Source organism: Stegodyphus dumicola, chromosome 4, assembly GCF_044657685.1.
Source record: "Stegodyphus dumicola isolate Sdum_Otavi_A_Nest chromosome 4, ASM4465768v1".
NCBI lineage: Eukaryota > Metazoa > Arthropoda > Arachnida > Araneae > Eresidae > Stegodyphus > Stegodyphus dumicola.
Window position 1 is genome coordinate 168808690 of NC_140771.1, and position 125983 is coordinate 168934672.

At 32.6% G+C, this 125983-nt stretch overlaps 2 protein-coding genes across 3 annotated transcripts; both read left to right on the forward strand.

Annotated features, from left to right (window-relative positions):
* Positions 1 to 13136: 13136 nt before the first annotated feature.
* On the forward strand, positions 13137 to 38074 carry LOC118199496 (transmembrane protein 272-like). The gene is made up of 7 exons (XM_035371377.2): positions 13137 to 13289; positions 18614 to 18696; positions 20937 to 21006; positions 25655 to 25762; positions 30956 to 31015; positions 34267 to 34473; positions 37317 to 38074. Exons 2-7 carry the CDS (start codon positions 18655 to 18657, stop codon positions 37493 to 37495), a joined length of 666 nt encoding a protein of 221 aa, XP_035227268.2. The 5' UTR covers positions 13137 to 13289; positions 18614 to 18654; the 3' UTR covers positions 37496 to 38074.
* A 3096-nt stretch (positions 38075 to 41170) lies between these two features.
* Positions 41171 to 119156, forward strand: LOC118199494 (uncharacterized). Of its 2 annotated transcripts, XM_085815757.1 has the most exons (10): positions 41171 to 41348; positions 42977 to 43171; positions 49704 to 49898; positions 56430 to 56624; positions 63155 to 63349; positions 69890 to 70084; positions 109216 to 109494; positions 113096 to 113155; positions 113254 to 113457; positions 118892 to 119156. In XM_085815757.1, the coding sequence occupies exons 2-10, from the start codon at positions 43012 to 43014 to the stop codon at positions 119074 to 119076; spliced, it is 1668 nt and encodes a 555-aa protein (XP_085671883.1). In that variant the 5' UTR covers positions 41171 to 41348; positions 42977 to 43011; the 3' UTR covers positions 119077 to 119156. The 2 variants fall into 2 exon arrangements, with proteins under 2 accessions (XP_085671883.1, XP_085671884.1); XM_085815758.1 differs by lacking the exon at positions 41171 to 41348 and having other exon boundaries at positions 43049 to 43160.
* Positions 119157 to 125983: the final 6827 nt, after the last annotated feature.

Sequence of the window (125983 nt, forward strand, 5' to 3'; positions counted from 1 at the left end):
TCTGTTGCATTGTACATAAATTACTACGTACTCATGAATTGCTGACTACTGATGATACATAAGTTCCTGCTTACACATAAGTTACTGCTTACAGACTAGTATGATACATAAATACTCATAAATTACTCCTTACACATAAGTTATTGCTTGCATGTGAAATACTGCTTGCACATTATGATACATAGATACTCATTAATTACTGCTTACACTTAAGCTGCTTGCACATGATTTGCTGCTTGCACAGAAGATTCTACTTACATATTAATATGATACATGATTACATATACACATTACCTTACACATTAATATACTTACATATGCACATAAACATATGCATTACATTACACATTATTACTTCTAAATTACTGTTTACACATAAATTACTGCTTGCACATAGAATGCTACTTACACTTTAAATGATACATAATTACATATACTCATTACATTACACATTAATATGATACATGATAACACATTAATATAATACAAGTACTGCTTACAGATTAATATGATACATTACTGCCTACGCATAAGTTACTGCTTGCACCTTGTTACTGCTTATGCATAAATTACATGTATAAGATTACATACATATTCAGTTGCACTGTACATAAATTACTACGTACACAGGAATTGCTGCGTACTGATGATGCATAAGTTCCTGCTTACGCATAAGTTACTGTTTACATATGAAATACTGCTTACGGTAAGTTACGTCAAAAGGCCAATGTAACCAGTGCGGGCACTGTTGTAGAATTCCCTTAACACTAGAGATTGCACAGAATGGTAGAATCGCTAACACTGGCCCTACTAAGTCGTGACATATCTTTTAATCACACAGAAAATACAGATGATATTTTTATGAAGAATATTTTTTATCTTCTAACAGGTATAAGTAATGTATGTGAACAGACCCTCTAGAGTATCACCATTGGTCATCAAGTGCTGCCTCTGTTCCCTGTTTATTTATTAATTTAGAAAGAAAACAACTAAATGTGATACATGAATAACAATGCGTTAACAAACAAAAACAAAGACATTTTGAAAGACATGTTGCAAAGAATTTTAAATGTGTTAATCCGAAGAATTATTAAATATAGTAAACTTAAAGTAGTAACAGAATATATAAACACTTAATACTATATACAGAGATTGCAATCAAATTTTGAAACTCTCAAAAATTTCTAAATGCCTACAACAGAGTTTATAATCGTTAGACATGATATATGTCAGCTCTCTTAGTTGTAGATAATTTCCAAATAAAAATCAAAATAACATTTAATTATGCGCTAGGTGGTTCAAGTATGACGAGGACTTGTTTTACACAAAGGCCTTTATTTCTATGAGAGATGAACATATTACACTTCAATGTATCCCCATCTAGAGTCCATATACTTTTGCCAATGTTCTGGAAACATTTTCATGCTCTTTTCTTGTGAGTGTTTTTAGTTAGCTGCGAATTCTATTCCGAACAAAGATGGTGACGACGTTGTGCATGACTGTATGCCTTCTAAGTGGGATTTAACCCTGAGTCTTGGTTTTGCATTATCAGGCAAGGGCTTCTTCCAGTCCTGTTACCAAACATTTATGGAAGATTTAAAGAACATATGATTTGAGGCATGGAATCTATACATTTCTGTTACTACAAGCCCATTTTTGTTTTCACAAAGTTTTACGTAGCGCCGAGATTGACGCCACCTAGTTAAATTTCTCGCCAATGTTTAGGTTTGGCGTTATGTTGCGCTCCATTAGCAAAAAAGTACATTTTCTGCGTTATTACTTCGTTTTTGATACATATGCACCCCCCCCGAAATGTTAATAAAAGTCCTCGAGTATAATATGTTTCAAGAAATTATCAAAGTATGTCCCACGCCGAAAACTGTTCTCAAACTTTCTCGATTTACCTCGCTATTTCTCGGCAAATTTTGCTTCCCCAGAAGGATACAATTTTTACACCAATTATATGCAATAAAGTTATACTGAGTTATACACTTTGTATTTTATCACTGAAATTGGTAAAAGACGCATTTAAATCTAAACTGCCCATATTCTGTTTACGAAAATAATATTAGCGATTAAAAAAAATCTTTTTTTTTTTTTAAGAATATACAAAAGTATTTAATAAAAGATATTTAAAATTTCAGGTGCTCTATCAAAGGACAGCTTATTATTATTATTATTAAATTAAATGGATATATTTTGATCTTTGTCTTTATCCTCCTATAAATTCAAGATTTAATCAGAATTTATCATTTGATGAAAATTACATGTAGAGTATTCATTTTTCATGCGATTAAAGTAAACGGAATTATTTTTCCTGTTATCTGACGGATATGAGAACCAGATTTGCTTCGTCATCGATGATAGCTGCTGATAAACGAAGCGATTGCAATCAATAAAGAAATGAAAAATTTTGTGTGCTTATTAAGTCAGTGCATTGTGACATTTCTTATCTCTAACACGCGACTTCATGTAGTCAAAAACACAAAATTATTTATTTCGTATATATCAAAATTAACTAAATTCCACAATCATTTATAAATAGACTATAATATTCGGACTAAAATTTAAATTGAAACTAGAACTGATTTTTTTTATATCAATCAACCAAGACCCTTTGAAATTACGATGATCTGAAACATCGAACTTTATAAATGAAATCTTCAAAAAACCAAAAGAATCAAAGAAAGCTTTCGATCAAAAGAACTTATTTATCGAAATCTTTCTAAAAATGTGTAAACATCCTGGTGTATTATGTTTAGTATTGGTATTTTTCATATGCTTTAACATATGCTATGTTTTAACATGATTTGTTTTAGCCCAAAGGACGTTAGCCCAGAAAGGCTATTAATTTCGTTTAGGTGTTTTGTATCGAAAACTTTAAATGTCCGTTTCACTTTTCAGATTGTTGCTACCAAAAATTATCGCCCAGCGTTATAATATTTAAAGAAATTATGATAAAACAACACTACCTAGTGTCATCCAATTTTGAATAACGTAATCCTCCACCAAATATGGGCACCTGAAGGCCCTAAATTGGAGTTCGTAATTTGTTTTATTATCGATTGAATTGAATTTTATGGTTTAAGTGTGAAGAACATGATATTTAATAAATAATTTAATAATAAATAACAAAGCGTTAATAAAACGCTCCATTTGGGGGTAAGGCCCACCAGCGGCCGAGCGGTAAAGTCGCTGAACACTGGTAGTTCAGTCCGAAGTTCGAATCCCGCGAACGGGCTGGCTGCATGGGCGTTTTCGTGGTTTTCCCCATGTGTAACGTGTATACGAGCCAGGTTCCCTTAGAAAGTCCTCCACGAAGGCATCCCTCCTCTTAGGCAGATAGCCCTAGTATGCTTTGCCATAATTAAATACACACACCCATTTGGGGATAATGTAAAATCTGAAAACTTGCAGGTGCTTTTTTTGGGGAGGGTGGGCTTTGAGGTTAGAAATTCTGTAACAAAAGTAGTTAGAAAAAACTGTTTTGTTTTCAATACTTCTTGGTCCTTTACTTTAGGACAGGGTTTCTTAAACGTTTTTCAGTCGCGACCGCTTTTTATCAGTGAGATTTTTTCTGGACCCCCAGGACCCCATAATATTTACAAATATATTTTGTGTATTAATATTTTGTATAATATTTTGTGGGACCCCATAAGTATTATGCAAATCCGACACACGCATGAGTGAAACTGTCAATTTTTTTTCACTTGTGCTGTAATATACTATTGCAGTTTTAGGTCATTTACTTTAATTTCTAATTTTGAGGTGAAAATTTTAGTAACAGACGAAATGACAGCGTCACGTGCAAAGCAAGAAAAATGAACGTTTATATTATAAAAAGAATTCGTCGAAACGTTTTCGTTTTTTTCTTTGTCTGTATTGTCTTACCTTTATCTATTTTAAGATACACTGTGTAAAATTATTATAATAAGTTAAAGAAATATTAAAACTGCTAAAATTTTTGGCGACCCCTTGCTGCAGGTCCCGCGACCCCCTTGAGGGTCGCGACCCACCGATTAAGAAACCCTGCAGCGAAACTCTTTTTTTTTTTTTTTTTTTAAATTCTTGTTATAATTGTAAATTTCCTAATAATGTTAACTAATTATTCGGAAATATATTCGTGAGCTATGTAAGATTACTTCGAGATCGCGGACCGCTAATCTGAAATCAATGCATTAGGCTATCACTACATTTATCATCCACGCGACCTGACAAGTATTTTGCTATTACACAAGAATTCAGTCTGTAAATTGAATTTCCATACAATCAGTAATATGACCATTCACGAAAGTGTAATGTTATAAAACATCTTTAAATTATCTTTAAAAATTAATTAGAAATGTCTTTAGACGAAAGAAAAACTTTCTGAAAGCTTTTTTATGTGAACTGCAATAAAAAAAAGGAGAAGCTCCTCTTTTTTTAGAGTCCAAAGGGGCAGTTTGCCCTGAAGGACTATAAATTTTGCTTTGTGATTTTGCGTTGGTTCACTATAAACGGCGAACACTTTTTAAATTGTTACCACTAAATATTATCGCATTGTATTACATCTAAGGAAATTAAATAATGAAGAATCTGCATAAATGTATGTATGTTCCTCGCATTGTGTTAAAACAACAGTGCCTATAGAGCCATCCAATTTTGAATGACGTAATCCTACTACTGCGAATATGTGCATTTGGAAGCCCAAATTTGAAATTTGGAATTTGTTTTATTGTCGATTTCAAATTTTGTAAAACTTTAACGAATTTTTGATTAACAAACTCAAGGATTTCAAAGCGAGCGATGGCAACGTGTACAGAAAAAAACATTTTTATCTCCAGCGCGTGAGACTGTGTGACGAAAATTCTAAAGATATGCTCAATTTAAAATTATTTTGCGATATTGCTTTTGAACTGAATTTCATGGTTTCAGTGCGAAAAACATGATATTTAATAAATGAAGGTAACACGCAAAATGTGAAATAAACGCCCCTTTTGGACATAATTTAAAATCTGAAACATTTCAGATTTTCTTCTTTTTTTTTTTTTTTTCTTTTTTTTTAACCTTTATTTTTAAATTTTTCTCTGTAAATTTTGGATATTGCATGAAAATATGAATCATATCTTTCATGCGGCTTTGTCGATAGCCTATTTTTATATCGTTGCCGCTCAACAAAACGGAACATTTTTTATCTGTTTTTCAGATTTTAATCGATATATAACTGAGTAAAAAGCCTGAGTTATTTAACAGCAATATGCGAAATTCTTAATGATTTAAATCGTTATTGTATGTTTAGCATCAAAAATGTATTTAACAGAAACTGTGCAACTTTTACTTTTAACATCACTTCTGTCTCAGAGATTTTAAATTAAACATATGCGTGTATTTTTATGTATTCTGATGCAATATTGGTGTCACCCACTGCAATATCCTTTTAATTTATTTTACTATGTAAAATATATTACTTTTGAAAGATATGGGCCTTAATTTTTTTAATTGCAATCCACCTAAAGTGGTTGTTATTTGAGTTAATTTATGCCAGAGGTACCCTTATCGGTGTTATTTGAGGTGCTGGCAATAGCGTGATGGAATTCAAATTCACAGCAGCATAAAGGTAAGTATCAAAGTATCAACTTAACTTCGGAAAATATCTCATCTCTGAAATTGTTGACTCTGAAATCTTCTTAGCGTTGTTTTTTCATAAATTTTTAGACAATTACGATCGTTATATTGCATTATGTTATCATGCATTTATCATTCACGTTATTTGAAACTATAAAACTGCTGGGGAAATTAAGATATAATTTATTTTGGTACTTTTCCGTTTCGCCAGCGCAAATCTCGCCAAGGAGACTTTATTGGCGACAACATACATTATACACACAAAAAATATTTAAAAAATGTTAATCCTAAGAATTCTTTTTTTGAAGGCATAAACATTTTAATATCGCTTAAAATTTTATAAAAAGCCAATAAATAAAGACAATAAATTTATAAAAAGACATTAATTTAAGAATTTACTATGCTTTCATGGTTCAACATCCTGTTTCGCCGGTTCATATCTCATCATACCCCAAGCGTTCTCATCTCACGTATACTACTCTACAAAAATATAATGCTCTCAGTAATTATCTACATTAATTTCAAGTTAAATCTTAATTTGGAACACAAGTTTAAATGCAAGAAATACTTCAATTCGTACGAATAGTATACTCAGAAATTATGTAAAACTGCAGTGCTTTACTTCGCTAATGCATTCTCATTAGAATTGATGAATTTAACCGTTGACTTTACCTTTTCTATATTTTCGGCTTCGGGTAAGCGCTGTGATTGCATCCTAATTGATTTAATTGCCGAAAATGGCCTTAGACATAAAACTGAACTATCTGAATGAGGCGTAAAAGGTTACCAGCGAGAATATTCCGTTTGGCATCGGTTGTACCATTATTGGCGACTTTATCGCTTGCGCCGGCAAAACGGAAAAGCACCTTTATTTTGTACGCAGTCAGTCAAAACTTCTTAGTGTGGTGTGATGTCTTAGTTCTTAATGCGAAAAGTCACTTCTTAGTGTGACGCTCAGCGAAACATAAGATCCTCGATTTAGCTTTCAAATTTAATCACTCAATAAATGATTAACTAACGCGATGATGTGAAACTGTAGGGATTTATATTTATTTTAAATAACCAATTTAATTAGTTATTCTTTCCTATAAGGCTTCATTCACCTAATTGTCAATACCAGAATATTTAAATTTGGTAGCGCCCGTGAAGGAATGCAAATTCTACCTTGAAGAAAGAGTTTAAAAACCGAGGTTCAATAAGAAAGTTAGAGTTAGGCTATTGCCGTTATATCTGTTGCTTAAGCTTCTGCTCCCAGAGTTATTTCTGGTTCGGGTGGCTTAACTGCATTTACTTGCAGCCACTAGTTTTCGACGGGGGTTTATTAAACGGGGATTATTTGAGCCCTGTAACTTATTTCTACTACTTGTACATATCTTCAAATCTTTAGTTAGTTCTTTGATTTCAGTTAACGTTCAAGCAGGCGTAGTGTGTTAGCGTCGAGGCGCATTGTAAATAAATAATAAATTAAGGGTACTTTTAACCCTTCTCCTGTGCAGTTACTACTCTCACACTTCTCACATAGCAGTTAGACAAGTGGACTCTACAAAACAATAATGTAATATATATTTAACATTTTTAGTATAATATACAAATATCGTAATAACTTAAATTTTTGCTCTATTTTTTATAATATAGCCTTGATATAATTTTAAATGCATTTAATTTATAATACATCTACCTGACAACCTTTGTGGGCATTTTCAGCTTTGTTGTACTTCACAAATAATGTTTTTAATGCAGTGTATTGCGTTCCCTTGACGCAGAATTAGTTAGTTTGCTGTTTTTCCCTTAACGCAGAAGATCAAGAGATCATAAAAGGAAAGTTTGCGCATAAAACTAAAGTTTGTTTTTCGGTTGATGAATAAAGATGAGCAGCGGAGCAGCAAAGTTACTCTTCAACATATGTTTGGTGTTTGCTTTGCTACATTAAACGCCACATAATGTGATCGCGGTTATTGTTATCATTCGGGTATTAATTATTATCGAATTGCCGAAATCCCTCTCGTTTGGATACGAAGACATGGAAAATTACTTTGCTTATTGTAATGAACAGTTCGGTTAGCATGATAAAAGCATTAAAGGATAATTTTTTAACTGAATCAAAGTAGACAAACGGGGTCAAACTCAATTATAAAAATTGCCAAGGGACTGAGAAATTTTACCAAGTAATTCAACAAACAGCTTGGTTTCGATTTTAATCAACCATTCAGAATCAAGCAACAAAAGCAACCTCAATTTCGTGTAGATTTTGAATCTTGATTTTTCGTGTAGATCATCTATTTTGAGGGCTATTAGACAAGGCTCTCTCTCTCTTCATCATGGAGAAGAAATTGCACACGTTTTCTCCTTGGTTTTGGGGGGGAAATTCCTTGAAGAAATCAACAGCAAAATAAGGAAGTGTTTTTTTTTTTCCCCTACATTTTCATTTGCACTGGCATGTACTCTTACAATGAATAACAGATCTCCTCCAAGTATTACGATTAGGGATATAAGAATGGTAAAATAATCACTAGTAACGTTATAAACAATTCATATATGAGCTTTTGCATTAAAGACATTATAAAAGAATTCTCTAAACAAATTTTGTTCTTATCCTAAGTAAAGCGCTGTGAAAGTGCCCATTTATATGTTTCTGGTTATATTTATATTAAATTTGGGTACTTTTCCGTTTTGCCGGCGCAAGCGATAAAGTCGCCAATAATGGTACAACCGATGCCAAACGGAATATTCTCGCTGGTAACCATTTACGCCTCATTTTCAAAACAAATGGCAGCTTTTTCTTATCAGATTGATTGTTTCTTTTAATACTGGCATATAATTACATAGAATTTTTATCAGATAGTTCAGTTTTATGTCTAAGGACATTTTCGGTAATTAAGTCAATTAGGATGCAATCACAGCGCTTACCCGAAGCCGAAAATATAGAAAAGGTAAAGTCAAGGGTTAAATTCATCAATTCTAATGAGAATGCATTAGCGAAGTAAAGCACTGCAGTTTTACATAATTTCTGAGTAAGCTATTCGTACGAATTGGAATATTTCTTGCATTTAAACTTGTGTTCCAAATTAAGATTTAACTTGAAATTAATGTAGATAATTACTGAGAGCATTATATTTTTGTAGAGTAGTATACGTGAGATGAGATCTCTTGGGGTCACGTGATATGAACCGGCGAATCAGGATGTTGAACCATGAAAGCATAGTAAATTCTTAAATTAATATCTTTTCACAAATTTATTGTCTTTATTTATTGGCTTTTTATAAAATTTTAAGCGATATTAAAATGTTTATGCTTTCAAAAAAAGAATTCTTAGAACTAATATTTTTTTAATATTTTTTATGTGTATACTGTATGTTGTCGCCAATAAAGTCTGCATGGCGAGATTTGCGCCGGCGAAACGGAAAATTATCTAAATTTGTTAAGCTCCATTGATAGTTTAAAGGACATTTTTTTTTTCATTGCTTAATGTACTAAAACAGACGTGGACAAACGTAATCACATCAAGCGGCGCTTATTGAAAACAAACCTTTTTGACGTTTTTTGTTAATTAAGACTGATTAAAACATTTTCCCATAGAAAATAATTATTCTACAATTTAATTTTGCACAGAAACATGTGTTTTGCATTTTGTTCCATTAAAATAAAAAAAGAACTTGGTTAGCTTTATAACTGAAATTTGTAAAGTCATGAAGTGGACAGCATTTGAAAATAAATTTAGTGGGAATAACCATAAACAGAAGGCGAGACAGAGACTGACGAATTCTCCTTCAATATTAAAAAGTTAAAAAAAATCATTCTTCTATGGCAATATTTACGTAAGCTGCACAGATAATTAATTGCATGATTACTCGACGCAACATAACAGTAACAACATTTTGGAAAAAAAAAACTCCGCTAAAAATGTTTTTGACTTCAAAACGACTTAAAAATACATTTACCTGTTATTAACCTAAAATGATCAGATTTTTTTCGAAGCCAGTCCGAGACAAGACAACTTTGGAACTACTAAAGAAATGTCTGAAGCTTAATGATGTCATTTCAAAAAAAAAAAAAAAAAAAAAAAAAAAAAAAATTAATACATTAAATAGGGATTTTTATATCAGTTATTCGTATATAATGGTAAAACCTTTCAATGACGGCAAATAATGTTTTGTTTATTCAAAAACCGTCATCTCACGAAACTAAATATTGTTTTGTTGTGAATGTAGTCTTCTTAAATAAGTAGAAAATGTGTCTGATATGACAATATCCATGTTTGTTTACATGCAGAAAAATAAATCGGTCACTTCAGAAATGGTTACTGCAGGAAGCTTCACTGCATTTGTTATGAAAATACGTACCATACTGTTGCCTTTGTAAAGTTAACAAAGCTCACTTACTAATAGGTTTACCAGACGTCTTGACCCAGACTCTCAAGGTTTGAGGGTGTCATCTCTGCGTCCCGGCTAGTTAGTCATTGTACCTCGGTTATTTGGTAAAATTTTAGAAGTGCCAAATATACACAATTAACATCAGTTCAATTTTACAAGAGTTTACAACATTTTATGACAAATTGTCTTTCTTATTTGTATAAACAACCGTGAATTAACATTGTCTGAAATAGAAGCTTAAGGTGAAAAAAATTAATGTATCGCAAACAGTAGAGTTCTTAGGATTTTAGTTCTGAACAGAACATGCGAAAAATTTGCAGTACTCTCGCCGTGATTCGAACATTGGATTTACCGACTGCTAGCCGGCCGTGTTATCCAATTACACCAAGATGTCATGCGATAAAGAGGTAAAAAATTTTAAAAATACAATAAACATAGATTAACTGTTTGATGAAGCAATAAGTGCAAAAGCTTTTTGGTCAGGTAATTATGAAATTTGGAAAGGTAAACGTTATGAAGAAAAATCGATACAACTTTTCTGTCATTTCAGTGGAAAAAAAACATTTCATTTAATAATCTTGTTGAAGTAAAAGAATACATTCTCAATATGCCAGGCACATCCGCACCAGTCGAAAAAATGTCTTGCTAATGAATATCATGTGGTCTGAAAAAAAAGAGGTAAAACGGTCAAGCCGTAAAAGTTTTATTAAGCTGCAATATTAAAAGTGAACTAAATTTGATGCCTTTAAAAATAACAATAAGAATTTTTAAAGAATGTTCACATTAGTAACAAATAACGGGTGGCCATAATTAAACTGACAAGGCTCACAGTGTTCTGTAGCGCGATCTATTTGCGAGAATGACGCCACATTTTGTATGAAGATTAAACAAGACGGGGGACGAAGGATTCCGCGAAAAAAAAATAGTTCCAAAAGTCACCGCTAGGGGAATATTTGGCGCTGTGTAATAGAGTGTTAACAAATGCAAGTCAATACGGAAATTACCTTTTATTTTGCATTCAAATGAGGTTCAATGTGGCTGCCGTTGTTGTGGACCACATATTGCATTCTGTGCACAGTATGCACAACAGCAGAAAGTAACATGTCTGCAGGAATCTCCCGTACAGTCCGTGATATATTATCCTTCAACGTAGCCAGGTCCTGGACCACTCCTTGATAGACCTTGGACTTAAGGTAACCCCATAGGCAGAAGTCGCATGGGGTAAGATCAGGCGACCGAGGTAACCATGCAGTTGGAAAGTAGCGGCTAATGACTCTTTCTGTTGTGAATTTCTGTCGTAGCATCTGTTGCACCTGTACAGCAACAAGTGGAGGGGCTCCATCTTGCATGAAAATGATTTCCCCCAGGCATTGTCTTTGCTGAAGTGCCGGAATAACAAAGCTGTTCAACATGTGGCGATATTTCTCTCCGGTAACAGAACAGGTTTCCGGTCCTGTCGGGGTAATGTTCTCATAGAAGAATGGACCTACGATAAATTCCGCTGTGAACCCACACAAAACCTTTGTTGAATGTAAGGGAATTGCTGTGACTGCATGTGATGTTTGTCATCCCAAGTTCGGCAGTTCTGGGTATTCACAGTTCCATTGAGGTAAAAGTGGGCCTCGTCTCCCCATAAGATCATCCATCACGGCCAAGCATCATCCACCTCCATTCTGGCAAGAAAGGTGAGAGCAAAAGTCAATTGCTTATCATGGTCGGGGTACAGTAACTCCTGTACACGGCTGATCTTGTACGGATAGAAATTGATGATCTTTCGTAAGATTTTCCATACCGTACTGTAAGGCATATACATATTCCATACGCCATATCCATAATAAAAGGTAATTTTATTCCGTATTAATTTGCATTTGTTAACACTCTATTTTCTATTACACAGCGCCAAATATTCCCCTAGCGGTGAATTTTGGAACTAATTTTTTTTTTCGCGGAATCCTTCGTCCCTCGTCTTGTTTAATCTTCCTACAAAATGTGGCGTCATTCTCGCAAATAGATCACGCTACAGAACACTGTGAGCACTGTCAGTTTAATTATGGCCACCCGGTACTAATAATTTCTTAATAATAAGGTATATTCAGTTGAGTTACTAAAATTTTCTTTTAACTCCTAGTTACTTTTTTAACAACTCTATTATTTGGCCTTTTCAATCACAGATACTTATTTTAATAGGCTTTATTTTATAATGTGAGATTTTACTCAATGTTATCCCGGTTGGAATAAAATATGCTCCGTTTTGAGTAAAATATGTCATGGTAAGTATAGTTATTACATTTACGGGCTTCAGAAATATACAACTGCTCTGAAAATGGAAAAATTCTGTTTCCGTTTTACTAAACTTCAATTTTACAAAAGAATAGACATTTAAGTTTGCTAGTGTTTCTCTTCTTTATAAATTCAGTACGTTACTGAATAAATTTTCTGTAGCAAACTCTCCTTTGTAAAGATATTTTGTGGCAAATAATTAGTAAATAACTCTCACATGTCAAAATACTTTTTTTTTTATATAATTGTTGACGGATAACTCCTTGCCTATTTATTTCTGTAACCGTTAAGGGTTTCTTTACTATTTTTCCATTTTACAAGGTTTTTCCAAAATACAAGATTTTAAATTGTCTGATTGATGCATTTCAATGGATGACTGATACACTTATCATACAGATAATTAAATTTGGCATTCATTTCTTCGTTCAATTCTAGAACAAAGTGCATTTGGAATGCAGCATAAAATTCACTTTAAATTCACTTGGAATTCACCATGCCTAGTCATTTTAAATTAAGCTGCTCACCAAGCGGAACCCCGAGTTACTTCTTAGGGAACATAAGAGTTCCGGGGGGGCGGTTTATAAGAGGAATGTTGACACAGATGATGGGAGCGCAGTACAAAACCAGTATCAGTTCCTTACACCTTGAGTCCATATTTTCATTGGATTTTAATTTTGCCTAAATGAATAAAATTCATCTAATCTTATATTCATGACGTCAGATTTCGAATTCACCCAACTCATCACGAGTTCTGTCTGCAGTGTCGCAAAGTTACGAAATTGTACAAATATATCGTTGATTAGTATCATCACAGAGATAAGATCGAACCTGATCACATTAGAGATGTAAACAAATTATTTTCCAAATCGAGTTATTACGTTGTTGGAAAGTCGCAACGTCAAAATGTAAATATTTTGGTACATATATATGCACACATACACAAACGTACTCATATACACCTGTGGACGAATACGAGTGTGCTTACATTTTTCGAGCTTTGGCAGTAGGTTTTGGATTGTGTCTAACTTGTATATAGTAAGTTATACGTATAAATTTACTTTTTGAGGGTTAGGATCTGTATTGAAATTGTTTTATCGTTATTTAAGATATATATGAAAAATGGTAATCCCTTTAATGTAAACAAATGGAAACAAACAACGTAAAGCAGAGCAAATTGTTTGATATTATCGTTTTACTTGCAAGCATCCAAGGTTTTAATATTTTCACGTAAAACACTAAGTATATAATGTATGATTTGTGAGATTTTTTACAGTATATCTTTTTTAGTGTTAAGAATATGTCTCTTAATTAAGCAAAAATTTTGTTCAAAGATTGTTTTATTTATTAATTAATATATTAATTAATGTACTATATTATTAATATTATTAACTGTATATCATATATATATATATATGCAGTCTGATACGACGTTCTTTGAAAATTGAAATTTTCAGGGCTTTCAAACGAAGCTTTTCCAACTTGCGCTAAGATGGATTCTCTTAACTATCTAGAACAAATTCTAACTGTCATTTTATTCATTAACTAATGCATAACTATTGTATCAAAAAAATTAGAGTAGGAATTTAATCGCGGGTCAAATTTTAGCGTTGCGTTTTGGGAATTTTAGAAAATTTTCTCCGATGACTTAAAATTCAAATTTTCTGCGATCAATTAATTATGTTTAAAAATTTTAATCTGTTCTGTTATTTTTAGCTTCCATTATCTATTTTACTGTTTTTCTTATTTTGACAGTTGTAATATTTATGTTAAGTAAATTAATTAATATATTAATAATATTTACTTAGAATGTGAACTAGAAATATTTTGTAAAGTTTCTTAATCATATATTTAAGTCAAAACTTTGAGTCACAAATTATTTAACTTTAGTTTAGTTGAACTGAGTTTAAATTCCTTAAAAACTGAGAATTTTAGCTTGACTTCCTTGAAATATGACAACATTAACTTGAATTATTTGAAGCATAATTTTAGCTTGAACTGCCAAAGGAGTTCGTTCCATTATATGTGGGGAAAATTAAGTATTTGAAAATTGCATGCACCTCTATTGTCAGCCAGAGACAAACATCTTAAAAAACAGTAGCGTATTTGATTCTGATCAATTTAAATCAGCGGATGTTTTAGAAGATGACGATGATTTTCTTGTTTCTTTAGATATTTTTAGATGAGAATGCATCACTGCATGATTTTTTTTATATAAAATTAATGTAAAAGAATTATACATTTAATCAAATCTACTAAGATTTCTGCAGTACGAAAAACGTCATCTGCCAAAGTTACAAATCGTCTCTTATTAGATTATACCCACAGGAAGAACATATATCCAATTATCTTTTTCTGCATTTTCAAGTTGGAAGGAGTTTTTAATTTTTTCCAATCCAAATATAAATGGTACTTGGAACTCTGGAATCTTTCACTTGAGACTAAAAATAAAAATACAAGAAGAAACTTTTATTTAGTACTGAAATTTTTCAACTGAAGCAGAACTTGAAAGCTGCATTTAATAAAAAGAAAATTTAATAAGATAGATTTTAAATGCACCTATATTTATCGAGGAGATGCAAACGGAAGATGGTTAAAGGATATGCATAATTGCAATTTAGAACCCTGACAAAGAAAATAGGCAGAGAGCCCTCGAGAGCTTTGAATTAATTTAACAAACCTATTGGCAAAGAGGTATTTGAGAAATTGTTCAAATTTAAAAAAAAATCCAATTCAAACTATGTGCTAAGAGTTATTTCAAGAACTTATACAAAGAAAGTTTAAGGATAATATAAATAAAACCTAAGGATTTATACAAATAAAATCGGTGAAACAGTCACAATTACCACAATATGATTTTGGTGATCCATGTGAATTGAAATTGTAATGGCGTTCTAAATCATTTTTATACTGATTTCTTTAATGAATGCTTTTATGAACAGTCAATAAAAAAGATCTTTCCAAAGTTTCCTCCTTTCCATGAACAGTTAATAAAACTAATCCTAAAAGTTTATGCTAAAATGTTTAACTAGTTTTCGATAGTATTTGAAAAATTTGAATTACGAAAAGGCTTGAAAATTCAAGTTTTCAGTTATTATTACTACTGCTATTATGGCAAAGCACGCTAGAACACTCTGCCTATCAGGAGGGATTCCTTCAGCCTTTATGCAGGATTTCCAATCGAGTTTTTAAGTACTTTTTAATATTAGGAGAATTTGAGAAACCGAACACTTCATCTTTACCAAGTTTAAAAAGTGTTCCGGGTAACAGCAAACGCTTTTTAAAATAGAAAATCTATATATTCATTAAGCATTTTAAAAAACGCTGTCCATTCAAATCGAAATCAGGCTTTCATATAATTTAGTGTTAGAATCTGATCTGGTTTCTAAAGATCAGTACCAATTCAAGGAGTCTATGACATATAGAATAGGTCAAAATATCTGATGTGAACCTTATACGTCCTATTAAATTATTAATAATCATATCATTAAGAAGAAATTATATATTTATAGAAGAAAAAAGCAGATAACAAGAAAATTAGTAATGTAATTAGTAGTATGCAAGTATTTTAGAATAGGTACGTTAAATTGAGATCTTAGAGGGTAATTTCATTTCTTATACTTTCGCACCATTTACTTCTTCACAGTATACGAATACCTTCACAACCTACTTTTCAACGTTATGAGCCTTTTTATTCCTTATATGAAGAAGGGAACTATTGTAATCGCAAAAAAAAAAATTAGGGTATCATATTTCGAACGAAATATTCATTTTGAATTTTTCGAAATCACTTGGACTATTTTTTGCTTGACGTCTGGGCGTCCGAGCAAAATAAAGGATTATTTTTCCAAAACGGATTGTAAAATAAATCTGAAACAGATTAAAAATGGATATTTTTGTGATTGTCTGTACGTACGTATGTATGTATGCATCTCTCCTAACTCAAAAGTGATTAACCGTAGAAAGTTGAAATTTTGCATATTGGACTGCTACAGCATCTTGTTGTGCACCTCCCTTTTTTATTGCTATCACCACTATGAAATGTATATATATATATATAAAGAGAGAGAGAGAAAGGAACAGAGAGAGAGATAACCCCCTTACTTGACCTTTATTTTCTCAATCATTGGTCGTAGTCATATACTTCCAATCATAGAACTGTTTTAAATGACTTCTGACAGTGTCAAATAAAAAAATAATAATTTGCCTTGACGATCGGTCAACTAAGCTAGAATAATTCGAGGAGATAAGTTTAAATCAAGTTCAGGAAAAAATTCATTCCTATATTTTCGCACTATTTACGTTTCGTATAATTTAACACGCCGTACAATGAAATCATATGGTGTCCACATCTAAATTGTTTTCTTTTGTTTTTGTTCTGTTGATCGAATATTTTGCTTTTATTTATTCATATAAACGTTCCGTTTGTAGCATTAACTTGAAATTTTAAAGGCCTTTTTAAACTGAAATTAATTTTTCATTAAATATCCTGTATTGACTTTTGGAAAATATGTGGCAAATGCATTTGCTTGACACGACCATTTGTGAAAAGAGGATTCTTTTGGACTTACGCTATGTAATTCTTATTAATCGTGTGGCTAGGCATTTATATTATTACTTCATAAATTGCACAGTTTCAAGAGTGTGAGACTTGTTCCTTAGTTACAGACTTATTAGTGTAAATCCTAAGTTCCTAAAATTCTTGAAAACATGGGCAAAATTTTCACGGTTTATCCCGCTCTTGTCTCACGAATTCGGCTGTTTTTCAGCTATACATTGGCCCCATTTGTTTCCAAACTCCTGAAAAATAAAATAATTTATTTCCTAAATGACAGCATTCTGAGAACTTACTAATAAGGGTGAATGGTAAAAATTTAAAGAAATTTTGTTTTGACAAATCTTTATCTTATTTTACAGTACCAAATTTTGCCAAATCACATGATAATAAATACAAAGTAGCATAGCCCAATATTTAAGTACATAAATGTACATTGAAAAAACTCCACCAAAGATATTTCTAAGATCAGAACGAATTGTAAATAAAGTGATACCCAAGCTAATTTTAGATGATTTCGAAATGAGAACAAGCGATCTAAATAAATGGATTTTTACTATTTAAAATTAGTACACGCACAAAAAAAAAAAAAAAAAAAAAAAAAAAAAGAACACCCTAAACATGTCGTGAATAAAATTCTATTGATTTCGAGAGCGATCAAACATGAGTCTCTTTTCTTCAGAAGCAACAATATTTAGTAAAGTTGGGAGGAGCAATAACCATATTTAAAGTGAAATCTATTCGCAGAACTAAGAGAAACGACTTCAGTGACATCTGAGAAGCAAAACAGTAACTGGGTGGGGAAAAACCTAAGACACATATTTTGAAATCGGTGGCAAAAAATGAATAGGAATCAATGTTATTAACTAAATAAAAAATGTTATTATGAATGTGAAAGCCTTTAAAAAAGCCCACTTAATCAACTGAAGAAGCTTTCAGCATAATGTTTTGCAGAGTCAAATTTGTGTTTTCTTTGACGCGAAATTTTAACGCTGCTTTCGTTCGTCCGATTATGTCAAACCATAATGACAAGATATTCTATAAATTCCACAATAATTAAAATTAGGTATGGGGTTTTAAGAATTGCAGAGCACATTTTACTGCTATGTTACACAAAATGATACGAAAATTGAACTTTTGAAGAATCCAAGCAGTTGCGTAACTGGCAGAAAGTTAAAATGAAATGACAGAAAGTTTATTTTGGTTTTCTTAATGGTGGCATAAGGAAAATGTTTACCATTAACAGCGAAAAAAACTTTTCTGTTAATGGCAACCGGTTTTAAGTAACTTAGTGAGAAAGAAATCAAGACAAAACTTCTGGAACACGCTATTTGTAAAAATAAAAAGAAGTTATCTACGTTTTTGGTTAATTTTAAATTCTACATCAGAGAGTTTCTCTCTCGATTAGGAATTGCACTATGTTTGGATGTTTCCAGAACAGAAATCACTTGCAAAATACAACTCTCACATAATCAATTCGCCGTGTTTATATCGTATGTAATTGTTCTGCAGGTTATCTTCTACAGTTTATTTTGCAGTTTATCTTTAGATCAACAAATACTTGATGCATGCTTTCGAAATCTACAATCCCTTTTTTATCATTATTCGAGCCGCAGTAAAAAATTTTATATGTAATTATCGCAACTGACACAACTCCCAGTTTTGCTCTATCGGTTTTATAGTGTGATGATTATAAGTAGTGGAAGCTGAAATTCGCAGACGATATCGGGGCAGCCACTATCTGTTGTATGAACACCTGCTAACATTCTGTTTTTTTTTTCTTTTTCTTTCCCGCAACTTTGCACAGAAGATTAGCTGGCAACAGGTACCACGTGATAAAGCTACGTAATGTATCAAAGCACGGATCACCTCGTCTCCAACGAGCAAGGAGTAAGTGTTGCCATTATTTGCAATTTTTTTTCATTGCTAAAATTGTATTTTCTTTTATTTATAATGAGAAGGCAATACATTTATTGAGAACAAACATTTTATGAATGATTAATATGGAATATCATTTACTGAGCTGTCCTGTTACGTTAGAGAGCTGTTTACTGCAATATCAGAAAAAGTAGATAGGTCTAAATCATGCATTCTCAGAATCTTGAAAACAAAATTCGTTTTTTTTTTAATATTGTTTGTTGAAACTTTCGTTTCTTTTAAAATTTTGTTAATCATCTAAGCGCCAAAGTCAGTTATAATTTTAAATTTTTAACATTTTTAGATTTGCAAACATTATTTAAGTAAGACTGTTATGAAAATGAACGTCATTTCGAATTATAAGCGACATAATATCCAGCTGTTATTTGCTATTTAGAAAAAATGTCTAAGATACTTTTTCGCATTATATCTGTGACACATAACATAAATCACTTGAACAAGATTTATGTTGCTGCCAATAATCGTATTTCAGGAAATTTTCAATCACACGCTTTGCTGTGATTAAAATGTTGTAATTCGAAATTAAAATGCTGTAATTTAAACTTTAGAAAGAAAACTTCACAATAATATTTTGATGATGATTTAGTGGCAATAGGAGATAGAGGTAATTATGTTGTGTAAGGTTAATTTTAACTAATTTTTATTTTTATGTTAATTATTTCCTTTATCTTCTATTTCTATCATCAGAGCAAATTAGAGCTATCATCAGAATGCAAATTAGAAAGAGTTTAAATAGTAAGTTAATTTGAAGTTTAGAGAGAAAACTGTGGCAACAGCCAGTAAGCTAATTATCCTGCAACTGCCTTCTGTAACAAATCTGCTTTTTGGTGATGGAAGTTAATATATTAATAAGTAAACTTGTAATATATTAAGAAGTATACTTAGCAAATATACTTGTTAGCGTGCAGGGTTATAGTTCACGTTAACTGTAGCGGGTTAATGAAGTCATTTAAAATTAATTATGTGGTGCATATATTTTAAATACTTAAATTACTGATAACCTGCAACTAGCATTTCTTTAGCTGTACTTCTTTAATTTTCATCGCACCTGCAAGGCGTAATTTTTAATAAAATTTTAACCAAGTTTTGTCTCCTGTTTGTGCTTTTGAAGTTTAGATTTCTTTTAAGCAGGAAGACAAAAATTTTTCTGAAAAAAGGAAAGATCAAAAAGTGTATTTTAATAGTGAACTAGTTTTAGCCTTACAATTTGTGCGATTTTTCCGCAGATAATTTCCACTCTCACTTAGAATTATCATTTTTGAATTTATTATTTTTTATCATGAGTGTTTAAAAAAGATTATTATCGTTTACATGAGTATTTAAGGAAGATTATTATTGTTTATCATAAGTGTTTAAATCGCCCTTAAACAACTGTCCTCTGATGCAAATAACTCAAAGGTAAGAAAACGTTATATTTCGATATATCGTCCTCCCCCGAATGTTTGGTATGGAAAACTTGTAGCGAAGCTGATGATCCTATGATAATTCTGTTGATGACTCTGTTCTTAAAAGAAAAGATCAACTTGCTTAATTTTTTTCTCCACTTTATTTTCGTTTAGCATGTTTCGCTTCATGAAAAGTACGAGACTGAATGTTAACTTAAATTACAGCCTCAAATGGCGCGAAGAAAATAAATTCTGTACATCAATAAAGACATTAGTGACAATCGAATTGGGGAGGGGACTGGAAACGAGCTTGAATTTCCTGTTTTTAAGTAATTAAAGTTCTTAAGTCATTCAAGTTTAAGTAAGTTGGTCTTTTTTGTGCTTGAAATGAAAAATGTCACTTGACTTGTGGGAGAAATGAGGACACAAAAGAAATAGGGAGTAGGTGCTTTTGAGCAGACTATGAGTCGGTAACATCACACGTTCAAAGAATTCTGGACTTCAAGAGCAAACCTTGTAGTACAGTAACCTTGGAAACTAGGAACGGCTAATAGGAGACTTATTTGTGGCTTCATGGTATGTAGAAGTTGCAAACATGATAGGAAACTTTACATATGACCAAAAACTAAGAACTTCCGAATTTTGTCGAAAAAATATTAATGGCCTAGTGTTATGTAGAATGGTAGAACACTGGTAAGCATAGTACTGTAAAATATATCATTGCAATATTTTTTTCATTGGATGAAATTAACTTCTATGAATAAGTGTTTATAACGAACACTACAGTAAGTTATATTATTTTTGCAGGTTTCCAGTGGAGGTTACCAAGCCATTGAAGGCGGTGGAGGCAGAACAACCTCGGGAAATCCAACAAGTGGTAAATCTGCATTTAAATAATTCTTTTGCACTTAATGGATTCAAAATTTATTTCAAATTGAGAAACAGGCCTTGCTTTATAAACAATATTACATGACCAGTACTCTTAATACATATCATCTTAGGCAAATTCTTAGACGAAAAATAATGCACCATTTTAAATTGCATTTAAGAGTACAGTATTATAGAAAACAACATATTATTACACTATCCAAATTCGAAAAACCAAATGAAGTAAGTTTTGAAGAACAAAACAAAGTAGTAAAGAAATGTTATTGATTGAGACTTTTTGTGGAAAATTCCTCCTAAAAGTACCTAGGCTTCCACGTAGATTCTATATAAATATATTTAACTAAACAAGGAGAAATCATTACTTAAATAACGGTAAACTATTTTGGCATACAAGAATCTGTTAAAATAGGGTTCAAATAGGGTGTTTAGTTAAAATGAATTATCGCACTGATCCCTGCCCACTCTCTTGGTTCGGATAAGATGCCCACCTGAAAGTTGGATCTTGGAAACCAAAATCTGCATTTCGCGAATCCTGTAGAAATTAATTTTTTACATTTTCTGCTTCAGAAAATCCAATAGCTAAAAATGTAATGGACCAGGCTAAAGATGTTGCAGATACTTTTGACTGATTTTGGTCTACTGGATCTGATGTCTTTCTCCAATTGCCTTTTAAGTGGGAAAGTGGAAAAAGTTATCCTATTTCCCTGTGTGTTCTTTATGGTATAAATAGTGTTCTTGTTGTGGCTAATCTCGCTTGCCCGATATCAGAACAAGCTGATGAAATTCATTGTGGCAAAGATGCAAGATTGCGCCTTTCATTAGCAAGAGTTTGGAGCGCCATACAGGAGACAATACGACTTTGTTTAGTGCCGCCCCCAAGTTTCGAAGGAGACCACCATGGGGAACGGGTCGAGGGTCTCCATCCTCTTTTCCTACCAACAGCCTCTGAGAGGACTTTCGGTTAGCAGCATATTTTGATTGTCCCCACGCCGCACAGATACTATACGTTTACAAACATCCATGCCTCCTCCGGGATTCAAACCAGGGCCATTCGTTCCGGTAATTACAGTGACTAACCACTATCCGGAATGGGCATTATATAAGTAATTAGCACGTTCACTTAACAAATTGAATATCCGTCGTTCCCATGATGGCAAGAGTATTATTTACTTTCACACTATCATTTCCAAACATCTAACGGCTCTAAACATCTAACGCTCTAAAGTGATTTCAAGTTTTAAATTATAGTTTCACACAAACAAACACATACAGAAGTGCACAATATATTGGCCTAAAATCTTATCGTTCTGCAGGAGAATTAGACGGAATTTGCCCACCTAAAAGGGATAGTAAAAATCAATAAAATATTTGTTTTTACTTAACAATATTACTTTTCTTTCAAAAACAACTTTTCTTTTGAAAGTAGAAATGCTATACGAAAATAAGCAAGGAGATAAAATCAATGCTTTAAAGACTATTATCTTTCAATTTCTTAAAGAAAATACGTTTCAAAACTTTAAATAAAAATGCAGATTGTCAAGTGGTTTAATTTTGCTTTATTCCAAATAAAAACGGGGATTACATTCCTAAAATGAAATGAAGTTTTAAAGTTAAATTGCTACTAGGGATAACGAAGTCTTCCAGAAATCCACTGAAGTGCAAATTCTTTAGAGTTTCAAACAAACCATTGTGGAGTATGATCTCAGTGTTTTAGGTATAATATCAGATTTCGACTTCAGAGGAAAGAATGTCAATAAAATAATTTCAACGTCATCCGGAAAGAATTCGATCAATCAATATATTCGATAGTCGCAAATGAATACTGCGGATGAATTGCGCTGATGATTGCGCAATATAAAAAGAATTCGACTAATCAAGTTAAGAAATTCGGCTTCTTGACAATATTTCAACATTTGTTTACGTTGCTATTTTGTGATTTAAAAAAAATTAAATATTTCTGTTCTATGCAACTTTTTAACAATCTAAACAAAAGCAAGGAAATTAAAATTCTTGTTGTCCGATGCAACTTTTGCATTAATGCAAGCAGTTTGCGAAAAGATTGCAGTTTATGTATTATGAAGTTTTCAAACATAGTTTTTGCATTCAATAACTACTAGGTTACTAAATGCAAAAATTTCTCGTATCAGTATCTAGCCATATCTTCCCTCAGGATGAAACAGGCAAGATGGGAGAATAACACAAAATGAAAATTAACCTCAAGATGGAGGCGAAAATTTTTATTAGATATATATGGTTTCGTGTCAAATTAAATAAATTTAAAACGCATTTCCTTTCGATAATGCTAGATGTTTCCAGTCAGAAATCTTTGTAAATTGTTTCAGAAACAGAGACAAAAACATACGAAGAATGCATAATTTACTCAGGAGATACAAGCCACTTGCAGAATTAAAAAAAAAAAAGATTTTAATGTTCGCTTCCAAGATAGTAGGCTCATAGGAAGCTGAGCTGCAATATAACTGATATTAGGATGCGAAAAGATTTAACTCGATTAAAAGAAAATGCTGAAGCACAATTCTTATTCAAAACTCATAGGAGGTCCGAGTTTTGGAATTTATAAAAGCACCTAAGAGAAATACCTGAAAATGAAAGTTATAACCGAACCAGGATTATTAACTTTCCCTTTTCTTACATAGCGGACGCAGGCATTAGTCTGGTCCAAGGATTAAGTTAAACAATTTTATGTCAAATATAAAAAATTGCATCAATAAATCAGGCGCAGATATTTATTTAATAAAATCGAACTTTTGTGCAATTAGAATGTGTGTTTTTGTTTCTGGAAATTTATTAAAATTTGTAACATTAAAAATAATCGTAATACAAAAATAATAAAACGTAAATCTAATGAAATCGTTTTTCCCAAAACTTTTGCTCATATTTTTAGACTAGCTGTTTCCTTGAAGTTATTTATGTGCAGTTATTAGTATTATGATTATGTTGCATATTATCGAGAAAATGTAAGAAGGTCGATGAAGCAAAATATTCTTTTAAAAGAGGTCGATGCAAAAAAAAGAGTTGGGAATGTCTGCTCTAATAAGAGTATCTGATGCAGCGCTTACGAGTGCTTATACGATTCTCTGATTGATGTCATCAAGAATATAAAATTTTTTCATTGTAAATCTCAATTTTGGCAAATCCCTAGAGGTAGGACTCTAATGGAAAAAGGTTTGACATTTTAGGTGCCATGGGATAAATGAGTTATTTTCTGCCATTTTATCATCTGCGAAATCGACGATTCAATAAATCTCGCACACGATTTTGCAATGATAGGCGGTGCTCCATATTAACGAAAGAAATTAAGCAATTCAGCATATTCCATTTCCACTCGCTCGATTTGAAGAAACAAAAAGATATGTAGCATGTCAAAATATGCACTGAAGCCGACATCAGCTCCAATGAATGAAAAAGATATGAAATAAAAATAGCACTGCTATATAGTATTATCATAAAAAATACATAAGAAATCTGAAAGCTTTCAGATTTTATATTACGCCGAAATAAGCGTTTTTTTTTTTTTTTTTTTTTTTTTTTTTGGGTTGTTGTTTTTTGTTTTTTGTTTTTGTTTGTTTGTTTGTTTTTGTTTTTTGTCGTACGGTGTTGCCATTGCTCACTTTGAAATCTTTGAATTTGTTAATCAAAAATTACTTAAACTTTTACAGAATATGAAATAGATAATAAAACAAATTCTAAATTCCAGATTCCCATATTCGAATGGAAGACTACATTATTCAAAATCTGATGTCTCTAGGTACCGTTGTTTTTTCACATTGCGAGAAACATACATACATCATAAAGATTCTTCATTATTATGTTTCTTTAAGTATAATGCAGGGCTGTAATATCTGATGTCAACAATTTGAAAAGTGAAACGCCGCTTTATAGTAGACGGCGCAAAATGCCAAAGTGAAATTAATAGGCCTACTGGGCAAATTGCCTCTTTGGGCTAAAAAGATGAAAAATCTAACTAATCATTCGATCGTAGCATGTACCACACGAAAATACTGAATACATTTATATACCACATGGGGATTTTCGTAATCTTAAATTTGGCAGTTGTGGCAATTTATACAACTATGTTGCATCACTGAAGTTTTAAATCCACAGTATAAACTCGTATAGTAACTTTCTGAGTGTCTGGTTTAAATAAAAACACTTTTAATCTATTTAACAACATATATACTTAGCAAAAGGTTTATATAATCTCATTACTCATTCTCTGCTACTCTGTACTATGATATATATTTCTCTGTAAATAATTACGAAGTGGTTCTTACCCTGTTTTGCCCCCATTGCTAGAAGGTCATTCCCCGGCTTTACAAAATCTGAAAATTACATGTACATTTATATTGATTTAGATTATTTAAGCGGCACAGTAGAACATAGATGGAGTCAGGATGACTGCATCTCCCCTCCCGAAACTATGAAATTCTTCCTCAGGGAAAGTCCCGGTTGGGTAGCCCTGGTTTATCGTATGTTTAACATGGAAAGGAAAGACAGCTTGAAGGGCATCATAACTAATAGAATTTAAGGGCAGTTTAACTAAATTCTTCCGCCTTTTATGTCTTTTTAATCTTTCTTTCACTCTTTTGAGCAAACTAATAATTCTTTTCTTTATATAGTTGCAGAAGCCCCTCAGACTTTCCTGTCTCAAGTGAAAAGGGCAAAGGAAGAAAGTGTAGGATGCTGCAGCTTCTGCCTGGCGTTTTTCGGTCTGCTTCTCGGTTCTCGTAAGTAAAACTTTTGTTTTTTCTAAAATATCAGCTTACTGTGTTATTACATCACCTTTGTAATTTCGTTTATATAACATTTTTTGTTAACGCCTACTTAATTTATTTTGATGACATTTCACTTTGAAAGCTCTGTGTCATTTCTAAGTACTCTCTCATTAACCGCACTCAGAAAAGTCGCAAATTCGTTTGCAACTAATTTTTCGCTAAGTTAGTGCACAAAAAGCAACATCCATTTTCAAAATAGCGACGCACTAAGAACTCCATACAAGAGCAATCAATCAATGAAATTGAAAAAACAAGAGAAACCTTTCCCTTTCACGTTGTTGTTCTCCCCAGCTACACAACGCTCTGTTTTTGCTTAAAAAAATATTGCAGAACTATGAAAAACAGGCATCGTACAACATCTATACGCTTCGACCGAAACAGGCATGTATTACACATATACCTGGATTGCCACATAAATATTTTTGGCGACATCTTGGGTTACTGCATAGTTAATTTGACGACTGCCTCGTAAATTTATTTTCGCCACTTTTCGGTGGGAATGGGTATCTATTTCAGTTATTTTCGCGAAACCTCAGTTAATAAACTTCTCTTCCATTGGTTATAAAAGATTTCCCAAATAGATGTGGAGACAATGTAGCTAAATTTATAACGAGAATGATATTTTAGTTAATATTATTTTATTTGTTATCTATGTTGTTAATTTTACACACAATCAAGTCTGATGCTAAATCACTGAGATATATAGTCATGCCTCATTCAACACGGTCTAGTATCGGGCGTTCTAAGCTTTTATGTGTTTTATTAATTTACGATTGTTTTTATTTCACATACCACATCTAAATAACACTGTACATTTAATCCAAACAGTTAAAAAGAGAGAAAGAAATATGAACTGTTCACCGTATATGTTAGACTACAGCAACAAGTGACAGAAAATCGTGTTTCTCCTCTTCCCCAGCTTCATGTCATACCTAAGGTTTCCTAAGATTGAAATGTATTTTTACTCGTTAGGAAACAGTAGATAAAAATATCAATGAGAGCGAATTTATTGGTTTTAAAATAGCGAAACGTTATTGTACCTGCGATTACCTGGATTACTAGTTCTGTTCAGGTCAATTGAGAAACTGGATTATACATGGGATAAACCACAAAAATGCTTATACAGCCAAACAATTTGGCAGGATTTGAAGTCTAGTCAAATAACAAGCGTTTAGTAATCTTACGTGTTAAGCCGCTTGTGAACCAATTTTTCCGTGAACTCAAAGCTGAGGATATATTTTCATATAACTATTAAATTAACGTGCTCGGGAAATAGATTTGAGTACAATATTCGTCACAAGTGCACATTAACGGAAAAGCAATTACACTGTAACCGTATAAGCATGTATGTAAGTAACATGAATATGAAGTAATTCTCTTTTTAAAATACTCTTCGAAGGAATTTTCTCCCTAGTTCTCCCGTGTCTCTTCATTGATTGTTTATTTAATCTATTAAAATTAAATGTACAATCAAGAACGAACATAAAATGTCATCGTATAATTATAAGATTTTATTTAAATTAACCCGTTATTATGTGTTGAACCTTTACTTTAACTTCTGTCCGTAGTCCTCATCAGAACACAAATTAGTTATTGTTTATTTAAGCTGAGGGTTTGACTATTTAGAGCTAGATATTATGCAGCCTCGTTTTTCTGTTTCTTATTATTGACAGCTGTGCCTCAGTTTATTTTCGGCTTTAATATCTTGCCGACGTTTAAAATACGCTCCGTTAATTATCTTGAGCCAGCTTAAGTAATCTATTGACTGTAATCTCAGATTACGTTACCTTCATTGAACACTAGGTCATAAGATGACCTAGCGTTCTGAAGATGATTTATAAGTAAAAGAAATGGATTGCATAGAAAGCGGGACTCACGCATTTAAACATGATATTTTAAAGTTATTCAAAAATAAGAAATTTAAATGGTGCAATCAATTGTGCAAAGAAGAAAAGAATCGGTCTATACCATAATGAGTGGTTTTGCATCCAAATACAATGATAAAGAATAGAAAACGGAAAAGAGTGTTAAAAAACCAAGTATCATTGAGCGATTGGTAAACAAATCTCGGTCGTTACGATCCCAGTACAAAATAACAAATCGTAAATCTAATATGCTAAAGAAAAGAAATGCCGCTTGGAAGAAACGGTAATCTCAGATTAGTTCAGAAGATTACCATTTTATAATGATGGTAAATATGACTTCTTTTAACGTAAAAGACAAGTGATAAATGATAGTAAACTGTCGTTGTGCAATTTTTAAATATTAGTTTGTGAGTATGAGACACGTTCAGGTTTAAGATAAGCATTTGATGCAAATATGCAATCATATATCAGGCCGTTATATCACACGTTTATTTGGGATAGCAATCTGTTCTTAATAATTTCTGGTTATCCGAACCTCCGCCAAAAAATCAAGAAAAAGTATTTATGAGACAAAGCAGTATGTTGCCATGTCACCTAAAAATACTTATGAAGCAACTCAGGTATGCTCGTAGCGCATGACTGTTTTGGCAGGTGCGCTTTGCGAAATTTCTATGGATGAGGGATTTGTGCAATTATCTGAGGCATTTTAAGAGAAAATAGATCGCTGTGTACACAGTGAGAACAACAACGCAAAAAATCTCGAAGCGTTAAGTATTTTATGACTGCAGTTTCTTGCCTTTATAATTTTATTAATTGATTGATCTTGTATACACTTCTTACTGCACCGCTGTTTTGAAAATATACACTGCCTTTCTCGTATTAGCCTAGCAAAGAAAAAAAAAAAAGTCGCCAGCGAATTGGCGACTTGACGTAGGGTGCGAAAACTCAGAAGTTACTAATTTTTCTACTTGCTTTGCTGTTAAAAGAAGGCCTCTACCTCTAATTTTACCACTGATAATGTACATCTCCGCTCCGTCAAAAGCTGTTTATTGCAATTTTTTCTATCAATCAGTGATCAGAGGCGACATTTTTGCCAACAACAGCATTATCAAAAACGGAAAGTAAAAATCAAATATCTTGCAGCTGGCAGCCCGAGAAAAAAAATCTAAAATATTATTCATCCTAAATCTGTTTAATGTATGATGTGTTATAGTGTCTTTTTATTCAATCTAGCATTTTGCTCAATTTCTTTATAATTTAATCAGAAATTACACTTAATTATCTGTTGAAAAAAAAGAGCCACTTCATAAATTTCTTGAATAGATAAAATGTTAATTTTCTTTCAAAACTGACTAAGAAATATTCTTCCACGTGAATTGCGTTCTAATATTATTAAAACGCAATTCATGTGGAAGGATATTGTGAGAGAAAAAAAAATAAAATTTACTTTTCTTTTGATAAGCCGTAATCACATATGATAGAGATTGATTTATAAGGCAGATATTTTCACAAGAAATGATAATGCATGAAGACAGTGACAAACAGTCTAACGGATAAAGCTTTGTGTTCCCTTATACGTTAAAACAGACTGAAAAGGTTAAAAGATATTAAGGTACCTTATTCTAGTAGCCGTTCAGGTGTTATTCGAATATGTTGATGCATTTTAATCTTATTAATGCCTTAGATATAAAAAAGAATTAGACCCTAGATTCCCATAAAAGTAATCACAGTGGTAAAAATATTATTTTTTTAATGAAGAACTGTTGTAATTAGTAAATAATATCAAAAGGAAATTACGTATGTGAATTTTATATTACGGTGCGATTAAATGCTTGGATTATCTGCGAAAAGAAGTAAGTTTTTTTATTTGGAAAATTGTTTTTATCAAATATTAGCAGAATTTACTATACATTTAAAGATTCATTTCAAAGAGAATAAATCATTAAAAAAATTTCTAATTAACTATACCGTCAGGCATTTCCAGCTACTTCCAAATATTGTTATCATTCAGAGATTATTGTTAAAAACCTACTTCTTGTTTAATTTATTCTGTAAGTCTTATATTAAATGTAAATAAATCTAAACAGTTAGAATGGGTATCTATTATAATATAGCAATTTCAATAACTGATCCACACGTACAATATGTGTAATAGAATGTTCAAATGAATCCCTAAATTATTGAAAAATTGCCTCTCAGATGATGATTTAAATTCCCCCTTATTTTTCTGTATAAAAATCTTAAAAAACCTATAAGTCAATCAATAAATTTATAAGGTATTTCTCCCGCCTTCCTAGGTTGCCTTCGTGGTGTAGTGGTCAGCACACTGATCAGGTATTTCAAAGGACCGTGGTTCAATTCCCAGCGAAGGCGATTGCTAATTTTTCATCTTGCCTGTTTCCAAAATAATCCTAATGTCTCTACAAATTAATAAAGTTCTTGACTTTTGTTTCATCAGAGATATTATCTTAGATACTTTCTTATTATCTTAGATACTATATCTTAGCAATACTATCTGTTATTAAATATATAGCACAGATATTTGATACATGTTGTAAGACTTAGAAATGTAATGTAAGTGGTCTTACTTCATTAACTGGACTTTTCATATCACCACATAATGTTATATTCCGTATTTTCGAAGTAAAATAATTTATTTTTAAGTTGAACAGTTCTGATATTACAATATATTTTTAAAGCTAAACGTAGGAAACCAATTATGCGTATTTTAGGGTAAAATCGTCAGAGATAATGTTCGTTTCCAGCTTTACATCAACAAAAACTGTTGAGAGATTGCAAAGTGTTAGATTATTTAAATGTGACAAAGCCACGAAAGCTATCTGCCTAAAAAGAGGACACATTCTTGGAGGGTTCCTGAGAGAAACTGGCTCGTATTCACACTATGCATGGAAAAGTCCCTAAAATCAACCATGCAGCCAGCCCGTTCTCCTGGGCTGGATCCCAAGTCGAACTATTAGTATTCAACTGACAAAGGATTAAGGATTTTATACAAAAAGGATTTGAAGAAAATTAATTTCTTAAAACAATTTTAAAAAATTTAATTACTTTTTAAATTATTTTAATTATAAAATTAATATTTTTTCTTCTCGGAATTAACTCAAGATTTAACGTAAAAATGCTTTAATACTGAAGATAATAAGATCGCTTTCTCCCACTTATGATTCTGTAATAAAAAGTTCCAAACGTCTGTTTTAACTTTTAACTTCTTTAAGTTGTTTAAAAATATTCGTGCTAACTCGCACTCTGTTTCTTATTGCAGTTGTATGGACGCTTGTCGTTATCGTCATTGTGACAGTTCCGATTGTTATGATTGTCATTGGTAAGTATCTTTTCTACTACTAAGCAATGATACAAGTAATTTTTACTTAAATTTCAGTTTTTAGTACAGTGATGGAAAATCGCTGACGTGGATTAGAATTTTAGAACTAAAGAAAATACTGTTTAGTGCACTAATGTTCATCGAGCAGTTTCACTTTCACGCATCGGGAAATTTCCTTGTGGATTGCCATGTTAGATTTATGAGAGCATTCCATTTTTAAGATGAAATTTCAGACGGTTTGAAGTAGCATTTTTATAATAGTATATAAAACATTAAGTTGTCAGTTATTTTGCTCTAGTAACAACGCTTTTCTGCAATCTGTCATCCTAAATTTTAATATGCTTTATTAAATTAAATCTGCTTTACTAAATTTCTTCTTCGAGTTCCGTGAAAAGAAGAACGAAAATTTAGGAACAGCGGAATTAAGAATATGTAAGTTAAGTCTTCGTGTACTACACGTGGCTTAGGCAAAGGGTGACTCAAATTGTTTACAGAACTGGTTATCACTACCTGAGGATAACCCGTCAGTTATTCTAGAATATAATTTTTAATATGTTAGAAGGAAATAATGCACTCCTTTGGTACCAATAAGATCATCAAGAAAAAGTAATAAATAAATGGCAAGAAATCTGAGATGTACAGTTAAATAATAAGCTAAGAAGCGAGAAAATCGGAGTGGAATTTTGGAAAAAAACTAGAAACCAGAGCAAAGAAGTTCTCTTAACTCGTATTCGAATCGGCCACTCCTGAATCACCCACAATAAACTTCTGAAAGCCCAGAGTGGGCTTTCAGAAGTTTCAGAAGTTTGTCCCGACTATTATAACAATTCGATCTGTACTTCAATTTTACTTCCTTGAACGAAGTATTGTAATTGCGAAAAATTTCGGGTATCATATTTCAACGAAAATATTCATTTTGACCACTCTTGAATCCATTTGAACGATGCTTTTGCGTTACATCTGTAGGTATGAACAGAATAAAGAACTTTTTCAAAACCGCTTATAAAATGGGTATAAAATGAATTCAGAAGAGATTTTTTTTCGTGACGTCTGTACGTCCGTCCGTATGTATGTGTCTCGCATAGCTCAAAAGCCACTAGCTCAGAACGTTGAAATTTTACACATGGGACTTCTATAACATGTAGTTGTGCACTTCTGTATATATATATATATATATATATATATATATACATTCACTCTGTTACTTGGCTTGGTAAGCTCATTTTTTTTTATTCTTGTATGTTGGTGAATTGTGCATTTTTAGCTTTAAAAACGATTGAATTATGTTGTTATTATGTGCTAGTTAAGATTTTTATGCCTTTAATTAATCTGCATACAAGAGCTGTCGAATTATCAACAATTTAAAAGTTTTTTAAGTAACACTGATTTCTTTATATTTGAAACTCACAGTAGAATAGTTTGTTCACCAGCTTCAATGACTTTTGCCGAGTGGGACCAAAAGTAAACTTTCAGTTTTGTCCACCGAAAAACCTGTCTTCCTGCCTCCTGGCCCAATTACATGTTGTTAGTAAAAACTCTAATTTTAATTGTAAAAACTGTTTTTAACTGTATCTGGTGTTTTATGTTTTTCTGTATTTTACAATTTTGAATGAAGATGTGTTGAGCTTTTGCGTATTTTTGTCTTGCCACAAAGTGAAAACTGAATTTAATGGGCAACATATCTCTAATGAAACTCGAGGAAATAACTTTAAATGAAATGCGTCAAAAATGTGGATATATAATAGGCCATACAAGGAAGTCATGTGGTGTTCACATCAGATATTTTAATTGTCCGAATTTTAACAAACTTATAAGCATTTTAACGAGTGTCACTGACCTCTTGACCGTGTAATCGGAAAAGAGGTCAATAAAAATTTATTGTTACTATTCTAGAAGTTGAAAATTGGGAGCTATATTCACTATGTGTTCATTATAACATAGAAAATAATACTTTGTTTCACAAAAGAAAAGCAAATTTAAGAGAGCATTTTTTTGAAATAAAATGGAAAGTAACTAGGTAAGACTTATTTTAGCTAATACGTTATTTTTATTCCGTGTCTTCTGTTTCTTCTGTCGGTCTTCAGCAGATTGCAAACTGTTTTAAGCTACTGTGAGTGAATTTCAGTACGGAAAGTGTACTGTGGCAGTCACACACGATACAATGTGTTAGCCTGACATTGCACTGCATTAACACGTTAGCATGTGTTAATCTGTGACAATCACACAATGCATTATCTAACATACCTTGAACACTGATAAGTAAATTTTCTACTCTTTAGAGAGAGATTTGAATCCCATTATCCAAGCTGTTGAAACAGGAAAATTTAATTTTGTAGTTTAACTGTCTTAAATATTTGAGTTTCTGAAACTCCGCAAACAGCAGTGGCTGACATTTGTTAATTTCAATCGAATTCTGAGATGAAGTTTTTTATAAAACATATAATTAAGCTTTCAGCTTCTCTCTACGTTATTGTAGCTTAGATAAACTTCTGTTCAGTTTTTTTAACACGGTAATTCGTAGGAGCAAGAATGGTTAATCAGTTAGAAGTCAGACAATAAATCAGGTTTAATTTTAAAATCAAAGCACGGAAAAAATTGCTTTACTAAATTTTTGCCAATTATGTGCTATGAAATTTAATTGCTTTAGGCATTCTAGAGTTTTCAAAATGTAACTTTCCGATTGTATTAAAAATGGTCATGCTGAACTTCCTGTAGAGGCTTATATGGAGATTTCTATGAAGAAAAAAAAGATACCAGAACAGAATTTGAACGTTCTGTTGGAAATACCAAACCTGACCTGTCATTACATACAATGTAAAAGAAGTATAGTACAGATGGAAACCTATCTGGGATGTTTTGTACTTAACAAAACGAACTTCATTGTTATAATGGAAAATCGCTTTTATTTAATGAGCGTCAGCACTGATTACCAGTGTTAGTAGAACCGTGTATTTTATGTTAGCTTCATTCCCATCCTATGCTTTTCTATAAATTGTACTATGTATCTTACCTTCTGAATTTTGACTGTTCACTTGGTCTAAATTTTATTCTAACAGAAAACTTATATTAAAATGCATCATGTACACCAGTTGTCTAGTCAATGTTGATAGCCTTAATAAAATAGTATCTTTTAAAATAAGAGAATGATAATAATAAACGATATGCCTTTTATGATACTATGGAACACCTTGTGTAATTAGATTTTGCTTTCCGTCTAATTTTTTGTTCTTAATCGAGTCTTCCGTCTACAGGTGCGGAGTATTTCCACGACTGTCCAGTGGAAAAGATGATTCCCATCAGTTTGATCGTGGCCGGATGTGTTGCCCTCCTCAGTAACCTCCTCAACTTCATTGACAGGTTCAGACGATTCTCAGAATCTGGCCTACCCAAGAGACATACTGTCATTGGCTGGATCAACGTCTGCATCAATATCTTTTTGGCTGCCTGGTTCGTTGCAAGTAAGCCGGTTACTATATAGTTGATTTGATGCATTATTCCGTAAAAGTATCATAATAATATTAAAAATTGAAAACTCCAATTCTTTAGACTACTCAGCCCTGCTGCTTGTTCTCTATAATCCAAGTAATATTAAGCTTGATGTTAATCTATTTATCCGTCCCTAACCATTACGTAGGCTTAAAGTATGTATTAGAACAGTGACCCGGAAGGCAGATATCCGAAATTGCAATTATCCTTATCATATGGATAATTGCAATTTCTGATTTCTGCTTTATAAGCAGAGTAGAATTTCATAGCTTTATTCGCAGTAAGCCTTCCCTTATTATAGGAAAAGATAAAAATATCCACCCACTACCGTCCAGCAGAATCCAATTCGACATTGCATAGTAGTGAGAGTTCTCAAAAGATGTCCTCGCTGATTGCAGCAGCTGCTTGTCGAATGCTCGTTTGCACTTCCGATACCGTGCAAAGTTTGGTTTAGTTTATTAGATTTACAGCAAAGCACTCGAGGGCTATCTGCCTTAAAGGAGGGATGCCCTCGTGGAGGACTTTCCAAAGGAAACTGGCTCGTATACACGTTACACATGGGGAAAACCACGAAAACACCTATGCTTTCACCCCGTTTGCGGGATTCGAACCTCGGACCAAACTACCAGTGTTCAGCGACGTTACCGCTCTGCCGCTGGTGGGCCCGATATCGTGCAAGGCTTATGGGTAAACGCTTTTTCCCTTAAAACACCGATAGAATTAATTGGCACTGCGTCACTAGGGTAATTAATCTAGGTGGGCAAATCTAGGTAGTATAATTTTTTGAAATTAACCTGTCCAAAAACGGAAACCTCAATTTTATCCAAGCTTTCATACGAGATGTGCACATAGCAGTCGCAAATAGCTGTTTTTTAGATCATAATAGAGTCGCATTTTTTGTATTTTTTATACTCAATTACAACTTTTTTTCTAAGCATAAGTATAGGGACCGAGGGAACGTATAAAACGTTAAATTTTATAGATTTTTTTTAGAATTAAAATGCCAAACAGAAGCATTTGCATCATTTCAAACAATTTTATAACTTTTATTTACTTCACTTATGGTGTTTCACTGTGTGTGGAATTTTGTCACTCTTTTAATCTATTTCCTAATAAGTTATCGATTTCAAATTTTGTCCGCGCACTGTTTGTTGATGAAAATGCAATGTGGTGAAGCGAATTTTACAAATTCGACATTTTTTAAAATTAAAAGCAAGTATTATTTATTATTTTTATACATATTTTCGTGTAGCGAACAAATTAAGCAAATCAGGATTTTACTGTTTGTGCCACCGAATACATCTGAAAAAAAATCTTGCAACAAAACTAGTCTGAAAATTGTAACTTAATTTCTGAAATTTTGAAAATCGCTCTATTTTTGAAAATGTTTCACGTCTACCATTTTAAAATTTCAACACTTAAAAATATATCGGATGTAAAGTTTTGAAACTTTTACAAATTATAAAACATGTTTAAAAACAAGAATGACGAAAACAATATTAATTGAGTGATTTTCCTACATTTTAATGTGTTGCATTCTAAAACTGATGGAAGAAAAAGCGTTCCGAGTTTGCCATCTAATTTCTTCTCTCTCTGAATGACGTTCAGTTATTTTTCTTTATTTCATAATTTCTGTATAATTTATTGCTTGTGTTTTAATAATAACTAAACATTTTGTCATTCATAACGAAATATTAGACTAAAACAGAAAATAAAATGCAATTAAAAAGGTTTTTATACAAGAAGCTTTTATTTAAAGTGGATATGATAATTAGTGCACTAAAAGGAGAAAATAATTTATCCTACAGATAATTTAGTGGAAGTAATAGATTAAATAATTTTAGTTACAGAATTCGTCTACTATTTTACGTCGTGAATACTAAAATCGTAGAGCGCCTAAATAACGAAATCTATTAATAAGCCAGTACTGTTTTTTTTTTTTTTTTTATTTTCTATTAATTTTATTGCGTTCTCAAATGTATGAACCATTATCTTTTAAACTTAGCATGGGCGTTCCAAGCTTTTATTGTTCACGATTGCAAACGAGTTCTTTAAACAGAATTATTTAGTCTATCAAATCCTATTTAAATTATATGATAAATTATTATTCTCATTTTAATTCATTGTCAAATCCATTCAAAAGAAAAGGTTACTAAAAAAAGTTTTTTTATAATTGCATTTTATTATTATTATTATTGAAGTATATAGCTACGACCGGCGGTTCAGGAAATAAAGGCAGGAAAAGGACTTTTTTTGTACACAGTATATATTACAAATCAATATTACCTCTAGAAACCTTTGTTGAGATCTAGACTAGCAATAAGATTTCGGAGCGTATCGAAGGCAACAAAACTCACATCCGTGCAAAGATTAAACCGCACAAGTATCAGCTATCATTAATGCCCAATTGTACCTGTCTGTGTAATATATATGTCTAACAAATTCATTCTGCTAGTTAATTTACATGTTCTTGTGGCATGAGCTCTTACGCGTTTGAAATCAGGAAGTACCTGGACGGAATAAAATTTAAAGTAATTGTTTAAAAATTCAGAATAAAAGTTATAATATGAAACCTAAACTGAAATCTTCAATTACTTATTTAATACTATTTTTATTTAAATTTTGTTTTCTTTTAAAGTTTATTGGAAAATCAGAAGAAACTGAATGGAAAAAAAATTAGAAATGACCAATTAAAAACTTAAGAATAAACATTAGAAAGTGAAACATTTAACTTAAATATTCCATTACAACTTAACACCATTTATTTACTTAGATTTTGTTCTCTTTATATATATATATATATTTCCATTGCTAGCATGTTACTGGGTGTATGGTGCCAAAGTTCACCTGAATGCGGATAAAAGTTCAGCAAATTACTGCAACCCTCATCTCTATGGCTTCATCTATTGGCTTCTGAACTTCGTTTTCATATTCTTCGGAACTATGGTGGTTGTATCCGGGCTCGTCATGTTCTGCGCTTTCATGTGCTGGTAGTGGAGCATTATGCTGATACGGTTCATCTTCATTTTCCCTGAAAATCACTCCATCTGAAATGAAGTTTTGTTCTTGGATCAATATCTGAAGAAATGAGCTAATCTGTTTTTTAAATACGTTATTTAAATTCTACATTTCATTCATCATATTTTTATTTTATTTCAAAATCGAAATGATTTCGTATCATTGTTTTTAACCTTCTCTAACATTAAAAGTAGCATTAGAAGTAAAATTCTTAGTATAATGATCGTGATAGTCAAAGGTGGCCATTAACTTATTACGTTTCTTCAATTTTTGGTTATTACACATGAGACAGTGATACATATTCTCCAGGTTTCGAAATAAAATTTAAATTATTTTTCAAGTTTGAAATTGTAGATTTGACAGTTTGTTTTTCTCTTTTCTGTAAAACCTCTATTATTTTGTACACTGTCATTATATTTCCATTTATTTATATATGTATATGTGTCTATTGTATTTTAATTTATTTCCAGTTATTATTTCTTTCAATGTATTACTCTGATTTCGTGTAAATGTAGTTTTTATTTCATACTTTGAAATAAAGATATTTTAAATTAATCTTATTGTTTTATGATCAGTGTTTGCCGTAAGCTGTAAATTTATATTACGTTAATTTACATCACAAAGAACTACAAGGTTCTTTGTTTTAGAAGTAAAACCATACAGAAGACAATGAAAATAGCTGCTATTTCCGTTACGTAAAATGCTTAGTGTCTACCATATTGGCTTCATGTGATCAGTGTTAACAGCAAACTATAAAGTTAGGTTAATTACTCTCACAAAAGTCTAAAGGGCTTTTTGTTTCAGAAATAATACTTCTATAGAAAGCAAGGGAAACTGTTCCCATTCCCATTACCTATTATGATTAATGCTCATTATATTGGCTTAATATTATCAGTTTTCATCATATTGGCTCAATATGATCAATGTTCACAATAAGCTGTAAGATTAGGTTAGGTTAGTTTAATCAATATCACAAAGCACACATAACTAATTAGACCGATCATGGAGTATGCTTCTCCCATTGGCTTGTCCCAAAGGAGACAAGATATTTCGAGGACTGGCTTGAGAGAATTAGAACGTGTCCAGGCGAAGGCCGCAAAAAATCACCAGTGCAGTGTCTTCAGCTAATAATTTAAAAGTAATTCAGGAATGTGGTCTCGAAAGCCTCGGGAAAAGACAATATAATGTTATAAATTTTTATACACAAGGCAAAAAGTCATGTTTTACACATCTCTACGAAAACCTTTGAAAACTATGATGGCAGCACTGTACTGAAAAGGTCATCTCCTATGCAATTTGACAAAGATATTAGAGCAGTTCTCGGCCTCGAACACAACAAACTTTTCTTCATCCAAGACCAACATTTCCTTCCAGGTTCCCATGAACTCTAAAATAGTACTTAGCCTACTACAGCCACGCAATAAAAATGAACTGTTTGATATCATTAAAGCGAATGGCTTCAGGATCGTTGAACAGTTATAACGTTGCGCGCCTCCAACTTGCACGCAACCAAGAGGTGACTGTAACAACTGGATAAAATACAGAATCTTGTGAAGGGTTTAAGTCCCTTTTTATTCAACGTAATAAATTAAAATTGCGTGCTCTTGACGCTCACAGACTGCGCCTACTTGGCGGTCAAATAAAAATAATAACCTGAAAAGAAACTAAAGACAAGATTCTAACTACGAGGCTCTCTAAAATAACTAACTCACCGCGTTTTACAATGCCGCTGCTAATTCAGCAGACTTGAAGCTCACTGGAACGATTACCACTACTTCCCGCCAAGCACATAGGCCGAAACGCGGGGTTCATCAATTTCTCGCTAACTACCTCCGCGCTCGTGAAGTAAGAATATCATACACCGAACTTGTTTCCATCCTATTTAAATCATAATACTTCCGCTGATAATTTGAATCCTTGCGCGTTCTACTCAAAATTACATATTCTGGCATTGGCAGTTCCAGGGGAAAGAAAGGCTTGACAGGAAAGATAGTTTAAACTTAAAATAAATGTTAGTTAAAATAAATATAAACCCTACACAGTATCCAAAAGAAGATTTTGTACACGCTTAATACAGAGGGTTCATCTGATGAGACAACTACTAATGAAGGTCCCGGAGTATTTCTGACAGCCCCAAGTGATGCTACTTATCTACACAAAATTGGCGCAGGAGTCACAGTTTCAAACTTCACTTGCGAGCTTCTGGCAATAACGGAGACACTTTACATGTATAGATCACTTTCTGAGCAAACAAAAGAAATCTCCGTTTTCTGTGGGTTAAAGGTAGCTCTACAGGTAATCCTGGATGGGAGCTCCCTGATCAACAACGGGATCCATTTTCGCCTAAACGAGCTCCAAAAGTTAAACAAAATCTGCATTCTTCAATAGTTGCTAGCTCGTGTCAATATCACAGGTAACAAGAACGCAGAGATAAACTGATAAAAGAGGTTATAAATCTCAACAATAATAATAACGTAATGTTGTCCTCCTGGACGTAAATGCTATGGCCGAATACAGACCGAAAGAATATTCAATTCCAATAAAGAACGAGCTCCATATCTTCAATGGAGATCGACTTGTAACTAAAACTATAGTCAAACTTAGAACTGGCCATCACAGATGATTGAGAGTTGACAGAGAAGGTACGAAAACCTACAAGAACTGTGATAACTACCCAGACACAGAACTGACACCTGCATACATTTTTTATTGCCCATTGCTGAATTGTTAAAAATTGGGGTCTTGTTTAAGAATCCGAACTTCTATGATGATAACATTTTGCAGATTGCCAGAGCTGTCATCTTCGCACATGGCACTATTTGAATAGGTTTTTATCATAGACACGACAACAACAACAACAAAGCACTGCAGGGCACTTTGTTTCAGAAATAATACTTTTATAGAAGACAGTGAAAATAGCTTCTATTCCCGTTACTTAATATGATCAATATTCACCATGTTGGCGTTATTTATTAATGTACCTATTGGCTGAACATGATACGAGTTCACCATATAAAATATGGTTACATTAGTTAGTATCACAAAGTCTCTTTGTTTCAGAATTTTTTGCCGCTATTCCCATTACCCGTCGGAGACATAAAAAGATCTCAGTACCAATTCTAAGAGATAATATTTGTCGTTTTAAATGCGTGTATTAAACAGAAGTATTTCTTACGTTTTTGTTCATAAATGAACTTATGGGAGGTAGATAAATAATGCTCTTTAGCAGAGTTTATAATATTTAATATTAGAAATATCTTTTATCTTTTTCCCATTGGTGTAAACGTTTAATCATATTATAAAGAGTCTGCTAAAGCGTGCTAAACGGCAAAACAAATCACCCGCATATATGTTGCCATAAATAAGTATTTGATCTACAAACTGGGAAGAAAATTTTTTATTCACTCCTTTTTCAAATGCGAGTAGGCTGCCATCTCAGTTTTCTGCATGTTTGCACTTCTATATTTTTTCTTCTTATATATATATATGTATATACATTCACTCTGTTACTTGGCTTGGTAAGCTCATTTTTTTTTATTCTTGTATGTTGGTGAATTGTGCATTTTTAGCTCTAAAAACGATTGAATTATGTTGTTATTATGTGCTAGTTAAGATTTTTATGCCTTTAATTAATCTGCATACAAGAGCTGTCGAATTATCAACAATTTAAAAGTTTTTTAAGTAACACTGATTTCTTTATATTTGAAACTCACAGTAGAATAGTTTGTTCACCAGCTTCAATGACTTTTGCCGAGTGGGACCAAAAGTAAACTTTCAGTTTTGTCCACCGAAAAACCTGTCTTCCTGCCTGCTGGCCCAATTACATGCTGTTAGTAAAAACTCTAATTTTAATTGTAAAAACTGTTTTTAACTGTATCTGGTGTTTTATGTTTTTCTGTATTTTACAATTTTGAATGAAGATGTGTTGAGCTTTTACGTATTTTTGTCTTGCCACGAAGTGAAAACTGAACTAATTTAATGGGAAATATATCTCTAATAAAATTTGAGGAAATAACTTTAAATGAAATGCAGAAAAAATGTGGATATTTAATAAGCCATACAAGGAAGTCATGTGGTGTTCACATCAGCTATTTTAATTGTCTGAATTTTAACAAACTTATAAGCATTTTAACGAGTGTCACTGACCTCTTGACAGTGTAATCGGAAAAGAGGTCAATACAAATTTATTATTACTGTTCTAGAAGTTGAAAATTGGGAGCTATATTCACTATATGTTCATTATAACATAGCGACTAATACTTTGTTTCACAAAAGAAAAGCAAATTTAACAGAGCACTTCTTTTGAAATAAAATGGAAAGTTACTGGGCAAGACTTTATTTTAGCGAATAAGTTGTTTTTATCCTGTGTCTTCTGTTTCTTCTGTCGGCCTTCAGCAGATTGCAAACTATTTTAAGCTACTTTGAGTGAATTTGAGTACGGAAAGGGTATTGTGGCAATCACACACGATACAATGCGTTAGCCTGACATTGCACTGCATTAACATGTTAGCATGTGTTAATCTGTGACAATCACACATTACATTATCTTGCATACCTTGAACACTGATAAGTAAATTTTCTGTTCGTTAGAGAGAGAGATTTGAATCCCATTATCACAGCTGATGATAGATGAAAATTTGATTTTTTAGTTTAACTGTCTTAAATACTTGAGTTTCTGAAACTCTGCAAACAGCAGTGGCTAACATTTGTTAATTTTCAATTGAATTCTAAGATGAAATTTTTAATAAAACATATAATTAAGCTTTTAACTTCTGTCTACGCTACTGTAGTTTAGATAAACTTCCGTTTAGTTTTTAACTCTGTGATTTGTAGGAGCAAGAAGCGTTAACCAGTTGCATGTCAGACAATAAAGCAGGTTTAATTTTAAAATCAAAGCACGGGGAAAAATTGCTTTATTTAAATTTTTAGAAATTTATGTGCTATGCAATTTAATTGTTTTATGCATTCTAGAATTTCCAAAAAGTTACTTTCCATTTGTATTAAAAATGGTCATACTAAACTTCCTGTAGAGGTTTAAATGGAGATTTTTATGAGGGGAAAAATAGATACCAAAACAGAATTTGAACGCTCAGTTGGGAACACCAAACCTTGCCTGTCATTACATAAAATGTAAAAGAAGCATAGTACAACTGGAAACCTACTATAAATAAATCTATAAATATTTCTATAAATTGTACTATGTATCTTACCTTCTGAAGTTTGACAGTTCACTTCGTCTAAATCTTATTTTAACAGGAAGCTTGTATTAAAATTCATCATGTAGATCAGCTGTTTAGTCAATGGTTTATAGCCTTAATAAAATAGAGTCTTTGAAAATGAGAGATTGATAATATAAAAATAAGCGACATACATTTTATGATACTACAGAACGCCTTCTATAATTATATTTTTCTTTCCATCTATTAATTTGTCCTTAATCGAGTCTTCCGTCTATAGGTGCGGAGTATTTCCACGACTGGCCAGTGGAAAAGATGTTTCGCATCACTTTGATCGTGGCCGGATGCTTTGCCCTCCTCAACTTCATTGACAGGTTCAGACGATTCTCAGAATCTGGCCTACCCAAGAGACATACTGTCATCGGCTGGATCAACGTCTGCATCAATATCTTCTTGACTGCCTGGTTCGTTGCAAGTAAGCCGGTTACTATATAGTTGTTTTGAAGCATTATTCCGTAAAAGTATCATCATAACATTAAAAATTGAAAACTCCAATTCTTTAGACTAGTCTATAGTCTATACTGCTGCTTGTTTCTATAATCCAAGTAATATTAAGCTTACTTGGATTATAGAGAACTGTTAATCTATTACGTAGGTTTAAAGTATCTATTTGAACAGTTACCCGGAAGGCAGATATCCCAGATTACAATTATCCTTATCATATGTTCTTTCTAAGCAGAGTAGAATTTCATAGCTTTATTCGCAGTAAGCCTGCCCTTATTATAGAAAAGATGAAAACATCCATCACTGCCGTCCAGCAGAATCGAATTCGACATTGCATAGTAGCAAGAGTTCTCAAAAGATGTCCTCGCTGATTGCAGCAGCTGCTAGTCGAATGCTCGTTTGCACTTCCGATATCGTGCAAAGCTTATGGGTAAACACTTTTCCCTTTAAAACATCCTTAGAATTAATTGGCACTGCGTCACTAGGGTAATTAATCTAGGTGGGCAAATCTAGGTACTATAATTTTTTTTAATTAACCTCAATTTTATCCAAGCTTTCATACGAGATGTGCACATAGCACTCGCAAATAGCTGTTTTTTAGATCATAATAGAGTCTCATTTTTTGTATTTTTTATACTCAATTACAACTTTTTTTCTAAGTATAGGGACCGAGAGAACGTATAAAACGTTAAATTTTATAGATTTTTTTTAAGAACAAAAATTCCAAACAGAAGCATTTGCATCATTTTAAACAATTTTGTAACTTTTATTTGCATCACTTACGGTGTTTCACTGTGTGTGGAATTTTGTCATAGTCTTTTAACCTATTTCCTAATTAGTTATCGATTTCAAATTTGTACGCGCACTGTTTGCAATGCAAATGCAATTGCAAAATGCAATGTGGGGAAGGTAATTTTACAAATTCGACTTATTTTTTAATTAAAGGCAAATATTATTTATTATTTTTACACATATTTTCGTGTAACAAACAAACTAAGCAAATCAGAATTTTACTGTTTGTGCCATCGAATACATCTGAAAAAAAATCTCTCAATAAAACTTGTCTGAAAATTGTAACTTAATTTCTGAATTTTTGAAAATCGCTCTATTTTTAGAAATGTTTCACGTCTACTATTTTAAAATTTCAACACCTAAAAATGTATCGGATATATAAAGTTTTGAAACTTTTACAAATTATAAAACATGTTTAAAAACAAGAATGACGAAAACAATATTAATTGAGTGATTTTCCTACATTTTTAATGGGTTACATTCTAAAGCTGATGGAAGAAAGAGCGTTCCGAGTGTGCCATCTGATTTCTTCACTTTCTGAATGACGTTCAGTTATTTTTCTTTATTTCATAATTTCTGTATAATTTATTGCTTGTGTTTTAATAATAACTAAACCTTTTGTCATTCATAACGAATTATTAGATAACAAACAGAAAATAAAATGTAATTATTTTTAATTGCATTTTATTAAATAAATTGTAAATTTTTATACAATAAGCTTTTATTTAAAGTGGATATGATAATTAGTGCACTTGAAGGAGAAAAATAATTTATCCTACAGATAATTTAGTGGAAGTAATAGATTAAATAATTCTAGTTACAGAATTCATCTACTATTTTACGTCGTGAATACTAAAATCGTACAGCGCCTAAATAACGAAATCTATTAATAAGCCAGTACCGGTTTTTTTTTAAATTTTCTATTAATTTTATTGCATTGTCAAATATATGAATCATTATCTTTTTGACTTAGCATGGGCGTTCCAAGCTTTTATTGTTCACGATTGTAAACGAGTTCTTTAAACAGAATTATTTAGTCTATCAAATCCTATTTAAATTATATGATAAATTATTATTCTCCTTTTAATTCATTAATTGTCACATCCGTCCAAAAGAAAAGGTTACTATTTAAAACTTTTTTAATTGCATTTTATTATTATTATAGAAGTATATGTCTACGACCAACAGTTAAGGAAATAAAGGCAGGAAAAGGACGTTTTTGTACACAGTGTATATTCCAAATTAATATAACCTCTAGAAACCTTTGTTGAGATCTAGACTAGCAATAAGATTTCGGAGTGTATCGAAGGCAACAAAACTGACATCCGTGCAAAGATTAAACCGCACAAGTATCAGCTGTCACTAATGCCCAATTGTACCTGTCTGTGTAATATATATGTCTAACAAATTCATTCTGCTAGTTAATTTACATGTTCTTGTGGCATGAGCTCTTACGCGTTTGAAATCAGGAAGTACCTGGACGGAATAAAATTTAAAGTAACTGTTTAAAAATTCAGAATAAAAGTTATAAAATGAAACCCAAACTAAAATCTTCAATTACTTATTAATTACTGTTTTTATTTAAATTTTGTTTTCTTTTAAAGCTTATTGTGAAATCAGAAGAAACTGGATGGAATAAAAATTAGAAATGACCAATTAAAAATTTAAGAATAAACTTTAGAAAGGGAAACTTTTAACTTAAATCTTCCATTACAACTTAACACCATTTATTTACTTAGATTTTGTTCTCTTTATATATATATATATATTTCCATTGCTAGCATGTTACTGGGTGTATGGTGCCAAAGTTGACCTGAATGCGAATAAAAGTTCAGCAAATTACTGCAACCCTCATCTCTATGGCTTCATCTATTGGCTTCTGAACTTTGTTTTCATATTCTTCGGAACTATGGTGGTTGTATCCGGGCTCGTCATGTTCTGCGCTTTCATGTGCTGGTAATGGAGCATTATGCTGATACGGTTCATCTTCATTTTCCCTGAAAATCACTCCATCTGAAATGAAGTTTTGTTCTTGGATCAATTTCCGAAGAAATGAGCTAAACTGTTTTTTAAATACGTTATTTAAATTCTACATTTCATACATCATATTTTTATTTTATTTCAAAATCGAAATGATTTCTTATCGTTGTTTTTAACCTACTGTAACATTAAAAGTAGCATTACAAGTTAAATTCAATCAAGTTCTCATGAACTCTAAAAGAGTACTTAGCCTACTACAGCCACGCAATAAAAATGAACTGTTTGATATCATTAAAGCGAATGGCATCAGGATCGTTGAACAGTATCCAAAAGAAGATTTTGTACACGCTTAATACAGAGGGTTCATCTGATGAGACAACTACTAATGAAGGTCCCGGAGTATTTCTGACAGCCCCAAGTGATGCTACTTATCTACACAAAATTGGCGCAGGAGTCACAGTTTCTAACTTCACTTCCGAGCTTCTGGCAATAACGGAGACACTTTACATGTATAGATCACTTTCTGAGAAAACAAAAGAAATCTCCGTTTTCTGTGGGTTAAAGGTAGCTCTACAGGTAATCCTGGATGGGAGCTCCCTGATCACCAACGGGATCCATTTTCGCCTAAACGAGCTCCAAAAGTTAAACAAAATCTGCATTCTTCAATAGTTGCTAGCTAGTGTCAATATCACAGGTAACAAGAACGCAGAGATAAACTGATAAAAGAAGTTATAAATCTCAACAATAATAATAACGTAATGTTGTCCTCCTGGACGTAAATGCTATGGCCAAATACAGGCCGAAAGAGTACTCAATTCCAATAAAGAACGAGCTCCATATCTTCAATGGAGATCGACTTGTAACTAAAAATATAGTCAAACTTAGAACTGGCCATCACAGATGATTGAGAGTTGACAGAGAAGGTACGAAAACCTACAAGAACTGTGATAACTACCCAGACACAGAACTGACACCTGCATACATTTTTTATTGCCCATTGCTGAATTGTTAAAAATTGGGGTCTTGTTTAAGAATCCGAACTTCTATGATGATAACATTTTGCAGATTGCCAGAGCTGTCATCTTCGCACATGGCACTATTTGAATAGGTTTTTATCATAGACACGACAACAACAACAAAAAAGCACTGCAGGGCACTTTGTTTCAGAAATAATACTTTTATAGAAGTCAGTGAAAATAGCTTCTATTCCCGTTACTTAATATGATCAATATTACCATGTTGGCGTTATTTATTAATGTACCTATTGGCTGAACATGATACGAGTTCACCATATAAAATATGGTTACATTAGTTAATATCACAAAGTCTCTTTGTTTCAGAATTTTTTGCCGCTATTCCCATTACCCGTTGGAGACATAAAAAGATCTCAGTACCAATTCTAAGACATAATATTTGTCGTTTTAAATGCGTGCATTAAACAGAAGTATTTCTTACGTTTCTATTCATAAATGAACTTATGGGAGGTAGATAAATAATGCTCTTTAGCAGAGTTTATAATATTTAATATTAGAAAAATCTTTTATCTTTTTCCCATTGGTGTAAACGTTTAATCATATTGTAAAAAGTCTGCTAAAGCGTGCTAAACGGCAAAACAAATCACCCGCATATATGTTGCCATAAATAAGTATTTGATCTACAAACTGGGAAGAAAATTTGTTATTCACTCCTTTTTCAAATGCGAGTAGGCTGCCATCTCAGTTTTCTGCATGTTTGCACTTCTATATTTTTTCTTCTTATATATATATATATATACATTCACTCTGTTACTTGGCTTGGTAAGCTCATTTTTTTTATTCTTGTATGTTGGTGAATTGTGCATTTTTAGCTCTAAAAACGATTGAATTATGTTGTTATTATATGCTAGTTAAGATTTTTATGCCTTTAATTAATCTGCATACAAGAGCTGTCGAATTATCAACAATTTAAACGTTTTTTAAGTAACACTGATTTCTTTATATTTGAAACTCACAGTAGAATAGTTTGTTCACCAGCTTCAATGACTTTTGCCGAGTGGGACCAAAAGTAAACTTTCAGTTTTGTCCACCGAAAAACCTGTCTTCCTGCCTGCTGGCCCAATTACATGTTGTTAGTAAAAACTCTAATTTTAATTGTAAAAACTGTTTTTAACTGTATCTGGTGTTTTATGTTTTTCTGTATTTTACAATTTTGAATGAAGATGTGTTGAACTTTTACGTATTTTTGTCTTGCCACGAAGTGAAAACTGAACTAATTTAATGGGAAATATATCTCTAATAAAATTTGAGGAAATAACTTTAAATGAAATGCAGAAAAAATGTGGATATTTAATACGCCATACAAGGAAGTCATGTGGTGTTCACATCAGCTATTTTAATTGTCTGAATTTTAACAAACTTATAAGCATTTTAACGAGTGTCACTGACCTCTTGACAGTGTAATCGGAAAAGAAGTCAATACAAATTTATTATTACTGTTCTAGAAGTTGAAAATTGGGAGCTATATTCACTATATGTTCATTATAACATAGCGACTAATACTTTGTTTCACAAAAGAAAAGCAAATTTAACAGAGCACTTCTTTGAAATAAAATGGAAAGTTACTGGGCAAGACTTTATTTTAGCGAATACGTTGTTTTTATCCTGTGTCTTCTGTTTCTTCTGTCGGCCTTCAGCAGATTGCAAACTATTTTAAGCTACTTTGAGTGAATTTGAGTACGGAAAGGGTATTGTGGCAATCACACACGATACAATGTGTTAGCCTGACATTGCACTGCATTAACATGTTAGCATGTGTTAATCTGCGACGATCACACATTACATTATCTTGCATACCTTGAACACTGATAAGTAAATTTTCTGTTCGTTAGAGAGAGAGATTTGAATCCCATTATCACAGCTGATGATAGATGAAAATTTGATTTTGTAGTTTAACTGTCTTAAATACTTGAGTTTCTGAAACTCTGCAAACAGCAGTGGCTAACATTTGTTAATTTTCAATTGAATTCTAAGATGAAGTTTTTAATAAGACATATAATTAAGCTTTTAACTTCTGTCTATGTTACTGTAGTTTAGATAAACTTCCGTTTAGTTTTTAACACTGTGATTTGTAGGAGCAAGAAGCGTTAACCAGTTGCATGTCAGACAATAAAGCAGGTTTAATTTTAAAATCAAAGCACGAGGAAAAATTCTTTACTTAAATTTTTAGAAATTTATGTGCTATGCAATTTAATTGTTTTATGCATTCTAGAATTTCCAAAAAGTTACTTTCCATTTGTATTAAAAATGGTCATACTAAACTTCCTGTAGAGGTTTAAATGGAGATTTTTATGAGGGGAAAAATAGATACCAAAACAGAATTTGAACGCTCAGTTGGGAACACCAAACCTTGCCTGTCATTACATAAAATGTAAAAGAAGCATAGTACAACTGGAAACCTACTATAAATAAATCTATAATTATTTCTTTAAATTGTACTATGTATCTTACCTTCTGAAGTTTGACAGTTCACTTCGTCTAAATCTTATTTTAACAGGAAGCTTGTATTAAAATTCATCATGTAGATCAGCTGTTTAGTCAATGGTTTATAGCCTTAATAAAATAGAGTCTTTGAAAATGAGAGATTGATAATATAAAATAAGCGACATACATTTTATGATACTACAGAACGCCTTCTATAATTATATTTTTCTTTCCATCTATTAATTTGTCCTTAATCGAGTCTTCCGTCTATAGGTGCGGAGTATTTCCACGACTGGCCAGTGGAAAAGATGTTTCGCATCACTTTGATCGTGGCCGGATGCGTTGCCCTGCTCAACTTCATTGACAGGTTCAGACGATTCTCAGAATCTGGCCTACCCAAGAGACATACTGTCATCGGCTGGATCAACGTCTGCATCAATATCTTCTTGACTGCCTGGTTCGTTGCAAGTAAGCCGGTTACTATATAGTTGTTTTGAAGCATTATTCCGTAAAAGTATCATCATAACATTAAAAATTGAAAACTCCAATTCTTTAGACTAGTCTATAGTCTATACTGCTGCTTGTTTCTATAATCCAAGTAATATTAAGCTTACTTGGATTATAGAGAACTGTTAATCTATTACGTAGGTTTAAAGTATCTATTTGAACAGTTACCCGGAAGGCAGATATCCCAGATTACAATTATCCTTATCATATGTTCTTTCTAAGCAGAGTAGAATTTCATAGCTTTATCCGCAGTAAGCCTGCCCTTATTATAGAAAAGATGAAAACATCCATCACTGCCGTCCAGGAGAATCGAAGTCGACATTGCATAGTAGCAAGAGTTCTCAAAAGATGTCCTCGCTGATTGGAGCAGCTGCTAGTCGAATGCTCGTTTGCACTTCCGATATCGTGCAAAGCTTATGGGTAAACACTTTTCCCTTTAAAACATGCTTAGAATTAATTGGCACTGCGTCACTAGGGTAATTAATCTAGGTGGGCAAATCTAGGTACTATAATTTTTTTTTTAATTAACCTCAATTTTATCCAAGCTTTCATACGAGATGTGCACATAGCAGTCGCAAATAGCTGTTTTTTAGATCATAATAGAGTCTCATTTATTGTATTTTTTTATACTCAATTACAACTTTTTTTCTAAGTATAGGGACCGAGGGAACGTATAAAACGTTAAATTTTATAGATTTTTTTTAAGAACAAAAATTCCAAACAGAAGCATTTGCATCATTTTAAACAATTTTGTAACTTTTGTTTGCATCACTTACGGTGTTTCACTGTGTGTGGAATTTTGTCATAGTCTTTTAACCTATTTCCTAATTAGTTATCGATTTCAAATTTGTACGCGCACTGTTTGCAATGCAAATGCAATTGCAAAATGCAATGTGGGGAAGGGAATTTTACAAATTCGACTTATTTTTTAACTAAAGGCAAATATTATTTATTATTTTTACAGATATTTTCGTGTAACAAACAAACTAAGCAAATCAGAATTTTACTGTTTGTGCCATCGAATACATCTGAAAAAAAATCACTCAATAAAACTAGTCTGAAAATTGTAACTTAATTTCTGAATTTTTGAAAATCGCTCTATTTTTAGAAATGTTTCACGTCTACTATTTTAAAATTTCAACACCTAAAAATGTATCGGATATAAAGTTTTGAAACTTTTACAAATTATAAAACATGTTTAAAAACAAGAATGACGAAAACAATATTAATTGAGTGATTTTCCTACATTTTTAATGGGTTACATTCTAAAGCTGATGGAAGAAAGAGCGTTCCGAATGTGCCATCTGATTTCTTCACTTTCTGAATGACGTTCAGTTATTTTTCTTTATTTCATAATTTCTGTATAATTTATTGCTTGTGTTTTAATAATAACTAAACCTTTTGTCATTCATAACGAATTATTAGATAACAAACAGAAAATAAAATGTAATTATTTTTAATTGCATTTTATTAAATAAATTGTAAATTTTTATACAATAAGCTTTTATTTAAAGTGGATATGATAATTAGTGCACTTGAAGGAGAAAAATAATTTATCCTACAGATAATTTAGTGGAAGTAATAAATTAAATAATTCTAGTTACAGAATTCATCTACTATTTTACGTCGTGAATACTAAAATCGTACAGCGCCTATATAACGAAATCTATTAATAAGCCAGTACCGGTTTTTTTTTAATTTTCTATTAATTTTATTGCATTGTCAAATATATGAATCATTATCTTTTTGACTTAGCATGGGCGTTCCAAGCTTTTATTGTTCACGATTGCAAACGAGTTCTTTAAACAGAATTATTTAGTCTATTAAATCCTATTTAAATTATATGATAAATTATTATTCTCCTTTTAATTCATTAATTGTCACATCCGTCCAAAAGAAAAGGTTACTATTTAAAACTTTTTTAATTGCATTTTATTATTATTATTGAAGTATATGTCTACGACCAACAGTTAAGGAAATAAAGGCAGGAAAAGGACTTTTTTGTACACAGTGTGTATTACAAATTAATATAACCTCTAGAAACCTTTGTTGAGATCTAGACTAGCAATAAGATTTCGGAGTGTATCGAAGGCAACAAAACTGACATCCGTGCAAAGATTAAACCGCACAAGTATCAGCTGTCACTAATGCCCAATTGTACCTGTCTGTGTAATATATATGTCTAACAAATTCATTCTGCTAGTTAATTTACATGTTCTTGTGGCATGAGCTCTTACGCGTTTGAAATCAGGAAGTACCTGGACGGAATAAAATTTAAAGTAACTGTTTAAAAATTCAGAATAAAAGTTATAAAATGAAACCCAAACTAAAATCTTCAATTACTTATTAATTACTGTTTTTATTTAAATTTTGTTTTCTTTTAAAGCTTATTGTGAAATCAGAAGAAACTGGATGGAATAAAAATTAGAAATGACCAATTAAAAATTTAAGAATAAACTTTAGAAAGGGAAACTTTTAACTTAAATCTTCCATTACAACTTAACACCATTTATTTACTTAGATTTTGTTCTCTTTATATATATATATATATTTCCATTGCTAGCATGTTACTGGGTGTATGGTGCCAAAGTTGACCTGAATGCGAATAAAAGTTCAGCAAATTACTGCAACCCTCATCTCTATGGCTTCATCTATTGGCTTCTGAACTTTGTTTTCATATTCTTCGGAACTATGGTGGTTGTATCCGGGCTCGTCATGTTCTGCGCTTTCATGTGCTGGTAATGGAGCATTATGCTGATACGGTTCATCTTCATTTTCCCTGAAAATCACTCCATCTGAAATGAAGTTTTGTTCTTGGATCAATTTCCGAAGAAATGAGCTAAACTGTTTTTTAAATACGTTATTTAAATTCTACATTTCATACATCATATTTTTATTTTATTTCAAAATCGAAATGATTTCTTATCGTTGTTTTTAACCTACTGTAACATTAAAAGTAGCATTACAAGTTAAATTCAATCAAGTTCTCATGAACTCTAAAAGAGTACTTAGCCTACTACAGCCACGCAATAAAAATGAACTGTTTGATATCATTAAAGCGAATGGCATCAGGATCGTTGAACAGTATCCAAAAGAAGATTTTGTACACGCTTAATACAGAGGGTTCATCTGATGAGACAACTACTAATGAAGGTCCCGGAGTATTTCTGACAGCCCCAAGTGATGCTACTTATCTACACAAAATTGGCGCAGGAGTCACAGTTTCTAACTTCACTTCCGAGCTTCTGGCAATAACGGAGACACTTTACATGTATAGATCACTTTCTGAGAAAACAAAAGAAATCTCCGTTTTCTGTGGGTTAAAGGTAGCTCTACAGGTAATCCTGGATGGGAGCTCCCTGATCACCAACGGGATCCATTTTCGCCTAAACGAGCTCCAAAAGTTAAACAAAATCTGCATTCTTCAATAGTTGCTAGCTAGTGTCAATATCACAGGTAACAAGAACGCAGAGATAAACTGATAAAAGAAGTTATAAATCTCAACAATAATAATAACGTAATGTTGTCCTCCTGGACGTAAATGCTATGGCCAAATACAGGCCGAAAGAGTACTCAATTCCAATAAAGAACGAGCTCCATATCTTCAATGGAGATCGACTTGTAACTAAAAATATAGTCAAACTTAGAACTGGCCATCACAGATGATTGAGAGTTGACAGAGAAGGTACGAAAACCTACAAGAACTGTGATAACTACCCAGACACAGAACTGACACCTGCATACATTTTTTATTGCCCATTGCTGAATTGTTAAAAATTGGGGTCTTGTTTAAGAATCCGAACTTCTATGATGATAACATTTTGCAGATTGCCAGAGCTGTCATCTTCGCACATGGCACTATTTGAATAGGTTTTTATCATAGACACGACAACAACAACAAAAAAGCACTGCAGGGCACTTTGTTTCAGAAATAATACTTTTATAGAAGTCAGTGAAAATAGCTTCTATTCCCGTTACTTAATATGATCAATATTACCATGTTGGCGTTATTTATTAATGTACCTATTGGCTGAACATGATACGAGTTCACCATATAAAATATGGTTACATTAGTTAATATCACAAAGTCTCTTTGTTTCAGAATTTTTTGCCGCTATTCCCATTACCCGTTGGAGACATAAAAAGATCTCAGTACCAATTCTAAGACATAATATTTGTCGTTTTAAATGCGTGCATTAAACAGAAGTATTTCTTACGTTTCTATTCATAAATGAACTTATGGGAGGTAGATAAATAATGCTCTTTAGCAGAGTTTATAATATTTAATATTAGAAAAATCTTTTATCTTTTTCCCATTGGTGTAAACGTTTAATCATATTGTAAAAAGTCTGCTAAAGCGTGCTAAACGGCAAAACAAATCACCCGCATATATGTTGCCATAAATAAGTATTTGATCTACAAACTGGGAAGAAAATTTGTTATTCACTCCTTTTTCAAATGCGAGTAGGCTGCCATCTCAGTTTTCTGCATGTTTGCACTTCTATATTTTTTCTTCTTATATATATATATATATACATTCACTCTGTTACTTGGCTTGGTAAGCTCATTTTTTTTATTCTTGTATGTTGGTGAATTGTGCATTTTTAGCTCTAAAAACGATTGAATTATGTTGTTATTATATGCTAGTTAAGATTTTTATGCCTTTAATTAATCTGCATACAAGAGCTGTCGAATTATCAACAATTTAAACGTTTTTTAAGTAACACTGATTTCTTTATATTTGAAACTCACAGTAGAATAGTTTGTTCACCAGCTTCAATGACTTTTGCCGAGTGGGACCAAAAGTAAACTTTCAGTTTTGTCCACCGAAAAACCTGTCTTCCTGCCTGCTGGCCCAATTACATGTTGTTAGTAAAAACTCTAATTTTAATTGTAAAAACTGTTTTTAACTGTATCTGGTGTTTTATGTTTTTCTGTATTTTACAATTTTGAATGAAGATGTGTTGAACTTTTACGTATTTTTGTCTTGCCACGAAGTGAAAACTGAACTAATTTAATGGGAAATATATCTCTAATAAAATTTGAGGAAATAACTTTAAATGAAATGCAGAAAAAATGTGGATATTTAATACGCCATACAAGGAAGTCATGTGGTGTTCACATCAGCTATTTTAATTGTCTGAATTTTAACAAACTTATAAGCATTTTAACGAGTGTCACTGACCTCTTGACAGTGTAATCGGAAAAGAAGTCAATACAAATTTATTATTACTGTTCTAGAAGTTGAAAATTGGGAGCTATATTCACTATATGTTCATTATAACATAGCGACTAATACTTTGTTTCACAAAAGAAAAGAAAATTTAACAGAGCACTTCTTTTGAAATAAAATGGAAAGTTACTGGGCAAGACTTTATTTTAGCGAATACGTTGTTTTTATCCTGTGTCTTCTGTTTCTTCTGTCGGCCTTCAGCAGATTGCAAACTATTTTAAGCTACTTTGAGTGAATTTGACTACGGAAAGGGTATTGTGGCAATCACACACGATACAATGTGTTAGCCTGCCATTGCACTGCATTAACATGTTAGCATGTGTTAATCTGCGACGATCACACATTACATTATCTTGCATACCTTGAACACTGATAAGTAAATTTTCTGTTCGTTAGAGAGAGAGATTTGAATCCCATTATCACAGATGATGATGAAAATTTGATTTTGTAGTTTAACTGTCTTAAATACTTGAGTTTCTGAAACTCTGCAAACAGCAGTGGCTAACATTTGTTAATTTTCAATTGAATTCTAAGATGAAGTTTTTTATAAGACATATAATTAAGCTTTTAACTTCTGTCTATGTTACTGTAGTTTAGATAAACTTCCGTTTAGTTTTTAACACTGTGATTTGTAGGAGCAAGAAGCGTTAACCAGTTGCATGTCAGACAATAAAGCAGGTTTAATTTTAAAATCAAAGCACGGGGAAAAATTGCTTTATTTAAATTTTTAGAAATTTATGTGCTATGCAATTTAATTGTTTTATGCATTCTAGAATTTCCAAAAAGTTACTTTCCATTTGTATTAAAAATGGTCATACTAAACTTCCTGTAGAGGTTTAAATGGAGATTTTTATGAGGGGAAAAATAGATACCAAAACAGAATTTGAACGCTCAGTTGGGAACACCAAACCTTGCCTGTCATTACATAAAATGTAAAAGAAGCATAGTACAACTGGAAACCTACTATAAATAAATCTATAAATATTTCTATAAATTGTACTATGTATCTTACCTTCTGAAGTTTGACAGTTCACTTCGCCTAAATCTTATTTTAACAGGAAGCTTGTATTAAAATTCATCATGTAGATCAGCTGTTTAGTCAATGGTTTATAGCCTTAATAAAATAGAGTCTTTGAAAATGAGAGATTGATAATATAAAAATAAGCGACATACATTTTATGATACTACAGAACGCCTTCTATAATTATATTTTTCTTTCCATCTATTAATTTGTCCTTAATCGAGTCTTCCGTCTATAGGTGCGGAGTATTTCCACGACTGGCCAGTGGAAAAGATGTTTCGCATCACTTTGATCGTGGCCGGATGCTTTGCCCTCCTCAACTTCATTGACAGGTTCAGACGATTCTCAGAATCTGGCCTACCCAAGAGACATACTGTCATCGGCTGGATCAACGTCTGCATCAATATCTTCTTGACTGCCTGGTTCGTTGCAAGTAAGCCGGTTACTATATAGTTGTTTTGAAGCATTATTCCGTAAAAGTATCATCATAACATTAAAAATTGAAAACTCCAATTCTTTAGACTAGTCTATAGTCTATACTGCTGCTTGTTTCTATAATCCAAGTAATATTAAGCTTACTTGGATTATAGAGAACTGTTAATCTATTACGTAGGTTTAAAGTATCTATTTGAACAGTTACCCGGAAGGCAGATATCCCAGATTACAATTATCCTTATCATATGTTCTTTCTAAGCAGAGTAGAATTTCATAGCTTTATTCGCAGTAAGCCTGCCCTTATTATAGAAAAGATGAAAACATCCATCACTGCCGTCCAGCAGAATCGAATTCGACATTGCATAGTAGCAAGAGTTCTCAAAAGATGTCCTCGCTGATTGCAGCAGCTGCTAGTCGAATGCTCGTTTGCACTTCCGATATCGTGCAAAGCTTATGGGTAAACACTTTTCCCTTTAAAACATCCTTAGAATTAATTGGCACTGCGTCACTAGGGTAATTAATCTAGGTGGGCAAATCTAGGTACTATAATTTTTTTTAATTAACCTCAATTTTATCCAAGCTTTCATACGAGATGTGCACATAGCACTCGCAAATAGCTGTTTTTTAGATCATAATAGAGTCTCATTTTTTGTATTTTTTATACTCAATTACAACTTTTTTTCTAAGTATAGGGACCGAGAGAACGTATAAAACGTTAAATTTTATAGATTTTTTTTAAGAACAAAAATTCCAAACAGAAGCATTTGCATCATTTTAAACAATTTTGTAACTTTTATTTGCATCACTTACGGTGTTTCACTGTGTGTGGAATTTTGTCATAGTCTTTTAACCTATTTCCTAATTAGTTATCGATTTCAAATTTGTACGCGCACTGTTTGCAATGCAAATGCAATTGCAAAATGCAATGTGGGGAAGGGAATTTTACAAATTCGACTTATTTTTTAATTAAAGGCAAATATTATTTATTATTTTTACACATATTTTTGTGTAACAAACAAACTAAGCAAATCAGAATTTTACTGTTTGTGCCATCGAATACATCTGAAAAAAAATCTCTCAATAAAACTAGTCTGAAAATTGTAACTTAATTTCTGAATTTTTGAAAATCGCTCTATTTTTAGAAATGTTTCACGTCTACTATTTTAAAATTTCAACACCTAAAAATGTATCGGATATAAAGTTTTGAAACTTTTACAAATTATAAAACATGTTTAAAAACAAGAATGACGAAAACAATATTAATTGAGTGATTTTCCTACATTTTTAATGGGTTACATTCTAAAGCTGATGGAAGAAAGAGCGTTCCGAGTGTGCCATCTGATTTCTTCACTTTCTGAATGACGTTCAGTTATTTTTCTTTATTTCATAATTTCTGTATAATTTATTGCTTGTGTTTTAATAATAACTAAACCTTTTGTCATTCATAACGAATTATTAGATAACAAACAGAAAATAAAATGTAATTATTTTTAATTGCATTTTATTAAATAAATTGTAAATTTTTATACAATAAGCTTTTATTTAAAGTGGATATGATAATTAGTGCACTTGAAGGAGAAAAATAATTTATCCTACAGATAATTTAGTGGAAGTAATAGATTAAATAATTCTAGTTACAGAATTCATCTACTATTTTACGTCGTGAATACTAAAATCGTACAGCGCCTAAATAACGAAATCTATTAATAAGCCAGTACCGGTTTTTTTTTAAATTTTCTATTAATTTTATTGCATTGTCAAATATATGAATCATTATCTTTTTGACTTAGCATGGGCGTTCCAAGCTTTTATTGTTCACGATTGTAAACGAGTTCTTTAAACAGAATTATTTAGTCTATCAAATCCTATTTAAATTATATGATAAATTATTATTCTCCTTTTAATTCATTAATTGTCACATCCGTCCAAAAGAAAAGGTTACTATTTAAAACTTTTTTAATTGCATTTTATTATTATTATAGAAGTATATGTCTACGACCAACAGTTAAGGAAATAAAGGCAGGAAAAGGACGTTTTTGTACACAGTGTATATTCCAAATTAATATAACCTCTAGAAACCTTTGTTGAGATCTAGACTAGCAATAAGATTTCGGAGTGTATCGAAGGCAACAAAACTGACATCCGTGCAAAGATTAAACCGCACAAGTATCAGCTGTCACTAATGCCCAATTGTACCTGTCTGTGTAATATATATGTCTAACAAATTCATTCTGCTAGTTAATTTACATGTTCTTGTGGCATGAGCTCTTACGCGTTTGAAATCAGGAAGTACCTGGACGGAATAAAATTTAAAGTAACTGTTTAAAAATTCAGAATAAAAGTTATAAAATGAAACCCAAACTAAAATCTTCAATTACTTATTAATTACTGTTTTTATTTAAATTTTGTTTTCTTTTAAAGCTTATTGTGAAATCAGAAGAAACTGGATGGAATAAAAATTAGAAATGACCAATTAAAAATTTAAGAATAAACTTTAGAAAGGGAAACTTTTAACTTAAATCTTCCATTACAACTTAACACCATTTATTTACTTAGATTTTGTTCTCTTTATATATATATATATATTTCCATTGCTAGCATGTTACTGGGTGTATGGTGCCAAAGTTGACCTGAATGCGAATAAAAGTTCAGCAAATTACTGCAACCCTCATCTCTATGGCTTCATCTATTGGCTTCTGAACTTTGTTTTCATATTCTTCGGAACTATGGTGGTTGTATCCGGGCTCGTCATGTTCTGCGCTTTCATGTGCTGGTAATGGAGCATTATGCTGATACGGTTCATCTTCATTTTCCCTGAAAATCACTCCATCTGAAATGAAGTTTTGTTCTTGGATCAATTTCCGAAGAAATGAGCTAAACTGTTTTTTAAATACGTTATTTAAATTCTACATTTCATACATCATATTTTTATTTTATTTCAAAATCGAAATGATTTCTTATCGTTGTTTTTAACCTACTGTAACATTAAAAGTAGCATTACAAGTTAAATTCAATCAAGTTCTCATGAACTCTAAAAGAGTACTTAGCCTACTACAGCCACGCAATAAAAATGAACTGTTTGATATCATTAAAGCGAATGGCATCAGGATCGTTGAACAGTATCCAAAAGAAGATTTTGTACACGCTTAATACAGAGGGTTCATCTGATGAGACAACTACTAATGAAGGTCCCGGAGTATTTCTGACAGCCCCAAGTGATGCTACTTATCTACACAAAATTGGCGCAGGAGTCACAGTTTCTAACTTCACTTCCGAGCTTCTGGCAATAACGGAGACACTTTACATGTATAGATCACTTTCTGAGAAAACAAAAGAAATCTCCGTTTTCTGTGGGTTAAAGGTAGCTCTACAGGTAATCCTGGATGGGAGCTCCCTGATCACCAACGGGATCCATTTTCGCCTAAACGAGCTCCAAAAGTTAAACAAAATCTGCATTCTTCAATAGTTGCTAGCTAGTGTCAATATCACAGGTAACAAGAACGCAGAGATAAACTGATAAAAGAAGTTATAAATCTCAACAATAATAATAACGTAATGTTGTCCTCCTGGACGTAAATGCTATGGCCAAATACAGGCCGAAAGAGTACTCAATTCCAATAAAGAACGAGCTCCATATCTTCAATGGAGATCGACTTGTAACTAAAAATATAGTCAAACTTAGAACTGGCCATCACAGATGATTGAGAGTTGACAGAGAAGGTACGAAAACCTACAAGAACTGTGATAACTACCCAGACACAGAACTGACACCTGCATACATTTTTTATTGCCCATTGCTGAATTGTTAAAAATTGGGGTCTTGTTTAAGAATCCGAACTTCTATGATGATAACATTTTGCAGATTGCCAGAGCTGTCATCTTCGCACATGGCACTATTTGAATAGGTTTTTATCATAGACACGACAACAACAACAAAAAAGCACTGCAGGGCACTTTGTTTCAGAAATAATACTTTTATAGAAGTCAGTGAAAATAGCTTCTATTCCCGTTACTTAATATGATCAATATTACCATGTTGGCGTTATTTATTAATGTACCTATTGGCTGAACATGATACGAGTTCACCATATAAAATATGGTTACATTAGTTAATATCACAAAGTCTCTTTGTTTCAGAATTTTTTGCCGCTATTCCCATTACGCGTTGGAGACATAAAAAGATCTCAGTACCAATTCTAAGACATAATATTTGTCGTTTTAAATGCGTGCATTAAACAGAAGTATTTCTTACGTTTCTATTCATAAATGAACTTATGGGAGGTAGATAAATAATGCTCTTTAGCAGAGTTTATAATATTTAATATTAGAAAAATCTTTTATCTTTTTCCCATTGGTGTAAACGTTTAATCATATTGTAAAAAGTCTGCTAAAGCGTGCTAAACGGCAAAACAAATCACCCGCATATATGTTGCCATAAATAAGTATTTGATCTACAAACTGGGAAGAAAATTTGTTATTCACTCCTTTTTCAAATGCGAGTAGGCTGCCATCTCAGTTTTCTGCATGTTTGCACTTCTATATTTTTTCTTCTTATATATATATATATATACATTCACTCTGTTACTTGGCTTGGTAAGCTCATTTTTTTTATTCTTGTATGTTGGTGAATTGTGCATTTTTAGCTCTAAAAACGATTGAATTATGTTGTTATTATATGCTAGTTAAGATTTTTATGCCTTTAATTAATCTGCATACAAGAGCTGTCGAATTATCAACAATTTAAACGTTTTTTAAGTAACACTGATTTCTTTATATTTGAAACTCACAGTAGAATAGTTTGTTCACCAGCTTCAATGACTTTTGCCGAGTGGGACCAAAAGTAAACTTTCAGTTTTGTCCACCGAAAAACCTGTCTTCCTGCCTGCTGGCCCAATTACATGTTGTTAGTAAAAACTCTAATTTTAATTGTAAAAACTGTTTTTAACTGTATCTGGTGTTTTATGTTTTTCTGTATTTTACAATTTTGAATGAAGATGTGTTGAACTTTTACGTATTTTTGTCTTGCCACGAAGTGAAAACTGAACTAATTTAATGGGAAATATATCTCTAATAAAATTTGAGGAAATAACTTTAAATGAAATGCAGAAAAAATGTGGATATTTAATACGCCATACAAGGAAGTCATGTGGTGTTCACATCAGCTATTTTAATTGTCTGAATTTTAACAAACTTATAAGCATTTTAACGAGTGTCACTGACCTCTTGACAGTGTAATCGGAAAAGAAGTCAATACAAATTTATTATTACTGTTCTAGAAGTTGAAAATTGGGAGCTATATTCACTATATGTTCATTATAACATAGCGACTAATACTTTGTTTCACAAAAGAAAAGCAAATTTAACAGAGCACTTCTTTGAAATAAAATGGAAAGTTACTGGGCAAGACTTTATTTTAGCGAATACGTTGTTTTTATCCTGTGTCTTCTGTTTCTTCTGTCGGCCTTCAGCAGATTGCAAACTATTTTAAGCTACTTTGAGTGAATTTGAGTACGGAAAGGGTATTGTGGCAATCACACACGATACAATGTGTTAGCCTGACATTGCACTGCATTAACATGTTAGCATGTGTTAATCTGCGACGATCACACATTACATTATCTTGCATACCTTGAACACTGATAAGTAAATTTTCTGTTCGTTAGAGAGAGAGATTTGAATCCCATTATCACAGCTGATGATAGATGAAAATTTGATTTTGTAGTTTAACTGTCTTAAATACTTGAGTTTCTGAAACTCTGCAAACAGCAGTGGCTAACATTTGTTAATTTTCAATTGAATTCTAAGATGAAGTTTTTAATAAGACATATAATTAAGCTTTTAACTTCTGTCTATGTTACTGTAGTTTAGATAAACTTCCGTTTAGTTTTTAACACTGTGATTTGTAGGAGCAAGAAGCGTTAACCAGTTGCATGTCAGACAATAAAGCAGGTTTAATTTTAAAATCAAAGCACGAGGAAAAATTCTTTACTTAAATTTTTAGAAATTTATGTGCTATGCAATTTAATTGTTTTATGCATTCTAGAATTTCCAAAAAGTTACTTTCCATTTGTATTAAAAATGGTCATACTAAACTTCCTGTAGAGGTTTAAATGGAGATTTTTATGAGGGGAAAAATAGATACCAAAACAGAATTTGAACGCTCAGTTGGGAACACCAAACCTTGCCTGTCATTACATAAAATGTAAAAGAAGCATAGTACAACTGGAAACCTACTATAAATAAATCTATAAATATTTCTTTAAATTGTACTATGTATCTTACCTTCTGAAGTTTGACAGTTCACTTCGTCTAAATCTTATTTTAACAGGAAGCTTGTATTAAAATTCATCATGTAGATCAGCTGTTTAGTCAATGGTTTATAGCCTTAATAAAATAGAGTCTTTGAAAATGAGAGATTGATAATATAAAATAAGCGACATACATTTTATGATACTACAGAACGCCTTCTATAATTATATTTTTCTTTCCATCTATTAATTTGTCCTTAATCGAGTCTTCCGTCTATAGGTGCGGAGTATTTCCACGACTGGCCAGTGGAAAAGATGTTTCGCATCACTTTGATCGTGGCCGGATGCGTTGCCCTGCTCAACTTCATTGACAGGTTCAGACGATTCTCAGAATCTGGCCTACCCAAGAGACATACTGTCATCGGCTGGATCAACGTCTGCATCAATATCTTCTTGACTGCCTGGTTCGTTGCAAGTAAGCCGGTTACTATATAGTTGTTTTGAAGCATTATTCCGTAAAAGTATCATCATAACATTAAAAATTGAAAACTCCAATTCTTTAGACTAGTCTATAGTCTATACTGCTGCTTGTTTCTATAATCCAAGTAATATTAAGCTTACTTGGATTATAGAGAACTGTTAATCTATTACGTAGGTTTAAAGTATCTATTTGAACAGTTACCCGGAAGGCAGATATCCCAGATTACAATTATCCTTATCATATGTTCTTTCTAAGCAGAGTAGAATTTCATAGCTTTATCCGCAGTAAGCCTGCCCTTATTATAGAAAAGATGAAAACATCCATCACTGCCGTCCAGGAGAATCGAAGTCGACATTGCATAGTAGCAAGAGTTCTCAAAAGATGTCCTCGCTGATTGGAGCAGCTGCTAGTCGAATGCTCGTTTGCACTTCCGATATCGTGCAAAGCTTATGGGTAAACACTTTTCCCTTTAAAACATGCTTAGAATTAATTGGCACTGCGTCACTAGGGTAATTAATCTAGGTGGGCAAATCTAGGTACTATAATTTTTTTTTTAATTAACCTCAATTTTATCCAAGCTTTCATACGAGATGTGCACATAGCAGTCGCAAATAGCTGTTTTTTAGATCATAATAGAGTCTCATTTATTGTATTTTTTTATACTCAATTACAACTTTTTTTCTAAGTATAGGGACCGAGGGAACGTATAAAACGTTAAATTTTATAGATTTTTTTTAAGAACAAAAATTCCAAACAGAAGCATTTGCATCATTTTAAACAATTTTGTAACTTTTGTTTGCATCACTTACGGTGTTTCACTGTGTGTGGAATTTTGTCATAGTCTTTTAACCTATTTCCTAATTAGTTATCGATTTCAAATTTGTACGCGCACTGTTTGCAATGCAAATGCAATTGCAAAATGCAATGTGGGGAAGGGAATTTTACAAATTCGACTTATTTTTTAACTAAAGGCAAATATTATTTATTATTTTTACAGATATTTTCGTGTAACAAACAAACTAAGCAAATCAGAATTTTACTGTTTGTGCCATCGAATACATCTGAAAAAAAATCACTCAATAAAACTAGTCTGAAAATTGTAACTTAATTTCTGAATTTTTGAAAATCGCTCTATTTTTAGAAATGTTTCACGTCTACTATTTTAAAATTTCAACACCTAAAAATGTATCGGATATAAAGTTTTGAAACTTTTACAAATTATAAAACATGTTTAAAAACAAGAATGACGAAAACAATATTAATTGAGTGATTTTCCTACATTTTTAATGGGTTACATTCTAAAGCTGATGGAAGAAAGAGCGTTCCGAATGTGCCATCTGATTTCTTCACTTTCTGAATGACGTTCAGTTATTTTTCTTTATTTCATAATTTCTGTATAATTTATTGCTTGTGTTTTAATAATAACTAAACCTTTTGTCATTCATAACGAATTATTAGATAACAAACAGAAAATAAAATGTAATTATTTTTAATTGCATTTTATTAAATAAATTGTAAATTTTTATACAATAAGCTTTTATTTAAAGTGGATATGATAATTAGTGCACTTGAAGGAGAAAAATAATTTATCCTACAGATAATTTAGTGGAAGTAATAGATTAAATAATTCTAGTTACAGAATTCATCTACTATTTTACGTCGTGAATACTAAAATCGTACAGCGCCTATATAACGAAATCTATTAATAAGCCAGTACCGGTTTTTTTTTAATTTTCTATTAATTTTATTGCATTGTCAAATATATGAATCATTATCTTTTTGACTTAGCATGGGCGTTCCAAGCTTTTATTGTTCACGATTGCAAACGAGTTCTTTAAACAGAATTATTTAGTCTATTAAATCCTATTTAAATTATATGATAAATTATTATTCTCCTTTTAATTCATTAATTGTCACATCCGTCCAAAAGAAAAGGTTACTATTTAAAACTTTTTTAATTGCATTTTATTATTATTATTGAAGTATATGTCTACGACCAACAGTTAAGGAAATAAAGGCAGGAAAAGGACTTTTTTGTACACAGTGTGTATTACAAATTAATATAACCTCTAGAAACCTTTGTTGAGATCTAGACTAGCAATAAGATTTCGGAGTGTATCGAAGGCAACAAAACTCCCATCCGTGCAAAGATTAAACCGCACAAGTATCAGCTGTCACTAATGCCCAATTGTACCTGTCTGTGTAATATATATGTCTAACAAATTCATTCTGCTAGTTAATTTACATGTTCTTGTGGCATGAGCTCTTACGCGTTTGAAATCAGGAAGTACCTGGACGGAATAAAATTTAAAGTAATTGTTTAAAAATTCAGAATAAAAGTTATAAAATGAAACCCAAACTAAAATCTTCAATTACTTAATTATTACTGTTTTTATTTAAATTTTGTTTTCTTTTAAAGCTTATTGTGAAATCAGAAGAAACTGGATGGAATAAAAATTAGAAATGACCAATTAAAAATTTAAGAATAAACTTTAGAAAGGGAAACTTTTAACTTAAATCTTCCATTACAACTTAACACCATTTATTTACTTAGATTTTGTTCTCTTTATATATATATATATATTTCCATTGCTAGCATGTTACTGGGTGTATGGTGCCAAAGTTGACCTGAATGCGAATAAAAGTTCAGCAAATTACTGCAACCCTCATATCTATGGCTTCATCTATTGGCTTCTGAACTTCGTCTTCATATTCTTCGGAACTATGGTGGTTGTATCCGGGCTCGTCATGTTCTGCGCTTTCATGTGCTGGTAATGGAGCATTATGCTGATACGGTTCATCTTCATTTTCCCTGAAAATCACTCCATCTGAAATGAAGTTTTGTTCTTGGATCAATTTCCGAAGAAATGAGCTAAACTGTTTTTCAAATACGTTATTTAAATTCTACATTTCATACATCATATTTTTATTTTATTTCAAAATCGAAATGATTTCTTATCATTGTTTTTAACCTACTGTAACATTAAAAGTAGCATTACAAGTTAAATTCAATCAAGTTCTCATGAACTCTAAAATAGTACTTAGCCTACTACAGCCACGCAATCAAAAAGGAACTGTTTGATATCACTAAAGCGAATGGCATCAGGATCGTAGAACAGTATCCAAAAGAAGATTTTGTACACGCTTAATACAGAGGGTTCATCTGATGAGACAACTACTAATGAAGGTCCCGGAGTATTTCTGACAGCCCCAAGTGATGCTACTTATCTACACAAAATTGGCGCAGGAGTCACAGTTTCTAACTTCACTTACGAGCTTCTGGCAATAACGGAGACACTTTACATGTATAGATCACTTTCTGAGAAAACAAAAGAAATCTCCGTTTTCTGTGGGTTAAAGGTAGCTCTACAGGTAATCCTGGATGGGAGCTCCCTGATCACCAACGGGATCCATTTTCGCCTAAACGAGCTCCAAAAGTTAAACAAAATCTGCATTCTTCAATAGTTGCTAGCTCGTGTCAATATCACAGGTAACAAGAACGCAGAGATAAACTGATAAAAGAGGTTATAAATCTCAACAATAATAATAACGTAATGTTGTCCTCCTGGACGTAAGTGCTATGGCCAAATACAGACCGAACGAGTATTCAATTCCAATAAAGAACGAGCTCCATATCTTCAATGGAGATCGACTTGTAACTAAAACTATAGTCAAACTTAGAACTGGCCATCACAAATGATTGAGAGTTGACAGAGAAGGTACGAAAACCTACAAGAACTGTGATAACTACCCAGACACAGAACTGACACCTGCATACATTTTTTATTGCCCATTGCTGAATTGTTAAAAATTGGGGTCTTGTTTAAGAATCCGAACTTCTATGATGATAACATTTTGCAGATTGTCACAGCTGTCATCTTCGCACATGGCACTATTTGAATAGGTTTTTATCATAGACACGACAACAACAACAAAAACGCACTGCAGGGCACTTTGTTTCAGAAATAATACTTTTATAGAAGTCAGTGAAAATAGCTTCTATTCCCGTTACTTAATATGATCAATATTCACCATGTTGGCGTTATTTATTAATGTACCTATTGGCTGAACATGATACGAGTTCACCATATAAAATATGGTTACATTAGTTAATATCACAAAGTCTCTTTGTTTCAGAATTTTTTGCCGCTATTCCCATTACCCGTTGGAGACATAAAAAGATCTCAGTACCAATTCTAAGAGATAATATTTGTCGTTTTAAATGCGTGCATTAAACAGAAGTATTTCTTACGTTTCTGTTGATAAATGAACTTATGGGAGGTAGATAAATAATGCTCTTTAGCAGAGTTTATAATATTTAATATTAGAAACATCTTTTATCTTTTTCCCATTGGTGTAAACGTTTAATCATATTATAAAAAGTCTGTTAAAGCGTGCTAAACGGCAAAAAAAATCACCCTCATATATGTTGCCATAAATAAGTATTTAATCTACAAAATGTGAAGAAAATTTGTTATTCACTCCTTTTTCAAATGCGAGTAGGCTGCCATCTCAGTTTTCTGCATGTTTGCACTTCTATATTTTTTCTTCTTATATATATATATATATATATATACATTCACTCTGTTACTTGGCTTGGTAAGCTCATTTTTTTTATTCTTGTATGTTGGTGAATTGTGCATTTTTAGCTCTAAAAACGATTGAATTATGTTGTTATTATATGCTAGTTAAGATTTTTATGCCTTTAATTAATCTGCATACAAGAGCTGTCGAATTATCAACAATTTAAACGTTTTTTAAGTAACACTGATTTCTTTATATTTGAAACTCACAGTAGAATAGTTTGTTCACCAGCTTCAATGACTTTTGCCGAGTGGGACCAAAAGTAAACTTTCAGTTTTGTCCACCGAAAAACCTGTCTTCCTGCCTGCTGGCCCAATTACATGTTGTTAGTAAAAACTCTAATTTTAATTGTAAAAACTGTTTTTAACTGTATCTGGTGTTTTATGTTTTTCTGTATTTTACAATTTTGAATGAAGATGTGTTGAACTTTTACGTATTTTTGTCTTGCCACGAAGTGAAAACTGAACTAATTTAATGGGAAATATATCTCTAATAAAATTTGAGGAAATAACTTTAAATGAAATGCAGAAAAAATGTGGATATTTAATACGCCATACAAGGAAGTCATGTGGTGTTCACATCAGCTATTTTAATTGTCTGAATTTTAACAAACTTATAAGCATTTTAACGAGTGTCACTGACCTCTTGACAGTGTAATCGGAAAAGAAGTCAATACAAATTTATTATTACTGTTCTAGAAGTTGAAAATTGGGAGCTATATTCACTATATGTTCATTATAACATAGCGACTAATACTTTGTTTCACAAAAGAAAAGCAAATTTAACAGAGCACTTCTTTGAAATAAAATGGAAAGTTACTGGGCAAGACTTTATTTTAGCGAATACGTTGTTTTTATCCTGTGTCTTCTGTTTCTTCTGTCGGCCTTCAGCAGATTGCAAACTATTTTAAGCTACTTTGAGTGAATTTGAGTACGGAAAGGGTATTGTGGCAATCACACACGATACAATGTGTTAGCCTGACATTGCACTGCATTAACATGTTAGCATGTGTTAATCTGCGACGATCACACATTACATTATCTTGCATACCTTGAACACTGATAAGTAAATTTTCTGTTCGTTAGAGAGAGAGATTTGAATCCCATTATCACAGCTGATGATAGATGAAAATTTGATTTTGTAGTTTAACTGTCTTAAATACTTGAGTTTCTGAAACTCTGCAAACAGCAGTGGCTAACATTTGTTAATTTTCAATTGAATTCTAAGATGAAGTTTTTAATAAGACATATAATTAAGCTTTTAACTTCTGTCTATGTTACTGTAGTTTAGATAAACTTCCGTTTAGTTTTTAACACTGTGATTTGTAGGAGCAAGAAGCGTTAACCAGTTGCATGTCAGACAATAAAGCAGGTTTAATTTTAAAATCAAAGCACGAGGAAAAATTCTTTACTTAAATTTTTAGAAATTTATGTGCTATGCAATTTAATTGTTTTATGCATTCTAGAATTTCCAAAAAGTTACTTTCCATTTGTATTAAAAATGGTCATACTAAACTTCCTGTAGAGGTTTAAATGGAGATTTTTATGAGGGGAAAAATAGATACCAAAACAGAATTTGAACGCTCAGTTGGGAACACCAAACCTTGCCTGTCATTACATAAAATGTAAAAGAAGCATAGTACAACTGGAAACCTACTATAAATAAATCTATAAATATTTCTTTAAATTGTACTATGTATCTTACCTTCTGAAGTTTGACAGTTCACTTCGTCTAAATCTTATTTTAACAGGAAGCTTGTATTAAAATTCATCATGTAGATCAGCTGTTTAGTCAATGGTTTATAGCCTTAATAAAATAGAGTCTTTGAAAATGAGAGATTGATAATATAAAATAAGCGACATACATTTTATGATACTACAGAACGCCTTCTATAATTATATTTTTCTTTCCATCTATTAATTTGTCCTTAATCGAGTCTTCCGTCTATAGGTGCGGAGTATTTCCACGACTGGCCAGTGGAAAAGATGTTTCGCATCACTTTGATCGTGGCCGGATGCGTTGCCCTGCTCAACTTCATTGACAGGTTCAGACGATTCTCAGAATCTGGCCTACCCAAGAGACATACTGTCATCGGCTGGATCAACGTCTGCATCAATATCTTCTTGACTGCCTGGTTCGTTGCAAGTAAGCCGGTTACTATATAGTTGTTTTGAAGCATTATTCCGTAAAAGTATCATCATAACATTAAAAATTGAAAACTCCAATTCTTTAGACTAGTCTATAGTCTATACTGCTGCTTGTTTCTATAATCCAAGTAATATTAAGCTTACTTGGATTATAGAGAACTGTTAATCTATTACGTAGGTTTAAAGTATCTATTTGAACAGTTACCCGGAAGGCAGATATCCCAGATTACAATTATCCTTATCATATGTTCTTTCTAAGCAGAGTAGAATTTCATAGCTTTATCCGCAGTAAGCCTGCCCTTATTATAGAAAAGATGAAAACATCCATCACTGCCGTCCAGGAGAATCGAAGTCGACATTGCATAGTAGCAAGAGTTCTCAAAAGATGTCCTCGCTGATTGGAGCAGCTGCTAGTCGAATGCTCGTTTGCACTTCCGATATCGTGCAAAGCTTATGGGTAAACACTTTTCCCTTTAAAACATGCTTAGAATTAATTGGCACTGCGTCACTAGGGTAATTAATCTAGGTGGGCAAATCTAGGTACTATAATTTTTTTTTTAATTAACCTCAATTTTATCCAAGCTTTCATACGAGATGTGCACATAGCAGTCGCAAATAGCTGTTTTTTAGATCATAATAGAGTCTCATTTATTGTATTTTTTTATACTCAATTACAACTTTTTTTCTAAGTATAGGGACCGAGGGAACGTATAAAACGTTAAATTTTATAGATTTTTTTTAAGAACAAAAATTCCAAACAGAAGCATTTGCATCATTTTAAACAATTTTGTAACTTTTGTTTGCATCACTTACGGTGTTTCACTGTGTGTGGAATTTTGTCATAGTCTTTTAACCTATTTCCTAATTAGTTATCGATTTCAAATTTGTACGCGCACTGTTTGCAATGCAAATGCAATTGCAAAATGCAATGTGGGGAAGGGAATTTTACAAATTCGACTTATTTTTTAACTAAAGGCAAATATTATTTATTATTTTTACAGATATTTTCGTGTAACAAACAAACTAAGCAAATCAGAATTTTACTGTTTGTGCCATCGAATACATCTGAAAAAAAATCACTCAATAAAACTAGTCTGAAAATTGTAACTTAATTTCTGAATTTTTGAAAATCGCTCTATTTTTAGAAATGTTTCACGTCTACTATTTTAAAATTTCAACACCTAAAAATGTATCGGATATAAAGTTTTGAAACTTTTACAAATTATAAAACATGTTTAAAAACAAGAATGACGAAAACAATATTAATTGAGTGATTTTCCTACATTTTTAATGGGTTACATTCTAAAGCTGATGGAAGAAAGAGCGTTCCGAATGTGCCATCTGATTTCTTCACTTTCTGAATGACGTTCAGTTATTTTTCTTTATTTCATAATTTCTGTATAATTTATTGCTTGTGTTTTAATAATAACTAAACCTTTTGTCATTCATAACGAATTATTAGATAACAAACAGAAAATAAAATGTAATTATTTTTAATTGCATTTTATTAAATAAATTGTAAATTTTTATACAATAAGCTTTTATTTAAAGTGGATATGATAATTAGTGCACTTGAAGGAGAAAAATAATTTATCCTACAGATAATTTAGTGGAAGTAATAGATTAAATAATTCTAGTTACAGAATTCATCTACTATTTTACGTCGTGAATACTAAAATCGTACAGCGCCTATATAACGAAATCTATTAATAAGCCAGTACCGGTTTTTTTTTAATTTTCTATTAATTTTATTGCATTGTCAAATATATGAATCATTATCTTTTTGACTTAGCATGGGCGTTCCAAGCTTTTATTGTTCACGATTGCAAACGAGTTCTTTAAACAGAATTATTTAGTCTATTAAATCCTATTTAAATTATATGATAAATTATTATTCTCCTTTTAATTCATTAATTGTCACATCCGTCCAAAAGAAAAGGTTACTATTTAAAACTTTTTTAATTGCATTTTATTATTATTATTGAAGTATATGTCTACGACCAACAGTTAAGGAAATAAAGGCAGGAAAAGGACTTTTTTGTACACAGTGTGTATTACAAATTAATATAACCTCTAGAAACCTTTGTTGAGATCTAGACTAGCAATAAGATTTCGGAGTGTATCGAAGGCAACAAAACTCCCATCCGTGCAAAGATTAAACCGCACAAGTATCAGCTGTCACTAATGCCCAATTGTACCTGTCTGTGTAATATATATGTCTAACAAATTCATTCTGCTAGTTAATTTACATGTTCTTGTGGCATGAGCTCTTACGCGTTTGAAATCAGGAAGTACCTGGACGGAATAAAATTTAAAGTAATTGTTTAAAAATTCAGAATAAAAGTTATAAAATGAAACCCAAACTAAAATCTTCAATTACTTAATTATTACTGTTTTTATTTAAATTTTGTTTTCTTTTAAAGCTTATTGTGAAATCAGAAGAAACTGGATGGAATAAAAATTAGAAATGACCAATTAAAAATTTAAGAATAAACTTTAGAAAGGGAAACTTTTAACTTAAATCTTCCATTACAACTTAACACCATTTATTTACTTAGATTTTGTTCTCTTTATATATATATATATATTTCCATTGCTAGCATGTTACTGGGTGTATGGTGCCAAAGTTGACCTGAATGCGAATAAAAGTTCAGCAAATTACTGCAACCCTCATATCTATGGCTTCATCTATTGGCTTCTGAACTTCGTCTTCATATTCTTCGGAACTATGGTGGTTGTATCCGGGCTCGTCATGTTCTGCGCTTTCATGTGCTGGTAATGGAGCATTATGCTGATACGGTTCATCTTCATTTTCCCTGAAAATCACTCCATCTGAAATGAAGTTTTGTTCTTGGATCAATTTCCGAAGAAATGAGCTAAACTGTTTTTCAAATACGTTATTTAAATTCTACATTTCATACATCATATTTTTATTTTATTTCAAAATCGAAATGATTTCTTATCATTGTTTTTAACCTACTGTAACATTAAAAGTAGCATTACAAGTTAAATTCAATCAAGTTCTCATGAACTCTAAAATAGTACTTAGCCTACTACAGCCACGCAATCAAAAAGGAACTGTTTGATATCACTAAAGCGAATGGCATCAGGATCGTAGAACAGTATCCAAAAGAAGATTTTGTACACGCTTAATACAGAGGGTTCATCTGATGAGACAACTACTAATGAAGGTCCCGGAGTATTTCTGACAGCCCCAAGTGATGCTACTTATCTACACAAAATTGGCGCAGGAGTCACAGTTTCTAACTTCACTTACGAGCTTCTGGCAATAACGGAGACACTTTACATGTATAGATCACTTTCTGAGAAAACAAAAGAAATCTCCGTTTTCTGTGGGTTAAAGGTAGCTCTACAGGTAATCCTGGATGGGAGCTCCCTGATCACCAACGGGATCCATTTTCGCCTAAACGAGCTCCAAAAGTTAAACAAAATCTGCATTCTTCAATAGTTGCTAGCTCGTGTCAATATCACAGGTAACAAGAACGCAGAGATAAACTGATAAAAGAGGTTATAAATCTCAACAATAATAATAACGTAATGTTGTCCTCCTGGACGTAAGTGCTATGGCCAAATACAGACCGAACGAGTATTCAATTCCAATAAAGAACGAGCTCCATATCTTCAATGGAGATCGACTTGTAACTAAAACTATAGTCAAACTTAGAACTGGCCATCACAAATGATTGAGAGTTGACAGAGAAGGTACGAAAACCTACAAGAACTGTGATAACTACCCAGACACAGAACTGACACCTGCATACATTTTTTATTGCCCATTGCTGAATTGTTAAAAATTGGGGTCTTGTTTAAGAATCCGAACTTCTATGATGATAACATTTTGCAGATTGTCACAGCTGTCATCTTCGCACATGGCACTATTTGAATAGGTTTTTATCATAGACACGACAACAACAACAAAAACGCACTGCAGGGCACTTTGTTTCAGAAATAATACTTTTATAGAAGTCAGTGAAAATAGCTTCTATTCCCGTTACTTAATATGATCAATATTCACCATGTTGGCGTTATTTATTAATGTACCTATTGGCTGAACATGATACGAGTTCACCATATAAAATATGGTTACATTAGTTAATATCACAAAGTCTCTTTGTTTCAGAATTTTTTGCCGCTATTCCCATTACCCGTTGGAGACATAAAAAGATCTCAGTACCAATTCTAAGAGATAATATTTGTCGTTTTAAATGCGTGCATTAAACAGAAGTATTTCTTACGTTTCTGTTGATAAATGAACTTATGGGAGGTAGATAAATAATGCTCTTTAGCAGAGTTTATAATATTTAATATTAGAAACATCTTTTATCTTTTTCCCATTGGTGTAAACGTTTAATCATATTATAAAAAGTCTGTTAAAGCGTGCTAAACGGCAAAAAAAATCACCCTCATATATGTTGCCATAAATAAGTATTTAATCTACAAAATGTGAAGAAAATTTGTTATTCACTCCTTTTTCAAATGCGAGTAGGCTGCCATCTCAGTTTTCTGCATGTTTGCACTTCTATATTTTTTCTTCTTATATATATATATATATATATATACATTCACTCTGTTACTTGGTTTGGTAAGCTCATTTTTTTTATTCTTGTATGTTGGTGAATTGTGCATTTTTAGCTCTAAAAACGATTGAATTATGTTGTTATTATGTGCTAGTTAAGATTTTTATGCCTTTAATTAATCTGCATACAAGAGCTGTAGAATTATCAACAATTTAAAAGTTTTTTTAAGTAACACTGATTTCTTTATATTTGAAACTCACAGTAGAATAGTTAGTTCACCAGCTTCAATGACTTTTGCCGAGTGGGCCAAAAGTAAACTTTCACTTTTGTCCACCAAAAAACATGTCTTCCTGCCTGCTGGCCCAATTACATGTTGTTAGTAAAAACTCTAATTTTAATTGTAAAATCTGTTTTTAACTGTATCTGGTGTTTTATGTTTTTCTGTATTTTACAATTTTGAATGAAGATGTGTTGAGCTTTTACGTATTTTTGTCTTGCCACGAAGTGAAAACTGAACTAATTTAATGGGAAATATATCTCTAATAAAATTTGAGGAAATAACGTTAAATGAAATGCAGAAAAAATGTGGATATTTAATACGCCATACAAGGAAGTCATGTGGTGTTCACGTCAGCTATTTTAATTGTCTGAATTTTAACAAACTTATAAGCATTTTAACGAGTGTCACTGACCTCTTGACAGTGTAATCGGAAAAGAAGTCAATACAAATTTATTATTACTGTTCTAGAAGTTGAAAATTGGGAGCTATATTCACTATATGTTCATTATAACATAGCGACTAATACTTTGTTTCACAAAAGAAAAGCAAATTTAACAGAGCACTTCTTTTGAAATAAAATGGAAAGTTACTGGGCAAGACTTTATTTTCGCGAATACGTTGTTTTTATCCTGTGTCTTCTGTTTCTTCTGTCGGCCTTCAGCAGATTGCAAACTATTTTAAGCTACTTTGAGTGAATTTGAGTATGGAAAGGGTATTGTGGCAATCACACACGATACAATGTGTTAGCCTGACATTGCACTGCATTAACATGTTAGCATGTGTTAATCTGCGACAATCACACATTACATTATCTTGCATACCTTGAACACTGATAAGTAAATTTTCTGTTCATTAGAGAGAGAGATTTGAATCCCATTATCACAGCTGATGATAGATGAAAATTTGATTTTGTAGTTTAACTGTCTTAAATACTTGAGTTTCTGAAACTCTGCAAACAGCAGTGGCTAACATTTGTTAATTTTCAATTGAATTCTAAGATGAAGTTTTTAATAAGACATATAATTAAGCTTTTAACTTCTGTCTATGTTACTGTAGTTTAGATAAACTTCCGTTTAGTTTTTAACACTGTGATTTGTAGGAGCAAGAAGCGTTAACCAGTTGCATGTCAGACAATAAAGCAGGTTTAATTTTAAAATCAAAGCACGGGGAAAAATTCTTTACTTAAATTTTTAGAAATTTATGTGCTATGCAATTTAATTGTTTTATGCATTCTAGAATTTCCAAAAAGTTACTTTCCATTTGTATTAAAAATGGTCATGGAGATTTTTATGAGGGGAAAAATAGATACCAAAACAGAATTTGAACGCTCAGTTGGGAACACCAAACCTTGCCTGTCATTACATAACATGTAGAAGAAGCATAGTACAACTGGAAACCTACTATAAATAAATCTATAAATATTTCTATAAATTGTACTATGTATCTTACCTTCTGAAGTTTGACAGTTCACTTCGTCTAAATCTTATTTTAACAGGAAGCTTGTATTAAAATGCATCATGTAGATCAGCTGTTTAGTCAATGGTTTATAGCCTTAATAAAATAGAGTCTTTGAAAATGAGAGATTGATAATATAAAAATAAGCGACATACATTTTATGATACTACAGAACGCCTTCTATAATTATATTTTTCTTTCCATCTATTAATTTGTCTTTAATCGAGTCTTCCGTCTATAGGTGCGGAGTATTTCCACGACTGGCCAGTGGAAAAGATGTTTCGCATCACTTTGATCGTGGCCGGATGCGTTGCCCTCCTCAACTTCATTGACAGGTTCAGACGATTCTCAGAATCTGGCCTACCCATGAGACATACTGTCATCGGCTGGGTCAACGTCTGCATCAATATCTTCTTGACTGCCTGGTTTGTTGCAAGTAAGCCGGTTACTATATAGTTGTTTTGAAGCATTATTCCGTAAAAGTATCATCATAACATTAAAAATTGAAAAATCCAATTCTTTAGACTAGTCTATAGTCTATACTGCTGCTTGTTTCTATAATCCAAGTAATATTAAGCTTACTTGGATTATAGAGAACTGTTAATCTATTACGTAGGTTTAAAGTATCTATTTGAACAGTTACCCGGAAGGCAGATATCCCAGATTACAATTATCCTTATCATATGTTCTTTCTAAGCAGAGTAGAATTTCATAGCTTTATTCGCAGTAAGCCTGCCCTTATTATAGAAAAGATGAAAACATCCATCACTGCCGTCCAGCAGAATCGAATTCGACATTGCATAGTAGCAAGAGTTCTCAAAAGATGTCCTCGCTGATTGCAGCAGCTGCTAGTCGAATGCTCGTTTGCACTTCCGATATCGTGCAAAGCTTATGGGTAAACACTTTTCCCTTTAAAACATCCTTAGAATTAATTGGCACTGCGTCACTAGGGTAATTAATCTAGGTGGGCAAATCTAGGTACTATAATTTTTTTAATTAACCTCAATTTTATCCAAGCTTTCATACGAGATGTGCACATAGCAGTCGCAAATAGCTGTTTTTTAGATCATAATAGAGTCTCATTTTTTGTATTTTTTTATACTCAATTACAACTTTTTTTCTAAGTATAGGGACCGAGGGAACGTATAAAACGTTAAATTTTTATAGATTTTTTTTTAGAACAAAAATTCCAAACAGAAGCATTTGCATCATTTTAAACAATTTTGTAACTTTTATTTGCATCACTTACGGTGTTTCACTGTGTGTGGAATTTTGTCATAGTCTTTTAACCTATTTCCTAATTAGTTATCGATTTCAAATTTGTACGCGCAGTGTTTGCAATGCAAATGCAATTGCGAAATGCAATGTGGGGAAGGGAATTTTTTAAATTCGACTTATTTTTTAATTAAAGGCAAATATTATTTATTATTTTTACACATATTTTCGTGTAACAAACAAACTAAGCAAATCAGAATTTTACTGTTTGTGCCATCGAATACATCTGAAGAAAAATCTCTCAATAAAACTTGTCTGAAAATTGTAACTTAATTTCTGAATTTTTGAAAATCGCTCTATTTTTAGAAATGTTTCACGTCTACTATTTTAAAATTTCAACACCTAAAAATGTATCGAATATAAAGTTTTGAAACTTTTACAAATTATAAAACATGTTTAAAAACAAGAATGACGAAAACAATATTAATTGAGTGATTTTCTTACATTTTTAATGGGTTACATTCTAAAGCTGATGGAAGAAAGAGCGTTCCGAGTGTGCCATCTGATTTCTTCACTTTCTGAATGACGTTCAGTTATTTTTCTTTATTTCATAATTTCTGTATAATTTATTGCTTGTGTTTTAATAATAACTAAACCTTTTGTCATTCATAACGAATTATTAGATAACAAACAGAAAATAAAATGTAATTATTTTTAATTGCATTTTATTAAATAATTTGTAAATTTTTATACAATAAGCTTTAATTTAAAGTGGATATGATAATTAGTGCACTTAAAGGAGAAAAATAATTTATCCTACAGATAATTTAGTGGAAGTAATAGATTAAATAATTCTAGTTACAGAATTCATCTACTATTTTACGTCGTGAATACTAAAATCGTACAGCGCCTAAATAACGAAGTCTATTAATAAGCCAGTACCGGTTTTTTTTTTTAAATTTTCTATTAATTTTATTGCATTGTCAAATATATGAATCATTAACTTTTTGACTTAGCATGGGCGTTCCAAGCTTTTATTGTTCACGATTGCAAACGAGTTCTTTAAACAGAATTATTTAGTCTATCAAATCCTATTTAAATTATATGATAAATTATTATTCTCCTTTTAATTCATTAATTGTCACATCCGTCCAAAAGAAAAGGTTACTATTTAAAGCTTTTTTAATTGCATTTTATTATTATTATTGAAGTATATGTCTACGACCAACAGTTAAGGAAATAAAGGCAGGAAAAGGACTTTTTTGTACACAGTGTATATTACAAATTAATATAACCTCTAGAAATCTTTGTTGAGATCTAGACTAGCAATAAGATTTCGGAGTGTATCGAAGGCAACAAAACTCACATCCGTGCAAAGATTAAACCGCACAAGTATCAGCTGTCACTAATGCCCAATTGTACCTGTCTGTGTAATATATATGTCTAACAAATTCGTTCTGCTAGTTAATTTACATGTTCTTGTGGCATCAGCTCTTACGCGTTTGAAATCAGGAAGTACCTGGACGGAATAAAATTTAAAGTAACTGTTTAAAAATTCAGAATAAAAGTTATAAAATGAAACCCAAACTAAAATCTTCAATTATTTAATTATTACTGTTTTTATTTAAATTTTGTTTTCTTTTAAAGCTTATTGTGAAATCAGAAGAAACTGGATGGAATAAAAATTACAAATGACCAATTAAAAACTTAAGAATAAACATTAGAAATGACCAATTAAAAACTTAAGAATAAACATTAGAAAGTGAAACTTTTAACTTAAATCTTCCATTACAACTTAACACCATTTATTTATTTAGATTTTGTTCTCTTTGTATATATATATATATATCCATTGCTAGCATATTACTGGGTGTATGGTGCCAAAGTTGACCTGAATGCGAATAAAAGTTCAGCAAATTACTGCAACCCTCATCTCTATGGCTTCATCTATTGGCTTCTGAACTTTGTTTTCATATTCTTCGGAACTATGGTGGTTGTATCCGGGCTCGTCATGTTCTGCGCTTTCATGTGCTGGTAATGGAGCATTATGCTGATACGGTTCATCTTCATTTTCCCTGAAAATCACTCCATCTGAAATGAAGTTTTGTTCTTGGATCAATTTCCGAAGAAATGAGCTAAACTGTTTTTTAAATACGTTATTTAAATTCTACATTTCATACATCATATTTTTATTTTATTTCAAAATCGAAATGATTTCGTATCATTGTTTTTAACGTACTGTAACATTAAAAGTAGCATTACAAGTTAAATTCAATCAAGTTCTCATGAACTCTAAAATAGTACTTAGCCTACTACAGCCACGCAATAAAAATGAACTGTTTGATATCATTAAAGCGAATGGCATCAGGATCGTTGAACAGTATCCAAAAGAAGATTTTGTACACGCTTAATACAGAGGGTTCATCTGATGAGACAACTACTAATGAAGGTCCCGGAGTATTTCTGACAGCCCCAAGTGATGCTACTTATCTACACAAAATTGGCGCAGGAGTCACAGTTTCTAACTTTACTTGCGAGCTTCTGGCAATAACGGAGACACTTTACATGTATAGATCACTTTCTGAGAAAGCAAAAGAAATCTCCGTTTTCTGTGGGTTAAAGGTAGCTCTACAGGTAATCTTGGATGGGAGCTCCCTGATCACCAACGGGATCCATTTTCGCCTAAACGAGCTCCAAAAGTTAAACAAAATCTGCATTCTTCAATAGTTGCTAGCTCGTGTCAATATCACAGGTAACAAGAACGCAGAGATAAACTGATAAAAGAGGTTATAAATCTCAACAATAATAATAACGTAATGTTGTCCTCCTGGACGTAAATGCTATGGCCAAATACAGACCGAAAAAGTATTCAATTCCAATAAAGAACGAGCTCCATATCTTCAATGGAGATGGACTTGTAACTAAAACTATAGTCAAATTTAGAACTGGCCATCACAAATGATTGAGAGTTGACAGAGAAGGTACGAAAACCTACAAGAACTGTGATAACTACCCAGACACAGAACTGACACCTGCATACATTTTTTATTGCCCATTGCTGAATTGTTAAAAATTGGGGTCTTGTTTAAGAATCCGAACTTCTATGATGATAACATTTTGCAGATTGCCAGAGCTGTCATCTTCGCACATGGCACTATTTGAATAGGTTTTTATCATAGACACGACAACAACAACAAAAAAGCACTGCAGGGCACTTTGTTTCAGAAATAATACTTTTATAGAAGTCAGTGAAAATAGCTTCTATTCCCGTTAGCATATTTCACAAGTGCACATCAGCGTAGCCACTGAGGGAGGGGTTTCGAAAATGGACCAATGAGCTGCTATATTGCGCTTGTGACGCTAAATCTCCGTGCATGTGAGCATATGTTGTTTACGTTTTAATTTGCATTTGTTTCGCAGTTATAAATATATGACAGAATACTAGAAATCTTGTAGTGCTTTCGTTTTCTGAGTTTAATTAATCTCTGACATTTCACTTTCGCGATTTTTATCACTCATTAATATTTGATGTTCACGGCATATTACGTGGATTAAGAGAATTCAAGTGTATATTTTTTTAATTGAGATGAGAATGACTGAAAGTGTTACAATGAATATAGTGTTTTCTTATTTCAGTGCTTGCATTCTTTGGATTTTTAATGTGTAAGATTCAGAATACATATGATCTGATTATATCCATTGCTAACATTAAAAATTATATGTAAATAAATATGAATATATTCGTTAATATAAGATAAATTCACTCTGTTTGATGAGGATTTCTTGTGTAGACAGCACATTTATGAGTGAGCAGTTATTAAATGTGAAATTTGACACACTCAATGCATACGAATGCAAATTAGTAAAGTTCCCTTTGAATAAAATTCTGCATTGGTTATCATTTATAGAACATCTTTTTCATATAGACTGCAATGAAAAGAGCTGACTTCTATTTACATATATAATTGGTGTAAATATTTTTCTTATACGCATAGTTTTATGTAAAGATTGCATTTAGGCTCGGATATTTATCACATATTTCTTTCTTCATCTTATTTACCACGTATTAAGTAATATTTCACATCGATATTTTTGCGAAGTATCCAACATGTGTTTGTATTTATTTCAACCACGTAGTGAAATCTTCATAATTGCCTGTGTTTGATTTAACTTCGCAATGAAAGTTTCAGAAGCAAAGGTCATGTGACATGACAGAAATATTTCTGGATGCTCATTGGTCCATCCTAGAAGCCACTCCCTCGGTGGCTAAACAGATGTGCACTTGTGAAATATGCTTCCCGTTACTTAATATGATCAATATTCACCATGTTGGCGTTATTTATTAATGTACCTATTGGCTGAACATGATACGAGTTCACCATATAAAATATGGTTACATTAGTTAATATCACAAAGTCTCTTTGTTTCAGAATTTTTTGCCGCTATTCCCATTACCCGTTGGAGACATAAAAAGATCTCAGTACCAATTCTAAGAGATAATATTTGTCGTTTTAAATGCGTGCATTAAACAGAAGTATTTCTTACGTTTCTGTTCATAAATGAACTTATGGGAGGTAGATAAATAATGCTCTTTAGCAGAGTTTATAATATTTAATATTAGAAACATCTTTTATCTTTTTCCCATTGGTGTAAACGTTTAATCATATTATAAAAAGTGTAAGTCTGCTAAAGCGTGCTAAACGGCAAAACAAATCACCCGCATATATGTTGCCATAAATAAGTATTTGATCTACAAACTGGGAAGAAAATTTGTTATTCACTCCTTTTTCAAATGCGAGTAGGCTGCCATCTCAGTTTTCTGCATGTTTGCACTTCTATATTTTTTCTTCTTATATATATATATATATACATTCACTCTGTTACTTGGCTTGGTAAGCTCATTTTTTTTATTCTTGTATGTTGGTGAATTGTGCATTTTTAGCTCTAAAAACGATTGAATTATGTTGTTATTATGTGCTAGTTAAGATTTTTATGCCTTTAATTAATCTGCGTACAAGAGCTGTCGAATTATCAACAATTTCAACGTTTTTTAAGTAACACTGATTTCTTTATATTTGAAACTCACAGTAGAATAGTTTGTTCACCAGCTTCAATGACTTTTGCCGAGTGGGACCAAAAGTAAACTTTCACTTTTGTCCACCGAAAAACCTGTCTTCCTGCCTGCTGGCCCAATTACATGTTGTTAGTAAAAACTCTAATTTTAATTGTAAAAACTGTTTTTAACTGTATCTGGTGTTTTATGTTTTTCTGTATTTTACAATTTTGAATGAAGATGTGTTGAGCTTTTACGTATTTTTGTCTTGCCACGAAGTTAAAAATGAACTAATTTAATGGGAAATATATCTCTAATAAAATTTGAGGAAATAACTTTAAATGAAATGCAGAAAAAATGTGGATATTTAATACGCCATACAAGGAAGTCATGTGGTGTTCACATCAGCTATTTTAATTGTCTGAATTTTAACAAACTTATAAGTATTTTAACGAGTGTCACTGACCTCTTGACAGTGTAATCGGAAAAGAGGTCAATACAAATTTATTATTACTGTTCTAGAATTTGAAAATTGGGAGCTACATTCACTATATGTTCATTATAACATAGCGACTAATACTTTGTTTCACAAAAGAAAAGCAAATTTAACAGAGCACTTCTTTTGAAATAAAATGGAAAGTTACTGGGCAAGACTTTATTTCAGCGAATACGTTGTTTTTATCCTGTGTCTTCTGTTTCTTCTGTCGGCCTTCAGCAGATTGCAAACTATTTTAAGCTACTTTGAGTGAATTTGAGTACGGAAAGGGTATTGTGGCAATCACACACGATACAATGTGTTAGCCTGACATTGCACTGCATTAACATGTTAGCATGTGTAAATCTGCGACAATCACACATTACATTATCTTGCATACCTTGAACACTTGAAGTAAATTTTCTGTTCGTTAGAGAGAGAGATTTGAATCCCATTATCACAGCTGATGATAGATGAAAATTTGATTTTGTAGTTTAACTGTCTTAAATACTTGAGTTTCTGAAACTCTGCAAACAGCAGTGGCTAACATTTGTTAATTTTCAATTGAATTCTAAGATGAAGTTTTTAATAAAACATATAATTAAGCTTTTAACTTCTGTCTACGTTACTGTAGTTTAGATAAACTTCCGTTTAGTTTTTAACACTGTGATTTGTAGGAGGAAGAAGCGTTAACCAGTTGCATGTCAGATAATAAAGCAGGTTTAATTTTAAAATCAAAGCACGGGAAAAAATTGCTTTACTTAAATTTTTAGAAATTTATGTGCTATGCAATTTGTTTTATGCATTCTAGAATTTCCAAAAAGTTACTTTCCATTTGTATTAAAAATGGTCATACTAAACTTCCTGTAGAGGTTTAAATGGAGATTTTTATGAGGGGAAAAATAGATACCAAAACAGAATTTGAACGCTCAGTTGGGAACACCAAACCTTGCCTGTCATTACATAAAATGTAAAAGAAGCATAGTACAACTGGAAACCTACTATAAATAAATCTATAAATATTTATATAAATTGTACTATGTATCTTACCTTCTGAAGTTTGACAGTTCACTTCGTCTAAATCTTATTTTAACAGGAAGCTTGTATTAAAATGCATCATGTAGATCAGCTGTTTAGTCAATGGTTTATAGCCTTAATAAAATAGTGTCTTTGAAAATAAGAGATTGATAATATAAAAATAAGCGACATACATTTTATGATACTACAGAACGCCTTGTATAATTATATTTTTCTTTCCATCTATTACTTTGTCCTTAATCGAGTCTTCCGTCTATAGGTGCGGAGTATTTCCACGACTGGCCAGTGGAAAAGATGATTCCCATCACTTTGATCGTGGCCGGATGCGTTGGCCTTATCAGTAACCTCCTTAACTTCATTGGCAGTTTCAGACGATTCTCAGAATCTGGCCTACCCAAGAAACATACTGTCATCGGCTGGATCAACGTCTGCATCAATATCTTCTTGGCTGCCTGGTTCGTTGCAAGTAAGCCGGTTACTATATAGTTGTTTTGAAGCATTATTCCGTAAAAGTATCATCATAACATTAAAAATTGAAAACTCCGATTCTTTAGACTAGTCTATAGTCTATACTGCTGCTTTTTCTCTATAATCCAAGTAATATTAAGCTTACTTGGATTATAGAGAACAGTTAATCTATTACGTAGGTTTAAAGTATCTATTTGAACAGTTACCCGGAAGGCGGATATCCCAAATTACAATTATCCTTATCATATGTTCTTTCTAAGCAGAGTAGAATTTCATAGCTTTATTCGCAGTAAGCCTGCCCTTATTATAGAAAAGTAGAAAACATCCATCACTGCCGTCCAGCAGAATCGAATTCGACATTGCATTGTAGCAAGAGTTCTCAAAAGATGTCCTCGCTGATTGCAGCAGCTGCTAGTCGAATGCTCGTTTGCACTTCCGATATCGTGCAAAGCTTATGGGTAAACACTTTTCCCTTTAAAACATCCTTAGAATTAATTGGCACTGCGTCACTAGGGTAATTAATCTAGTTGGGCAAATCTAGGTACTATAATTTTTTTTAATTAACCTCAATTTTATCCAAGCTTTCATACGAGATGTGCACATAGCAGTCGCAAATAGCTGTTTTTTAGATCATAATAGAGTCTCATTTTTTGTATTTTTTTATACTCAATTACAACTTTTTTTCTAAGTATAGGGGCCGAGGGAACGTATAAAACGTTAAATTTTATAGATTTCTTTTTAGAACAAAAATTCCAAACAGAAGCATTTGCATCATTTTAAACAATTTTGTAACTTTTATTTGCATCACTTACGGTGTTTCACTGTGTGTGGAATTTTGTCATGGTCTTTTAACCTATTTCCTAATTAGTTATCTATTTCAAATTTCTACGCGCACTGTTTGCAATGCAAATGCAATTGCAAAATGCAATGTGGGGAAGGTAATTTTACAAATTCGACTTATTTTTTAATTAAAGGCAAATATTATTTATTATTTTTACACATATTTTCGTGTAACAAACAAACTAAGCAAATCAGAATTTTACTGTTTGTGCCATCGAATACATCTGAAAAAAAATCTCTCAATAAAACTTGTCTGAAAATTGTAACTTAATTTCTGAATTTTTGAAAATCGCTCTATTTTTAGAAATGTTTCACGTCTACTATTTTAAAATTTCAACACCTAAAAATGTATCGGATATATAAAGTTTTGAAACTTTTACAAATTATAAAACATGTTTAAAAACAAGAATGACGAAAACAATATTAGTTGAGTGATTTTCCTACATTTTTAATGGGTTACATTCTAAAGCTGATGGAAGAAAGAGCGTTCCGAGTGTGCCATCTGATTTCTTCACTTTCTGAATGACGTTCAGTTATTTTTCTTTATTTCATAATTTCTGTATAATTTATTGCTTGTGTTTTAATAATAACTAAACCTTTTGTCATTCATAACGAATTATTAGATAACAAACAGAAAATAAAATGTAATTATTTTTAATTGCATTTTATTAAATAATTTGTAAATTTTTATACAATAAGCTTTTATTTAAAGTGGATATGATAATTAGTGCACTTAAAGGAGAAAAATAATTTATCCTACAGATAATTTAGTGGAAGTAATAGATTAAATAATTCTAGTTACAGAATTCATCTACTATTTTACGTCGTGAATACTAAAATCGTACAGCGCCTAAATAACGAAATCTATTAATAAGCCAGTAACGGTTTTTTTTAATTTTCTATTAATTTTATTGCATTGTCAAATTTATGAATCATTCTCATTTTGACTTAGCATGGGCGTTCCAAGCTTTTATTGTTCACGATTGCAAATGTGTTCTTTAAACAGAATTATTTAGTCTATCAAATCCTATTTAAATTATATGATAAATTATTATTCTCCTTTTAATTCATTAATTGTCACATCCGTCCAAAAGAAAAGGTTACTATTTAAAACTTTTTTAATTGCATTTTATTATTATTATTGAAGTATATGTCTACGACCAACAGTTAAGGAAATAAAGGCAGAAAAAGGACTTTTTGTACACAGTGTATATTACAAATTAATATAACCTCTAGAAACCTTTGTTGAGATCTAGACTAGCAATAAGATTTCGGAGTGTATCGAAGGCAACAAAACTGACATCCGTGCAAAGATTAAACCGCACAAGTATCAGCTGTCACTAATGCCCAATTGTACCTGTCTGTGTAATATATATGTCTAACAAATTCATTCTGCTAGTTAATTTACATGTTCTTGTGGCATGAGCTCTTACGCGTTTGAAATCAGGAAGTACCTGGACGGAATAAAATTTAAAGTAACTGTTTAAATATTCAGAATAAAAGTTATAAAATGAAACCCAAACTAAAATCTTCAATTACTTATTTAATACTGTTTTTATTTAAATTTTGTTTTCTTTTAAAGCTTATTGTGAAATCAGAAGAAACTGGATGGAATAAAAATTACAAATGACCAATTAAAAACTTAAGAATAAACATTAGAAATGACCAATTAAAAACTTAAGAATAAACATTAGAAAGTGAAACTTTTAACTTAAATCTTCCATTACAACTTAACACCATTTATTTACTTAGATTTTGTTCTCTTTATATATATATATATATTTCCATTGCTAGCATGTTACTGGGTGTATGGTGCCAAAGTTCACCTGAATGCGGATAAAAGTTCAGCAAATTACTGCAACCCTCATCTCTATGGCTTCATCTATTGGCTTCTGAACTTCGTTTTCATATTCTTCGGAACTATGGTGGTTGTATCCGGGCTCGTCATGTTCTGCGCTTTGATGTGCTGGTTGTGGAGCATTAGGCTGATACGGGTCATCTTCATTTTCCCTGAAAATCACTCCATCTGAAATGAAGTTTTGTTCTTGGATCAATTTCTGAAGAAATGAGCTAAACTGTTTTTTAAATACGTTATTTAAATTCTACATTTCATTCATCATATTTTTATTTTATTTCAAAATCGAAATGATTTCGTATCATTGTTTTTAACCTTCTCTAACATTAAAAGTAGCATTAGAAGTAAAATTCTTAGTATAATGATCGTGATAGTCAAAGGTGGCCATTAACTTATTACGTTTCTTCAATTTTTGGTTATTACACATGAGACAGTGATACATATTCTCCAGGTTTCGAAATAAAATTAAAATTATTTTTCAAGTTTGAAATTGTAGATTTGACAGTTTGTTTTTCTCTTTTCTGTAAAACCTCTATTATTTTGTACACTGTCATTATATTTCCATTTATTTATATATGTATATGTGTCTATTGTATTTTAATTTATTTCCAGTTATTATTTCTTTCAATGTATTACTCTGATTTCGTGTAAATGTAGTTTTTATTTCATACTTTGAAATAAAGATATTTTAAATTAATCTTATTGTTTTATGATCAGTGTTTGCCGTAAGCTGTAAATTTATATTACGTTAATTTACATCACAAAGAACTACAAGGTTCTTTGTTTTAGAAGTAAAACCATACAGAAGACAATGAAAATAGCTGCTATTTCCGTTACGTAAAATGCTTAGTGTCTACCATATTGGCTTCATGTGATCAGTGTTAACAGCAAACTATAAAGTTAGGTTAATTACTGTCACAAAAGTCTAAAAGGCTTTTTGTTTCAGAAATAATACTTCTATAGGAAGCAAGGGAAACTGTTCCCATTCCCATTACCTATTATGATTAATGCTCATTATATTGGCTTAATATTATCAGTTTTCATCATATTGCTTCAATATGATCAATGTTCACAATAAGCTGTAAGATTAGGTCAGGTTAGTTTAATTAATATCACAAAGCACACATAACTAATTAGACCGATCATTGAGTATGCTTCTCCCATTGGCTTGTCCCAAAGGAGACAAGACATTTCGAGGACTGGCTTGGGAGAATTAGAACGTGTCCAGGCGAAGGCCGCAAAAAATCATTATCAGTGCAGTGTCTTCCCCTAATAATTTAAAAGTAATTCAGGAATGTGTTATCGAAAGCCTCGGGAAAAAACAATATAATGTTATACATTTTTATACACAAGGCAAGAAGTCATGTTTTACACATCTCTACGAAAACCTTTGAAAACTATGATGGCAGCATTATACTGAAAAGATCATCTCCTATGCAATCTGACAAAGATATTAGAGCAGTTCTCGGCCTCGAACACAACAAACCTTTCTTCATCCAAGACCAACATTTCCTTCCAGGTTCCCATGAACTATAAAATAGTACTTAGCCTACTACAGCCACGCAATAAAAATGAATGGTTGATATCATTAAAGCGGCAGAATCGTTGGATAGTAAAGGCATCAGAATCGTTGTACAGTATCCAAAAGAAGATTTTGCACACGCTTAATACAGAGGGTTCATCTGATGAGACAACCAGTGATGGAGGTCCCGGAGTATTTCTGACAGCCCCAACTGATACTACTTATCTACAAAAAATTGGCGCAAGAGCCATAGTTTCTAACTTCACTTGAGAGCTTCTGGCAATAGCGGAGGAACTTTACGTGTATAGATCACTTTCTGAGCAAACAAAAGAAATCTCCGTTTTCTGTGGCTTAAAGGCAGCTCTACAGGTAGTCCTGGATGGGAGCTCCCTGATCACCAACGGGATCCATTTTCGCCTAAACGAACTCCAAAAGTTAAACAAAATCTGCATTCTTCAATAGTTGCTAGTTCGTGTCAATATCACAGTTAACAAGAACGCAGATAAACTGACAAAAGAGGCTCTAAATCTCAACAATAATAATAACGTAATGTTGTCCTCCCGAACGTAAATGCCATGGCTAAATACAGACCGAAGGAGTATTCGATTCCAATAAAGAACGAGCTCCATATCATCAATGGAGATCGACTTACAACTCGAACTTAGAATTGGCCATCACAGATGATTGAGAATTGACAGAGAAGGAGCTGTGATAACTATCCAGATACAGAATTGACACCTTGCATACATTTGTTATTGCCCATTGCTGAATTGTTAAAAATTGGGGTCTTGTTTAAGAGTCCGAACTTCTATGATAACATTTTGCAGATTATGAGAGCTGTCATCTTCGTCCATGGCACTATTTGAATAGGTTTTTATCATAGACACGACAACAACAAAGAAAAGCACTGCAGGGCACTTTGTTTCAGAAACAATACTTTTATAGAAGACAGTGAAAATAGCTTCTATTCCCGTTACTTAATATGATCAATATTCACTATGTTGGCATTATTTATTAATGTACCTATTGGCTGAGTATGATAAGACTTCACCATATAAAATATGGTTACATTAGTTAATATCACAAAGTCTCTTTATTTCAGAATTTTTTGCTGCTATTCCCATTACCCGTCGGAGACATAAAAAGATCTCAGTACCAGTTCTAAGAGATAATATTTGTCGTTTTAAATGCGTGCATTAAACAGAAGTATTTCTTACGTTTCTGTTCATAAATGAACTCATGGGAGGTAGATAAATAATGCTCTTTAGCAGAGTTTATAATATTTAATATTAGAAACATCTTTTATCTTTTTCCCATTGATGTAAACGTTTAATCATATTATAAAATGTGTACGTCTGCTAAAGCGTGCTAAACGGCAAAACAAATCACCCGCATATATGTTGCCATAAATAAGTATTTGATCTACAAACTGGGAAGAAAATTTGTTATTCACTCCTTTTTCAAATGCGAGTAGGCTGCCATCTCAGTTTTCTGCATGTTTGCACTTCTTTCTATGGCCTGAGTATTCTTGAAGTCTTTTCAATTACTCTATGTCATTATTAAAATTGCACAAGTATTTACAAAGCTGATAAAGTATTTTCATCGTCTTTTTTCTACATTGCTCAATACAGTTCCCTACATTCTACACATTCAGAGATTTTTCACAAAGACTTTTATTTCTAAAATTCAACGATATTCAGATGTGAATAAAATTATTTGCTCCCGAAAGTAAGTAATCATTGCATTATATCAAAGAATGCTTCACGTTTTTTATAGATATCAATAGCAAACAAAGTAACAATCCTGACAATTAATCAAAAGTATAAAAATTTTATAAAAAAGTATTTAAAAAATTTTTAAAAATTTTAATTTCGCATTGTTTAAGTAAATGCAAATCCATTTGCACACAGTAGTAGTTCAGAGATATTTCCTCCACGCTAAATTTAACAAAAGCCCCGCTACCTGTGTGTACATGTTCATTCTTACTGCCATCTGTATATATCAAAACTGTCTCAACAGGTATTCTATCAATCCCTTACAGAGCATCCTGTCTTAAGTATTTCAGGATGCTTTGAGAACTTATTAGTATAAGTAAATATATATGAAAACACACATCAGAAAATGAGTCCATAGGAGATGTGATGGGTCTTAACAAATTAACCATCTTTTAGTGGACGTGGCAATTTCGTTGTTGCTGCCTCGATATTCTTAAAACTTGAAAGCAACTTTGGGGATCAAACTTATATGTATGGCTTAGAAACTGCACATCGTATCTCAAAGCAAAAGTACAGTTTGGTCTTAGGACTGTCTAACTATCAGGAGAAAAGCTCTCCACACATAGTCTGCAGCTGTCTGTTGGCGTAGAAACAAACCATAACCCATGTTTCGTACCGGTGTCTTGAAAAATTGTTTTCAGTTTGCCATCACGGAGCTCTTAATGACGAAGTAACTTTCTCTAAATTTCTTTTTCCGTGGTTAAGATTCTCCAAAAACAAAATAACAAAAAAAATTCACTTGGCTCACCCCTACCTAATATATACTAGTGCTGTTGCTATAGCGACCACCAACAACTAGACATCATGTCGAGATCATTACTCTTGATCGACAGACAATACCAAATTTGTGATCTATTCTCCTGCGCGAGAGCTGCTTGGTCACCGAACCATCACAACGGTATAATACATTCATTAGAGCTATATTGATAGGAAGGAATGGAAAAGAAGGTCGTACTTACATTCCATACGAGCAGTTATTCTCTTTTTTCGAAATCGCTATAAACATACAGTATTTTGAATTAGTAATTATAGTTTGAGATTTACGATTACCTTTAAGAAGTATTAGAGAAAAAAAAATTGTAATGTGAAAATAATTTTAAGACTTTAACGTATTTCTTAACTAACAAACATTTTTTAAATTCTTCAAAAAATTGAAAAATTAAAAATTATACTTAGAAAAAATTGCAAATTAATTTTTGTATTCAGATTCCCTTTTAACAGAAAAAGTTTTACTAAATTATGACATACATATCAGTCTAAGACAATCCCTAGAAATCATGCGTTTAAAGGGATGTTCAGAATAGTGATATCAGAGAATAGAAGAAACTTTGCTGTGACTTATAAATGAACACAATGGGGATATGCTTTGACTATTTAATAAAAAAAAATACTGTATTTTCTCACGAATTTTTCCGAAACCGTTTAGCTCCAGGTTATGAGAATTTCAAAAATCTCTGCATAGTTTCTCCTTTTTTTACTGTGTTCAGAGGAAGAGCTTCCCTAAATTTTAAAATGGATTCGTCCATATAGTGATTGTTTTGCCTTGCTAAAAAAAAATCGGAAACTATCTGCGAAGATCAAGCCAAATCTTTCTCTTCTAAATGTTGAACTTTATACCAGCCTAATATAAGAATCGACTTATCAAATAAGCACGACCTAGCATTTAGTCTACGATTTCGCCGAGTCGGCTGCACATTCACCGTGCTTAATTATTTATGAACGGTTTGAGACCTAAGGAACAGCAGAAAAGCAAAAACAACGAGCGATATTTAAGTTACAGAGAAATTTTTTATTTCCATTGGCAGATCTGTTGTAAGACAACTGTACTCAGAAATATAAACAGAAGAAACAGGTAATAAAACTAAAACTACAGTAAGTCTGTAAATCGTTCATCTTGTGCTGAGCTCTCCAGTACTTTTTTCACAAGTGTCCCGAGCCCAGTGCAGGGCAGTGATTCAAATGGTTAGCGTCCGTTTTCTCACGAATCTGCCCAATTGGCAAAGAGGACTTGGCAGTCGAGGAACTTTTGAATTCCTCTATGCTTGAATTAATTTACGACCCCAAAGACTGAAAGGCTTTCTTGCCCTCTAAAGGAAAATTATTTAATCCACATCTTTTACTTATATCATCAGATATATCTTCTAATACTAAGAGAACAAGTTTAAGATGACCCTGGTACAGGGCATCGTCAGGTTATAGCTGACGTTACATTTGCTGCTCCAGTCCGAGGCATAAGAACTTCAAAAACGTCTGGTAATTTCAAAAACCCAACTGTAACGTTTTCAAAGAACTATCAAACCTTGTGCTTGGTCCGAATAAATTAAATTGGAAAGTAGAGTTGATTCAACCACCAAACGTATTACTAATAAAATTATCCAATGTGCAAAAAATGTATTCCAAGAGTCAAATGCAAAGCATGTATTGTTCTGGACCGAAGAACTCAAGACAATAAAGGATAAAAGAAATTGACTTTAATTTAACTGAATAGTTGGTATTCGTAGTTTTCCCATTTATAAAGCAAATAGGAGTTGTTTTCTTTTAGAAAGTCCTCCACAAAAGCATCTCTTCCCTTAGGCTAATAGCCCACGTGTGCTTTGCTGTATTCAACTAATCATTAAAAAACCTTGAAGCTTTTTAACATACGTCTTAACGAATTGTAAGCATGGCCTTCAATTCGCGTTGCTAAAGAATGATTTTCTTCTATTTTTTAGGCCGTAAAAGTTTTATTTCCCTAATGTATTCTTAACCCTTTCTACCGTCCCAGACCTACTAAATATTCTTGGCATTCTGAAGTCAATCTGACTGCTTTGGTTTAGAATTACATATGATATTTCTAACAATCCACTCTTCTTCGGGCAATAAACGCATTATTCGTGGTTTGCTTGCAATCATAATTAATTTAGGTTATTTCGAAATTAAATTATATACTGCACATTTGTTAACAATCAGCATTTAACATACCTTAACTTACGTACTGAGATTCTTTATAATGAAGTATTTCAACTTTTCTCATGGTGAAAAGAAATCTCATATTTTTTTTTACCCGTATTAATACAGTAGCTCCTCAGCTTTTATTTTTTTAACTTTAAAAATCCTTCTTTCAGACGTTTGATAGAAACGCCTGTCAGAATTGGTTCTTTATCACATTTTGTTATCGCAGGGCACCAATACTGTTTTGATAATAATTTCGTATTTAGAGAGATGATATTTAAAAGATGTCATTTATTTATCAGATTTATTTAATTTTGCTCGCCATAATAAATTTAGTATAATATTTAGATATAGTAAACAATAAAAAAAATATTTAGTATTGGCATAACAACTGAATTTTTATCAATGAATGTTTCGAAAGTTTCCTCTGCCTCAATATTTTATTGAGCCACTGTAGGTCTTTCTATTTCAGGAACAGAAATTTTGTCTCGAGGAACAATGTTTTTGCTTTTGCAGAAGAAGGAAGCTGCACGTCTATCATTCTCGTCTTTTATATCGTTGTGTTTCTCTTTCGTACATATCTTCTGTATGTTACATCTTCATTACACAAAAAAACTTCTATACACAAATTTAGATTAACCTCATTAGTAGCCGAGTAGTTAAGACATCTGAAGATTGAGAGTTTGACCGGGTTCGGTTTCAAGAAAACGGATTGGCAGCATGGTTGGGTTCTTTCCCAAGTGTAACTTAATTTTCCTGTGTAAGCTAATTTCTCTTAGAAAGTCCTCCACGAATGTATGCCTCCTTTTAATAAAACAGCCGTAGTATACTTTGCCATATTCCAATAATCTAATATAATTTGATGAACTCAGATTATCTGATGTTCATCCTACACTGAATAATTCCGACAATCTTTCTATAGTTTAAACCAACCATCATGTGGTTCATCATGCCGACCATCATGCCATCATCATGCCATCATGCCGACATAAGCATGTGGTTGGCTTAAACTACAGAAAGATGGTGAAAATATTCTTAAAAACGGAGGCTGGTTAGTTTGTTAATTTAATGAGGGAAAGAGTACGAAAACTACCTGCACTTAAAAATAATATTTTCACTGAGAACTTTCGAAGTAAAACCTCCCGGGTATTCACGTTACACGCATGCTAAATTGCGAAATTCTCTACCAGGATTCAAGTCCACCAGCGGCCGATCGGTAAAAACGCTGAACACTGGTAGTTCGGTCCGAGGTTCGAATCCCGCGAACGGGCTGGCTGCATGGGTGTTTTCGTGGTTTTCCCCATGTGTAACGTGTATACGAGCCAGTTTCCTTAGAAAGTCCTCCACGAAAGGCATCCCTCCCCTTAGGCAGATAGCCCTAGTGTGCTTTGCCGTAATTAAATACGAGACGGGGACTACCAGTATTCAAACCCTAGCCACCCAGCTGTCTGCATGGGAATGCTTTGCGGTTTTTTTCTTATGAAACATGAATGTGAATAATTTTTATTTCTTAAAAAGTTCTCCTCGAAGACTAAAAAGCCATTAGCATAATAAATTAATAGCTTTCACGTATATAAATTATCCAATAGAATAACAAATATCCACCCCTTTCATTGCTTATAGAAACCTCAGGCGCAGTATTAACGCTCAAGTAGCTTTTAACCACTGGTAGGGATAGAAGTGAAGGAAGTTGGTTACACTGAAATTTGCCACATCAGATCACGAAGAAGAATCTTGGGCTAGTGACGTTGAACTTCAACCAGAGTTGGTGCATTTCTTCGAGGGATCGCAATTATCAACTCTATAAAGTTCTCTGTGGATTTTGTTGTTATCTATGATAAGATCGGATTTCGAAAGGTCAACATTGATTACTAAATAAAAGGCAGTTAAGAAATTTCGTCATGGACAGCGAAGTTACCAAAGATGTGGATTCGCCGAAGATTGTAGTGCATGAGGTAAATCAGAATTGTTTTAGATCCTTTCTGTTTTTACGACAATGCTATGCTTGAAAGAGTCTTTTGCAACATTTTTATCTTTAGAAACATGAATAGTTTACAACAGCGATTTTCAAATTTCTTCGAATTCGGAAACCTATAAAATTATATATGTATCCGTTCTATCTTCGGGAAAAAACATGTTAAAAAAAGCATTGAAAATATGCGATACTTTGAATGCGCTATATGTAGAAAATTATTTCAATACAGTTTTACTCAAAGCAACAGATTCGTTTTACAATATTTTAGGTAAACAGTAATAATAGAAATATAAGAAAAAAACTCGATTAATTAATGAATAATAAATCTTAATTAATTTTGAATAATTAATTTTAGATGGTTATTTTTGACGTCCGCGCAGAATACAAGAAGTTTTTAGAAATTTTTCACTTGCGAAAATCTTAGAATTACTTGAAACTACAACGGTTATCAAATCGCAGTTTAAAAATTACTGGTTTGCAGTGAGATAAACACACGGGCAGCATACTTCATACCTAAGTCATTTTTAATCTTATTATTCGTGTTAAATTAATATTAGTTTTGCATGCTGTAGCTAGTCTTACTATTAGTTGCGAAAATGCTACTTTTATTAAGTTTAAACATAATGCAAAATGTGTTTAATTTAAAGGAGTTTTTGTTCTTTGACTGGAGTAAGCAGATAATTAATTGCATGTGCTTTTTAAGGAGTAAGCATACTACTTGTTATGCTTAGCATTTAGTTATTCGCACATCGAATCTTGAGAAACGATTATTTCATAGGCGTGTTATTGTTTTCACTACGTGTTCTAACAGAACGTAAAAAAAAGATTAGAATTATTTTCTCTCTCAACGAGATCTAATATCTTTTATTAATTTTTTATCATAAAAAGGTACTTTGCTTATCACTGTAACGAAGGGAATCCTTTTGTATGTGCTTATTAATAACATTTTTGACGAAGTTATTTTATATTACGATTGTCATAATTGAAATAAATATTAATGGCACCCTGTATTATGTTGATTGTGAAATTTTTAAATCCAGTTCTTGTTAGAAAATGGTAAATTTTCAGTAGTACAGATAACACTTTGTAGCAACGTGTATATTTCAAGATTATCTTCTTTTGGGGGAAGGGCCTTTATTTAAATTACCATCATTTTTTTTTACCATTCATATTTTTGTTTGTTTATCTGTAAAATATCCTCTGAGATGTTGCATTGTAATTTAAAGTTTCATAATCCTAAGCTTTTTTTTTTCTTTTCATTCATTGTACTTTTAAAAGCAAGCTTCCTTTACTTTACTTTACTTTATATCACTTAATTATTTGATACGGGCCGCGAAAGAGCCCAGCTAGAGGACGAATGGTTAAGAGCGTTGAATATGAGTAGTTCGACCTAGATTCAAAACCTAGGAAAACGGGCTGGCTGCATGGTTGTTTTTCGTGCTTTTCCCTACGTGTAGCATGAATACGAGCCATTTTCCCAAAAAAAGTGCTGCAGGAAGGCATACCTCCCCTTAGGCACATAGTTTTGCATGCTATATGAAAACTATGCTTTGCCATACTAAAACCTATACTTTGAAATGCTGAAAATAACCTATCCTGTACGCAAAAGTTAAAAAAAAAAAAAAAAAAAAAAGCACAATGTTAGCACCTTCGTGTCTTTTGAGGTATAAACAGCTGAATGTAGCAACGGCAGCACGCCCAAATTAAGAACTTGTTATACTCCCCGTCTTCACGGATATTATCTTTAATGTTATATTGGTTACATATTATATTTCAATGTTATATTTTCAATATCTGTGTTTTACACTAGGCAGAAGGGGGTGGAGATTTACTCAGATGCATATCGGGGAATTATTATAAAATCAAATAACCATTTATTATCAAAACCAAGAAAGTTGTAAATCTTTAAAATCATTTTATCCATCTTGCACATTAGGGCCGTGTTAAAGTACTTTAAGGAAGGAATGCCTTTCGGGTGGGCTGTCAAAGAGAATTTGACTTATATTCACGTTGCTCATGATGTAGAAAACTATGAAAGTGCCAGTGCAGCCAGTCACGTTCGCCTGAATTTGTACGCGGAACGAACTACCAGTGTTCAGCAGGCAGCCTTAGCTTTCGGCCTTTGAGGAGCAAGCGTTTTATCGGAATAAATATTTCACAGATCTTTAATTTTTAGTCTGGTGCAGTAGATGCGATTTGATCAATATTTTAAAAGTAAAATAACAGAAAATTTCATAATGATGTTGATTTTATACAAAATGATATTAAGTTCCTGCATGATTTTTTGTCTATCGTTCTAAATTTCGGCGGAAATCTATTTAAAGTGTACGACAACGGGAAGAATGTTTATATTGAATTTACATTTTACATTGGCATGTTCTTCTCTCAATTAAATATTAGTTGATTACGAGAAACTGAGTGGTTATGAGTCGAAATCGATAGAATTTTATCCTCCTTACTGCCATACGATATTCTTATATTACCAGGAGTTAAACGTTATTGAATTTTGAGAGCCACAACTTGCTTCAAATGAATCGCAACACAGTAATTGATTGGAATAATTAATACATATGGTACTACTATACTAATTCTTTGTTATCTCATCTTAATGCCAAAACCGATATACTTTACAAAATTCTGGAAACAAATGAAAGATCATTAAAAAAAATAAGGTGTGCTATGTTCTTTCTCTACAGTGCGTTTTAGAAGGATTTCATTGTGAAATTGGAAAATGTTTCCTTATTGCTGTTTCTGATCATACCGTTTCATCTTTGAAGCAAAGTCACGGGGGAAAAAAAACTAAGACAAAATTGGGCATTATTGCGCCGGGAATGCATGGCATGGCGGAAAGGTAGCATTAATTCAAAAACTGGATTTTAAAGGACGCCAGAAATCAAAAGCGAACACAGAAAGACACATCATTTGTTCAGAAATTAAAGTCCATTTACGCAGAAGGAAACAAAATTTTATTATCTCTCTCTCTCTACGTATATAGTATATATGTTACCGTGAAAGACCGAGATTGGAGAATGTCGACTTTCACCGGAGAATGTCAACATTCGCCAAATACGTCGGTGAAAGATCGAATATTGCATTACATTACATTTACTGTGGACCTTCACCGGTATATGTCGACAATCACATATATGCTCTGGTGCAGGCCGAAAAGAGAGGAGTATATGTACACGCTTGTCATTGCAAAAGGAAATGTTCCACATAAATGCAGTTATAAAAGCAAGGGCCTCTTGCGGAATTCAAAGTGTCATAATAGTTTAAGTTGTTTCAATAAATAAGATTTGAATCACATAATTTAGTAAGTTTTTAACTTCTGTTATTTTCCTTTCTCATTTTGAATGTACTGTGTTTTAAGTTCTAATGTTCTTAAGTTCTTATTTTAAGGCTCAAGTGCGTTTTTTCGCGACTGAATTAGAGAAGAAAATATAACATTCTTATATGTTCAACATTCACCATTAGTACATGGTGAATGTCGATATTTACCGGCGTAAGTCAGAAATAAGAGCATTTGAAAAATATTTCGGACATACACCAAGCGACTATGTGAGTGTTGGTGAAAGTCCGGTGAAAGTCGACATTCTCCAGATTTCGGTGTTTCACCGTAACATATATATATAGTTAGTTTTGAAACATATTTATTATGTTTTTCTCTTCTTAAATTTTTGCACAATTCCCGTCATTACTTAAGACATTTGTCCAAATACAGCCTTCAAATGTTTCATTACAAACCATTTAAAGCAATCCTTTCAATATTTTTAGTGTTATGTTACGCTACGTTTAATGCCATTCACTTTTACGTTTAATGCCACTTCACTACGTTTAATGACCAGCACAGAGCTGGTCGGTTTTCTTCTCTGCACAAACGTAACATTTATGCGACCTGACAAATAAGCAATTTTCGAACTATGATCATTCGATGTGAGACATCAGCTTAACTGTCCATACCCAAACTGGTCAATAAACGAAATCTTTAAAATTTGTAATCTTTATTATGCTTTAAATTATCTAACTGATGGAATCATTAATTTCAAACATAATTTATTATATTATTATTTATAGCAATTATAATATTAAATTTAGATTATTTATAGCAAAGCTGGTTTTCAGATTTCGACAATTATGCTGATATGGCATCTAATAAAAATGATGTCGCTAATGTTTGTGAAAAATCAAATAATGTTGTAAGGTAATGCATAATAAAATGCATTAGAAATACTTTGCACTGATTACAATAATGCTGGAAGTGAAGGCGGTTGAAAATTATCTGTTTTATTTATTATAAATAAATCAGTTTTAAAAATTAAATCACTTATAGGTAATACTTAAAGTAAAATAATATTTTAATTATAAGAAGTGCAGGCATTACATTTAAATCATTTATTGTTTTAAATCGTATACAATACGTTAATTATGATTTCAAGGATAAATTTCAAAGTCTTATCTCACTTTGAATGGATTCATTCTCAAGAGGTTTTATTTATCAGTATTAAAAACGAATAAACGTTTTTTTTGGGGGGAGCGAGAAATTGTAACGTTTGTTAAATCAAGTGTGTATGAAATCATGGTAGCGTAATGTAACGTTTAAAAAAGGTCGGAAATCTTAGTCTGAAATCTTTGTAATGTCAATGCATCAATTTAGGAATTATGATCCTTTACAACGCATTTACTTTTCTTATAATGCATATCTGGTACGAAGTATCTTGGCGAACCTTTCTATTAATACTTTTTATGCAACTGATAAGAAACGTGATTGAAAATCAGTGGCTAGCGATATATTGCGAATCTTTCCGTTGTAGGACATAAAACAATTTTCTACAAATTTTAATTTTTTTCTGGTGTAGAATGCATCAGTTTTCTCTAGAGAAACATTCGTCAGTGTAGCCTATTTGGCATCCTTATATCTTGTCCTTATCTTTCATAACTCTGTTCCAGTTTTGAAGTATTGCTAATAAAACGTTTTTATACATTCTATTTCGCTTTTTTTAATCGAAGTTATAAATCTAATGGGTGTATTTCAGTTTACAAAATTTTTGTCACAGAAGGAATGAGCTGATGAGTATATTTTTTATTGGACGTAACAAATTGACACATGGCTTTGTAGAGAAAACATGTTGTCCTATAGGGCCCACCAGCGGCCGAGCAGTAAAGTCGCTGAACACTGGTAGTTCTGTCTGAGGTTCGAATCCCGAGAACGGGATGGCTGCATGGGCGTTTTCGTGGTTTTTCCCATGTGTAACGTGTATACGAACCAGTTTCCTTAGAAAGTCCTGCACGAAGGCATCCCTTCCCTTAAGCAAATAGCCCTCGAGGCTTTGCCATAAGCATACACACACATGTTGTCCTATAATGGAAAAGTCCGAAATTTCGACTTCAAATCGCTGATTAGATTTTATGGATTTAATGTTAAAACTATTATGTGGTATTTCAGGGACATTCATCAGTTTTATTCTTAGAAATAATCAATGAATAAGGTAAAAATATTTACATTTCTTTCCAGACCTCACCCACCAGCTCAGCCCTGAGTTTAGCTAGTACAGCCATTGCAGATGAAATTGATGTGCTTCCAAGTAAGCGAATTACAGTAAATTATTTTATATGTATAAAACTGTAGTTTATTTCTTTACATGTTATTACCGCCTAACCGCTAGTGGACCTCTGCCCTCACAGTAAATGGACTCTCCCTTTCTTCTTTATACTCATATATTCTGACGAAAAAAAATAGTGGCTTGTGGGATTGGTAGTCTAAAGCTATGTAACCCCTATGTTCTCTAAACGGAAACAGAGGAACTGGGTTAAAGCCTGGATGTGCCTTCGGCCACGCAGCAAGACAGTCCTTTACTTCCTAAATATATTTAGGAGGTAATGCATAGTCTCGTTAGGGTCTTTATAAGGAGTTGAGGGAAATCTGCGTTACCTTATAGAACAGTAGCACAGTGTGTTAAAAATATTTCAATATGCAGGACGCTAAAAGGTGGCAAACATGCCTTGATCGATTCGGTATAGTATCAAGGAAAAGGAAGTCAGCTGTTGACATGTTTCCTGGAAACAGTGAAGCGACTTCTGACATTTCGTTACGACGAAAGACGTTAATCCAAGAGCAGAGTTATTGCTTAAGCCATACTTTGAAAGAATACCTTTAAATAAGAAAAATTGCTTTACGATGGGTTCTACATCATCTAACGGAAATGCAGAAATGGCTACATCGCGATGCTGCTAATCTCGATGTAGTTCATGGAGTTTTATGAACACGTAAGAAAGCTTTCTTGCCACTATACCATTACGTTGAATGAGAGACAGGCCATAAAAAATTGCACGACAATCCGATAAGTTGCGTCTTTCCGTGTCTTAATGAAAATCAGAACTTCAACAGAAACCCTGAATTGAAAATTTTATACTAGTTCTTGTGTACGACTGTCATGGTAATATTGTAACACCCAAGCGTTCTCTTATGGATCGATCATCAGGGCGCAGTATCACTAATTTTTGGAATATAATCAGCGACTGGATTTTCCAAAGAAGTGGTGAAATTTCTGGAGAATTCTTCCATCATTTTATAGAACCATTTTACGCAGGGAATTAAGAACACCTGGCACAGATTGGCTGATATGTTAATTCATTGGGGCTAGAACATATCTTGCCAACCTGCACACTGCCTAGACGTTAAGTCCTAATGACCCTAACTTAATTTCTAACAGAAGAAACCACTGTTTGGCATTTTTTCTGAACTGTCCTTATTAACAGAACACCGTGAAATCAACGGATCATATGCTTCTACAGGAATGCTACGACTCTTATATCGTTGGCGAAAGGATTGAACACGAAGCTCGTGTTTCCATAAAAAGAGCGAAAAAAATTCAGAGACATTTCTTTTCTATATTGTCCATTATCATGTAAACGATAGAATCAGTTTACCCAGGTTATAATCTCAGCGAACGGCTGGCTGCTTGTGAGTTTTTTGGTTGTCTGAATGTGTAACGTTAACACAAGACGGCTTTCCATAAAAGTCCTACACGAAGGCATCCCTCTTCTCAAGGCTTTGTCTTAATTCAATCTAATAAAGTTCAGCTCTTTTATATCATTTGTAAATCAATACTTATAACTTATTTAAGTTCTAACCTACACACTTCTCGAGATCGCTTTGGGAAATTCTTAAAATAAAATAAATAGATAAATAATTTTAAAATGTCCTATTGGAATGAAAGAGAAAACAAAACTCGCGCAGTGTAAAAGCAGAATACTTTGATCTGCTTTGAGTTAGAAACATATTTAGCAGTTTCTTTTGAAAAATTTTAGACATTATCCACAAGTTACGTTACTGCGCGTTTATCACCTGACAAGTAGTTCTATTACATGATGCATAATATCTTAAATTTCTCTACTGGTATGCTGTTTAAAACAGTCTATTCATAAAGTAGTGTCATCCTGCGAACGTAACTCATAACGCATCTTTCAAATTTAATCATTTTTAATTTCTTAACAAACGAAGTGTTAAAAGCAATAAATGCATTTCTTAAAAATGTTTATCTTCGTTTTAGTTTTTTGACAATACAGATAACTGGCATTATTTTGCAGAGATCAGGTAAGCATTAAGTCAAGAAACATGAAAAAATAACAATGCTAGATTCGAACTCCAACTTTTCAAGTTGTCAGCTGGACATAACACAGTACGAAAGCATTAAATTGTTTTATTATTTATAATAAACATAATTTACTGGTGTAGCTGTTACTTTTTTGAGCATGTGCCAGGATTACTGAAATTAATAAACGTGTTTCTAATGCTACGTGTTATTTAGGGGACAGAACTGTTTTAATGTTTATTTAAATTTAGTTATTTAATTGTATTAGAAATTTATAGCATTTAGCTTACAATACTGAGAGTTTTTTTCCATTAAAATACAGTCTAATGATTCATGTGATAAATAGATTTTGCTTTTAATTTAAAAAATACCATAGATTAACAAAATTGCTTTCACGTCTGTTTTGCGCTAAACGGGGGAATTTTCGGCAACATCAGACTCTTACTAATTTTACCTCTACGTACTTATTTTGCCGTTAAGTTAAAGTAATCAAGTTTTTTTTTTTTTTTTTTTTTTTTTTTTTTTTTTTTCTGAAATTATTACGGATAAGATAATTTCGCACACTGGTGAAGGAGAAAGACAATTTATATAACATAATCTTATTACTTCAAACAAGTAATACTCTTAGATGTGCTTTCGACAGCTATTATTTATCACATTTTAACAACCACTCATATTCTACGGTCCAACGAATGTCTTTGAGAATATGCTATTAATATGTTTATTTATATTCTCAGAAATGTTCTTCACTTTAAAAATGTCGCCATCGGAAATTTCATTACGTTTACGATGGAAATAAGTACTTTATCGCTGCAAGTTGTTACAGAATTTTAAGAAGCATTATTATTACGGTAAAAATCTCATATGGTTTCCCTGAATTTCAATCTTAAACACAGGCATCTGATTAACTTTTAAGGTATTTTATATCTTTCTATTAAATATAATTCTTTGACTAATTTTATTAACAGATAATTCGTCTTCATGATTTTTTTTTTTTTTATTTAAGCTTTTTTTTCACTCATTTGAAATCTACAACATTGTTCTCAAACTGGCACATTAATTTTAAACAGTTCCGCGAATACATTTCGTGTACATTAAGTCATATTACCGCATTTATTGTCATGAAAAAAAATGAAAAACGTTTAAGATATGGCTATGTGTGAATTTGATTTTATTTATATTTTCATTACCAAAAACGAGCATGAATAACGCAGCAGAAAATAACAGATTTGGGTGGCTTTTCTTCGTACTCCTCAAAAGCAAATGAGAAATAACGTCGGCTAGTTTCAAATTTATTCTTCTTTTAAAATGTCAAATATCATGTAAACAAGCTGTAGCTTGAAGGATAGGTTTTTGTGCTTCTAATCCATAATTCAAAACCGTTGTGAATTGCATGATTTATCCTCAATTTCACTGTGTATTTCATTTAACTCTGGGTATATAATTAACAGTTCATTTGACAGAGTTACAGAGTGAGATTCAATCAACTTATTGCCATCTTCGTTGCTGACGTAAAGTTCAATAGGCTAACTATTTAATTTCTGATAGTTTCCGAAATTTCTTCAATATTTATAAAATAGTTCATTCTTTTTGGGTATAATTTTTTCCTGAAACCTTTTATTTCGGCCATGAGTTTTCAGTATTGTTCATTGTATTCCATATGTTAGTTCTTTTAAAAATCTCTTAATATAGGGCCATGTTCTTTGCCAGTTCCCTTGATGGCTTAATTCCTTATTGTTGCTTATACAGGGTGGACCAAAAAAGACCTATCAATGTTAAAAACAAAGACTCCCAGGCGGTATAGTGGTCAGGGAAGCTGACTGCGATGCCGAAGGACCTGGGTTCGAATCCCGGAGAAGGCATGGTTGTAACTGCCCGTCCTTTCATAGGAAAGGCGATGGTGGCTCACCTATTAGGGGCCTCCATAATAAAGAGACCACCACATCCGGCCTTGTATACATTAATGGGCTGGGTTACATTTGTAATTGTTCACAATCTGCTATTGGAAAAAAATTGTTAAACACAAATAACTTTTTTATTTTTTGATATAATTATTTTTTTTTCTTTTTGTAGGTTATAATTGAATTCTTGGAAATTTATTATGGAACCATACAGTACAAAACAACGGCGTTAAAATTATCGAGTTTTTCTATTCTTGTCAACTATCAATTGTTATGACGCAGCGTAAATATCGGCAATATTACATCGGCAATTCAAGTGTATTGTTTGGTGCGATGTTAGGGCCAATAGAGCTATCGGCTCATATTTCTTCGAGAATGAGGATGGAACGCCGGAAACGATTTTCGGAGCTTCTTACAGAACAATGATTGAAAACTTTTGCGGCCAATGGCGGAGCAGAATCCTTTTATGAGGATATTTAAAAGACAAAGTATACTTTAATAAACCAGAGAGTATTAGACAGTTGAAGTGGAATATTCGAAACAAAATACTGAGCCTTCGCCAGAAACATTACGTGGTGTAATGGAAAACCCGTTAAAAAGAGCCAATCTCTGTATCGAGAAAAATGGTGAACACTTGTCTGATGTCACATTTCATACGTAATTTCCATAACATATATTTAATGTATAAAACAATTAATCAAAATAAATGATTATTACAAGAGTTATCATGTTTAACATTAGTAAGTCTTATTTGGCCCTCCCTGTATAATATTGTTTAATGTAGCTGTCACTATTTGAACCATGAGCTCTATTGAGGCAGGTAATATTGAATGAAGAAACATAACACCGATTTTCGGATATAGTTTCTGCAGACATTTTGGGTGTCGGAGAGCATTATCTAAGATTAATAATACTTTGAATTGTAAATTTTTATCTTTGCAACACTGCTTAATTGCTGGGACGAAACAAAAAATGAACCAGTTGTTAGGTATTAACGAAGTAACCCAGGCCTTTTAATTTCTAAAGGAATGGAAAGAATTCTTTAGTTTTCCTTTTCAAGGTTCTGGGATTCTCTGAATGATAAAGTAGCATTGGCTTCAATTTTATATCACGATTTTTGAAATATCGACAAAAATCTTGTTGAAAAAATGTAATGTTTGAAAATGTGGAAAATAGCGAATGGTGCGAAATACGAGGAATAAATAATTGTGGTCTCAGATTGTTGTGATAATCACAGTTCTACTTAGGTGAGTTTAGAAAACGCCAGTTACGTTATGTGTTACAAAAGTATTTTCACTCTGCAATCTTTGTTGAAAATTTACAGGCGTATCAAACAACGGTTTCTGTAACTGTACATATTGCCGGCAAGCGAACAACTCTATCTCATTCATTCTCAGTAACTCTAACAATAAAGGAAGCAAACAAATAATTTTCTCGAAATCTTATCTTGAAAGTTTACAGATGTATCAAGCAAAGGCATCCGTATTTGCAAGCAAGCGATTTTGTGTCCGATTCATTCTAAGAGAATTCTTCTCGGAACCTTATCTTAGAAGTATAAGGAGACACCAAGCAACTATCTCCCTATTTGGTCGCATAAAAGGAACCAGAAAAGTAGCATAAAACCGAAAAACGAAAAAGGAAATATATATAATAATAATATATTGTAATGTATATAAAAGAATTATTTAGTGTAATGTATATAAAATAATTATATGATACAACTGGGAAAATAATCTTTGTAGCATCGTCTTAAATTGCCTTGCTATGGATCAGTATCTGGTCTGCAGAAGAAAGATAACTCAGTTATCCTGATGGGTTATGTTATCCTTTAACATGGATATCTGAATTCTGTTGCAGTGATTTGCTAAAAAAAAAGTAATAAAGATCATGCACTATAAATGATAGCCTATAAAAGTGTGACATAATGTTTAAAGAAAGACCAGGTTATGTTAGAGCTTTCGAATATGACAAAGCACGCAACAGCTATGTGTCTTAATGGGATAGATACCTTAGTAAAGGGTCTTTTTGTTTAAATTAGTTCATATTTAAGTTACGCATGGGGAAAACCTACTAAGCAACCACCCCGTTCGCTTAGGACTGAACTTCCAATATTCAACAATTAGCTGTTACTGGCGGAGCTAAAGAGAAATCAGAGGCCATGCTAAAGCATCGTTAGCCATAGTGTTTTTCCCTATGTGTAATAGGAATAAAAGTAAATTTCACTTAAAATATAATCCACGAAAAGATCCAAGACATCCGAGCCTTTACCGTAATATAAATCTAGTAAGCGCTGTTTAGTGTAATCATGCTTGTTCACGCTTGCTTTAACAACATTAACCGGATGATAGTATTAAACAACAAGAAAAATTATACTTCAAAATCGAAATCGACTAATTTAATGCAACTGATTTAGATAATTTAATATAAATATAATTAGAAACATATAAACAGGTCCTTTCTCTGCGTTTTAATAAGATAATACAAGCTATTTATGAACTTCCCATAATGTCTTAGACGCAAAAGTTCCTTTACAACGTTTTGACAAGGTTTCTGGAAATTATTGTACCCTTAATCTTAATACTTAGAGGACATGCCTCACTGGAAGAGAGCATGCCAATGGTAAAATTTAAAATTAGGTGAAGACGAATTTTTTTTCAGGGACGAAATGTCTACAAAAATGTTTTTGCTCCTGATGAAGAGACACCAGTATCTGATCACCATCAAATCGATAAAGTTATTCAAAATATATGTCAAATTATGGTTGATTTCTTGTCTAATTTTAAATGGTTCAATGAAATCGAAACAAAGTTGTCTATCGACTTAATCGCTTGCCAACATTTCTCTGTCAAGTGGCAATTTTTATTATCCATTTTCACTTAATTTGGCGTCATTATCTTTTCTTTGGCGATTTTATTTAAGTTTTAAAATATTTATTTTATATTATTTTGATCACAGTAATTGAATTGTTAATAACAATATGCCATGCATTTTCGTATGCAAACTGACGAAACTTCGGTAATTCGATAATAGTTTTCGAATGATAACGTTAACCGCGATCACATAAATCTGCGGCTACTGTCATCCTAATCTTTATGGCTGTCCGTGGAATCAGGTCTCAAATTTCAAAAAGGAGGTATAAAATCTCGTATTCTTAGAAAGCATGAACTAACGAGATGCTAGAAGACTGTGTGAGGAATTATCCTCAAGTCATAAGCACAAGTAAGTAAGTCGAGAGAAGGGTGTAAAGAACCCTTTATTAACTCAATACCTTTCACAGATGGCACCAACTCGGGCTTACAAAAGCCAACACTTTGGGCTTAACTCAAAAGGTAAAAGGTAACCTAAAATAAAATAGAATTAAATTAGCCTAACGGCCTTTCACAGGTTGCTTAATGCTTAGGTAGGCTGTGACTCGTAAAAGTCGGCTTAAACAAGCCTAATGACTAGAAGCGTTCAATGCCATAGAAATCTAATCGCTTGTAAGTCAAAGATAGTAACATGGTCTTCAAGCAGGCAGAACACGCTTTCCTCTCTTTTTGAATTTGCTTTCCAAAACCTTCCCTTAAACACTAACTTCGCCCACCAGCGGCCGAGCGGTAACGTCGCTGAACACTGGTAGTTCGGTCCCAGGTTCAATCCCGCGAACGGGCTGGCTGCATGGGTGTTTTCGTGGTTTTCCCCATGTGTAACGTGTATACGAGCCAGTTTCCCTTAAAAAGTCCTCCACGAAGGCATCCCTCCCTTAAGGCAGATAGCCCTCGAGTGCTTTGCCGTAATCTAATAAACCAAACCAAACCTAAACACTAACTTCTTTCTACCTCATTTGAATACACGAGCGCTAATTCATTATCATCCTAGGAAGTTATGCAGAGAAACTGACTCTGAAGATTCAAGAGTTTTAACTGTGTACTTCATTTGCCAAATTTCCTTTGCGTCTTCTTGTAGGTGTTTTAAGAACGGCATAATCTTAAATTTGCTTCCAGTTCTAAATACATCTTTCATATTTTCTTTTAACTAAAAACATTTTAAGTAAAATCTTCCTATTCTTCAAGAAATTCGAGATCCTTTCAGGATTCGGATTAGAGAAAATTTAGGTTTTTGTCTTGCTTCTTTGTGCCAGTGCATATTTGTGTCAATCTGTTAAACTTTTATCAGAATGAAATGCTAGGGAGTTATAGAAATGCCGTATTCTTAATAAACTTCTTTAAATGTTTAGCCAAGCCACAAAGACACACTGGAGATGAACAACCGGTTGCAGTTAATACAGGTAGTGTTCAACAGATTAAAGAGGACAACACACTCGCTGTAGACTGTGGTACCAGCTGTGTTATCTCTTTGGAGAAGCCTCAGAATCATTCTTCAGAGAACACTGATCAGGACAGCATGCCTCCTGCTGCATACTTCGAGCATTCCGATGATAGTATGAGAAGCCTGTCTGGATGGAGCCAAGTGTTTTATACCTATCAAAGATGTTCTGAGATTATAGTTGTATCAAGTGAGTCAGTTTCATTATTCAAAGAAATCTATGAATACATAAAAATGTACTGTTACTTTAAATTTGCGATATAAATCCTATTCATTTCAGATAAAAATCAAAACCATGAAAATTACTTGATTCCAACTGGCAATACATTAAAGCACAAAGTAAATTATTGACAAAACATGCTGTTTAATTGTCAATGCATTAAAGTTCATCAGAGTAAGAAAGTGATTCATTTAAATCTTTATTTTTAGTAGCATTCAGCAAGAGTGTTAGTGTTATCCTATACCATACGTTCTATGAGTAAAATATGCATGTAATATGTTTTATTCTATCGATATCAAGCCAGAGTGGGAAGATTGCGCAGAATATGAGCGTCATCCTAGTGAAGAGAATTATAATATCTCCCATACCACAGCCTAAGCTCAAGTTGGAAGATCAGACAGTATCTGATATTATGTGAGATAGTTTACAATAAAGTGTTACAATTCTTAAAGTTATAAGTGCTAAAAAGAAGTATGTCCATTGCATTAGCACAATTATGTATTATATATATAAGCAGATATAAATAAATTAATATATTATGCACACAATCTGTAAAAATGCGCTTAAAGATTACACACGAGTCGCCAATATAATAAGAATGCACTCGATACATTACAACATGGAGGTGAACTTAGTCAACAGACAAGCAATGCATTCCTCTGCTACTCATTCCCCCCATACACTCCTGGGTACACGTATGTATATGTTAACCTATGAAAAATGCATACATGCATATAACTATACTAACCACACACATTCTAGAGTACAGGGGTAGCAGGTGACGGAGGACGAGGGCGCCTGATGTTTAGCATAGGTAAACAGGCATATGCCCCGCGTCCTCCACTATCTAGTGGCAACAACTCCCTGGAGCCTCATGAGGCTGCCTCGGAAGTTTATTTGGATATTAATGAGAAAGTTACATGGCCATACAAGGGCGGTTGACATAGTCTACATTACAAATGATGTGTATGGCATTTGAAAGTTTTAGGATTACAGTGGTAACAGGAAATTAAAAAAAAAAGGAGGTGGCATACTAATATAAGACATAATACTCATAACAACATTGAATAAACTGAAACACATAACACTTATAACATGTAGAACATACAGTACACATAAAAACACTTAAAATACACAGAAGATACTCACAGACTACTAAGCAGAGTACTAATAATGCATTCATATGATGATGTTAAGACAGCATCATATGAATGCATTCTAGAGTACAGTGGAAAAAAATTTATATATATATACATAAATATACTGGACACACCTTTTCTAGATTATAGTAAGAATTCAAAAGTACATACACACGCATAACATACTAAACAAAATTTTTAAAATAAAAATAGAATAAAAGTGGAAGAAAAAGAAATCATATACAGCTAGGGTTTTCAACGCCCTGGAGAAAATGAAGATTTCGTACCCCTTCCTGTTTGCCAAGAATGAAAAACATTTAATTCTTAAATTTCGTAACATCAATTTGGAGCCCCCTGTATGATATATCCCTTGGGCCCTCCGTCTAGCTACGTCACTGAACTGAAGTGTCCCTAATACAATGAAATTATGTACAAAAAAACTGTATCTAATTGTAAAAGTTAATAAAATTACTAGAAAATACTGGAGCAAAACCGTTCACAGCATAGCAGTGCCAATACTATAGACAAGAGTGCCATAAATGAATTGCATAAGCCCTAGGTAAAAGGAGTATTTAAAACTGGAGTATTGAGGGAAACTGATCTGAGGAATGCTTACAGTGTTTTCGGCCCATGTCGAAAAGTGGCCTGTCGATTTCTTGATATGTACGAAGCTTGTTTAAGTGCAGTCAACGATTAGACGATTAGGGCTGCTGATGTGCCACCACGGCACTGATTTACTGTCTCTGCGGCAAAAACGATAACACCCCATCTTGCTCGGAAAGACGACCCCGTCTTGCTGTCAGCATGAAACCTTTTGTGGTTTTTCAGATGTGCACGAAAGCATCCCCTCTCTTGGGCAGATAGTCCTGACATGCTAGGTTATAATTTAAATATTCCGTTCATTCCATCCTCAAAGAGTTCTGGTTCTGCTTCTTGTGTATATTACCTATGTTCAAAGTAAAATCGAATAAGTAAAGTTGGTATTTTGAAGAAACATATAGATAGTAATGCCATAAGTATATTCCCTCCTTTAATTTTATTCAGAGAGTAATGTACCTTTCAATATTCTGATATTTTTCTTTTCGAAAAGAAAATGCAGAAACAAACGCCAGAACTTTAAAATTGAAATTATTTTATAGTGGAGTTTTAATTTAAGAAGCGATAACAATTTTTATAGTGAAAGCAGACAACGAAGTAAAGCGAGTACTATCTATCGATAAAAGCAGAAATGAAAAGTCAAAAACTAAAAAATTAAAAATCTAAGAGAAATATGAGGGGCTGGACTCGAACTAATGCAAATTAACTAAGCTGGTAAATATTTTCGAATGCAAAAAGCTATTTGGAAGCTCATTTCACTAAGCTACGAAGCTCTATTAATGATTTTTGCAAACCAAATTCAAAATTGTGATTAAGTGTCCAACTATAATTATTGATTGAAGATTTGTCTAATTCTCCTTTTCGAACACAAGATTCATGATTCTGGATGAGAAAATTTCACTCCGTTTTAGTTTTGCCAATGTTTTTGTTATCATTGTTTATGTATATATTGATAAATATAAAGTGAAATTTAAAATTTATTTTATTTTATCTATTTTTACATATTAATTTTTATTTCATTAATTATTTATTATTATTTTATTTTTTATTAATTTTTATTTTGCTAAAAATGTTTTTAAATTTTATCACAAAATTTTCTTGCTCTTCAGCTATTTTCAACATTCTGCATCAGCATTTCAGCATAGAGTATTGTGTCCGCATGCAGTTTGAGTTTTAGACCACTAAACTACAAAATTGCTCGAACTTTCCTTAAGTTCAACTCGCAAGTAATTTCCTCACCTATTAGTAAAATTCGTTGTTCATAAAGATCCCAGATCTGATTTAAATTCTTGAAGACTTTATAGCAAATCTTTTCAGTGAGGTTTGTTCGGCACTCAGCATTATACAGAACACGTATTAGTCCCGCACAGAACACTAATTATTTATAACATATAATTATATTTATAACATTATGGATTAGTACGTTAAACTCGAAACAAAGTACTGGAAACTTTCCATGTTGCCCGCTTGACACTTCTTTCAGCTTCGTCTGCAGAATCGGTAAATTATGCATAGAATCAGAATACACGTATTTTCACGAACACTAATAACAATTGAGTAAGAGACAGTGAATTTTTTTACAAAGAAGTTTTGATAACCCTCAACAAAATGTTACGAACTAGTCGAGCACTGGCATAATTAATTACTGCTGAGTACTGCAGGAGGTATCTTCGTGGATGTCTTCGAGGATCTTCAGGAAATGATATCTCCGGAACACTTTAACTATGAGTTACTCCGGAACACTTTAACTAACTAACTTTAACTATGATCAACCACTGTACTATGAGTTAAATATCTTTTATTCATCTTTTCTAATTTAGACCTTGCTCTTTCAGAATTCCTCCTTCCATTCCAGTTCCTCCTTCTGGCGATGCCCATTTCTGCAGGTTTCATGGGTAAGTACATCACTGCAAGGAATTTGTTGGCCCTGTGTTTTAAAAGTGTCCTTTGCAACAAATGAGCAAATATACTTAAGGATAACTTTGTTTTTCAGCCGCCAAATATATGGATAAGTGTCCTTACGGCGTAGCGATTCCTATTCTTATGTTCATGATGGGAATCATAGGCACCGCTGTCATTCTGTGTCGGATGCTTCTCATTATCAGGAAGACCCTTCTGCCTCTCTACCCCGACTGGTGGCTCCTTCGGACCATTATTATATTCGGAAACTTACTCCTGATTTTGTTTCTGTGCACAGGTAAGGACAGAACTTGACCTTATATTGAGCATTGAGTCGGTATGGATATAAAGAAACCAACTCGTGATCGACGATATAATTCTTTAAATGACGCTACATAGTACAAGTCACTCGAAGTCGAATATAATATATACTCAAATATAATATATACAATGTGCAGTCGAATATAATATATACTTAAAACCTTTTTTACTAACTACAGTACAATTTCAAATGCTACTAAAACTCATCAGTTGGGTGTTTTATAAATGAAATATATTTAAATTTATAAAGATCAGGTGTATATGTTCATGCTAATTGGCATTTGGGTATATTATAAATCAAATATATTTGAAATTGCATCAGTTAGATCTATTATTAAAAAGTGAAATAATTTAAATTTTAAGGACGTGCATCAGTTTTATTTACCAGTTACAAATTTATTTAATTTTCGAGATAAGTTTAAAGGTCTTATACGAAACCTGGTGTTCATAAAAACATTATGGATTAGTATTTTGAATGATAAATTTTATAATATCTGCACAAAAACGTAAAATGCAAAATAAGTATTAGGATAATGATACCAAAACTAAGGCTCTAAATGTTAGCTTGTGGTCACTGTACGATTGATATAAATATATTTTCTACTAAAATGATGTCAAGAAATGTTTTAAGCGCCCGAAGTTTGAGAGCCTTCTAAGAGAAGCATATTAAACGCAACAGGATGTTTAGCAAATAGCATAAAAAATCACCTATAACATCTACGAAGAGACGATCTGCAAATTTTTACAATCCGCTGCAGCAAGTTATTCATATTAAGTCCGTGCTTTTGTTTTTGGAATGAATTCGTTGTAGAAGCCTTACTAACAGACTATACAGTGGTGGCTAAAATTGTGGACACTTTTGGAAATTTTTATGTTTTTGAACTTTGTATGCTTACAGAAAACGTTACGTTTTACAAAATGCAAACTTGTATATATCATTTTAAAGAGAATTTATTACTGAATTCAATACAAAACACAAAATTCAATTATTTGCAATACAAAAAAGTTAAACGATAATAGTTATCGATATACATTAGATAGTGATGATTGCAGTGAGTTATCAGTACTTAGTAGGGTACCCTTTATTTTTTATTACAGTTTCACATCGATGTTTCATTGAGCTGACAAGAGTTTTAAGCTCTTCTTTCGGTATTACATGATGCCAGGAAACAATTATAGCCTCAATTAGTTCCCTTTTATTTGATGGCCGCCTCATTCGGACAAGAGTTTTCAAACGGTGTCACAAATTTTCGATAGGATTGAGGTCAGGATTGTTTCCTGGCCATGACAACAATTTAATGCTCTTTGTACGAAACCACTCTTTCGATATTTTGGCCGTGTGGCAAGGAGCAGAATCCTGCTAAAAAATAAACGAAGCATTGTTGGGAAAGAGATCTCTGATGGAAGGTAGAAGTTTTGGTTCTAGAATAGTGTCAATGTATTTTCTGGCATTCAGTGTCCCATCGATGACATGAAGGCGACCAATACCATCTGCTGCCATGCATGACCAAATCACAACACTAACTGGGTTCTTCACAGTTGCTTGAGTGCAGTCAGAATGTAGCTCTTCTCCTATTCTACGTCTTACATATTTTCGCCCATCACTACCGAATAACGATATCTTAGTTTCATCACTCCATATAACTTGTGACCACTGATCATCTGTCCAATTAATGTGTTCCTTTGCCCACTGTAGTCTTTTTTTTTCGTGGAATTCTACCTCTCAGTCCAACATCTGTTAATCTTCTCCTGATTGTTCTTGAATTGACAAACACCGGCATCATTCAGATCACCTCTGATGGCCGCTGATGACATTTTTCTATCTTGGAGACATAGTCTTTTTATTCTTCTGTCATCAGTAGATGTGGTGGACCTTCTTCGGCCTTTTCCTTCTTGGTTTTTTATTGAATTTGTATCCTGATATCGTAAACAAAACTTTCGGACTCCAGATGTAGTCACTGAACCACCCACCTGTCTTGCAATTTCAGCATAGGAAAGACCACTTTCTCGTAACACAATAATATTACATCTCTTTCTAGGTGTCCAATCTATTCTTTTATTTGATTTCATTGCTTCTTGACTAAATATTAAAACTTTTTACAAAAATTCCTACTTGTAATTGCAGTGTATAAGAAACAGGTCCTCCTTCTACAGAACAAAGCAAAATAATGAATTGTTTCAAGTGTAAACATGATGTCAGCTTCTACTGGCAGTTACTAACATTTGACTGGTTCTCAGAACAAGAACAGTGATTGGCCAGGAAAGCTAGACATTACAAACCACTTCATAACTGTGTTTTTTATTTATATTAAAGTACATATAACTTTTTTTGTATTGCAAATAATTGAATTTTGTGTTTTGTATTGAATTCAGTAATAATTTCTCTTTAAAATGATTTATACAAGTTTGCATTTTGCAAAACGTAACATTTTCTATAAGTATACAAAGTTCAAAAACATAAAAATTTCCAAAAGTGTCCACAATTTTGGCCACCATTGTATATGCAGCATTCTGACAAGTAGTATTTTGGACGCAGCTTGCGATGCACGCTATCTTACGTAATACAGACAGCATAGCTTCAGAAATATATATACAGTATACTCTTGATTATACGTACTAATGTCAAGAAAGCAGGTAGCGGATAACAGATACAGATAATCGAAATCAATTTTCATGTCTTCTGCATGTGCTTATTTCTTTAAAAAACAGTAATTTTACTTTATATTTTAAAATATTTAAACATTTGTAGAATTTTACTGCTTATTTTTCGAGGTGCCATTTTATCACTATATTTGAAAACTCTTTGGCCGACGAAGTCTAACAGAGTTTGAACAGAAGTCATTGCTTTCTCCGGGCTAATGCAATTGACAATATCTCTTTCGATTGTTTTCAGTATCACTCTCTGCCTTTGCTGCTCTTGTGATATCTGAAATGATATCCGCATTACTAAAGTAGTGAAAGCCTGTGCAGAGGAATTGCCATCGAACCATTCCTCAACGTTTTCCCGATCGCCGTTTTTGAATAATTTTAGGTTTTTGGTATTTTTTGCCTCCATTTCTTCACAATTAGACAAGTCTCAAGTTTCTATATTAGGAAGAACCTATGTGCTCGGGTATGCAAGTGGTCTTTTTTTTAACTCTGTCGAGCATAGATTTCAGTGTACGTGCTTGGGCAGCGCCACACAGGGACAATCCACAAACCCTATAATCCGTATCCGGATATTCGAGAGTACACTGTATTTCGAAGTCATTAAGTACATTATACGTTTTTTTCCCCTTAACATACTTCCGGAGCCTTGATGTCTGGTGATTGTTTTTATCAAATAATTAACAGTATATACCAACATGTGATTGTTCAAACTGAAAGCGATTGAAATCTCCCGATAATTTCGCTGAAATTAATGTAACCGTATAATATACCTGAAGAACTCGACAGCCAGACAGCGAGATTTAGATCATTACGCTGAAATATTTTTCATCTTCGTAAATATAAAACTTTTTTAACTTTTTTGTACTTTGTATTATACTTCATAAGTAGGAACGTCATGTCTGGGAGAAATCTGCGACCACCTTCCGAGTTTTATTTCGGAAATTTAAAAATCAAACTTCACAGAATGGGAAAACATTTTCTAGGAACATCTTATAAAGGTTACACTTTATTATTTTTTACGTTAATAATGTTGTAATTGTAATGGTATGTGTAATGTTATTATGTAATACTGTATTACACAATAACGCAGTTTTCATTTTCCCAATAGTTAAAATTTGATCATAAAAATATTTCACACTCTCACAGTCAATATCTGATCAAATACGGTGCAACATAAAATTTATAGATGTCTTTAATAGAATAAGACAAAGTATGTGAGGGCTACCTGCCTAACAGGATAGAATTTCTAGAAGAAACAGACTTGTATTTTTTTACACATGAAAAAGTACTAAATGTTCATACAGTCTATAACGAGGGAATTAGATCGCTGCAGATTCTAGAAACTTTTAAAGTTATCCAGGTATTCTGCTAATTTTATCTCAGTAAATAGATATTACAGGAGCAAATAGATTTTACAGAGATTTAAAATACTTTTAACGTATTATTGTTAACTCTTGCCAAAATGAGGGTTACATCATTAATACATCACGGCAGAATCGTGTTGCACAAAATGTCATTTTCTATGGGAAAAAAGTGTGGTTTCAAATTTAAAAAATATAATTTAAATAAATCTAAATATTACTGTGATTAAAATGAAAAACTAAACAGTCATTTTTTTTTAATAAAATGCTGATGATTTTTTTCTGATGACAACAATTGACACAACCCTTTGAAAGCTTCGCGTTACGGAGCCCAGAGTTTTTCAATACCTCTCATAAATCATTCCTCATTTGGGTCTCCACCTCCAGTGTAAAATCAGGCAGTTCCTGCGCCTTTTTAACAATGTGTTTTACTTCTTGTAAATTAAATGGTCTTCACTATATCTGCTTTCATTGTCCATTCTTCATTCATCATTATTCACTCCATTAATTCTTTTATTTCTCCTTTCATTTCCATGTCAGTAAACCGTTCCTTGCTTTTGCAGTTTGTACGATTTTTTTACTTCATTTTTCAATCGATGAAAATTATTTAAAATACTTTTGCCAGAGCTGATGCCAGTGGGCATTTAGGATTGATGAATGAATGTTGAATTTTGTATTAAAAAACCTCTAGCGTTGGAAAAATTAAATGGAACAATTAAAATAACGCTTCGTAAATCTGCATTGGGAAAAAGTTTGCTATATTGACTGTCAGATGTATTTCTTATTGGAAAAGATTTGAATAGTTAATTTCTTTTTTTGCTGTTAACTCAGAAGTATCGCTTTGTGCACTAAATGGACTGCTAAACACTTGTAGGTTGTTGACGAATCGAGCGTCGGGACGGGGCAGGTTGTTTGTTGATTTTGCCTTTTGTCCCTTATTTAATATGAATATAGGTCACACGAAGCAGATAAAAGAAACTCCGAGGTATTAGTGATTGAATAAGAATATTAAACAGTAACAGTTCGACTCGGGCTCATGTTTCGACAAAACGACTAACTACATAAGGTTTTCGTAATGTGTGTAACATGCATCAGAGCCAGTTTTCTTTAGAAAGCCATTTATGAAGTTGTGCTTCTCTTTAAGCAGATATCTTTTGTTACCTGCATCCTTTTATAAGCATTCTTTGTCTTAATCAAGTTAGCAACCTTAAGAAAGTAATCCACAAAAGCAAGGTTGCTAAGGCAGATAGTCTCGCAAACTTTGCTATCATCGTTTCACTGACCAGAAAACTTACGTACGTAACAAATTTCATAGTCTCAAAACTGATTTTTATTTTTTTTTAAAGCATAAATTTTCCCAAGCATGATTTTGATGATAATAATCTTCTTATTTTTTCGCAGAGATGCTGTCCTTCTTCCGTTCAAAACCAAGTTTCGACCCTTCATCTCCCCATTACTGTCATGAGGTATTTTACTTCTTTACTTACTGGATAAACTGGGCGACTGTATTTCTTGTTCTTTTAGTCACATTCCTCCATGCTCCGTCTTGTACAATGGACAGTTTACGAACTGATGATTTCCACTGACCTGAATTTATGTGAATTTTAAAGATTTACTGCGTTTTGTACCTAATAGATTTGCAATAAAAAGTACCTTCTGTTGTTTACGTTTCTTCGTATTTATCTACACATAAAACACAAATATAAGGAAATTTAACGCTACAGGACAACATAATTCTATATAAGGGTACTGTTTTAATAAGATCAGGCAAAAAGGTAAGATTTTGTATGAGTAAAGATCTTGTTAAAGTTTCGATTTCACCATTTTGTATTCACTGGTATAGAAATTTTGTTTAATCGATTAATTAAGGCAAGGCACACGACAGACATGCCTAACGGGCAAGTCCTTCGTGAAAGCATTTCTAGAAAAACCGGCTCGCATTCACGTTAGACCTAGGAAACCATGGAAAGTCAACTAAATTTTGTCAAGACTTTCCCTGGGAAAACTCAAACTGCAAGTATTCTGCAGTTTTGTGTAGCTGGTTAGCATAGAAGCATCATGTACAATGCATCATAATTATCGATAATTCCAAATTCTTTATATATATTTGAATGAGAACTCTCTTTCAATACCTTAGTGCTTGCCCCTAAAGTCAAAATCATTGGTTATTTGAATATAGCAAACCACACTGTGGCTGTCTGCATCTGATGACAAAAATTAACTGCATCGATTGAAAAATATTTCACTTCTTGGCTTTATTAAATTACTTTTGAAAATGTTATATTCTCAACAAGTCCATCTAAGATCATTTTAGCTAATATGTCGGACATCAGAGACTGACTGTGGACGGAGGGCATCAACTTGTAACTGTGCACGAGTTTGATTCCTCTTCAACGCATGGATGTTTGTTACTCCAGTGTCTTTGCGGTATAGGCTATTTAAAGCATGTTAATCTGGTAATAAGTTTTTCGGAGAGATTAAAAGTGAGATGATACTTTCATATCCTTTCCTTCTAGGATGCTCTCAATGAAAATCAGGTTGAAGTTTAGGCAGATAATGCATGTGTTGTTTGCATGTATTAAATAATCAAGTGCTTCAGAAGATGGTTGATTCAGGTAAACGCATAAAAATTTATGAGAGGAGTAGGTTTTAAAAACAAATCATAATTAATCTGGGATAGTATAGCAAGGCAGGGTCGAAAACATCACCTTTACGTGTTAGGGTACAGGGAGGATGAAAAACAAAACAGCTAAACCTAAGAAAACAAAGTTTTCACCGAAACGCAGTTCTTTTAATAATTCAAGAAACATCTACGAGCTGCCCTATTGTTTCAAAAAGTGTTCATGGTTACTACCATGGACTAAAACACAAGTCTGACATTATAAGCTCGTGTAATCAGGAATACTTTGAAATATTCTGATGTCTCAGTGACCGACTTTTACGGACTCTAGATGTCTCGGTGTCACTGCCGAGATGCGTGCAACAATGTCCTCATCACTTTCGACTGGAATGTCGTACGAGTAACTGCAAATGAAGAAATCGAAATAGATTAAGTTCTAGAATCTGGCAGACCTATGAACCCACATCTGATCCACTACTGTCCAATGTCATGTTTAAGAGATGGCGCTACTGAAATGGGAAAGAAATTTATGCCGGAAGAGCACTGCATGGCATAACTGCAAAGGGATCTTATATTATTCCTGTTTCAGGCCGCCTGATCGGGACAGTGGTTAGCGAGGCTGGCTTTCGTACCGATGGACCCCGGTTAAGTGCTGAGTGAAAGCAGAGCTGTTAGTAACAGTTTGCGTAGAATGGATACCCTTTCAAGTAGATTAGTGGGAGAGGAAGAAGGTGGGAAACCTACACCAGAATGTTCATCAAAACTAAAACGGAGCTGTAAAATTAGTACGGTGGACATATGTTTGCACAACCAATGCTGAAATTCTGGTATCCCGGCAGCTTTTACCTCTATCTGAGCTTTATGTGTAAAGTGCTTATCAGCCATCTCCGAATTTGTAAAGTCAATCATCTTCCTATGTCTAGGGACGGCTTACAAATGACGGTATTCTAAAAGAACATATGAGCAATCTCACGGCCAAGCAACGTCTTCTAAAGCATAAAGATGACGTTCCCGACCCGACATTGGTTTATGATTCCGATGCGCAGCCTTCCTCTTCCAAAGAAGTACAGGGGCCCATCGGAGGCCAAGCGGTAAAGTCACTCAACACTGAAAGTTCGGTCTAGGCCCCGAATTCCGGCGATTAGGCTGGCTGCATGGGCTTTTTTGTGGTTTTTCCTATGTGTAACATATATACGATCCAGTTTTTCTTACTACCATGAATGCATCCTTTCCGTTAGGCAAATAGCCCTCGAGGGCTTTACCATAACTAAATAAACCAGAATAAACTAAATGTTTACGCACAAAGTAATCACATTATTTAAAAAACGACTGAAGTGATTTCTCAATACATTTCGATCGAAACTATCATGTATATACTGAATTGCATCTTCTTCGCAAGAAATGCCCAACACTAAAATTTGAAGGCTTATTAAAATAACTAATGATAGTTTATGAAAAAAAGAAAATATGTGGAAATATCTATTTTTAAATCAAAAATCATCAATTATTTTGGGCCCATCAGCGGCTGAGAGATCGCTGAAGATTGGTAATTCTTGATTTCGATTCCAGGAGAACGAGCTAGCTGCATGGACATTCCCGTGGTTTTTCCCCATGCGTAACGGGGTTGCAGTCAGTTTCCCTTAGAAAGTACTCCACATAGTTATCCCTAATTAGTTGTTGTTTTTTCAAGTTGTTTCTGTATTTTTGAACTTCTTTAATTGAAGGAACTTAAGGCAAGTTTCAGTTCTCCGTTTAAGTAATAGTTGAGATGTTTTGCCCGGATAAGTTCCTTATTTTACAAGTAAATTCAGTTGATAAGGGACTGTAACATTATTTGATGTAAAATTGTTAAATGTGTATTTAAAAGGTTGAGTTTAAACTAACGCACTAGCTCTTTAATACTTTAAAACCTGATAGAATACAAGTGACAAAATATTAAATTAACATACATAGGCCAAAACAGCATTAAATTTCTTAAAGCCTTTCACATTCACGAAAAGTTTACCTTTCTAAGTTAATAAATATTATTTCTATTACAAATGCTTTCAAAATTCTAATTTCTGTTTTTCTAAACAGAAAGAGCTACGACTATTTTCTCGTTGCTCCGATCATCAATATTCCTACAAATTTTCTGTTGGTTGCTCACCTTTACAAAAAAAAAAAACCCAAAGCCACATCGCCAATGTTATTCAGAATATATGTCAGTCTAAGCTACTTTTTTCCCATAAATTTAATAATAAATTTTATTTAGAACTTTTTTTTTATTATTCAATAAAACCCGTGTATTAATTAATTAATCCGCGTATTAATTAATTACAGGGTTCTGTAATTAATTAATTACAGGGTTCTGTAATTAATTAAGATACGGAGCTGAAAATGTCTTTTATTAATTATTGCAATATGTCAGCAGTTGGTAAAAGTCATTAACTGAATGAGTTAGTATCTTAAAGTTAAAAGTTATTAATAAAATATGCAGGGTGCTTGTTTTTAAACTGACACTACTCAGAACTCGATCTATCAGCTGGAATGTTACCAAATTTGGGAGAAGAATAAATGATGACATGAGGAAACAAATTCCGTGGAAAAAATATATTAGTTCGGTAGATTGCCAATAGGGGTAAATGTAGCATTGCTATAGTCTAAGCACATAAGAACTACATAAATCATTGACAAAGAAATTTCAGCTTAATACCGATTTAATGCAGCAAATGAACTGTCCAAGGATAACTGAGATGATATTTCAGTGCATCATAGAACTTTATTCAATAAAAGTGCTTCTTCAGAGAGGTCATAGACCTCTTACAATGTCACCACCTTGTCATGAATCACACAGTGCATCTTGACGGCGAATGTAAGATGTCACCAAGAATGCTCAGCTCAGCCCCTTAATATTGAACCTTGAACTTTAAATAACCCCACAGGAAAGCGTCACCTGGGATTAGATACGGGAAATTAAGCATATGACACTTTCTTCTGTAAAATTATGGCGCAACAGCCACTGCACCTACACTCTGCCATGATGCTCACATAACAGTAATCTGACACAGCAGCTACATAACAACCTGCATAACAGTTACCTGATACAGCAGCTCCCTCTGCTGCAGCTGCGGATTGACAGAACTGGTCAGCATATCATGATATATTTGAATGATAACGGTGCAGGAGTATGATGCTGTTCAGTTACCATGCAACGGAACCAATCAAATATCGCTTTTTGGGAGAACATTCCTCTAAAAGGACCATCTTAAGTATAATCCTGTTAGAGCAATGTTCTCAAAAAAGAACAGTCTGCTGAAGCCAAGCGAAGCGAGGAATCTTAGTGAATGCTATGGAATTTCCTGAACTGCATGGAAATGTTCGGATGTCCAAATGTGAGTGTCAACAATCCCATTACCCCATAAAATTCTCCAAAGCCAAGCATCGTCGATCTCCAACTTGGCAAGAAATGTCGGAGCAAATTGCTACCCGTTTACCATATTCTTTACGTTTTAATTCCCGCGAGGCTTAACTTCTACGGATAGAAGTGAAGAACAATCCAGAAGATTTGCCATATCGTTAAAAGATTCAAGTCTGATTGTCGCACTGTTCCCCGGGCACTGCTATCAGTAATGGTTCCATTGGAATCGCCACGTCAGTAACTGTCTGTTCTAATACTGGTTTCCGGCCTCTGGCAAACCGAATTGCTAAGTGTCCTGTTTCATCAAACGTCTGAATCATGCCTTTCCGTGCACTGATAAAGGGCCTTCACATAGGTTTGTTACGACTTCTAAACTCGCAAAGAGCCCGATCGATTGATGAAGATAAAACAACTTCACAAGTAAGGAGGGCTGAGATAAAGTGAGAAACTGAATTATGACGCTGCTGTCACGTAACCGAACATTTGTACTTTTGCGTTTGATGCAAATTTTCAGTTGCGTGGACTAGAACAGCGCCCCATGTTTCCCTATCGGAAGTCTTCGGGACTTTTTTTTTCGGAATCATTTTTCCCATGTCGTTATTAGTCCCCTACAAAATTTGGAGTTATTCCGTATTCCAGCTTAGAGATCTAGCTAGCAATTAAAAAAGAAAAAAAAATATTTTGAACTATTTCAATGAGGTAAAATAAAAGTTCAAACTTTTAAGAAGTGCAGTTGTCGTTTTTAAATCATTCAGTTTGTTCCGCAAATACAGATTAATTAAATTTTTAAACTAAATGAAAAATCTTAGACACAAACGGCAAAGCTCTGAAAACTAAAGAGTTAAATTAATGCTCTTAACTTCCCGCGCAGTGGCCGCTCTTACCATATGTCGTACTTGCTAGATGTGTTGGAAAGTAACATAACGTAATGAAGTAAAGTCCAATAAATTCTGAAAAGCGTCTGCAATGTAGTTTCTAATACCATTCTAAAACCATAGTACTAAGGGTCATTCCACAAGTAACTAAAAACTAGTTTTTCCTTCCTTTATAGAAAAAAAAATACTCTAAAAGAAATTAAAACCCTGTGCGTGATCATTCATAATGAAGTTCCAGACCATAATGCAGTCGCAAATTAAATGATAAACTTTTCGTGTAACTTGTACTGTAATCAAGAACTGATGCATAAGATACACGGAAAACATAGTTAAGGTTGTTTTAGCAGGAAGATTGTTTATCAGTACGTTTAATCTATTAATTTATAAAAACTACTTAGTTCATTTGCTTTAAGTTGTAACGGAGTGTAGAGTTTTGTGGCGTTTCCCTTAGAAACACGCAAAACGTTATGTTCTGTTAACTTACATGAGGTTTTTATTTCATCACGAAATGATTGGTTTCTGATTTATCACCCTTTAACGCTTCTTAATTACATAAAGTAAATACCAGTATTGATGGCAAAACTCGTAATGCGCAGAGATTTTATCGCTGAGGGAAAAAAAAAGGGCCAAAATTAATGAGTATGTCATAGACTACATCTGGAAATTCCGCAGTCTGGAATTTATTTGTACGATATTTTCTTGACTTTTTTTAGCTCTAAGCTTTATTTCTAGGTTTTACTGTTTCAATGTCATGGAGGTAGGAAAGGGAAAACTTCTTACTTCCTACCTCCATGTTCAACGTCATTCGAGCTTGTTCACCGCTCCCTGCTTTGCTAGCAATGATATGTCAGCCTGCGCTTGTAGTTCCTCCTAGTTTGCTAAAGAAACAACAAAAGAGAGATTTAAAGAATGACTGTGGTGCTTCTAACACCAGTATACATCCAAACACTGAATAGCTGCGCAAAGTCCGCAAATTCATCATTGATAGAGTACTATCACTATTTATTACATTTTAACTAATTGTCCATACTTTATCAGCTTTGAATCATTAAAAAAAGTATTTTTTATTAACTTAATTATTTATATATCAATATAAAGTTAAATTTTAATTAATTGTATATTTTAAATGTACTTATACTGGTAGCAATATATGCTAAAAAATTGCTTTTGTAAGAGACAAGAGTCGTTGCGGAACGTTGAAATTTATAAAAGTCTCCACTTAAAAAATAAATTGAAAAACGTTGAAATAATCCATCCAATACTTAAACTAACACTACTGTTTAAACTGTTTCGATAAGCTTTATCTAAACGCAATAATTAAGCTGCAGCTGTTTTTTTTTAACCCCATCTCCTTCCCGAAATTTTTAATGGTAAATTTTTATCTGATGTACTAAGAAGAAATCGCACCATCTGAAACTTCTTTCGTGCGTTTTCCCTTTCCGAATTAATTCATAGTATTGAAAAAATTAATTATCAGATAAATACTTTTTAAGTTTTCCTTATAATCTTTGTATCTACATTAGACGCTAATTAACATTTAAATTATGATCTAATCTTATTAATATCAGATAATTAGTAAACTAATACCTTTACTAACAGAT

Bases quoted from the DNA above. Each gene is read 5' to 3' on its own strand.
- LOC118199496 (XM_035371377.2), top strand. From the start codon at position 18,655: ATGTATCAAAGCACGGATCACCTCGTCTCCAACGAGCAAGGA. The intron at 21,007-25,654 runs GTAAATCTGCAT...TTCTTTATATAG, and splicing joins CTCGGGAAATCCAACAAGTG to TTGCAGAAGCCCCTCAGACT. The intron at 25,763-30,955 runs GTAAGTAAAACT...TTCTTATTGCAG, and splicing joins CGGTCTGCTTCTCGGTTCTC to TTGTATGGACGCTTGTCGTT.
- LOC118199494 (XM_085815757.1), top strand. From the start codon at position 43,012: ATGTTTCGCATCACTTTGATCGTGGCCGGATGCTTTGCCCTCCTCAAC. The intron at 56,625-63,154 runs GTAAGCCGGTTA...TTCCGTCTATAG, and splicing joins GACTGCCTGGTTCGTTGCAA to GTGCGGAGTATTTCCACGAC. The intron at 109,495-113,095 runs GTGAGTCAGTTT...TTGCTCTTTCAG, and splicing joins TGAGATTATAGTTGTATCAA to AATTCCTCCTTCCATTCCAG.